General features: G+C 37.7%; 5 protein-coding genes across 5 annotated transcripts; 2 read left to right on the top strand and 3 right to left on the bottom strand.

Moving 5' to 3' along the window:
* Positions 1–15,550: 15,550 nt before the first annotated feature.
* LOC131978717 (sacsin-like) lies at positions 15,551–36,340 on the bottom strand. Its single transcript, XM_059342443.1, has 8 exons — positions 36,224–36,340; positions 30,958–31,003; positions 30,225–30,312; positions 29,966–30,077; positions 29,357–29,503; positions 27,817–29,248; positions 27,554–27,642; positions 15,551–27,453 (listed from the first exon to the last, which is right to left on the bottom strand). The coding sequence occupies exons 2-8, from the start codon at positions 30,984–30,986 to the stop codon at positions 16,511–16,513; spliced, it is 12,840 nt and encodes a 4,279-aa protein (XP_059198426.1). The 5' UTR covers positions 30,987–31,003; positions 36,224–36,340; the 3' UTR covers positions 15,551–16,510.
* Positions 36,341–37,362: 1,022 nt separating this feature from the next.
* On the top strand, positions 37,363–42,876 carry LOC131979278 (zinc finger protein 239-like). Its single transcript, XM_059343225.1, has 2 exons — positions 37,363–37,508; positions 40,264–42,876. The coding sequence occupies exon 2, from the start codon at positions 40,272–40,274 to the stop codon at positions 41,292–41,294; it is 1,023 nt and encodes a 340-aa protein (XP_059199208.1). The 5' UTR covers positions 37,363–37,508; positions 40,264–40,271; the 3' UTR covers positions 41,295–42,876.
* On the bottom strand, positions 41,910–55,118 carry prmt2 (protein arginine methyltransferase 2). Its single transcript, XM_059343224.1, has 9 exons — positions 54,886–55,118; positions 53,438–53,632; positions 51,308–51,469; positions 49,894–50,058; positions 48,485–48,660; positions 45,964–46,093; positions 45,000–45,136; positions 42,973–43,147; positions 41,910–42,778 (listed from the first exon to the last, which is right to left on the bottom strand). Exons 1-9 carry the CDS (start codon positions 54,970–54,972, stop codon positions 42,746–42,748), a joined length of 1,260 nt encoding a protein of 419 aa, XP_059199207.1. The 5' UTR covers positions 54,973–55,118; the 3' UTR covers positions 41,910–42,745.
* A 1,168-nt stretch (positions 55,119–56,286) lies between these two features.
* ercc1 (excision repair cross-complementation group 1) lies at positions 56,287–64,181 on the bottom strand. Its single transcript, XM_059342751.1, has 10 exons — positions 64,103–64,181; positions 61,719–61,780; positions 61,051–61,488; positions 60,190–60,293; positions 59,898–59,997; positions 58,058–58,134; positions 57,258–57,357; positions 56,969–57,040; positions 56,740–56,808; positions 56,287–56,650 (listed from the first exon to the last, which is right to left on the bottom strand). Exons 1-10 carry the CDS (start codon positions 64,164–64,166, stop codon positions 56,588–56,590), a joined length of 1,149 nt encoding a protein of 382 aa, XP_059198734.1. The 5' UTR covers positions 64,167–64,181; the 3' UTR covers positions 56,287–56,587.
* Positions 63,772–76,793, top strand: sona (SON DNA and RNA binding protein a). Its single transcript, XM_059342750.1, has 10 exons — positions 63,772–63,928; positions 67,215–67,311; positions 67,655–67,862; positions 68,219–68,295; positions 68,395–70,182; positions 70,857–71,271; positions 71,536–72,047; positions 72,198–72,685; positions 73,228–73,320; positions 74,732–76,793. Exons 2-9 carry the CDS (start codon positions 67,284–67,286, stop codon positions 73,300–73,302), a joined length of 3,591 nt encoding a protein of 1,196 aa, XP_059198733.1. The 5' UTR covers positions 63,772–63,928; positions 67,215–67,283; the 3' UTR covers positions 73,303–73,320; positions 74,732–76,793.
* The last annotated feature ends 43,972 nt before the right edge of the window (positions 76,794–120,765 follow it).

The raw sequence follows: 120,765 nt of genomic DNA, 5'->3' as shown, positions 1-120,765 counted from the left end.
AGGATGATGATGCCCAACCCAACAACACGTCGTTTCCTGGCAAACACTCATGTGTCTTTCGTTTCTCAACCAAGTGAATTGGCATTTTGGACTAAACGAAACTTTAGAAGGCAGCAACTTCAAAGCGAATATTGCATTACAATATCAGGGATAATGCATATTCAACTTTGTTCTAATTGTGTGTTTTCATCAGTTTATGCCTGCACCGACCATAGGGTCCGGGTACCAAAGTATAATCCCTATTTCTGTCAAAACTAGAATACGAGAAACCAGAAACAGTGTCCCCTTTTCCTTTTTTCATTTTAAACCAAACAGCTGGTTGTTTGGGAGAACGTGATATATAATTATTATTATTTTAGTGTGTGAATGCACATTGTGGAAAACTTTTACCCGAATTACATTCCATGCCTAAATAAAGAGCATCTATAAAGTCACAAGCAGAGCTCCCCATCACGCACAGTCAAGACTGACACGGCTTCAAATCATGATAATAGTGTTAATAATCATTGAAAATGAGAACTTGTGAAGTTATGGCTTCAGTGCTGATGTTTAGCCACAGGGTGGCGCAGTTATTACATGGAGAGTAGACCTATAGATAGATAGATAGATAGATAGATAGATAGATAGATAGATAGATAGATAGATAGATAGATAGATAGACAGACAGACAGACAGACAGACAGACAGACAGACAGACATATAGATAGATAGATAGATAGATAGATAGATAGATAGATAGATAGATAGATGGATAGATGGATAGATAGATAGATAGATAGATAGATAGATATACTTTATTTATCCCAAGCTGGGAAACAGCTACAGCTACAGTGTAGCAGCAGCATTACACACATAGACAATAACAACACAATTAAATAAAAAGAACAACCTAGGCATACTTCAAGCAATAAAATATAAAAATACAATAAAATATAATAAAAAATAAAGTGTCTAAAGAAGGAGTATGTATTAAGGAGTAGAATAGAATTCCAGTGCAGAATAAATATGAATATACAGTATAAAAATGTTGGTGCTATGAAACAAATAAGGTGCAATGAACAGTGTGCATAAAAAACACATAAAGTGCATAGACAGTATGTAATGAACCAGACTATTATTTGTTATTGTACAGTGTGATGGCATGTGGAAGGAAAGATTTTTTATATCTGTCCCTTTGACAGCGGAGCTGGAGCAGCCTGTGAGAGAAGGTGCTCCGCTGTCTTTCTACTGTGTGATGGAGAGGGTGCTGATCATTGTCCATGATGGCCAGCAGTTTGTTTAGTTTTCTCCTCTCCACCACAGTGGGGCTATTTTGTCCATTCCTCCACACCTGAGGGCTTTAGTAAGGAGGAGGCTCAACAAAACCTTCAGCCCGGTCAGAGTTAAAACCCTCTGGAGTCTCCAAAAGCTCCAAATCATTCAGACTTCTTCACCACATCCAGACTAGAAAACAAAGCAGCGTGGAGCCCTACTGTAAATTTACCTCTAAAGTTCTGGCTGTAAACTCCATGAGGCCAGTTTCAGTTTGATGATGATATACCAAGTAAAACTGGAGACAAGCTCAAATATATTTAGTATAAAATGATAGAAATGGATGGAACCCTCTTATATGTTAGATTTGACACCTTTGTTCACATTTGCAACATTTCAAATTATTCATTGAGCATGATAGTGTTTTGAAAGTTAAAAAAAAAAAAAAACCTGATTTAAAATCACATTTTGTTGTTTTTTTCCTTTGTTTCTTCTGGGTTCAAACTGTTGATCCAGTAAGTCGGAATGGAAAAAATAATTATTAGGTCATATAGGTGAGGTTGTGCTGAAAAAAATACACCAACATAGCATTTAAACATTTTTTAAGTGGTGTATACAGGCAGGATGAAAAGGACTCAAAAATGGACAAAATAGCCCCAGACTCTATAGAGTTAACTGGTGTTATTTTGTGGTTATTTTCCGGCTCTGAGCTTTGTGCTCTGTGCACGATCATATTAACCCTTTATCGGGCAAAAAACTATATTTGGTAACTTCAGTGGATGTCAAAATGGGTTCCCCATGTCTCTCTGTGAGGTTGTACAACAGGGGTAATATTCGAGAAAAAAATAGCAATTTACTAGATTAAAGTGGCAAATGTACAAGAAAAAAGTCACAGATTTAAGAGATTTAAAGTGGCAAATTTGCGCGGAAAAAGTCGTAGATTTATGAGAAATAAAGTGGGGAAAAAACATTTTTTTTCCTCGCGGAATCACCACTTTAAATCTCATAAATCTGCGCATTTTTTTCTCATAGATTTGCCACTTTAATCTAGTAAACTTTTTTCTCAAAATATGACCCCCCTCCCCCGGGTCCGTATGTTTTTTTTTTTTTTTTTTACACATTCTGGCTGTATTTAATATCCTTCAATATTCTCTAGGGTTGAATTGAGGAATTTACAAGTATTTCAATGAGTGCCCTATTAAGGGTTAAAGAAGCTGCGATCGCCAGCAAGCTTCCCCCATATTCCAGAGATTATCTGTGATAACTGAATCCTAAATCAGACACTTGGATCTCCTCGCTGTAAAACAATGAAACAATAAAACAATGTGGGCTGCTGAGTTTTTCGGGGGAAGCTGGATGTTTCTGGGTAAGACAAATAAATAACACTGTTATTAACCATCGTTATCAACATACCCGGACCGTACTTCTGTCCTTCACAATAAAATACAGTACAGTAAAAATAAAGATGTACTTTTAAGATCGTCGCCTGAGTGTCGCCAAGGCGTTCTTACTGCTTTCTCTCATCAGATTTACTTTCATATCGTCACCACAAAATGACTCAAAGAAAGACACAAAATGACAAAAAAAAAAGACACAAAATAACCAAAAAAGACACAAAATGAGAAGACAGAATGACAAAAAACCCCACAGAGGACACAAAATGACAAAAAAGACACAAAATAACTAAAAAAGACACAACCACAGACACAAAATGACCAAAAAAGACACAAAATGACCAAAAAAGACACAAAATGACTAAAAGCAAGACACAAAATGACCAAAAAAGACACAAAATGAGAAGACAGAATGACAAAAAACCACACAGAGGACACAAAATGACAAAAAAAAGACACAAAGTAACTTAAAAAAGACACAACAACAGACACAAAATGACCAAAAAAGACACAAATGATGAAAAAAAAAAAGACACAAAATTACTTACAAAGACACGGAAAGACATGAAAAAGATTCAAAAATGTACAAAATAGCCCTATAAGACTCCACAGAGTTAAAACATACTGTAGTGTGTTATGTCCCTGTCACTAAGACGCTCATATCCAGGGTGCAAACAGTGGGACTGAGGGATGAAATGTAGAATGTGGGCCAGCTCCATCAGTGAGTGATGAGTTATAAACATCACTATATATTTTATATTTTGGTATTTATTCATAATGTGCTCAAAAAATGTAAATTAAATAAGGATAGCATGTAGGTGCAGAGGGTTACCGACATTCAAGTTGGTTGTGTGGCTGCATGTGTGGCCATCACATACATTAACCACTTTAGTCCTACTGACTATGTTTTGTGACAATGAAAATAACCAATTTAAAAGCTCACATCACACACTGCATTTTAAGGGGGTTAAAATTTATAGGCATTGTATGTAAACAGTGTTTTATCTTTTTAAAGGTAGGGCTCATTTTAACGACTTAATATGCTTTTAGGAGGTTTAATTTATGTCTAATCACTTTAAATTGGTCATGTTTTTTTAATGTTACATCTCGACCTGAAAAGTAACAAAAGTTGTCAGCTAAATGTAATGGAATAAAAGTACAATATTTGCCTCAAACTGTAGTGGGGTAGGAGTAGAAAAGTTACATAAAATGGAAATACTCAAGTGAGTTGAAATAATAAAAGTAATTGTTTCTTGTACTTGTAGTCCTGGATCAAAATTATTATTAAAACTATTTTGTCGGATCCCCTTCGATAAGGCTATTCATTTCACCCGAGTCATCATATTTGTAAACAGAACTGAAATTATCAAAAGTCACGTGAATATCTCTGCCCATTGACCACCATTGAAACCATCAAATCTGCACATGACAGATGTTGTGACATATGCAACAGTGCATAAATCTTTCTCACACATATCAACCATGGGATGGGAAATAAGAAGATGCATTCATCTTGGTTCCGTATTTAAAACCCAACTGATTTCCTGCAAAGACGGAGTGTGGCATTTACTTCACTGTCTCACCTCGCAACTTTTGATCTGAACATTTTTTGTTCTACATGTCAACGAAAATGTAATAATCAATAATAATAATAATCAACACCAGCCCTCCGACACTCATCCTATTCAAAAACAGACACATCAGTACGGCTCTCTGATCAAAGGAAACCATATAATTTGTTGTAATTTCACATTCAAGACTATTAAGCAACTGAAAATATCCCATTTTACTAATTTAAATATTTCAACTTTATTACAGACCATCCTTTATTTAGCAATGTCAACTTTATGGTTAATATTTGAAAAAGTAAAAAAAGAAAAGCAATTTACTTTTTCTTTCTGGAATTTGCAAGAAAAAGCCTGGAAATGAATACAGTAAATTTCCGTAAATAACTTAATTTTTTATTTTTTTTCATTTTAATAAGACAGTAAGTGTTTGGCAACTTTTGCTGTCAGGCTTTCTACCGTTTTTTTGTGTGTTTTTTCTCCCATTTCCTTAAGAAAAAAAAGATTTACATTGAAGTTCAACTGTAAAAGAACAGAACATTTTCTTAATTTTCCATTCTTACTTCTCTTGTTTACATAGAATTCACTGTAATTTAACATTCAAGACAATTAAGCAATAAATAATACTGTCAAAAAATCTATAATCGCTTATTATATTAATTTACAGATTTCAACTACCATTTTATGGTTAATATTTGGAATACAAGTAATTTACTATTTATGGCATTTGCAAGAAAAAACCTGTAAAGTAAATGTCTGGAATATCACTGTCTGCAGTGTCACAACTTTGCAAAATGCAGTCATAAAACTGCATAGTTTAGATCAAAATAAATTTGAAGTGTGGTTAGATAAGACGTCTCTGCTGGTGTAATCTCGCCACAAGATCCTCTACAGTTTTTTCTTTAACCATGTGAAAATGAGAAGTTCCCTCTGTTTTCTGTGGGAAAGACTTTTTTTGTGAAGTGAAAGCAAACATCATGAAAGTGCTGGATGGCACATTGTGGTTAACAACTGTGCCATCGAGATGTATTTATGAGAGAAACTAAACGCAGAACTTTGACTTTTGACTCAGCCGGTGGAAGATAGAGCATCCTCTGTTGGAGAAAGATCTTCTGAGAGTAAGAAATATAGTCAGCATGCCTACTCATGATATTCCTCAGAAACTTTTTGAACTGATAAGAAACGCTGTGGGTACGCTCCTGCTCATAGTCCTCTTCTACATTGTGCAGAACATATTCGATGCTGACTTTTTATGCTCGTGCGAACAAACTGACACCATACATCTATCTGGTGTTCTGTACTTGTTGGTGCCTCCTCTGATCCTCACCTGGCTTGTCAGCATCATCGAGTCTTTCCACCAAAGGAGGATTTTTTCCAGATTGCAAAACCTCTGCCACAACAAAGCCTTGAGTTATGTTGTTAAGGTTTCGATCAACTACTTGAGCCTGACAGTTGTATGGACAGCCACTGTTTTTATTGATGGAGATTGGTACTTTTTTTTTTTTTTTTTTTTTTTTTTTAAAGATATTTTTTGGGGCATTTTGTAGCTTTATTGAGAGAGAGAGATATTGAGAGTGAAAGGGGGAGACAGAGGGGAAGACATGCGGGAAAGGGCTCCGAGCCAGATTCAAACCCGGGCCGCCCGCTTACGAGTACTGGGCCTCTGTGGTACGCGCTCTACCAGGTGTGCCACCGGGAACGCCCCGGAGATTGGTACTTTTGCCTGAAGACAAACCATAACGGCAACCAGACCAGAATTCCTTGCAAAGAAGAAGAAAAACTGAGTGATGACGAGAACCGCATCAAAGCTGCTTACAAGTCTTTCTCACATGTAAGTAACAATGCATACTGATTAAACCCCCCACACTTTGTTGACAAGATTGATTAAAAAACATAACTTCATGTCCATGAAATTACCGTGTAGATCATTGTGAGGTATTTTTTCTGTACTTTCCATGTTCTGCTACTTTATTCTTGTACTCCTCTACATTTCTTTAGTTCTTTATTTGCATGAATAACTGTGTGGTTTTGCCTGCATGATGATCAGCATAAAGTGGGCATGTCTGTAAAGAGGAAAACACATTTTTCTTAAGGTATCTTAAGGTCAGAGGTCATAGAGGCACTTAGAAAATTGCATGTCAGAAAGATAGAGCATCCTCTGTTGGAGATGTATTTATGAGAGAAACTAAACGCAGAACTTTGACTTTTGACTCAGCTGGTGGAAGATAGAGCATCCTCTGTTGGAGAAAGATCTTCTGAGAGTAAGAAATATAGTCAGCATGCCTCACGCTACTCATGATATTCCTCAGAAACTTTTTGAACTGATAAGAAACGCTGTGGGTACGCTCCTGCTCATAGTCCTCTTCTACATTGTGCAGAACATATTCGATGCTGACTTTGCATGCTCGTGCGAACAAACTGACACCATACATCTATCTGGTGTTCTGTACTTGTTGGTGCCTCCTCTGATCCTCACCTGGCTTGTCAGCATCATCGAGTCTTTCCACCAAAGGAGGATTTTTTCCAGATTGCAAAATCTCTGCCAAAACAAAGCCTGCAGTTATTTTTTAAAGGTTTTGATCAACTACTTGAGCCTGACAGCTGTATGGACAGCCACTGTTTTTATTGAAGGAGATTGGTACTTTTGCCTGAAGACAAACCAGAACAGCAACCAGACTGGACTTCCTTGCAAAGAAAAACTAAGTGATGAGGAGAACCGCATCAAAGCTGCTTACAAGTCTTTCTCACATGTAAGTAACAATGCATACTGATTAAATATGCCAAATCAAACCAAAAGAATTCAAAGAAATCAGATTGCAGAGAACCGAACTCTGGTGCACTTTGAAGAGAACCGAGACCCCCAATTTTTAGCGGACCAGAGTTCGGTTCTTTGGTTCACACCAGCAAAAACCAAACGGACTATCTCACAAAACACACCTGAGTTGTTTTAAGTAGACCAAACAGCTCAGGTGTAAAAGCTCCCTCAGTAAGAACCTGTATCTAGATTGGGGTTGAAAAAAAAAGACTGAAACCACAGAAATGTTTAAGTGCTACTCATTAAATAAATCTCCTTTAAAGTTGAACTTGTTTTATTTTCCAGGTCATCGGCTTTGGTCTCATGGCTTCTGTTATTGCTTTGTGGACCTTTGTTGAAATCTGTCGAAGAATAAAGTGTATATGGTCCTTCTGGGAGAAAAAATGCCCTTCTCAGTGGTTTAGTGTGGTTTATGATGATCTTCTAGCGGAGCAAGTGGGTCAACATTTAGAAGCTGAGCTCACGAAATTCGCAGAAAAAAGAGCAAAAGAAATCTGTAAGTCCCACCTTGATGTTATTATTAAGTATCACCATCAGTCTAAAAAAAAGTTGCTGGATCTGGTGGCACTGCTGCAGCTGGTGGCACTGCTGTAGCTGGTGGCACTGATGCAGCTGGTGACACTGATGCAGCTGGTGGCACTGATGCAGCTGGTGGCACTGATGCAGCTGGTGACACTGATGCAGCTGGTGACACTGATGCAGCTGGTGACACTGATGCAGCTGGTGACACTGATGCAGCTGGTGGCACTGATGCAGCTGGTGGCACTGATGCAGCTGGTGACACTGATGCAGCTGGTGGCACTGATGCAGCTGGTGGCACTGATGCAGCTGGTGGCACTGGTGCAGCTGGTGACACAGCCAATAAGCTGACAGAAGCCTGGCAGGAAATTTCTGCCTCTGATTTCTACTTGACTAAATTAATGGAATAAATTCTTTGATTACACAGACCATACTTGTTAGTAGGATATATTTTTTGTTATTTTTGCTCTTGTTGTGGAAGACAATATGTAATATCCCCACACTTTGTTGACAAGATTGATTAAAAAACATAACTTCATGTCCATGAAATTACCGTGTAGATCATTGTGAGGTATTTGTTCTGTACTTTCCATGTTCTGCTACTTTATTCTTGTACTCCTCTACATTTCTTTAGTTCTTTATTTGCATGAATAACTGTGTGGTTTTGCCTGCATGATGATCAGCATAAAGTGGGCATGTCTGTAAAGAGGAAAACACATTTTTCTTAAGGTATCTTAAGGTCAGAGGTCATAGAGGCACTTAGAAAATTGCCATGTCATTTTTCCTGAAATATTATATTTCTTTCTTCACTTTCTTAAAGTTGTTTTAATAACTAGAGCACATATCAACAGCAAAATAAAGAAAAAGTCCTGTACGAAAATAGTCTTTTTTTGCCAGCTTGTTTTCTTTGCGATCACAGTGTTCTTATGTGCAGTCAGTTTTTGTTTCTTTTTGCAATCTGCATTCAAATATGTTTGTATACAAATAATTGATTTATATATATAGCATGTGGAGACCCAACATAATCTGTCAAGCAAATGTTATACATTTTTAAAAATCTTTATTTTTTACTGAAAATTGAACAAATTCTCTCAGGTGAACCTCAGCTTTCACTGATGAGAAGGGCTGTGTGAAGCATTAGTTGAACCAATGATCTCTACAATCACTCAGAGCTGTATCCCATAAACCCATAAACACTTGTAAACATATATGAACCAAGCAGGACATAGAGTGGAGCATTTCTACAACACTGTGACACTGTACTGTCACAGCTCGACCCAAAGGGACTTTATGTTTGTTATAAATAAGGGTGTTTTCAAATGGCTGTGTAAATAGTATATAGTGCTGTCTTGAACATTTTCAGGTAGCCTCACCAAGATCTGACTTTTTAGCATTGGAAAACATTTCCAGAGTAAACTGTCATAATAAAACATGACAGAGCCATTTGACTATCTTTTTCATAAACATGGTTGTGTGGCTGCATGTGTGGCCATCACATACATTAACCACTTTAGTTCTACTGACTATGTTTTGTGACAATGAAAATAACCAATTTAAAAGCTCACATCACACACATTTTTTGTGCAAATTCTTGTCAAAAAAGTCAAATTATATTGACCATGGCTTCATGTGTAAAAGCAACAAAAGGGTGGAACATTCAAGGGGGGTTAAAATGTATAGGCATTGTTTGTAAACAGTGTTTTATCTTTTTAAAGGTAGGGCTCATTTTAATGACTTAATATGCTTTTAGGAGGTTTAATTTATGTCTAATCACTTTAAATTGGTCATGTCTTTTTAATGTTACATCTCGACCTGAAAAGTAACAAAAGTTGTCAGCTAAATATAATGGAATAAAAGTACAATATTTGCCTCAAACTGTACTGGAGCAGGAGTAGAAAAGTTACATAAAATGGAAATACTCAAGTGAGTTGAAATAATAAAAGTAATTGTTTCTTGTACTTGTAGTCCTGGATCAAAATTATTATTAAAACTACTTTGTCAGATCCCCTTCGATAAGGCTATTAATTTCACCTGAGTCATCATATTTGTAAACAGAACTGAAATTATCAAAAGTCACGTGAATATCTCTGCCCATTGACCACCATTGAAACCATCAAATCTGCACATGACATATGTTGTGACATATGCAGCAATACATCAAATCTATCTCACACAAATCAGCCATGGGAAATAAGATGCATTCATCTTGGTTCCGTATTGAAAACCCAACTGATTTCCTGTAAAGACGGAGTGTGACATTTACTTCACTGTCTCACCTCGCCACTTTTGATCTGAACATTTTTTGTTCTACATGTCAACGAAAATTTAATAATCAATAATAATAATAATAATCAACACCAGCCCTCCTACATTCATCTTATTCAAAAACAGACACATCAGTACGGCTCTCTGATCAAAGGAAACCATAGAATTTGTTGTAATTTAACATTCAAGACTATTAAGCAACTGAAAATATCCCATTATACTAATTTAAATATTTCAACTTTATTACAGACCATCCTTTATTTAGCAATATCAACTTTATGGTTAATATTTGAAAAGTAAAAAAAAAAAGCAATTTACTTTTTCTTTCTGGAATTTGCAAGAAAAAGCCTGGAAATGAATACGGTAAATTTCCGTAAATAACTTTATTTTTTTATTTTTTTTTTCATTTTAATAAGACAGTAAGTGTTTGGCAGCTTTTGCTGTCAGGCTTTCTACCGTTTCTTTGTGTGTTTTTTTTCCCATTTCCTTAAGAAAAAAAAGATTTACATTGAAGTTCAACTGTAAAAAAACAGAACATTTTCTTAATTTTCCATTCTTACTTCTCTTGTTAACATAGAATTCACTGTAATTTAACATTCAAGACAATTAAGCAATAAATAATACTGTCAAAAAATCTATAATCGCTTATTATATTAATTTACAGATTTCAACTACCATTTTATGGTTAATATTTGGAATAAAAGTAATTTACTATTTATGGCATTTGCAAGAAAAAACCTGTAAAGTAAATGTCTGGAATATAACAGTCTGCAGCGTCACAACTTTGCAAAATGCAGTCATAAAACTGCATAGTTTAGATCAAAATAAATTTGAAGTGTGGTTCGATAAGACGTCTCTGCTGGTGTAATCTCGCCACAAGATCCTCTACAGTTTTTTCTTTAACCATGTGAAAATGAGAAGTTCCCTCTGTTTTCTGTGGGAAAGACTTTTTTTGTGAAGTGAAAGCAAACATCATGAAAGTGCTGGATGGCACATTGTGGTTAACAACTGTGCCATCGAGATGTATTTATGAGAGAAACTAAACGCAGAACTTTGACTTTTGACTCAGCCGGTGGAAGATAGAGCATCCTCTGTTGGAGAAAGATCTTCTGAGAGTAAGAAATATAGTCAGCATGCCTCACGCTACTCATGATATTCCTCAGAAACTTTTTGAACTGATAAGAAACGCTGTGGGTACGCTCCTGCTCATAGTCCTCTTCTACATTGTGCAGAACATATTCGATGCTGACTTTGCATGCTCGTGCGAACAAACTGACACCATACATCTATCTGGTGTTCTGTACTTGTTGGTGCCTCCTCTGATCCTCACCTGGCTTGTCAGCATCATCGAGTCTTTCCACCAAAGGAGGATTTTTTCCAGATTGCAAAATCTCTGCCAAAACAAAGCCTGCAGTTATTTTTTAAAGGTTTTGATCAACTACTTGAGCCTGACAGCTGTATGGACAGCCACTGTTTTTATTGAAGGAGATTGGTACTTTTGCCTGAAGACAAACCAGAACAGCAACCAGACTGGACTTCCTTGCAAAGAAAAACTAAGTGATGAGGAGAACCGCATCAAAGCTGCTTACAAGTCTTTCTCACATGTAAGTAACAATGCATACTGATTAAATATGCGAAAAATCAAACCAAAAGAATTCAAAGAAATAAGATTGCAGAGAACCGGACTCTGCACTTTGAAGAGAACTGAGACCCCCAAATTTAGCGGACCAGGGTTCGGTTCTTTGGTTCACACCAGCAAAAACCAAACGGACTATCTCACAAAACACACCTGAGTTGTTTCAAGTAGACCAAACAGCTCAGGTGTAAAAGCTCCCTCAGTAAGAACCTGTATCTAGATTGGGGTTGAAAAAAAAAAGACTGAAACCACAGAAATGTTTAAGTGCTACTCATTAAATAAATCTCCTTTAAAGTTGAACTTGTTTTATTTTCCAGGTCATCGGCTTCGGTCTCATGGCTTCTGTTATTGCTTTGTGGACCGTTGTTGAAATCTGTCGAAGAATAAAGATGAAAAGGTGCTGCTCATCCAACTGGGAGAAAAAGTGCCCTCCTCATTACGAAGTGGTTTATAATGATCTTCTAGCGGAGCAAGTGGGTCAACATTTAGAAGCCGAGCTCACGAAAATCGCAGAAGAAAGAGCAAAAGCAATCTGTAAGTCCCACCTTGATGTTGTTAAGAAGCACAAGCTGCCACCTGGAGTTGTTGACGTTGCTGGAGCTGACGAAACCTGGCAGAAAATTTCTGTCTCTGATTTCTACTTGACTTAATTAATGGAATAAATTCTTTGATTACACAGACCATACTTGTTAGTAGGATATATTTTTGTTAGTTTTGCTCTTAATAAAATATGTAATATCCCCACACTTTGTTGACAAGATTGATTAAAAAACATAACTTCATGTCCATGAAATTACCGTGTAGATTATTGTGAGGTATTTGTTCTGTACTTTCCATGTTCTGCTACTTTATTCTTGTACTCCTCCACATTTCTTTAGTTCTTTATTTGCATGAATAACTGTGTGCTTTTGCCTGCATATCAGCATAAAGTAGGCATGTCTGTAAAGAGAACACTTTTTTATGAAAGTATCAGGTGCACTTAGAAAATTGGCATGTCATTTTTCCTGAAATAATTCTTACTTCACTTTCTTAAAGCTGTTTTAATAACTAGAGCACATTTCAACAGTAAAATAAAGAAAAAGTCCTGTACGAAAATAGTCTTTTTTTTGCCAGCTTGTTTTCTTTGTGATCAGTGTTCTTATGTGCAGTCAGTTTTTGTTTCTTTTTGCAATCTGCATTGAAATATGTTTGTATACAATTAATTGGTTTATATATATAGCATGTGGAGACCCAATATCCCCCACTGCAATATTAATGGCACTTGTGGGCACTTGGAAAAGATTTCTATGTATATAAATTCCATTTTATTCCAATAACAATGATAAAAATTATCAGAGAAATTCAACTTGTTTTAATTTTTTGAAGTTTTATGTCATTATAGCTGTATTATTCTGCACAAAATACATGTTTGAGTTGTTCCCACTTCAATTCTATAGAGCTGCAGGACTTAGATTTTCTGACATCACATACAATTGATTTTCAGCAGCCTAAACAATTGATTTTCAGTAGCCTTTCATACAACTCTCTGCTTTTTTATAACTTTATCATTTGCTTATGTCATGTCAGTCAAAATTAACTATACTTGTGAACGTTCAATAGTCATTCTATACAAAACTTATAGTCCTCATTTCATTGCTTGAGTCATTACATACAAAAATGTTGAACTTGTTGTGAAAATCTGTCAAGCAAATGTTATACATTTTTTAAAATCTTTAATTTTTTTACTGAAAATAATTGATCTCAGGTGAACCTCAGCTTTCACTGATCAGAAGGGCTGTGTGAAGCATTAGTTGATACCGATGATAAGCCACTTCTCTACAATCACTCAGAGCTGAATCCATAAACCCATAAACACTTTACAACATATATGAACCAAGCAGGACATAGAGTGGAGCATTTCTACAACACTGTGACACTGTACTGTCACAGCTCGACCCAAAGGGACTTTATGTTTGTTGTAATAAGGGTGTTTTTTAAATGGCTGTGTAAATAGCATATAGTGCTGTCTGAGCATTTTCAGGTAGCCTCACCAAGATCTGACTTTTTAGCATTGAAAAACATTTACAGAGTAAACTGTCATAATAAAACATGACAGAGCCATTTGACTTTCTTGTTCATAAACATGGTGTCAGGACTTTTCATCTTGATGACACTTTCATTGACATGAATACTTGCTTTTGAGGAATGAGCTATGACTCCATTTTGAGCAAGTGACACGCTTTAGCAGGTTTGTACCAATTGTTTTGAGGAATGCATTAACTGTTGTGCAAATGTTAATAGTGATGTGAGAAATGCACCAAAGTGACTGAGAAAAACTAAAAAGGAACTATCGTGCCACCTGTTGGTGTTTCTGGGTAAAATATATTTTTGTTTTGTTACTGTAATTTTGCTGTTTAGGGACCCCAGTATGCAGAAATGTTCAGATACAGTGGACAGTAAATTACACATTTTTACTGCATGAGTAGAACTGTGTGGTATCCTTTGCTTCCAGACTTTTTACCATTCTTTAAAAAAGAATAATTTCTTTTTTTTAAATGTTCAATTTAAAAGTTCAACTGAAAAAACAACAAGCAGAAAGTTCTATTAATTTTATATTCAAAAAAGTGTTTGTATTTTTTTCATTTGCATATATTTGTCTTTAATTAAACATTAATCAGACCATTAAGCAATTACAAATACTGTAAATATATATATATATATATATATATATATATATATATATATATATATACATATATATATATTATTGCAACTTCCATTTTATACTTAATATTTAGAATAAAAGTAATTTACTTTTTTGTGGCATTTGCAGGGGAAAAAACATATAAAATAATACAGTACATACTTTTCTGCTTAATAACATGTTTTAACTTTAACATGATGTGTATGAAGTGTTTGGCAACTTCTGCTTCCAGGCCTTTTTTTATGTTCATTTTTTTAAGTTTGACTGTAAAAAAAGAAGAAGAAAGTTGTCTTAACCCATAAGAACCCATGGTGACACCCGTGTAACAAACACTTTAAATCTTCTAGAATCTTCCATATTCAGCTTTATGCTTCACATTAACTCATTAAACCCCTAAATGACATTTGAATTGATACTCAACACCCTGGTGTGGTGGTCATGTGACAGTGACAAGAAGTAACTTCTCCAAAATATGGCTGTGACTGGAAACAGAAATGTGAAAAAGTAGCGAATTTCAAAAAGCTTATTTTTTGTTACGAGGCTAAGTTTAAACCCATTTAACAATTATAATCTGTTATTAGGGTCTCCTGTATTGCATTTAACTTGTTCTGACCATATTTCCGGAACAAATTAAAGTCACAATTTTGATAAATGTTATGGAGATGCAAACAAAAAGGCAAATTGGTGTTTCTGTAAGCAGAAAATGTGTCGGTTTTTTTAAATTTTAAAATAAGAAATATTATAAAAATAAATACCATTGTAACGTTTATGTCACATCATAAATCTTTGACATTTAAGGGTAGTATTTTTTTTAAAAAAACATTAGAAATGTGTTTCATGTGGTCCACTTGGTCTGTGGTATATCCCCCATAATTTTCCTAAAAGGATAAATGCGTCTGGGTTCTTATGGGTTAATTTTACATTCAAAAAAATGATGTATATATATATATATTTTTTTTTTTACATAGAATTCACTGTAATTTATTATTCAAGACCACTAAGCAACTGACTGTTCGCAAAACTCCTCCCTTGAACGGTCCTTGTACATTCCTACCTTCTCAACCGTTCCTAAGAGAAGGTCCGTCAAACTTTCACCTCTGAGCAACAAGGTGAAACGGTCTGACACCAGGTAGAGTTTAGAGGCAAGAGTCGCTATACCATATTTAACAGATGGTATATGAAAATTTGTCCCTTTGGCCTACAGATTTAATAGAATATTTTAATTATGGCAGAAATCTCTCCCATACAATAAGTGGGTTGCAACCCAAGTCAATTTAAATATATTGTATTTTGAAAATCTGTAAGAAAAATGGTCATCAAAATTCCCCAAACCTCTTTATATTTGCATTACATAAAGTCTTACAGTGGTTATATTGATCCTCAGTGAGAAGTTATAAATTATAACCAGAGCCACAACATTTCATTTTATTCATTTATTAGGGCAACGCACATTAACCGTTGTCTACATCTCTGTAAAAATATACCAGTGATAGCCAGCTGGCTAACTTTCAAATGCTACCCTTTGGAAAGATGTTTTGAAACCAGAAGAAACAAGTTTATATTTTCATAACAAAGTAATAAAGAGATTATCTGTCCTCAATGAGTAGCCATAAATGTTGACAACATTGCAAGAAAAATGTAATTTGTATTTTCATAACAATTCAGATGTGCTTTAAGCATTAACATAGGAAAAAAAAGTTAACATTTTTGTTACAAAGTAAGACAGAGATTATACTTGTCTTCGATTAGTTATACATGTTCACAACACTGCAAAAAGATTATATTTGCATTTTCATAACAATGTAATAATGAGATTATCTTGGTTCCCAATGAGTAGTTATAAACTACAACAAAAAAAGTTGACAGGCTTTTTCTTTGCAAAGGATTATCTTGGTTCTCAATGAGTAGTTGTAAATGTTTACCTTGCAAAAAACAACAACAACATACATTCACATTTTTCATAACAAAATAAGATAGAAATTAAATTGGCCCTCAATGAGTAGTTATAAATGTTTACATAGAAAAAAAGAGCACATCTTTTCATTTTCAATACAAATTGATAGAGATTATAATCATCCTCAGTGATTAGTTGTAAATGTTTTCAATGGAGAGAAAAAATAATAAAAAATATGTATTTTCATAACAAAGGAATGCAGCGAGCACATTGGTTTTCGATGAGTTGTGATACATTTTTACAACTCACAAAAGTCTTTGATGTTTACATTTTCAGCAGTTACTCAGAAACTAAACAATCTTTCTGAAGAATTTTCACAGTATTTTTCTATCCTGTTAAACAAAAAAAAAATCACTTTTGTTTATTTGTAATATTATCACAATATAGATGTGAAAGCATCTTGAACTGACCCTGTTAGTCTTAAATCCCTAGTTCACATATGCCTCTACTTTACTGAGAAGCTCAGATGCCTTGTCCAGCGCCAACATTTCATTCTCTGATTTGAAGCGATCGTTGGGAATATGGGGAAATGGATGGCAGTTTGGATATTGAGTTTTTTTGGCGTCCACTCCCAGTGTCTTCAGATTCCGCACAATTTCAGGCAGAACTCTCAGTTGGGGGTTGTAAAGGGAAACTTTTGAAGCAAGGGCTGAAATGGAGCAGTCTGTTGGATGCTGGCCATCCTTTTTATACTTTGCAGCTATGAGAGACTTTTCCACTGCTTGATGGATTTTGAACAGACACCACTCTGTGCTCGCCCCACTCATGTCTTTTTGAGCTGCGTTGAGATCACAGCGAGCTTGTCTACACCAGCGCAGGGCCTCCTCTTTGTCCGGCTTCGGGACATCATTATGGGTCCAAAAGTTGTAGGAGCCTCTAGAGAATCGCTCTCGACTATTTCTGTGATACCTGGCTTCCTGATCCCATTGCCGAAAGTGGTCGCTGAAATTAAAGTTTCCACTTGGGTAGGATGAGCCTCCACTATTGCCTTTGCCATGGCCTTTTCCTTTACTGAGCTCATCAATTTGATTCTTCAAGTATTTGAATGCCTCAGTGGCGAGAAGTGGGCAGTCAGGGTTTTTGTCAGGATGCCATCTAAGGTACAGTCGTTTGATGGCTTTATCTTTCTCCTCCTTAGGAAGAGTCCAGATCTCTGCTAAACATTTGTCTATTTCCTGTTTAGCTTCGTCAATAGAGGCTGGTGAGGATCTTGAAGATGAGGAACTTGTATTTGATGGTTGGGAAGAATGTGGCACAGCTCCTGATAGTGGCACTAGATCCGTGCAAGAAGATTCGGCAGATGTGCAAGTCCTCTCCTCGGGTTCTGTCTTCTTCTGTCGTTTAAACTGATACAGGTCAAGACAACTGACTTCAACTGGCTCATCTTCTCCGATATCTATCCTGTATCTCTGAGAATATAGTCCAGCCTGCCTAGGCAGTTCTTCAACAATAACTGCATAGATATACTTGTTGTTAGTGCTGTAGCCAACATATTCCCCCTCTTCAAAGTTATTGAGGATGTTCATGTCTAATGAATCATGCCATTCCTCAGGAATTTCTGTTCCAGGGGCCGGTGGATTGAGGAGGTTGCTCGCAGTCTCAGCACTGTCATGGATCCCATTCTCAGCCAGAGTTGTCAGAACATCTTGCAGGCTGTCACAAAGGAGAAGTTGTCCGAGGACAAGGAGGTGATCTAATGCCATTCTCATACCTAAAAGAGCATTAATCTCCTTTGCCAGTGTCATACAGATGCGATTAATCACCTTGGGAGCTATGTCGTTGTTGTGTTTCAAGTAAAAGATGCAAACTTGTTGCTCTCTTTTGACAAAAACGTTGGTTTCAATTGCAGTTTTGTGTAGTGGCTGTTTATTCACAAACAGCTTTGTTTTCAGACTTTCGCAGCAGACAATACGAATACTGCCAAAAGTCTTCTTGCACATGTCTGTAGCCTCTTCTTGTGTTATTTTTCCTTGAGACTGCTCCCTTATAAGACAAATTAGTCCATGTGTAAATGCTCCTGAAGACAGATGTTTCTCAAACCATCCACTAAACTCACAGTGTGGCTCAAGCTCACAAAACTGCATGTATGCTTCCTCCACTCTCTCCTCTGTGATTTGAGTCAGCATTTTAGGCCTAAATTTCTCAGGCAGCAATTGCAGTAACCGATGATGCTCATATCTGTCACTGCCTAAATGACATTCACTGAGTTTCTCAAGCAACAGGAACTTATTCTCCAGCGATTTTTCCAGCCTTTTGGTCTCACACGCTGTGTCGTTGTAGTAGAGTGTGTGTGAGGGGTATAATTTACCATCTACTGCAGGAAGATACAAAGTCTTTACATCATCAACAAGCGTCTGGTCTCCTGGAGTTTTGATTAACTTGAAAAACTGCTCAACAGCACGTTTCACAGTTATCTGTTGGTTTGGGTTTAGTTGCGGTTTTTCACAGGAATCCACATAGACTGCTTCAAGAACATTACAATACTGCACTGCAGTAGGTCGGTCCTTTACACCAATTTTCCTGAAGAAGTCTTCAAACATGACATCCTTTGAGGAAATGCTGTACAAATATGGCCTGAACTCACGGTGATGGGGGAGTGAAAAAGACGCATCATCAGGTCTCACAATTTCTTTGTCTTTTTCAACCAACACAACAGGAAGACCAGCCAATTGTTGGCCTTGAAACACATTTGCTTGAAGGTAGGCATAAGCACTTCGAAACACCTTAGCACGCGTTTCGATCAACTGGTCAGTTTTACAGGGCGACTGACAGATGTTGCTCATGTTACTGGTTACACAGAGTGTAGGTGGTTGTTCATGAGCTCCTGCATTTTTCATCATTTTCAGGAACATTGGTGACTTATGAACTGGTATGTCTATAATTGGCATTGATGACCAAATCAGTTCCTGATGCTTAGCATCGCCATCCATCAAAGATCCTCTGATTTTAACAGCAGTTTTCTCAGCAGCAAATGGTTGATGATAGTTGCACAGTTCTTTTTGAATTTTCACTGGAAACATGAACTTGATGTCAGCTATGCTCTCCAGCAACCTTTCCTCTTTGTTGCTGTAACACACTATATTCCAGGCTGCTTTGAAAATTAATGATGATTTCTGTTTCAACTCCTTTAGGTGGCCATTTTCTTTTGCTTCTGTTTCTAACTGCTGTGCAAATGTTATTATGTCATCTTTTGACACAATAGACTTCATTCCAAGGTCCCTGAGTAAGTCTTTTAGTTGTCTTAGTGTGTGTGGATTTTCTTCACACAACTCAGTCCAAAATCTCTGAGGCACAAATCTCTCTTGGGGCAACATCTTCCGATATAGCTCCACACTTTCATCAAAGTAGTACGATGCTGCCTCCAGACTGCCTTGAGAATTGCGAATCAATTTCACCGTCTTCATTGAGGAGATGATTGTGTCCTTTTCGTCAGAAGATTGGAATGGTAGTGACAGTAACAGTTTGAGGCAGTGAAGCATCTTGATTTCTGTGAATGTGTGTACAATGGGCAGAATGAACTTCATGAAATAGTCCATATCAGTCAGGGTTTTGATGTTCAGTGTTTCTGACAGACTGCAGTTCTCTGGATTGTTTTTGAGAAAAATGCTGTTACTGTTGGGCAGATTGAACAAGTCTGGAAATCTCTTTGAATAGATGCTGTGTAGGATAAATACTTCTCCAAGCCCATCAATCCTCACTCGGTTACCATGTACTGTTTCAAATAATGGCAAGGATTTGAGCTTTCTCTGGTATGCTTGTTTGTCTTTGGACTTTGATATTCCAGACTGCAGGAAAAACTGAAGCTCTTTCATCTCATCAATGGAAAGCTGGGAAAACTCTGAGCGGTTAATGTTGTAGACCTGGTCCAACACACAACTTTGATCATTCACATTCATAAGTTCTGAGTGTAGAAGTGAATGATCCTGCCGGCCTACATGTATCTCTGAGAAGAACCCATTGTTTAGCTTCAAAAAACCAAGTTTAAAGAGGATGCTTGATATATCTCGGTCTGTGGCAAACTGAATCACACTTGGCATGTCTTTCATCGCTTGCAGGAAGTGTTTGTTGTTCAACCTTGGACACACAACAGGTAAGATGCAGCATTCATTGAAGAGCTGCCTCACATCACTTAATGCCGGACTTTGTTCATCACCACCAGATGTTGCAGGTTTAATTTGACTTGTTAAGAACGCCCAAAGGGATTTCAGCCAGTTCATCATGTTCTCGTTTGGGACATGAAGACCACTGTGTGGATCAACTTCACAATTCTGAAGACGCTGCTGAATTAACGGCTTCAGATATTCTGCTGCACAGGGAAGTGTCAAGCTTTTGACAAGGTTTAAAGTTTCTAGAACTTTAATGTGTTCTCTGTTGGTCTTATGGTCTGCAAACTGGTCCTCGTAGCCAGAGAACAGACGGTCATATCTTGATATCAACTTGGGAGATTTGGAGTTAAACACTCTCAAAACGTTATCTCTTGTGAGAAGAAGTGGAAGCCCATTGAGTGAACTGGAGTTGGTCTTTTTCAAGTCGAAATCTCTTAAGCAGAAACTCAAGAGTGTTGAACATCTTGTTGCATCTTTGATCAGAGTGGCACTTATGGGCAGGGGTAAACCCTCATCTGTTTGGGTTGAGTCATTGAGTCTTTTCTCTCTTAGGAAAGTCCGCACAGTTGAAGGATTCACGTCGTTCAGTTCAATGCCAGCGGATTTGAAACTTTTCCAAACTTTTAGCATGGAAGGAGGAACCAATTTCATTCCAAGATCCTCCAAAATGGGATTAATCTCATCACTTATCCAGTGTAGCAGGTAAGCTGCCTGAGTTGTTTCAGTTTCTTTGACATCACACCAGTTCAAAGAGTGCGTCCTAAATTCATGGCCTCCAATTGTTTGTGTTGAACTCCTCAGAAATGGAATCACATTCAGGCCTCTTTCTTTGATTGATCTGTATACCTCATGTATCATTTCATGCCAATCCTGGCCAACATATTTAGACACAGTTGGCCAAAAACACAAGTAGTGTGACTCAATATGTGCAGGATCAACTTTCTTTTCTGCAGTGCTACAGCTGATGTAATGAAGGAGATCTGCATACAGTGGAGCAATGACATTTTGTTTCAAATATTCATTCCAGTTAGATTTTAGACCCTGTCCATCTTCTTTCCAAAGATTTCTCCTGGCAGAATCTACCTCAAAATTTGCATTGACATGCACTGGCAGTCCAGTTTTCCCTGGCAAAGGGAGGGAACAAAAAGCTTCTCCCTTAAAATCTATGGGGCTGGGTGGAGCCACATCTGAACTCTTCTTGATTTTTGAGCTCACCTGTGCTGCTATTGCTGCTTGGGGAAGTTTCTCCAATGGTGTTAGTTCATCATCACCATTGTTTTTGGAAGAGCCAAACTGCTCTGCAATGATCCATGTAGTTTGTCTTTTATCTGAGGTTGAAATCAAGGTAACATAGATGACCTCCTTAGGTGTTACTGGTGTGTCCGATTGCAGCGCAATTTGTTGAAGTTTGACAAAAGCATCTTTTGTTTCGCTGCATTTCTGCGGCAGGCTTCTTTCAACCACGAAGATGGTTTTGAGTTGTCCTGAATGCTCATTGATTTCGTGGACTTTTATTTTGCAGATGTTTTTCAGGAACAGAATTAGTCCTTCGGGATCTTTTGAAAGTTCAGAGCATAGTTCTTCCATGTCATGGTCAGTGACGCCCTGCTGTGATATTTTAGAGTTGTTTGCCATGGTACCCATCCTCAGAGGTAATCTGAACATGGTCCCGTCTTTAAGATGAAATTCGTCTGGAAGAAAGGATTTGTAGACGTCCATGTACATGTTCTTGAAAGTGTCAGGTAGTCTATAGCCAGTGCCAGCTGGTGGTTTGTCTGAATGACTTTCAATGTATTTTCGATTAGGATCAGAAATGCAGAGTAGCTCATCTCCAGTGAGGATGGAGGGGCAGTCAGTCAGATGGTAAACAGAGTTGAATCCTACTCCATACTTCCCTGTCTTCCCTGTAGAGTTGTGCTTTCCTCCTTCTCCTAACTGTTGAATTCCAGCCAGGTCAGCATCAGAAAACACTTTGTTGTTAAACACACACAGTGCTGGACCCTGCAATTGGTTCCATTTCTTCCCAAATGTTTTTTCTGTGCCATGCCGTCGTCTGTCCCAAACAAAGTGAATTTCTGTTGCCTCTGCATCGTCAGCATTTTGGATAAGCTCTTTAAGGATATCCTTCTTTGCTGGATAGGCTGAAATTATGTTTTTGATTCGAACAGTCAGGTCTTCATGCTGTTCAAACTCAAAAGCAAATGGTGAAATGTTCTCAATCTCATAGTTTTGCAGGGTATGATGCCTGGTGGTTTTGATTCCAAAGTGCTTAGCCATAACACGCGAGATATTCTCGTGACATAATGTGACACCTGGAGCAACTGGCATCCATGGGCTGTCATTGTAAAACATCTCGCTTGCAGGTTGTAAGACACCATCTTTGTTTGGTATCTTACAGTCAATTGTTTTCCCTTTATCTTCATGTATGGCTCTTAAAATTGTGAGGCAAATTGACAGGTCCTTCTTTGGTAGGGTCTTGTTACTATGTTGAGAGTGCATCTCCTTGAGAACAGTTAGAAACTGACTGGTTGTAAAACCTTTTTCAACACCTACACATTCCCAAAGCGTCCTGAAACCACTGAAGAGCGATGGAAGTAAATAGAGATAAGGTTTTGCTTCAAATTGCTCATTTTCAGCTACACGACTCACATTTGCAAATGTACTGCCGACAAGAATGAAGGGAAATGAATTTGCTGTTCGTGCAATGAATGTGGAGTCCCCACCATCAATGAGCCAATGATCCAGAAATCTATAGCATTCCAATGCTATTTTGGTGAGCATGGATCTGTCAATGGATTGAGATTTCTCACATGCTTCTTTAAGTTGCTGAATCACTTTCTCAGGCCCTGGACTGTCATGGACTCCCAGAATTTGCAGTACTGGATCGGTTTTATGTATTTCCAGATTGGTATGATCCAGAACATGTTGTGTCATGTTAACGAGTGGGGAGCATTTTTCACTAAATACATCTGTGGGCCTTCTAAGTATGACATTCCTTTCCATCTTTGTATCACCAGGGGAAAATGCTGGGAGAAGTTCAGTCATCCTCAGTGTTTCCCAGTGGAGAGAGTCTTTGTCATTCATATGATCCTTCAAAAGTTCAAGAAGGCAATTCAAATGCCCATATGCTTTCTCTTTGTCAGTGGTCCAGGTTTTGGGGATTGTGCTTGCCTTCTCTGTGATGTCTTCCAGTGAGAGATGATCATTTGCCATTCCAAGTTCCAACAAGCGATGAATCCTTTTGGGGGCGCAAAAGTCATTTTTGGTGCCGCCAAGCAAGCGTCCTTTCTCTGATTCAAAAAGACGGGCCACTTTCCCTGTCGGATTCACAAGTTTCCTGATATACTGGAGCTCTCCGCTTTTTGTGGGGATGCAAGGATAGCGGACCAGTAAACTGTTAATTTCTTTGATGTTAAGGTCAATAGCATGCAGCACGAGAGTATCTCTGCTCTCAGGGTCCATGGTACCAAGGTTGTTAAACACTGCTTCTTGGTAAAACTTGTCCCAGTTCCATGTTCTGTTCAGTAAAACCGTTTCAAGGCCCGACTGTTTGAAGCTATTTCTCAACCACAGTGGAAGAGGAATAACATGGTTGGGTGCTTTTATGTGTTTCTTGCACACCTGCACGGCAAGCATGAAGATGTCTTTATCCTCCTCAATGCTCTCGTGTAGAAATATGGCATTGTTCATTGAGCACCAATGTTCTCCATCACTGAAGAGCTTTGGGCCAGTGGACTGGTGAGCAATGATGGAGTACAATGCATCAACCAAAGGCTTGAAGATTTCACTCACTTTCTCTCGATCAGGCCAAACAGTGTGATAACAGTATTTTTCCAGTTGCTTGTTTTCAGACATTTCCTTAAGTGCCAAAAGTGCAGTGATGTATGCCTTCACTACAGGATCCTGTAGAAGGGCTTTGTTCCAGTCATGTTTGACCCCACTCTCCCACAGACCTTTTCGGTTGCTCGTCACAGCAAATGTTCCATTTACATTGACTGGAAGACCTGTGTGAATGGAAAGAGGAAGGAAGCAAAATGCCTGTCCAACAAGATCTGTTTGTAATGAGGCCAGCTTTCCAGTATCTGGATGTTTTTGCAAAGGCACAGCAATCCCCCCAACGGGCAAAGAGAACTTGGCTTGCTTGTTTTCTTGAAGGGCCATTTGCAAAGACTGATGTGTCCCAAAGCAGTTGTACAGGAGCCAGGACTGGACTTCAGTTACACCCGATTGCTGACTTGTTATTTGGACAATGTTGACTGTGCAGGAATCAATTACCTCTTTGCACTTTTTATCAAGTTTCATCAATGATTTCTCAGCTTGGTGCTGCTTTGACACGGTTTCATCAGGAATCCTGTTTGTATTCACTGTGGTTTTGGAGACAGTGAAGACAGTTTCTATTTGGTCATCTCTTGGTGGAGTTGATGCTTCGTTTGAGATACTTTGTAGAGACAATGTGTTGATGTTTTTCAAAAACAGCAGGTGAGTTTGTGAATTGTTGGTGAAGTGCTGTTGAAAAGAGATGATATTGTGTTTGTGATACACCTTTGAACTTATTTCTGACTCAACAGCCTCTTCTTCAGTTCGGAAAGGCAGTTTGATCAAAGTGCCTGGATAAGGTTCAGGAGGACTTTGTCTGCTTAAATTACAATCAAAAATGCGTTCGTATGGTCCAAACTGACCAGGAAACCAACGAAAAAGTCCCTGCTGAGCGAGATCCAGCTTGATTCCAGGATTTGTTTTATGTTTGATGTGCTTCTTGAGGTGAGTTACATTTGGATCAAGTATGAGAAGACTGTTGCCACTGAGGATGGAAGGAACATCTGTCACATGGTACACAGTGTTGAATCCAAGTCCAAACTTTCCTATTTTTTCCACCTTGTTTTCCTTTGAGGCAGCTCCAACTCTGACAATATTTTTCCAATCCTCAGGTGTGAACTGCTCATTATTAAATGCCCACAGGCAAGGTCCTTGGCAAAGGGTCATGTCAGGGTCAATGAGACTATCAGGGGCGTCTTTGTGCACTCTGAAATCTACCAAGAATTTACAGGCTTCTGCCCCAGCATCCTCTGCATTTTGAATGAGCTCCTTGAAGATGTCACTTTCTTCATCATACTCTTTAAGAATGTTTTTAATCCTTGTTGTTATCGGTTCAGATTGTCCACACTGTTCAATTCCCACAAACTCCGGATGGAGAATGTGGGTGCTGAGAAATTGGATATTAAACCATTCAGCAGCTGCTCTTGGGATTTCCTCATGTACAACATGAATTTCTTCCTGGTTGTGCTTCAGCTCTTTCAACCCATTCTTGCTCACATCGCAGAAGACTGCCGTTGACAGTGGTTTAAGGGTATGTTGGTCACCCTCTATGAGGACTGGCACTGGGATGTCATCCTGAACCGTCTTCTTCTCTTTCCACAGCCAGTTCAGAATTTCAATTGACACTTTTACCTCAGAGGATGTTGCAAATGGCAGTTGTCTTCCTTCAATGGTTTGCTTGATGGAATGAAGAATACCAATAACTTCTTCATCTGAAAGCAATGTTCTTAGGCCAAACTCCTGGAGCAACTTGTTGTATGCCAGAAATTCCTTTGGGACCTTCCCAATGTAGGCACTCAGATCAAGATTACATGGGTAGTCTAGGACCAGATCCTGTGGCGATACAAAGTGGTTGTGGCTCCACAGCCAGGATTTGTCCTTTTTCATCATTGTTGAAAATTCTGAGATGTGGTCTTGCATGTGTTTGTAAATGCTGTGCAACTTTCTCTTGAAATCCACATTTGTGTCAGGGTCAAACATTTTCTGTGCTTTTGATTTCAACACTGTCAAATTCTCTGTAACTTTTTCAGGTGGGGGTAGGCGTTGAAGACCAAGTTGGCTGCTAACTCTGTTACTGAAACTTCCCACCAGAGGCATTGCATGCCCAACAATGTCCTCGTACATAGAATGTCTTATTTCATCTGGACAGAAGAAACAACTTGTCTGAGATTTGTCGTTGCAGTGTTTACTGCCAGGTTTAGCACATGGGACCCATCTTAGCATTTTGAGGCGATGAAGCTGCTCATGAGAGAACTTCGAGAGCAGATCATTAGTATCCAACATCTTCAAGAGCACCTTAGCTCTTTTGAGAGCCTCAGCTTGAGAGCTGACATGTTTACTGTCAATCAGTGTTGCGGCATGCAACAAGTGCTCAGGTGACACGTCTACTTCTTTATTGAGCAATCCAAGCTCTGTTAGGCTTTGAAGCATTTGTGACGTGTGAGTGTACAATGGTGGGGGAAAGAAATCTGACTCAAAAATTACTTTAAAGGTTGCAATTCTTGGGTCAAAAAAGTCTGAGGCTTTTTTCAGCTTTCCATTCATTTCAATGAAGCTCAAGTCCTTGCATCTGCGCCTCAATGTCTGATTTTGAGAGAGAAGGATCTCGCCATTCTGTAAAATCCAAGTCATGATTTTCCCAGTGTCTTCTTTTCTGCATGCTCCCTTCTCAATACAGTCAATGAGGAGATTGGCTGCTTGTGCAGTATCCATGATATTAACTTTGAGCAGCTGTAACAGTCTGCGATCAGCCTCATTTGCACACTGCACAACCGAATCGGGCATGGGGAAGTCTGTTGGTACTTTTAGACCAGAAATTAGAAGCACAGCCTGTTTTGATTGAACTGCAACACTTGATCCTTTCATGGTTTGAAACAGAGGCAACTTTGAGAGTAAATCTTTCTCAGTGACTGAAAGAGAATCCAGGCGAGAAAGATAATCTTTCAGTTCTTCTCGTGCTTTGTGAGAGGCAGTTTTGAGTTCTCTGATGACATCCTGAGAATCTAAATTCACCAAAACTTTCATGACACTCCTGGGAGATGGGCACAGCACATAAGAGTCAAGATCTTCATGTTTAAGCCACTCGTTTCCTGTCACCACTGTGCCACCAACTTTGTTCACCAACTGAGCTATTTGTGTTGGCAAGTTCATTTGCTTGCTTTTCTGAAAAATGAGGGTTGTTTTCTGCTCTAGTCTTGCTAGTGATACATGCTGACTGGCGGACAGGGGACTGACTGGTATTAATGGCATTCTACTGAAATTACTTAACTCTTTGAAGTGAGTGTTGAGAAATTTCCAGAATTCTTGGAGCCAGCCTAAAGGTGGATGTTGACTGCTGCTGATGTTCCAGGTAACAAGCCCTGTCCTCGTCTGCTTCCAGTCCTGTGGCAGATACTTCTTTGTATATTCAGCCACCTGGTTTGCGTCAATGTTGATGACCTTGAATGAATCTGAAAAACAGATTTTGTTTTAAATATACATAAATATTTATGGCGTGTCAGAAATGCAAAACAACCTTTAAATCACTTTTCTTTAAGATTATTTTCCTACTTTCTCTTGCCAGTTCTTTCAGGTGGGTACTGCAGGTTCGACTGAGATCATCTGGGATGAAGAGGTGTTTGCAGCATGGTAGCAAGACTCTGCACAAAGAATACGTTTGTTTGCATATAATCTTAGTGTACAGTGAGTTAACGGATACAGACTTTTCAATCAAAGCAGAAATAAAAATGATAGTAATTGTCAAATAATATACTGAAGCAATATATTTCATATAGACTGTAAAAGAGAATAAAGACAAAAATCTTAAAACCCACCTTGGAAATTCATTGCTGTCGATTAAAGCAGTGTCCTCCTCTCGGTCTGTGAAAGATCTGAAAGAGCCGTCATTGAGTGGAAGCAGTTGAAGGCCCTTGAGTTCTCTGTATTTTCCATCACTCAAAACATACTCCAAAAGCCAGAGTTTGTCATCTTTAGAGATGGTGTGCATGTTCATCCTGCGAAGAATGTCCCTTAGGAATGTTGGGGTGACGTGCTTAAGGGTGCTGGGCTGTGGATAAGCCTCATTTATAGCTTTTGCGACACTGCCTGATAAAGTGACAAGATTTTCTCCACAGGAGACCAAAGTCCTTTCAATGGCAGCCAAAATGTCAGAGCTTGTTGGACCATTACAGGGGAACACAGCTTCTGATGGAGTGATGAACTGTCTCTCATTTTTGGCAAGGGAGAGGACAGCCACATTCTGTTTGAATAAGTGATCAAGAACATCCAGAGCAACGGCATACCATTTTTCTCGGTGCTTTATCTGGCTGATATCTGGCCACAGATTGTACACGTAGGAGACAGGCAGAACAGATGCTTGAGCAAGCTTGATAGCATCTTGAATGATCATGAGGTATGCTTGTGGAAGCACTTCCTTCATCAGCAACTCGTTCCACACAGCATGTTCGTCATGTTTCTGGTCCTCCTCTTGCCACTTGATGTGTCTTCTGTTGTCTGTGAGGCCAAAGCACGCATTGACATAAACTGGGAGTCCTGTCTTGTTGGATTCATTGTTTGGGAGTGGGAGGAAGCAGCTCAGTCTACTCTCTCTACTGTCTCTCTTCTCCCCACAAGGGAATGCCAAGTCAACTTGAGGGAAAAAACTCAACTTTTTTGCAAGTGAATCAAGCTCATCTACATTGCCTTCTTTCATGGTACATGTTGTCAAAAGCCACGTTGTTTCTTTGTGGTCTTCTGAGTTGAGGCTTATCACTTTGAACCTTGTTGAACTCTCAGTGATTGACTCGTCTTCGGACTCCAGAACAACATTTGATGGGACGGAGGATTTCACTTCAAGTCTGCTGTTTACAGTGCCATGTATGTCGATATGTATCAAGGACACGGAGATCACATTTTTCAGGAACAGAAGGCTTAAGTCAGCATCTGCAATGAAGCTGTCAAAAAGCTCAACCACCTTGTTGGAGTCATATAGATTATCTGAGATATCTGATGCCTCTTTGCGCAAGGGGAACCTGAAAACTGTCCCATCGAATTGTTGATTCTCCTTGATGACTTTTGACCATTCTTGTCCACTTAGAAGTGAAACTATATCATGAAAAGGTTGGAATTGATCATGTATAGTCATGAGATCTTCTTGATCGTCTGCATCATCCAAAGACCACTGAAAACCTCCCTCTCTGACCCCAAATATTTTTTCTTGGGGGTCCAGAAACCCGAGGTGCTTTGAACTGAATATACTTGGTAAATCTGTGAATAGAGTAAAACAGAAATGGTCCCATTAACTCACTATACACGTAAAACAAAAACTTAAACTGAGACTCTTAGGTTTATGGGTTTATCTTTATGTAGTTTTACCTGTTATGTGATAAACAGAGTTGAAGCCGATTCCAAACCTCCCAACTTTGTTTGGATCATTGCGTTTGACACTCCTCCCTGCCGTCTGAATTCCTTCCCAGTCTTCTTGAGTGAACGCTGCGTTGTTGTAGGCGTAGAGAGCAGGACCTTTGCGAAAAAACAGACGAAAAATACTTCAGAAGGTGCTCATGACTTTTTAAAAAAAAAAAATACACTTCTACTCTTACAATCTAGCCAACCACACTTGACTATGGGAGGAGCCCACATGAAACAAGCAGAACATACAAACTTTAAAAATGTTTGAGGCAGGTGCGAAAAAACTAAAATAAAAATTATTTCAAAAATAGAAATGTTAATAGTTTATTTTTATCAATTAACTAAGTGCAAAGTGAGTGAACAGAAGAAAAACCTTAATCAAATCAATATTTGGTATGACCACCCTTTGCCTTCAAACCAGCATCAATTCTTCTAGGCATTTTTTCACACCTGCCTAAGATTTTTTTCACCGTACTGTATATTATATTATACATTTGTATTTTGGAAAAATACATCACAAGTAGTGTTGATAACCACCTCAGAGCATGGCTATTGTCTGAACACCCTGCATACCTTGGTATTGTCCCAGTTCATCAGTCCAAAGGCTCTCAGTCCCATAGCTTCTCTCATCATGGATGAAAACCACTTTTGTGGCTTGAGCATCATCTGCATTTTGAATCAGCTCCTGTGGGGAAAAATAAAACAGTACACAGAGCTTAACAGATTGAAAGCTGCAGGGCGGGGAGATCCACTGATATAAAGAATGCTACGTATGAGTTACAAAATATGAAATGTTTTATAACATAATTATCATAACCAGTATTGAACCAACCTTCAAAATTTGTCCACCATCTGGATATCGACGTAGAATATCTTTCAGGTAGTCAATGAAGGGCGGTGCTGTTGCCCCGAAGGACTTTCTGAAAAAAAAAAAAAAAAAGGAGAAGGATTAAATTCTGGTTATATCAACACAGGGTGTGTCCTTCTCAAATAGTTGTGCTATAAGAGCTCCAGCCCACACCTATGTATGAATATTATTTTTGGTCATAGAGGTTAAGTGCTGTACTTGAAATTAAGTTATGAACGTTGCGTCCTTGTTGGCCATTTAAACTAATTCATTATGTTCACATGTATATTTTATTTGACTTTATCCTCTTGTACACAAAGAATGATGCTCTCAGCACTAACTTTTGTTAGCTTAAAAAACAGGACAGGTATGGATATGAATTTTAAATCTCATAGCATTCAGTGGAAAGTGGTACAAATAGATTAAATAATGTATGGAATTTAAACAGGTAGTTGCTTCAAGTGAAACTTAAAATCTCCTGTATAGGGCCTTCTAACTGGTTATGAAATTGTCATGTATTGTTTTATGCATGATCAGTCATGCAAATAACAGGGGTTAAAGCAAGATTATTGAGCCTGAAAAGTTGTCCAAAAAGAAAATTTGTATTGTAAGTATTGAATTGAGTGGTGTGTTCACTTGTGTGTAAATAAGGATGGGTAAATGCAGAGGTTGAATTTCCCCATTGTGTGATAAAAAAAAGTAATTAATCTCAACTCACCGATTTTTTTTCTTTGTCTTTGAACTCATCCTTCCTGACGTGGATGCTGAAAGAGAGTCAGAATACAGTGCATTAAAGAACAAACGTCTCTTTTCATCCTCATGTGATATTAAAAGAGACCTGCACCTGCTGCCACATAGTTGATTTAAATGTGGTAACCCTCCTGCACACACTTTAGTTTTCTACAGTTTACACTTAGTTATTTTTTTCCTTTGAGTTTTGTTTAGCTAAGACCTCGTGGACATTACATATGCAGCCCATTAAATAGTTGTTTTTTTTTCAGTTTTGTTGGCGGTTCATTAGTCATTATTTAATCCATTTCTTAACAGTCTCACGTTAGTTTTTTGAGTTACCAGTCATGAAGGTGTCGCTGCTGAGCGGACATCTTGGCAGGCTGGAGGACAAATCGCGCCCCCTGCTGCTGAGCCTTTAAATACAGGAAGTAGAACGTACCAAGTGTAGTGAAGGAGGGGGGTTTACTGTGTTTTAAGTTTTTGTTAATAGCTGAAATATTAACACTAATAGCCTAAATGTATTGTCCAGGTTTGTTTTACTTCATTTTTGATTTTTTTAATCAACAATTAAATATGTCTTTGTTCCACAATTAGGTCAGATTTTTGATGTATAACCTATAATCCAGCCTGCCACCAGGGGCCGATCCAGGTGTTTTGGCCTCACTCATTAGCACTCAGCATATAAATACTTTGGGCTATGTTTTATGAGCTTGTTGGGTGTCAGTTCATACTAACTGATGTTTTTGATTTATGTGGGCTCATAACAACTCCCTATTTAAGATGCCTTCTCATTTTACAAAAGACATTTGATTGTTTAGCACCAAAACGTCACCAAAGCTGCACTCTTTGGGTTAAAAAAAAACCCTGAATTCCTATAATTTAAAATATAGAATATCAATTTGAAGTGCATTTCAGAACATACACACTCACAAATATATAAGGGAAGACTGCACTCTCTCTCTCTCCCTCTCTCTCTCTCTCTCTCTCTCTCTCTCTATATATATATATATATATATATATGAAGGAGGTTGACTGTAGGTATTTAAAGTTTTTGTTAATACCTGAAATATTAACAGTATTAGCCTAAATTCATTTTTGTTTTAGTTGTAGTTTAGTTTGTAATGTCTGTATTTGTTTAACCCCCTTTTTATGAAATGTCTTATCACTTAATTGGCTCATATTGTAGATTTATAATATATACTGCAGAATGCCATTTTAGGCCTGATATACCAAACAAATAAATGAAATAATAAAAAGCATAAAAAGAAGCAATGATAGGCCTAGCCTGGGACTTGAATATGATAGCCTATAATAGTTATTTTGTTTAAACACTAAAATTGCTTAGCACCAACACGTTGCAAAATATATACAGTATGTCTTGCAAGTTAAACAGTGTGCTGAAGTCTTATCTGCATTTTTGATCAACACCTCTTCTATCATAGGTGACCACAACGGAAAAATCTTGTATTTCAAATAAATATTGTATTACAATAAAATGAAAGAAGAAGAGTTTACATCAAAACACCCTGCTAAAAAACTGTTGGAAAGATTTATGCTAAATATCAGCTCCAAATGTGCTATTTGTAATTCAGATAAAGAAACTATATTTCATTTGTTCTTCCAATGTTTACAGATACTGTACAGATTAATGTAATTGAAGTCATATTATATTTTGTGTTTTATGGAATGAATAGCATCACCACTTATATTATTCAACTTGTGATAATTGTTGGTAAATTCCACATCCACAATCAAAATGTTCAAACTTTTTATTGAACTCAAGCAATATAGCACTTTACTCATAAATTTGAAGAACAAAAAAGCTACTAAGACTTGCATGTTAAAGGATGAGCATTTAATCAAACTTTAGTTCAAATTAAAAAAACTTGAGGCACGTGGACTCTCAACTCATCTGGCTTGTTAAATCCTACTTTCTATGCTTTATGTATGACAAATGTAATTGTGGTTTATCTCTTGAAAATAAAAAGTACCAAAACCCACATGACACAGATACAGGGAGTCATCGGTTCTTATTATACATCCGGGGTTCTAAACATGGATATATATGCATATGTATATATTTTTTTTAAAACACTTTCAGACAATTTTGACCTTTGGACCTTGGGTCTGTAATAAAGTTGATGATTTCCCAGTGGCCACTGGAGGTATTGCAGCAAAAAATCCCCCTGCAGCCCAGCCCTTAATATAAAACATTTTCCACAACAATAGTAAAAGAGACAAAATGTCTGAAAAACTGTTCATGGTTCTGATAATACAACTGTCTAACCGTCTCTGCTACTTTAATTTCATTTTTGCAATAAATCTAACCCTGCTTTAGCAACACCATAATCATAAGTAGGATAAAATACACAAGTAGCCTAAATTGTTACAGAAGTGGTAAAATAAAAAATAAAAAAAGTACAGCAAGAAATTGTCCTATGTAATATAATAATTGCATATATATTTATTTATATTCATACTATAAATAAAGCCTAAAAGCCTAACTGCAGTAACTACATTTTTGGTCAAAATTGAGTTAAAACTAAAAATGAACTCCTTGATGTCTGTTTTATCTTGTGACACAGTTTTATATTTCAATTTTGCTTTAATTCAGATAAATAATGATATAAAACTAACAAAATTCAACTCCAAACCGCACTAACTTCATTTACCGCTTATAACAAAATCAGTTTTAAAACGTTTATTCACTAAAAAAAAAAAGCTGAAGGAAGACAACAACATTATAGTTACTGCACTCTGTTTTTGCATTAGTATTAGATCATTTTACAGCAATGCAAAACCAAAGTGCAGTAACTACATTTTCGGAGTCAAAGGTCAAATAAATCATCATGATTTTTGAGCATAAAAATAACATCATCATATATGTAGAAATAAGTGTCATATCACTTATCAACCTATAACCCATTTGGCTGTCTAGTTAAAAAAATGTAAAAACTTTAAAGCAGTTTTTCTCAGTTTTACCCTTTGTGTAGTTACTGCAGTTAGACTTTGTAGGGCAGTATTGCCTCCACCTGTTGGAACTCTATTATATTTTATATATAATTATTATTATTGACCTCTCTATGTTTGTTTGTCCATATCAAAACTAAGGATGTGGTTCAGACATTTATAATTAGGACCCAGAACACAGGTTGTAAAAATGATTTATAGTCTTTTATCACACAACTAAATTAAAAAGTTTTCTGATAAGTTAGTTCATTTTAGTACAATTTAAACACAGAGCAAGAAGCCTGAAGGTCTGTGATACATCAATACTTTTATTGATCTAGGTATATTAAGCAAAGTATCAGATAACTTTTGCTGAGTCACACTGCAGCATTGTAGAAAAACCTGTCAACCGCTGGTTTCCTTAACCATTACAGTGTTTCCGCCTACAATTTTTGTGGTTAGAAACTGCTCTAGTGTTCATAGTGTTGCCTAGTTTTATGGATCACCTGACCATGAAGGTGGCTTTTTTTTCCCTCCAGCCTGGCATACAGGGGCAGGTGTGCAATAGTTAAATCAGAACAAAACTTTACTGCATCATTTTCTCAAACTTAACTGAAACAATCCACATCAAATTCTTTAACCCTGAGCTTTTTCAATGCTTTAATTTATTGTTTTTTTTTACACATTTAATTTGAAGTGCTTTTCAAAACATACACACTCACACATATGAAAAGGAAGACCACACTGAAAAAACAACTGAATTCCTATAATGTAAAATATAGAATAAAAAATAAATATATATATAATATGAATAAAATGAAGGAGGGGGGTTGACAGTAGGTATTAAACGTTTTTGTTAATAACTGAAATATTAACAGCAATAGCCTACATTTATTTTCCAGGTTTGTTTTAGTTGTAGTTTAGCTTGTAATGTCTGTATTTGTTTAACCCCCTTTTTAAAATGTCTTATCAACAATTAAATATGGCTTTGCTCCCTAATTAGCTCATATTATAGATTTATAATAGCTACTGCAGACCGCCACCAGGGGGCGATCCAATTAAAAATAGAATATTTTATTATATATTATATACAAAATAACAAATAAAATGAAATAATAAAAAAGTTTATTTTTTACACATTTAATTTGAAGTGCTTTTCAAAACATACACACTCACACATAAAAATGAAGACTGCACTCTTTGGGCTGAAAAACAACTGAATTCCTATAATTTAAAATATAGGAGAAAAAAAATATATAATATGAACAAAATGAAGGAGGGGGGTTGACAGTAGGTATTTAACGTTTTTGTTAATAAATGAAATATTAACAGCAATAGCCTACATTTATTTTCGAGGTTTTTTGGTTGTAGTTTAGTTTGTAATGTCTGTCTTTGTTTCACTCCCTTTTAAAATGTCTAATCAACAATTAAATATGCCCCCCCCCCCCCCCCCCCCCCCCCAATTAGCTCATATTATAGATTTATAATATATGCAGACTGTCATTATAGGCCTAATATCACAAACAAATCAAATTAAATAATAAAAAGCATAAAAAGAAGCAATGATAAGCCTAGGCTGGGACTTGAATATGATAGGAATATAATAGTTATTTTCTTTAAACACTAAAATTGCAAGTGATGACAAACTTTGCATTCTTGCATCATTATTCATACATTGCATCAGTAAACTTGTTAAGGATCCCTGACAGGGTGCTACAGACCCCGCTTAGAAAATCACTGGTCTAACCCATAAACTGTATAAAATAATCTCTAATCTGAGCAGGAAATAGTATTATGGCAGCATCAGTGTTTGATGAAAGTTTCCTGCTCCCTCACTGCTATGTGAAGCCTAACGCTGAAGCAGGAAATGGACCAATAAATGAATGCAGAAATAAACGTGCAAATGAATAAATACATAGGCTTATGTAACATAGTTAATCAGGTAATTAGTGATTCCACTTGCCATCTTTAAATAACCACGGGTATTGAACGCAGCACCCCTGGGGCCGCTGCATTCGGACCTTGTGGGGTAATGAGGGATGCAGCTGTTTTTATGTTATCAGTTATCGGAATAAATGGCTGGATGCCAACCAGATGTCCTGGTCTCAACTAAATAACACAACGCAGAGAGAGTACAGAGCCGCTACACTTACATGAAGAAATACATAAATACATTATGAAGAAACAACAACAAAAGACAAATAAAAGTAGCATCAAATGATTTTTGATTTTCCATTATGACATTATTTGGTTCATTGGCTCAGATGCTAATAATAAGTAGTTTAATCAAACAGTGGGCCTACCTCAGTCATTGTGGTGAAGAGTCATATCAGTGCTGCTGTTCACCGGCTCGTCAAAGACACTGATGTTAATCCGTCCGCTGTTTATAAAGGATGATGATGCCCAACCCAACAACACGTCGTTTCCAGGCAAACACTCATGTGTCTTTCGTTTCTCAACTAAGTGAATTGGCATTTTGGAGACAAACGAAACTTTAGAAGGCAGCAACTAGAGAGCGACTCAGTGAGGGAGGCGCCGTTTCTTCTTCAATCCTCGAGGAAACGAAACTAATGTGAGCTCAGAGGAAGAGACTGTATCTGTTGTTGAAGCAGGTCGTAACCAAAGACCACAATAAACCAGTTTAACCACGAAAATGCATCATAGTCCATCATATCGCTGTGTGTCCTTATTAAGCCTTTATGCACACACTGGTTCATATTGTATTACAATATTTAACAACAACAAAAACACTTAACCAGATATGATGAAACTGCAATTTTAAATATGTTTACAGTGCAGTAACTTAACATATTTCATGCTCAAATGCATGCATAAGAGTATAAATAGGAATACAAAAGGTTTGAAGCAAATAAAAAATAACCACTTACTGTGATTTCTTTTTTTTCAGTGCAAGAACAGCAGACCAACATTAATTGCAAGAAGAAATTTTGTGCATTTTTACACAGCACTTTTAAGATTTCGTGATTTTGTTCATTCTGTGTCTTTTTTTGTTGATTTTGTGTCTTTTTTGGTTTATTTTGTGTCTTTTTTGTTGATTTTGTGTCTTTTTTTGTTGATTTTGTGTCTTTTTTGGTTTATTTTGTGTCTTTTTTGTTGATTTTGTGTCTTTTTTGGTTGATTTTGTGTCTTCTTTTGTTCATTTTGTGTTTTTTTTTGTTCATTTTGAGTCTATTTGTTTAATTTTTGAAAAAATGAGATAGGCGATAATTTTAACAGGGTGGCGATATTGTATAACAATATCAGGGATTATGCAAATTCAACTTTGCTCTAATTGCGTGTTTTCATCAGTTTGTGCTTGCACCGACCATAGCCTATATAAAGTCAGTGTATAGAGGCTATATAGAGTCTATAGCTCTGATTTCATATACAGTCAGTTATTCCGCCACTCGCTAGATGCTGCTGCAGCCTCAGTCAGCAGTAAAACCGAGCAGCTTCTTGCAGGAAAACGCAGGACATGAAATATGATCCACTCCCTTGTTGTTATTTCTCTGTTTTCATAATGTTTAACCGCGCCAGCAAGATCGCCAATTTCAAAACATGCACATGTTCTTGAGGAGAATGAAAACGGTATGTAAAATGTTTCGTTAATGTGCCATTAAACGCACCGAATAAACCCTTTGTTCAGGGCGAAGCAAGGCCTACAACAGCTGATCGGTTGTCACGCAATCTGTAGTGTATTTCTGGTTTTTAGATTATTGTCGGTCTGTTTGGACTCCATCAGACTTCTTATCTGCTCAGATTTGATATTATCGTGCACCGACATACAGTCAGCAGGTTAGTGAGGGACTGAGAACAACACAGCCGAGATTCAGCCTTTGTTTCAGTGGTGGAGGAAGTAAAAGCAAAAATACTCCACTACAACACATGCACATGTGTAATAAATACGTGTATAATCAGTATAATAGACTCAAAGTATTAAAAGTAAAGAACTAGTGAAATGTACCGTCACTGTTACACTATTATATCATGGTTATTAAAAAAAATACATTAATAATAACATTCTATGTTGAATGAGTTTCAATATGGATTCATCTGCTGATTAAAAAATATTATTATTGAAGATATTGTTTGGTTTTAAAACTTTACAATGTTTTATTTAAAAAAAAAAAAAAGTAATGTGTATAATAAATAAGTGTGTATAATCAGTATAATAGACTCAAAGTATTAAAAATACTTAGTGAAATGTACCGTCACTGTTACACTATTATCTCATGGTTATTAAAAAATATACATTAATAATAATAATAATAATAATCTATGTTGTATGAGTGTTAATATGGATTCATCTGCTGATTAAAAAAAATATTATTATTGAAGATATTGTTTGGTTTTAAAACTTTACAATGTTTTATTTAAAAAAACAGCCACCCAACAAAGTAATGTGTGTAATAAATAAGTGTGTATAATCAGTATAATATACTCAAAAGTACTTAGTGAAATGTACCGTCACTGTTACACTATTATCTCATGTTATTAAAAAAAATACATTAATAATAATAATCTATGTTGAATGAGTTTCAATATAGATTAATCTGCTGATTAAAAAAATATTGTTATTGAAGGTATTGTTTGGTTTTAAAAATGTACAATGTTTTATTTAAAAAAACAACCACCCAACAAAGTAATGTGTGTAATAAATACGTGTGTATAATCAATATAATATACTCAAAGTATTAAAAGTAATGTGAAATGTACTGTCATTGTTACACTATTATCTCATGGTTATTAAAAAAAATACATTGTTTGGTTTTAAAACTTTACAATGTTTTATTAAAAAAAAAACACCTAACAAACCACAAATCAAATAAAAGCAGTAAATCCTCACATGTATGAAGTTAAAACTACAGTTTTTCTCAGTGGCTTTGGTGCATTTCTCACATCACTATTAACATTTGCACAAATGCATTTCTCAAAACAATTAGTACAAACTGCAAAACCTAGTTGATAACCTGCAGAAGCGTGTCACTTGCTCAAAATGGATAGTTCATTCCTCAAAAGCAAGTATTCATGTCATGAATGAGACTGACATGACAATGATAATGTTATAAAACAGCAGAAAGTTGTATGAAAGCACTTGATGACTGTCCAAAAGCATTTGTAATGTGTTGTAAGGAATGAGAAACTGCTACTATGATGAGCACAAATGACTAAATGTTGTGCAAATGTTAATAGTGATGTAAGAAATGCACCAAAGCCACTGAGAAAAACTGTATAACAAAGCATATTTGATACATTTGCAAATTTCCAAAATAAAGTGTCATAAATGTAGCAGGGTATAAAGTACATTATTTCCCTCTGAAACTGAAGAATAAAGTAACATGAAAAGAAAATACTCAAGCAAAGTACATGTACCTCAGATGTGCAGGCTACTTAAGTAGAGTTACAGGGTGGGAATTTCACGACGGCCTTTGTGCCCCTGTCAAAGTTCCAGTATAAACACAACGCTAGTGGCGCGTGGTGGGCTTATGGAATTATACAGCCTTCCTATTGGTCAAACTTCAGACATGCGCATCAACACATGGCTCATTTGAATATTCAAATGAGCCACGTGTTGATGCGCAGCACAGGTAAGCTAGCGGGACAAGCTGTTTTGATATGTTGTAACTGAAGTATGTGGTAGTATTTGACAGAACTTAACATTTACGTTTTTATAGAAAGTACTATTGATAGGTAGTTACCATTGTATTAGCCTATTTAAAGTCGACTCGTTAACGTTACATTTTTGCGTCCTGAAAACTAGCGATAGCTAGCTAGTTAGTTGGGATAGCGCTAACGTCTGATGTAAACTTCAGCTCAGCAGGTTCCTTTTTATGGCAGAAGGAGGCATTTCTCTTTCCTTACTCTTAGATGAACTCAGGCAGGAGATTCAGGTTCATTTGTCATTTTCCAAAAAGGTTCTTTCTAATATATTTAATATATTGTGCACTGCACTGTATCAGGAGAAAGTGCATCTCTGATACTTCTGTGTTTTGGTCGCAGTGGTGGCTGCTGTCTTTCTGTAGCAGAATTTGTCTCTCTTAATGCATGTTTTACAAAATAAGTTTTTCAATGTTTTTGAATTAAAACAAATGTTTTAATACATAATTAATGTTTCTTGGTGAATGAGAATGTTAAGGTATTAATCTGAAAAGTAAAACCAGCGTAATTTACCCAAACGGCCTTTGTGCCCTTAAAAAAATGTGAACGGGAAGGCCAAATGGCCTTGCCCCTAAAATGACGAAATTCCAAGCCTGGTTACAGCCCTAAGGTACATTACATATCTATTAACTTCAGATGTGACGTGTTAAAGAATTAAACCCCTCTGCTTCCACTCTTCTTGTAGATTGCACCATGTTGGATAATACCGGTGAAAAAGAGCCTGGCCACTGCTCCGACTGTGGCTGCATCCTCCCACAGCCAGACTCTGATTCAAGCACCACTTCAGCACCTCCTAAACAGCAGCGTGTGCCCAAAGCAGACTCCAAATGTGTGTCCTGCCAGGCGGGCGGCAGCGTCCCCAACGGGCGACGCCCCCACCGCCGCATCCGCCTGGAACCCCACAGCTGCAGCCTGTGCTCCAAGACCTTCATCTCCTCCGCCCACCTGACCCTCCACCTGGCCTCTCACAACAAAGAGAGGAAGTTCAGATGTAGCACCTGTGGCAAGTTCTTCCATCAGTCCTCGCACCTGATGGCGCACAAGATCATCCACAGCGGGGACAGGCCGTTTAAGTGCCCTGATTGTGGCAAGACCTTCGGCCGGGCCTCCCATCTGAAGACCCACCGGAGGCTCCACACGGGAGAGAAACCCTTCAAGTGCACCTACTGCGACAAGGCGTTCACGCAGAAGGCCGGGCTCCTGGCGCACGTCCGTCTGCACACGGGGGAGCGGCCGTTCAAGTGTGAGAAGTGCGGCGAGGGCTTTCGCTCTTTGTCGCTGCTGCTCTCTCACAAGGCTGAGAAGGAATCTGGGCAGGCCAAACCAGTGTCGGCACCAGCAGCGTCGACAGAATCGCCCCAGAAGACACCGGGCAGCTCCGAGGATCTGAAGTGTGGCGTCTGCTGCCGCACATTCGTACGCTCGTCGTACATTAGGCTGCACATCCGCCTCAACAAAGGACAGAGGCCTTACCACTGCAAGGTGTGCAACAAGACCTTTGTCAAGCTGGATACGTTTGTGAACCACTGTGATAAACACTTGAGGCAGAAAAGGGATAAAAGTGCAGCAAAGGAGGGTAAAGACAAAGTAGTTAAACCTCCCCAGTTTGTCCCCCTCTCCAAACCTCCTTCTCCTGAGTCCGCACCCACTCAGCCGTTATCCCCGGAGGTCAACACGCGCTCCAGAGCTAAAGCGAAGACTAAAACGGAGCCATGACCAAGAGGAGTGCATCACAAAGAGAGGACAGATTTCTTTAATTAAGAAGTGTGGCGTGCCAGTTCTGCCACAGCACATAAGGAATGCAGGACAGTAGCGTTTGATGTATGTTGATGTAGAAGTCCAAAAACCAACACAATTATAGAAATGTTTACACATGATCAGAGAAAGGGACAATGAGCAATTTTGTAGTTCAATAACTCGAGAAAAACACTCATGACAAAGCAACACGAGTTCACTAATTGTACATAATTACCTTCACCGAGAAGGTTTTGTTATGATCTGTTTGTGTGCTTATCAGCAGGATTAGGGAGTAAATACTTCTGAAACTTGATGGAAGGGTTAAGCATGGGCCAGGGAAGAACCGATCACATTACGGAGTGGATCCGAGTCATTGGGAGCACTATGGGGCATTTGGCCTCAGCAGCAGTCAGCACTCTTTAAGAGTCCTTGTAGTTTTATTATTTATATTTTATTGTGAATGATTGTATTTTGTAAGTACCACAGTGTTGTCTTTAATGCAAATGTTAGCCCATAAGGCTAATTAGCACTTGTAACTAACATTTAAGTAGCGTACATTGTTTCTTTAAGTATAGAAAAGGAAAACCATAATAATTCATGGTTAATGTTGTTTTCTAAACCCATAAATGCCTACAGCACTTGAACAATTTACCAACAATGTACATAAAATGCCCATTGTAAAACAGAACACACATAGAGTAAAAATAAACATAAAAGTATAGTGTGGAGGACTGAAGCACTACCTGCTTAACCCTTAATAGGGCACTCATTGAAGTACTTGCAAATTCCAAATTTCAACCCTAGAGAATATTAGAAGATATTACATACTGCCAGAATGTGTAAAAAAAAACCATACGGACCCGAGATTAAAGCGGCAAATCTACAAGAAAAAAATGCGCAGATTTAGGAGATTTAAAGTGGTGAATCTGCGAGGAAAAAAATTGCTTTTTTCCCCACTTTTTTTCTCGTAAATCTGTGACTTCTTTTCGTGTAGATTTGCCACTTTAAATCTCTTAAATCTGCAACTTTTTTTCTTGTAGATTTGCCACTTTAATCGAGTAAATTTGCAACTTTTTTCTCTAAATATTACCTCCCCCCACCGAAGTTACCAAATACGGTTCTTCGCCCAATAAAGGGTTAAAGCTCTTTGTTGTTTCAGTCAACAGCCATTGTCTTTTTTTAAAAAGACGTCTTTTGAGCACTAAGGTCCAAGTTACACTAAAGCTCCACAGTTCATACTTAGCATGGAACTTCTTCTTTGTTATTCTGCCTTGATAACACGGTCCATGTTGGGCCACCATGAGCCTCCGTTGATCTTCACACTTCATTCCAGGTCAGTAGCAGCTCACAGCGGATACCTCACTGACCCTAAACTCAACAGAAGATGTGTTAAACTATTCCCTGTGGATCTCCACCGCTGATGGACTCTGTCACCTCCACATGGGGAAACTCTTTGTCCCAACCTATGGACACAGAGAGAGAAAAAACGAAAGTGAAAAAGCCCAAAGTCTCTTTACAAGTTGGAGGTGAAGTCAGAACTCTTGGGAGTCTTATTGCATGAGTCAGAATTGCTGTTAAAGAGAATAAAACAATCAACCGCCTCTTTATGTACATGCATCAGATAAGGGGAGTTCAAAGTGAAGAATAAATGTTTTGCCTGGCAGTTGTCTGTGTCCTCTGTGCTGCTGTTAATGCTCCACTGCAGGGTGACAGTCATGTGGCGTCTCCACACCGGGTTCCTGCGCAGGAGAACCGTTCCACTGATGGAGTCTCCGGCATACACACTGACTGGCCTGTCCAGCATGAACAGAGTCTGCTTCCAGTGTGTAGGCCTGAGGAGAAAATAGATTAGATTAGATTTGTCATTGCACAGAAATACAACGAAATTCAATGCACTCACGTACTGGACTCATAAAAAAGCATAATAAATAGTGTTAGTGTGGCTCCGTCTAGTTTTACTTGAAACGCACACTTCAATTATGGAGCGTGAGGATGTAGCTGACACGTGTCTTAAGCCGAAAAAAATCCCAGTTTCTTTCTTATGGTTTATTGAAAACCTTTCGTTTGAGCATTACAAATAATAAACTGCAGCAATCCAAAAAAATAACAATTATGAGCACGTTCAAAAACTAGTGTGCTCTCCTCGTCTCCATAATCCTAATTAAAACAAAGTAAGCAATTATGACGTTACACACATCTCAGCCAATAAGAAGAGTGCAATTCCTACGAACCAATAGGCATTCTTACAACCTTAATAAAGAACTATAAACTTATGAAATACAAATCTGAATTATTTATCAGCTTCTCTACAATGTACAAAATGGCTCTAACAAATAGTAAATAAGATGCATTTTCATCCTCTCAGCACTTATTATATTCATGTCATTCATTCACTGTACCATCAACTCAGTGCCACTGTATGCATTAAAACAGTAGTGTAAATATATAAAGTGCAGAGCACCCTGAGGGCAGCAGTTCAATGGTCTAACTTAACTTAACATTATGTCATTATCATCATTATTAAAGCATTGCTTTTTAAGGCTCAGGAGCACTGCTGTCAGTATATGAACTATCATCCTTTATGTTTTAACTAGAGTAATGTTTTTGCAGTCCTACTCCAGATTTCTTACTGTTCATGACATCGATATCCCTCAAATATGTGTTTTTATTTTTAAGGTATATTCAGATCATGAAAACTTTCCAAAGCACTTTAACCCTTAATAGGGCACTCATTGAAATAGTTGCAAATTCCAAATTTCAACCGTAGAGAATATTGGAGGATATTACATACAGCCAGAATGTATAAAACAAACAAAACATACGGACGCGGGGGAGGGGGGTAATGTGAGAAATAAATTTCCGAGATTAAAGTGGCAAATCTACAAGAAAAAAATGCGCAGATTTATGAGATTTAACGTGGTGAATCTGCAAGAAAAAAGTTGCTTTTTTTCTCAATATTTTTCTCGTAAATCTGCGACTTTTTTCGCGCAGATTCACCACGTTAAATCTCATAAATCTGCGCATTTTTTTCTTGTAGATTTGCCACTTTAATCTCGTAAATTTGCAACTTTTTCCTCGAAATATTACCTGATCTTTGCTGATTAGCTGGAAGAAATCCATGTGGTTCTACGACCAAACAGAGAGACATGCGGACCCAGTTTGATATCCACTGAAGTTACCAAATATAGTTCTTCGACCAATAAAGGGTTAAGACTTATTCTAAATTTAATTATCAGGTTCACCCTTATCCAATGTGTCAATATTTAGATCTTCATCCTCCAAGATTTCTTACATGCAGAGGTCAATTTATTGTTAAATTTAGGGACTAAATGATGGATGAATACTTTTTCCCATCTGGCAAAGAACTCCACCTATATAAAATGTTTAAAAGATGTCTAAAAGCCCATTTAACTGCTGTTTTAACATTTTAATTCACACACAAATACACTTTTATATCATGTTCATTTTTGTTTTATTTTTGCTATTGTCATTATAACTTGTTGTTGATGTTATACATGTGTTTTTTCTATTATCAGTTTATTACTTTCTTATAACTAAGATATTTTAGGTGGAGGCTTTAAATAAGCCCATCTGGGTTTTCTGCCTCTCCCTGCACTTTACACTATATGTCATTCTAACTGTGCAAATAAAAATAAACCTAAAAAAACAACAACCTAAACCTACTCAGAGTAAGGCCCCGTGTTCAGCTCCACTGTTGCACCTCCCGTCTCCAGGCTCTCGAAATGAACAGTGAACCAGGCGGTGAATCCATGGAAAACACCAGACTTCTCCACACAAAAATGAAACTGACCCTTTATTTCCTGAGAAATGAAACACAGGAGTATGTGAGATAGGAGGAAAAAAATCCTTGTGTGGGATGGAGCAGTTCCAAATGAAAAAGGAGCACACACACACACACACACACACACACACACACACACACACACACACACACACACACACACACACACACAAACTCACTCTCTTGTACTTCTATCTTTGTGAGGGCAATCATTGGAACAGTGAATTTTTCATTAGTTTTTTGTTTTAATTTCGTTGTGAATTTTTGTTTTCAAATTCAGTTAGTTTTAATCAGTTTTTAGAGTGCGTTTGCTAGTTTTAGTTTAGTATTTATTAGTTTTAGTTTTTTGTAATGGGGTATTTGTTGGGTGGGAGATTAAAAGAGGTCACAGTAAATTTTGCCTTTATTTCCTTTGTCTTATCCATCTTCATTATGTATGAAAAAAGTTGACAAAGACGAAAGTGAAGGACATTTTCACTATAATTTTAGTATGTTTTGTAACCACAAAATACAGTTTCAGTTAGTTATCTTTTTTTAAAAAAACTTCATTTTTATTTCAGTTAACGAAAATGTGTTTTCAATTCTAGTTTTCATTATTTTGTTTCCTTTTCGTTAACTATAATAACCTTGTTCCCTAGCCCCTTACGTTAACCCTAACATGAAGCTAACTGTAACCTTTAACCCTAAAATAAAGTCTGAAATCTCAAAAAAGCCTTTAAAGAAGTGAGGACCGGCCGAAATGTCCTCACTTTGCAAAAATGTCCTCACTCTGTTGGCTAAAAAACGTGTTCCGGTCCTCACTATGTAGGAAGTACAAGAACACACACACACACACACACAGAGTACCTCCAGGTCTTTGACTTGCAGAGTGTACATGTCCAGACCGAAGACATCACAGGGAGCGGCGAGGCAGTCATCCGGCTCGATGAGGTGGCTGAACTTTGGCTTGGTGAAAAACTCCTGCTGCGCCAAGGGCCTGCAGGCATGAAACAGTTTCAACAGCAGAGGTAAATAAAGTTGCAGCCAGAGATAATGTCTTAAATGAGTCATCAGGGAAAAGGACAAACAGAATTTAACCCCTTAGCAACCCAATACACACCTCTTTTTTCCTAGAGGACAGGGGATGATCAGGGGTAGATAAAAGTCGATAAAATGGCACAGAGGTAATAAATATATCATCTGAGAGCTGGAACCTGGAGATTAGTTGCAGCTCAGCAACTATGGTGTGTGTGTGTGTGTGTGTGTGTGTGTGTGTGTGTGTGTGATCTTGTACTTCCTACATAGTGAGGACTGGAACACGTTTTTAACCAACAGAGTGAGGACATTTTTGCAAAGTGAGGAAATTTCGGCCGGTCCTCACTTCTTTAAAGGCTTTTTTGAGATTTCAGACTTTGTTTTAAGGGTTAAAGGTTACATTAGGTTCATGTTTAAAAAAAATATAATTAATGAACTAACTGAAACTGTATTGTGTGGTTACAAAACTAACTAAAATTATAGTGAAAATGTCCTTTGTTTTCGTCTTTGTCAACTTTTTTCATACGTAATGAAGATGGATGAGACAAAGGAAATAAAGGTAAAATTAACTGTGACCTCTTTTAATCTCCCCGCCAACAAATACCCCATTACAAAAAACTAAAACTAATAAAAACTAAACTAAAACTAATGAAAAATTCAAAACTATTATTTTTCTTTTTTTTTCACTTGCAAGGGAATTCGCTATTCCAATGAGGGCCCTCACAAAGTAAAGATGCTGACCAAATATTAAAAATATTCTCCAAAAAAATTGACACATACAGCATTACAAAATGATGAATTAAGTAATATTCAAAAGAGGAATATGTAAGGGACATGTTGGTACATTCTCATAATGTCCTTTCCTTAAAAAAAAACCTTTCACAATAATTTCTCATATAAATGCTGGGCGTGTGCAATGTTACAACACAACAGGACTTATTGCTTTAGCCACCCACACACAGGTAAAAAACACATTTAAGAGATGTAATCTCATACGATGCATAGTGTCATTTACTCATTAACTGTCTTTGGGATAAAGGATGTGCAGGAAAAGCATAATAAAAAGATAAAGATAAGATTTCAAAAATGAGGAACAACAGAACATAAAACTATCATACGATGCAAAAAGGAGATTTATCCATTCGAGCACATTTTATGGAAATTAATCATTGACTTTCCCTAAAATAGCACAAGCAAAGAGTTTGTTTGTTAAAGAGTTAACCCTCTGGGCTCTGAGCCTATTTTGGCCGTTTTTGAATACTTTTGATTTTTCCCTTCATGTACTACATAAAAAATGTTTACTATACCCATATTTGGTATCCATTTTTTCTTCACCTATATGATCTGACAGTTATTTTCTCACTTTAACCTATTTTATCAACATATTGAGCCCAAAAATCATAAAATCCGAGTTGAAAAATTAGTTCTTTGTTAATGATTTTGGTTATTATCAAGAAAACCATGTTAAATGTCTAGATATCAGCTCTTAAATTAAACTCTTATCAGCTGTTTTTGTTGTTATACTGATATTTGTCCAAACAAATGTACCTTTAGTCGTACCAGCCATTAAAATGATCAAGATATTAGAGAAAACAAAGGTGGTCTAATCATTTTTTTCCATGGCGGTATTTTGGTTATCATAAAATCATAAGTGTGGCCTTATCCTGGTTCTTGAGGCATTACGGAAAAGTGTTGTTTTCTGAAGTTACAGGGCTGTTCCAGCTGTTTGATTATTTGTGTTTATTTACTAAGTCAGGGATGGGCAACTTAAATGCTGCAGGGGGCCACAATTTTTTCATGGACACTACCACAGGGCCACATATAGGAGCGTGCACTTAACCAGATATGATGAAACTGCAATTTTAAATATGTTTACAGTGCAGTAACTTAACATATTTCATGCTCAAATGCATGTTTAACAGTAAAAATAGGAATACAAAAGGTTTGAAGCAAATAAAAAATAACCACTTACTGTGATTTCTTGTTTTTCAATAGCAAGAACAGCAGACCAACATTAATTGCAAGAAGTAATTTTGTGCATTTTTAAACTGCACTTTTAAGATTTCATGCCCAAATGCATGTAGTTGTACTGAGGGCCACTTCAAGTGAGGGTGCGGGCTGTATGTGGCCCCCGGGCCTCCAGTTGCCCATCCCTGCCCTAAGTCATTATTTTTCACATTTCACACCGATTATTATTTATCAAAAAAAGTAAATATTTTGTGAAAAAAACAATAGTCAACCCTACAATATCACAACAATATCAAGGAATTTGGTCAAAGATATTGTTGGATGATCACCCTGTAAGTAGAGAGAATAAATGAGACAGGATGATGTTCTGATGAATGTCTCTTACTGTAGAGGAGTGAAGTCCAGGCCGTAGGGCTGCTCCCAGAAGGACATCTTCTCTGCATAGTAGCTGTCGGCCTGACATGGAACCAGAGTGAGGGCTGCAGACGAGGGCCACATCACTCCTCCTTCCTTCAGCCAGCGGTCCCTGGCCAGCAGCACGGACTCCACCATGAACTCAAACTAGACCGGAGACACATGAGGAGGTTTATTCTACCTGAAGGGGACTTAAGCTGGGATTACACCAAAATATGTTCCCAATCCCAGACTAGAAACTGAAAGTCTGAAAGTAAATACTCCTTTTCTCTCTCCTCCTCCTCCTCCTTCTCCTCTCTCCCTCCTCCTCCTCTCTCCTCCCTCCTCCTCCTGTCCTCTCTGCTCCTCTCTCCTGCTCCTCCTCCTCTCTCTCCTCTCCTCCTCATCCACTTCTCCTTTTCTCTCTCCTCCTCCTTCTCCTCCTCTCTCCTCCTATCTCCTCCTCCTTCTCCTCCTCTCTCCTCCTCTCTCCTCCTCCTCCTCACTCTCCTCTCCTCCTCCTCTCCTGCTCCTCCTCACTCTCCTCTCCTCCTCTCTCCTCTTCCTTTTCCTCTCCTCCTCCTCCTCCCCTCTCTCCTCCTCACTCTCCTCTCCTCCTCCTCTCTCTCTCCTCCTCCTCCACTTCTCCTCCTCTCTCCTCCTTCTACTCTCTCCTCCCCCCTCTTTCTTCCTCCTCTACTTCTCCTCCTTCTCTCTCCTCCTCCTCCTTCTCTCTCTCCTCACTCTACTCTCTCCTTCTCCTCTCTCCTCCTCCTGCTCACTCCTCCCCCTCCTCCTCTCCTCCTCTCTCTCCTCCTCCTCTCTCCTCCTTTCTCCTCCACTTCTCCCCCTTCTCTCTCCTCCTCCTTCTCCTCCCCTCCTCCTCTCTCCTCCTCCTTATCTCTCTCTCCTCTCTCTCTATTTCCTCTCCTCCTCCTCCTGCTCACTGTCCCCCCTCCTCCTCTCCTCCTCTCCTCCTCTCTCTCCTCCTCCTCTCTCCTCCTCTCTCCTCCACTTCTCCCCCTTCTCTCTCCTCCTCCTTCTCCTCCCCTCCTCCTCTCTCCTCCTCCTTATCTCTCTCTCCTCTCTCTCTATTTCCTCTCTCCTCCTCCTCTCTCTCCTAATTGTAGTCTTGTAAATAGTGACCCTGATAGATTCTCAGTCTGTCTAAAATCTCAGTCTGGGACTAAAAACTCTAAACTCTCGTGTTTAGATGTGAACAAGTGTGACACCATAGTTTTCCAGGAGTCTTTTCCAAACCTCTCTCCTCCTCTCTTTATAAACTCTTCTGCTGTATCGGTAGCATTAGAGTGGAGGAGCATAAAGGGATCGAATGAAGTGGAAACAGTGAAATAAAGCCTAGATATCTTGTGTTATTAGTAATGGTGGTGTGGTTATTACCAGCAGGCAGTTGCCCATCCACTCAGACACCAGCACGTCCACCTGCTCCGGTAGCTGGATCTCCTCGGCTCGTCCCTGCAGCACCGTCACCACCTCCTCGCAGCCGTTCTGCTTCACCAGCTGTCTGGTGTACTCCGCCATGGAGCTCGCCTCCACAGCAAACACCTACAGTAGCAGATAACCTGTATCCATCATGCTGTTTACACCATGCAGTAACACTCGTTGTCCAGCAGATGGGAGTAGAGATACACCGATGTTTTATACACAGCGTGCCACTGAGGAAACTGACTAGTTATTATATTATTATACAGAGATTCTCAGAGATTTTCCACAGTTCTCATATTCTATTCCATCTAATTTTCTTGGGGATTTTGGGGTAAAAAAAAAATCTATTTAATTAAATATACCAAAGATTTGTTTTTTTTTGTTTGTTTTCTTATGTGGATGTTATGTTTGTGTATTGTGAAGTTATGTTTTTGTGTGTTGTTGGATGAAAAATTAATAAAAACCAAAGTGAAAAAAAAAAAATATATACCAAAGATTAGAATTAGCTAACTGGTCAGACAAATTGTTGATAGTTAAAGGGATATTCCACCAATTTTACACATTAAATTATGTTTAAAGGTCTTGGGAAAAAAACTGCATATGTGTAAAAAGTTCTTCAAATCAAATCTCAGTCAGAACTGTTGGATTTCCAGTTGCATTGTGGGTAATACAGCCATCAGGTTTTGATCGAAAGAAGGAAAGCTTTAAAGAAAGTAGTTTTGGAATACAAAAAAAATATTTAAAAATATTGATTGTGGTAATCACTTAATCGTTTAAGCAATTTTTCATGGAAAGATTGCCGACAATGCTGTTTTCAGCCTCTCACATATGGACATTTTCAGCTTTTCTCCATCTTATATCACTCAAGATGTCTTTAAGACATCACCTCGGACTTAGAAATACTAATTTTTACTACTTTCTGCTATTATATTCTGCCCTACAAAGTCTAACTGCAGTAACTATGCAAAAATTAAAACTGAGAAAAACTGTTTTAACGTTTTTTAACTGGCCAGCCAAATGGGTTATATGTAGTGTAATATAATAATGATGTAAGTGATATAATACTTATTTCTACATGTATTGATGATATCATTTTTATGCTCAAAAATCATGATGATTTATTTGACCTTTGACCCCAAAAAACACAGTTACTGCATTGCTGTAAAAGGTTCTAATAGTGATGCAAAAAGTGTGCAGTAACTACAATGTTGTCGTCTTCTTTCAGCTTTTATATTTGATTTTCAGTGAATAAACATTTTCAAATTGATTTTGTTATCAGTGTATTTAAAAGTGTATATATAGATTTGATTTTTTTTTTTTTTTTGAAGTGTTTGAGCAGCTTCCCCAGCAGCCACACAGTTTAAATTACCTCTGAGGGCTGAGCCAGCTGAGCACAGAACAGGCTGATAATGCCGGTCCCACAGCCGAGGTCCATCACCACCTTTTTCCTCAGAAACTCGCTGTTACTGAGAATAACCTTCCGGTACGTCTCAGTGCGACTTTTATCTGACAGCATCTCCAAGTGAAGCCTCTGTGTGACAAAAATACATAAATAAATGAGGCAGAAAAGTCATGACACTTGTTATAGTCAGGCGATATTCACACTTTTGCATGTTTTTTTTCCTTTTTACCGAGACATAAAATACACACAATGAAGAAGACATTTATTATAACTTAGTCTGTGCAGAGTTTACCTCGATTGGTTAAGTAGACTGTGATGAAGACTGTGATAGAAAGTGGCAACATGAAATGAAATGGTTATTGAGATAGAATGTTTTTGCAAAATCACACAGACAGACATGTTATGGTTACTGTAAATCATTTTCTATATTTTTTCAAATGGATATTGTGGGGTTTTTTTTTATGAAATTTAAAAATACACAGAATAACTGACCATTAACAAAAGTTAATTTTATGTTTAATCCCCTATCATTCGGGCAGTTATTGTTTTGAAAAAAAAATGTATTTCAGTATATAACCTAGATTCAAAAAAAGTTGGGACACTGTGTAAAACATACAGTCATGGAAAAAGTTATTAGACCATTGTTTTCTTCAATTTATTATTCATTTTAATGCCTGGTACAACTAAAGGTACATATGTGGGGATAAATATAATGATAACAACAAAAATAGCTGATAAGAGTTTAATTTAAGAGCTGATATCTAGACATTTTCCATGTTTTTCTCAATAATAACCAAAATCATTATCAAGAAAACCATGGAAAATGTCTAGATATCAGCTCTTAAATTAAACTCTTATGAGCTATTTTTGTTGTTTTCGTACCAGGCATTAAAATGAACAAGAAATTGGTCTAATATTTTTCCCATATATAAGCAGAATGCATCAAAGTCAGAAGAAAAGCTCATCAGTGTGAAAAGAATACTGTCTTTTCCATTGAAGATATGTCCAAAAATATTAATAAATTCTGGCATTCTCTTTTATTTATGTTTCAGACCACGTCCTAACTGTTTTTATATCGGGGTTGTAGAATAAAAATCTCTGCAGTGAAAGGTAATCCATCACAGCTTCAGTTTTTGCCCCAGGTAGAGTAGACGTTCCCATGGTAACAACAAATGGGGATTCAAATAAACTATTAGCAATGTCATCATTGTAATACAGCAGAATAGATATATAGATATATTAGGGCTGGGTGATATAAAAATAAAAAAAAATCGATATATATTTTTTAAAGTAATATGGAATTAGACCATATCGCATATATCTCAATATAGTTATTTTTCTTTCTTTCTTTATATATAAATGCCCTTACTAGGGTTTGTCATATGTAGTTCTTTTGCAATATTCATTATTCTTTTCTCATATAAATATATTTATTTCAGAAAAAGATTTTATTTCAAAGGCTATTTTTATTTAAGATTTTTTTTATTTAAAATTTAAAAAACTCATCTTAACACCCATTTTTATTCCCTGGCTTTCAACCACGCATGAGCCTCTGCTCTTGTTTTAGTGTTTTATGGATTGCTTTTATTTATTGTTTTTAAATCGTTTTTTTTTTCTTTAAAGTCATGAAACTATTTATTTGAGTGTTTATTCCTGTTTTATTTTATTGTTCTTGTTTTGCTTGTTTATGTACAGCACTTTGTTGCTGCTGTGGTTGTCTTTAAAGTGCTTTACAAATAAAGTTGAGTTGAGTTAAATGTGCACTTTATGGAGCTTTGAATTTGAAAAAGGTTCTCCTGTTGTTATACAGTATTTATGTTCACTTAAATAAACAGTTTCAATAAAACTACTTGTGACATGTCATATTTAACTTTGACTGAACATTTGCTCTCACTTTGTGATAAAAATATCAGGATATATATATCGTATATCGATATTCAGCCTAAATCTATCAGGATATGACTTTTGGTCCACATCGCCCAGCCCTAAAATAAACAGTGATGGATTACCTAACTCAAATGAGTTCAGCTGCTGATGTTTATGACCATCCTGAAATGCTGTGAAATGCAAACACTGTGATCCTTTAAAGTTTCTAACCAGAGTCCCATAGCTGCCAAAGTATTCTTCATCCTGCCACGGGTCCTCCAGGGAGGAGTCCTCCCCCTCAGCAGCAGCCTCCTGGTGCAGGTAGCCGGCAGGGACATAACCTTTGACCCCCTGCAGCTCTGCCCACCACCACTCTGATGAAGGCTTGGCGTGAACCAGCAGTCTGTCTCCACTGGTGAAACTCAGCTGAGGGACAAAAACATCACAGTTACAACCAGCAACCCCACCCCATGAAAGAATGGAATTCACTGACTAAAAAAGATCAAACTCACCACTAACATAAAGCAATTCAAAATATTAATAAAACAGTATTTATCAAAGTAAGAAAACATGGTATATTTATATGTATGTAGTATATTTCTCTCTCTATATATATATATATATGTGTGTTATTATAATGTATATGCTGTAGAATTAATGTATATACAATATCGTCACACTGTTAAAATAATCGGCTAAGTCATTTTTTGTTAAATTGTTTTTTTTTGCCTAAATCATCTCCTCATTGCCACCTATGGTAAAATCGCCTACATCCTCAGTTGATCAGATCATGTGATTTTACCCCTTTAAGATAATGACCTATGTCAAGTGTGTGACTTAAGCGGATTTATTATGCCTAAGTCAAAATAAAATGTGACTTAGGCAATTTTTTGAACATGCCTTTGTGACTTAAGCAAGGTATGGTGACACTTTATTTTGAAGGTGTCTACATAAGAGTGACATGAGCGTGTCATAAACATGACATGGGATGTGTCATGAACATTAATGACACTTTGAAGTAACATTAATGCTCATGATACTTGTCATGTCATGTTTCTGACAGGCTTGTGTGACTCTTATGTAGACACCTTCAAAATAAAGTGTTACCATATCTTGCTTAAGTCACAAAGGCATGTTCAAAAAATTGCCTAAGTCATTTATTTCTCTTAAGTTACATAATTTACACACAGTGTTATTACTATGCCAATAGCCATCCTTTGTTACATCCTTTTTGAGTGAAATGATCAATAAATGTCATATGTTACACTTTTGGTGAAGTTTTTTGTGTTTCCTGTAAAACTTGAAAAAATGAGTTAGGTGATTATTTTAACAGGGTGACGATTTATGATATGTAGAAGTGTGTTTATCATGGATTAGTATGCGGATAATTAATATAACGAAGAATGAATGAAGCACAGTTAAGAAGTGTAAAGGCTCACTCTGATTTTGTTTTGTTAGGTGCAGCATATGGCTCACTTGTTATTTGTTTTTAGTTTTTTCTGTTTTTAATTTTGATGTTGTTTGTTTATGTTTTGTGTTTTCAACTGTATATTTGATACTGTTGGACCACAGGAAGAATAGCTGTGGCTTTGCTGCAGCTAATATGGATCTTAATAATAATAAACTAATTGCTCCCCACCCCAAACCCAAAAGCTTTTCGGTACGTGTGGGTCTCGAACCTGGTCTCCGCCACTTCCAGTGAAACTAGACAGGGCAACATACTCTTCAACTGATGTATCATCCTCTTCCTCTTTCTCTGTCTGCATGTCTGGCGGCACAGGTAACGACTCGTCTGATGTTTGGTTACCTGAAACAAGTCAAACTTTTTCACGAGACAACACGGTGAACCTGTAAACAAAGAAAAACGGTGAACTCTCCTGGAACAGGCGGAAAAATCATCACAACACTTCCATGACTGGAGAGGAATGAACACTTCCTGTTACTACGTCAGCTTAAGTTACGATGCCTTCAAACACTGTCGAAAATATTGGAATTCTGACTTAATTTTTTTTTTTTAAACCATAAACGTAAAAGTTTCAGTTCATGTAAGCGTTGTTGTGGTAACGGCAGTTATGGAGTCGAATTAGCATATGTTTGACATTGCACGTAAAATATTGTTATTCCTCTTAATATTAGTTTAGTTTTCTCTATTATACCAGAATCCTGCATATCACAAATATTCTTCCTCATTTAGACACCACGGACAATTGTATTGCTAAAGTTGTCCTCTCTCTTAATACAGCATAATTTACGGCTTATATATCGCAAAAGCAATCACAGTAGAATTGTGACACACTAACTTCCAAATATGGAAAGCGGAATCTCGGAGGAGCACTTGAAGGCAGCAACGCGCTTTAAAAAATGTGGTATTCTCATCTGCTTCAAAGATCCACTGATAATTAGCACATAAGAGAAGGGTCACTTAAAGGGTCACTTTGCTAATTTTTAAAACAACCTTTCTGCTCTTCTTCCTATTCAAAGTGGTAGCCCATTAGTCCAGGGGTAGGCAACCCGTGGCTCTCCAGGCTCCCTGTTACTGGGAAAAAAATTATAAATATTTACATTTTAATTTTCATTTACCATTGGTATAGTATTCTTCAATTTTAAAAATGTGAAGATATATATATATATGGCAATAAAGCATTATTTTTAAACATACCAGTCAACTAAAATGTGCATCATAGCTTACAAAAACCTTATAAAGCCTTAACCTTTACATTGTGCCAACATCAAGTCTAGTTTTGAGTTTACCTAGCTAGGCTAACTTTCGATTCCAAACTTCAAAATCATATTAATAAATGCTCCTTTTGAACAATAAATCATGTTTGTAGACTAATTTAGACTTAGTAGGCTATTTTATTTTCATTTTCGATTTTTCTCTTATTTGGCCAACAATGGCTCTTTTGTTAGTAAAGGTTGCCGACCCCTGCATTAGTGATTAAAATAACTGTGTACACTTGGTTAGTTACTGGTGTTAAGAGTTTAAATTAGAATACTAATTGACATCTTTTCAGCATCCCCTGGCTGTTTCTGGTTGAGTAACTAGGGTAAATTATTAAAAAAAGGTACAATATACAGTATAAAAATATTACAAAAATATTTATTTTCAGAAAAAAATATTCAATAATGAACAAATTATATCAAACCATAGCTCAATAAAGCAAAGAATCATTGTGCAGCTCTGACAGCTGAAAAAGTTCACATCAGTATTAAAACTGTTCTCAGTCAATCATTTTTTTTCTTCACTTCAGAAGATCCAGAGTGTTTTTTGTATTCAAGTCAGTCCTCTGAAGTGTGTGTCTGTGTCTGCATGCTGTTCAACATGACAGCCAACGTTTCAGTTCCTCTCAGCAGCAGGTCACACATCCTTTGTACGAGGTTTCAGCTGTCTTTTGTCTTCGACTTGAGGAAAGGCTTATGCAGCACATCATAGAGTCGCCGTGCCTGCGAGCACAAAATGACAACATGGTAATTTAAGAAATGTTCCATCTATCTTCTGCATATTTTTATGATGCACATTAATTTTTACTCACTTTTTGAGGTCCAAGGCCTGGACAGAGAACCAAGTCTTCCTTCGAGGCATTGATGATTCCTTCTACAGACTGGGAAAAGCACAAAATTCATCATGTCTCAGTTTGAAGATTATAATTCAGATCACACCATTAAAAAAAAAAAAATCAGCCTTTGGATATGTCTGTGCGTTTACAGTGATTGTAGTGTAGCAGCAATGTGAGGAAGGATTTTCACTGTAGTGGTACTTACAGAGAAAGTGGACAGCAAGGTAATGGCATCGGTCTTGTTTATAGACTTGACAGTGGTCAGGCAATCTGTAACCTTAAAAAAAACAACCAATCCAATCAGTATTGCATTATTCAGAGACTGAAAAACACTTCAAGACAAAAGACAATACTCTCACTGCATTTATTTTCCCTTGACATTCTATGTTACTGCATCATATTCAGTCAATCACATTAAAATGTCCATTATTGATCCCATTACAAATAATAGTCATCATAACCGTGAAGTAGAAAAATGTCAAATCCACACGAACCTTTGAAAGATAATTCTTTTCCACTTGTTCCTTCAGTAGGTCTGCTGGTTTCTTTTCATATGACTTATACGTTTCCAGGTAGCGTCCTGCTTCCTCTGGACTGTCAACCAGCATGAAGAAAATATTAGTTGTGTTTAGTTATTCATATTATTTCACATGTTCCCTGATCAACATAAAAAAGACAATGAACTAGGGGAGGCAATTTTTTTAATCTGTTGATACTGAACATACCTTATGGTATTAAAGGACAATAGAGCTGCAACAATTATTGGATTAATCAAACAATAATCGATTATTAAATTATCATTAACTATTTTGATAATAGAATAATTGGTTTGAGCAGTTTTTTCAAGACAATAAGTCCAAATTCTCTGATTTCAGCTTCTTCGATGTGAATATTTCTGGTTTCTTTGTTCCTTTATGACAATAAAGTGAATCTCTCTTTGATTTGTGGACAAAACAAGAGATTTGAGGACGTCATCTTGTGGTTTGGGAAACACTCATTGATATTTTACAACATTTTATTGACCAAACAAACTAATCGATTTATCATTTAAATAATCAACAGATTAATCCATAACGAAAATAATTGTTGGTTTAGCCCATAAATGACAATAGATAAAAACGTGAAGATGCATTACAAACCATAAGCAAAACAAGATGTCAGACTTTTATCTTTGGATTACACACTTTTTGGCAAGGGCAGGTTCGTCAAGAAGTAGAATTTAAAACTGTTTCACTCTCTTCTGTGTCCTGTAACAAACTGTTCAGTCTTCTTGGCAATGTGTTGCAGGTCTTACCTCCAAGCCAAGATCAGTGTGCAGTCGGCCATGATGCAGATGCGAGCCAGCTCCTTCAATGCATGATGAGGATCTTTCTGTGATAAAAACAAAACAAAACAAAACAACGTGATCAGGGTTTAGACAGCATTTTAAGAGGAAAATTCAAGCACTTTCCAGGTACCTGAACCAAAAATGCTGTTGAATTCTTTATTATCACATTTAAATTGTTATGCAATCGCATAAAAAAGTTTACAGAATTCCTTTACACGCACGGCAATCAATGTATACTCTCATTTGATTATTTTACCAGCTTTTCATATTAAATTTGATTGTATTTTTTCTCTAGCTATGTAGGAATTTTGGTTTACACACTTTGTACTAACCCTGATTCATTAGATAGATAGATAGATAGACAGATAGATAGATAGATAGATAGATAGATAGATAGATAGATAGATAGATAGATAGATAGATACTTTATTTAATTAAAGTATAATTTCAATTTTATTAAAAATAAACTTCAGCTATAAATAATTAACCTATGATAAATCTGAATTTACATTAAAAACCTTTGCTAAAATACATTTCTCATACAGTATAAAGTACTCTTTCATATCAGTAATATTGGCATTTATATATATTCCCACATACAGTATTGAAATTGCCTCCAGCTGCACACTTCAGACACTAATTACACCAAGAAACAAATTCCAGTGAGACAAGCTATACATGACAAATTATTAGTTCTGCATGGATGGCTTACATTAATGCCCTCTTTTAACCGTTTAGTGTGTTGTATTGGCTGTTCCATTTAGTTAAATATACCATTAGTGAACGTTCTAATCCCTGTCAGCACTTTGTAATAGAAAATTACATAACCAACATGAGAGCTGTTACAGTCAACTAGCTAGCCTCGAGCCTCATGAAGACCTTTGGTTTCTCTATTTTTGTTATCAATATGCATTTGTAGCCTACGTTTTTGCTACTGAAATAACAGTTTAAACATTTAGATCAGGGATGGGCAACTTAAATGCTGCAGGGGGCCACAATTTTTAATCAACACTACCACAGGGCCACATATAGGAGCGTGCACTTAACCAGATATGATTAAACTGTAATTTTAAATATGTTTACAGTGCAGTAACTTAACATATTTCATGCTCAAATGCATGGATAACAGTATAAATATGAATACAAAAGGTTTGGTGCAAATAAAAAATAACCACTTACTGTGATTTCTTTTTTTCAGTGCAAGAACAGCAGACCAACATTAATTGCAAGAAGTAATTTTGTGCATTTTTACACTGCACTTTTAAGATTTCATGCTCAAATTGTAGTTGTACTGAGGGCCACTTCAAGTGAGGGTGCGGGCCGTATGTGGCCCCCGGGCCACCAGTTGCCCATCCCTGATTTAGATGAAACATGGACATTAAAAAAAGAGAGTATTATTCTTGAGCTGCTGTAGCAGGAAGCTTTCAACAGAATTTGGACAGCCCATCTTCATAAATAAAGTTCAATTATAGTTTTCACAACAGCAGCACTTTACAGGTTTTCTAGTATTCAGTCTTGAGTTTACCACAAGAGTAATTACAAATGTTTCCACTATAAATGTTTAAGTAGGAGCTAAACTAATTGTGAGATGCTATAAAACAACCAGGAAAATCAATATATGGAGCCACACAAGTACTTCTGCTACTATTTATTTATTTATTTAACTAATCAATTAGGAAACTTCATGCATACCTTTAATACCTTTAACATGCAGGCTGGATCAATTAAATATAATTATTCCTTTTAATTAATATATATCAGAAATGGGTACGAGTTTTTTAACAAGGTCAGTGTTTTGTTTACTTACCACATCTACTTGTACCATTAAGACTCGCAGGGTGAAAGTCTGTCCAAGCAGCTTGAGACGGTCGTGGATGTAGTTTGGATTGAGGTTGTGATACCTCAGACTTTAAAACAGCCCCACAACCAACATCACAAGGGAACAAAACACACAGGGGAAAAAAACAACACACGATAGGGTCATCAAAAGATGTATTTACAAAAATCTGTGCTACTCTAAACACACATGCAAGCACCTTCTCTTTATCTTACATATATACACAGTACATAGGCACTACTTCTGAGGTACAAAAACCCACCTGAGAAATAGAGCACAAGTCGTCTGGCCCAAGATGTAGTCTGGCACAACATCTCCGAACTCCCAAGGGACACTCCTCACAAACTTCAGGATGGGATTTCCTCTCTAAAAGGTGTTAAAAACAAACATGTAATGTGATACCTACCATAGATAAGTACAGCGATAGCGACTGTATGTTATGACCAGACTTTTAGCTGTTATTGTACACAAGGTTCATACACTTTTTGAGTGGTCAAATTCGAGCACTTTTCAAGGACTTTCAAGGTCCATTTTCAAGCTTTACCAGGACCTTTCAACGGTTGAAAGTTGCATGTTTTAGATGAGTACTTACATGCTAAAATGGGTAATTTCACTCAACCATACAGACAGCGATGGTTATACACTTTTAGGAGGAACGGTCTTCATTTCAGATAGGCTACTCACATTATTTTTTACATTGAACATGTGATTATCTATAGTCTATAGATGGATATAGTCAGATTGCAAGAGAAATACAGTAAGAATTTCAAGCATTTACAAGCACTTTATCCAAAATCCAAGCACTTTTTAAACCTTGAAAATACAACTTTTAATTCAAGCATTTCAAGCACCCGTACGAACCTTGTGTACAGTGTGATGGCATGTGGCAGGAAAAATGTTCTATATATCTGTCCCTATGACAGCGGAGCTGGAGCAGCCTGTGAGAGAAGGTACTCTGCTGTCTTTCTACAAGCCAAATAACAAGCCTAAAAACAGTAATACTACTCCAGGCTTGGAAAACTAATAAAGAAAACATAGGCAGTAGTATCAACAAACTAATAACCTGGTTTACCTGGACGGGAACAATAATAAGCAGATAATGGATGTATGGATGGGGATATACCTGTCTTGGACTGACGATGATGCTGCTCCCAGACCCCACTGGTTTTGGACCCAAACTTAGGCTTGGATCTGGCCTTTGACAGTTCCCTTCCTTTGGGTCTGTGCCAGCCAGCTGTTTCTCTTCACTCTTCTTAACGCCTTCAGATAAACCTTCAGTCCCTTCAGCACAGGTCTGAACTGCTTCACATCCTCCTGGTGCAGACGAAGATGAATCTGACTCTCTTTGCTTCAGACTGGTAACTCCAGCACCTTCAGTCCTGAGCGGTCTGGAGGGACCCTCTTTCTGAGGGGGAGCAGCCACGTTGCTTTTACTCTGGACTATATAGTCTGCATAGGAAAGAGGTTTGTCTGCAGGATCTGCAGCAGGCTTTGATGAAGATGAAGATGAGTCTGAGGTGCTTTGTCCTCCTTTGGATGAAGGTTGAAACTGCGGCTTTGGCTGAAAGAAAAAAAAATCACAAGAAAATCCTGTCTTAAGTGTCGAAACTAGCGTAAAAAACACCCACGCAAACTATCATGACTGAACTTTGTGTTGTAAAGTTGGTAAGTCATTAAAAATGATGAATTGGAAAAAAAGTAGTTATCTGCAAGAAAGCTAGCTAACTAGCTAATTCCTAACCGCGATTTAAAAACAGAAGAAGTTAGAATTAATTTTAGCAAATTACCGACCAGTTCTCTTTCTTTGGTGAAGGCCGAGTCGTCCAGGTTGATGTTAAACCTTTTCTTCATGGCTGTGAGATAATAAAGACTTCTCAAGACTTCTTGAATCGTTACCACTCTCCTCCTGACAGCAACAAACAACACTTCCGACCCGAGTCCTTCAGAATAAAAGCACTGTCTCCCCTTGTCCTGACAGCAACAAACAACACTTCCGACCCGATTCCTTCAGAATAAAAGCACTGTCTCCCCTTGTCCTGACGGCAACAAACAACACTTCCGATCCGATTCCTTCAGAATAAAAGCACTGTCTCCCCTTGCCCTGACAGCAACAAACAACACTTCCGACCCAATTCCTTCAGAATAAAAGCACTGTTTCCCCTTGTCCTGACAGCAACAAACAAGACTTCCGACCCGATTCCTTCAGAATAAAAGCACTGTCTCCCCAAAAGAGACTAAAACTTTTATCCCTCCTGATTTAGAGTCCTCAGTTGATCAGATCATGTGATTTTACCCCTTTAAGATAATGGCCTATGTCAAGTGTGTGACTTAAGCAGATTTATTATGCCTAAGTCAAAATAAAATGTGACTTAAGCAATTTTTTCAACATGCCTTTGTGACTTAAGCAAGATATGGTAACACTTTATTTTGAAGGTGTCTACATAAGAGTGACATGAGCGCGTCATAAACATGACATGGGATGTGTCATGAACATTAATGACACTTTGAAGTAACATTAATGCTCATGATACTTGTCATGTCATGTTTCTGACAGGCTTGTCATTCTCATCCTGATTTAGAGAAGAACAACTGATCTATTTGAACCCAAGTAAAGCAATGATCAATGTTTACATGTGCTTAAAATCTGTACCATATACCTGAGTTGATCTTTAACATTAAGACTCTCTCTCATCTAGAGCTGCAACAATTATTTGATGAATCGAACAATAATCGATTATTAAATTAATCGTCAACTATTTTGATAATCGAATAATGAGCAGTTTTTTTTTAAGATAATAAGTCCAAATTCTCTGATTTCAGCTTCTTTAATGTGAATATATCTGGTTTATTTTTTTCTTTATTATAATAAAGGGAATATCTCTTTGATTTGTGGACAAAACAAGAGATTTGAGGACGTCATCTTGTGGTTTGGGAAACACTGATTGATATTTTTCAACATTTTATTGACCAAACAACTAATCGATTAATCATTTAAATAAATGACAGATTAATCGATAATGAAAGTTATCATTAGTTGCAGTCCTGCTCTTATCTAGTGTTACCACTCAGGTCACAGACCAAAAAAGTAGTCAATCTGTATCAAAATCAACGTGACTAACATTAGATAACGTTCTAAACTTTATAGGTGAATAGTTACTTTGTGGTGCCATCCACTATAGTTGGAATAGTATAGCTTATATATATAATTTTGTTGTCATAGGCGAGGTGTTGTAAAACAGAAACTGTAACAACCATACTGCATGGGAGAAAGTCTTTGAATACTTACAATAGTGACGTCATGGAATACAGTTAACCCACTTCAAATGTTTTAATTTTGTTCGATTAAAAAAACAAATTTATTTTTGTTGAAGTCAGAGTTTGAACAGTATATCTCAACTCTCTCCTGTCTACCAAATAAAAAAGCTGTAGACTATCAACATATGCACTGCGTTTAATGTCTTTAACTAACATGAATCTTGCGTCTATCTATTTTGTTATTTATTTATTAATTTATTTGTTTTTGCTTCATTATTTTCCATTTAATTACTCTTCTATTTTTAAAAAATATTATTTATTTCTATTTTATTCTTTGCATTGTTTATTTTTCTGTAACTAATTTCTTCTTCTTTGTAACCGTGCAATGTATTGCTGTTTGATATAAATAAATAAAAAATGTTTCATATTGTTATTTATGTAATTTTAACTACAATATCTGACATATACCGTCATAATATGATAACACACACACTAAGAAGTGGAGATTTTGGCAGTTTGTTAAGGTTTCGGTAACTAGGCGCACGTAGTTGCCTTGGAGACAGTGACGCCGCCATTCAAACCGCGCTGCATGGCATTATGGGATAGCTCTCCCCATCATGGCGGAGCAGGTAGTTGGCTAACGTATACGGTTAGCATATTCAACGATTGTTTGCTTCCACACATTGCAGGACTGCAGCTATCTGGTGCTTTCTCCACGGGGGCCACATCCACCGAACATCCACTGGGTAATTATATGCTACAGAATTGAAAGCTGCGATGAGCGACTGAAGTTGCTTTGTTGAAACAAGTAGCAGCTAAATGTGCTAGCAGAGCAGCTAGCCGAATAGCTAGCAGCTACGAGTTGGTAGTGGAAAGCCGCTTTTAGGCCGCGGCGTGCAGGCAGCATGTTTTGCTCTTACCGCTTAACGTATACGCTGTCCAATTTGTAAGTGTGCGAAGCAATTTACGTTTCAGACAATACATGTTGCATTAAGAAGTAACAAAAGCCATTGTTACAGTAACTTTAGCTATGGCTAGCTAGCTGCAGCCATGTGTGAATGAATGTTAATGCTGCGATCATCGTTATCTAACGTGTTAATGTCTGTTGCTGCTGGAAACTTTTTTCCTCTTTTTGCTTCTATTATTCATTCAGCTTAGACCTTACTATATGTATTACTAATTGACTGTTGTGTAACTCAACACTGTGATATTATACCGGGAACAGATCGCCTAACATAATATTAGCTAACATTATATGCTACTTGAAATCTAAAATAACATGTCTGCAACCGTGTCTTTGATGGCTAGCAGTGGCGGTTCTACACAGGGGCCTCCAGGGGCCACTGCCCCTGTGAAGAAGCCTTTGGCCCTTGTGTCCAATTAATGATAAAAATTATCAATTTATATCAATGAACAATGGAACAATTCTAAACTTTTTTTTGTTCATTTTTTAATCCTTTTCATGTCTTTACGTGTCTATTTTTAGTAATTTGTGTCTTTTTGTGTCTTTTTTTTGGTAATTTTGTGTCTGTTGTTGTGTCTTTTTTATTTATTTTGTGTCTTTTTTTGTTATTTTGTGTCTTTTTTGTCATTGGTGTCATTTATGTGTCTTTTTTGTGTCTGTTTTAGTTATTTTGTGTCTTTTTATGGTCATTTTATGTCTTTTTTTTTGTCATTTTTATGTCTTCTGTGGGTTTTTTTTGTGGTTATTCTGTCTTCTCATTTTGTGTCTTTTTTGGTCATTCAAAGATTTTGAATATTTAAATATCATCTTTGCCATTTTTCATGTGCTAATGTGCCCCTCTGATTAAACACTGGCCCCTCCTTGGCCCCCACAGTAAAATTGGTCTAGAACCGCCACTGATGGCTAGCCTTAGCTTTAGCTTTAAACGCACCGGTAACGTTTACTAGCTAGATGTTTCGGCTACATACAAGGAAACCTTAAATGTTGTTTTTTATTAAATTGTATCTTTTTCGGGAATGTAGCTGTTGCACCGTGTGACTTTACTCTAATGAATATATCGTTCTTTGAGTAAACTGAGATTGTGGCTACATTGCCAATGTTTGTACTTAGCTATAAGTGGTAGTGAATCTCACTCACACGTTAACCGTCTGGAGTCTCCAAAAGCACCAAATCCAGAATTCTTCATCACATCCAGACTAGAAAACAAAGCAGCGTGGAGCCCTACTGTAAATTTACCTCTAAAGTTCTGGCTGTAAACTCCATGAGGCCAGTTTCAGTTTGATGATGATATACCAAGTAAAACTGGAGACAAGCTCAAATATATTTAGTTTAAAATGATAGAACTAGATGCAACCCTCTTATGTTATATTTGCAACCTTTGTTCACATTTGCAACATTTAAATTCTTTATTGAGCATGATAGTGTTTTGAAAGTTAAAAAAGATTCAAAATCACATTTTATGTTGGACTAAAGGATGAAAAACAGACACAAAACGACCAAAAAGATGCAAAATTACTAATACATACACAAAATGACCAAAATTGTTAAGCTAAACACACAAGACACAAATAAAATGGAGTCACACTAGAATAAAAACCAGAGTTGGATGACAGGATCACACACAATCACAAGATCACATTTATGTTGTTTTTTCTTTGTTTCTTTTTGGTTCACAATTCTATTATCAAATTAAATCGAATTATTATTAGGTCATATAGGTGAGGTTGTGCTGAAAAAAATATACCAACATGGCATTTAAACATTTGTAAGTGGTGTTTACAGGCAGGATGAAAAGGATTCAAAAATGGACAAAATAGCCCAAGACTCCATAGAGTTACGTTTGTATGGTACAAGGATTAATGGTGTTTGTATTGATGACTACTTTCTTTAGTCAAGCTTGGGTGTTTATATTTAGCAATGTTGATGAAGAGTTTAAAGTCGTATCCTCATCCACACGATATGCTTGGGGCTAATGGTACAATACATGTTGATATGATTTTCTATGAGACATCTCAGTCAATTTTGAATGGAGTTTGAAAACATTGATCAACTTAGTTAAAAAAAAAAAAATCTGAGCGATGCTACATAGAATGCTACATTTGTTAGGTCAAGAGGGGTCTAGATGGTTTTGCAATGACTTGATACTGGTCATATCCCTATATATTTAGGCTGAATATCGATATACAATATATATCCCAATATTTTTATCAGAAAAGAGAGCAAATGTTCAGTCAAAGCCAAATATGACATGTCACAAGTAGTTTTATTGAAACTTTTTATTTAAGTGGACATAAATACTGTATCTTTTTATTAAATCAAAGCTACATAAAGTGCTTAAATAAAAATAGCCTATGAAATAAAATAGGCCAATCTTTTTCTGAAATAAATATATTATATAAGAAAAGAATAACGAACATTACAAAATAACTAAATATGACAAACCCTAGCAAGGGCAGCATTTATAGATATAAAAGAAAAAAAACTATATTGATTTATGCAATATGGTCTTATTCCATGTCACATTAAAAAATATATCGATATATCTTTTATATACACGCCATTGTTCATGGCATGTATTAGATAACAAACTTAAAGATTTACATCTTTTAAAATAGTGTACTGCAAAATAACTGAAAATTGTTTACATTCTGTATAATGAAGGTAACTCATTTCAGCAGAAATTGGAACCAGCTCAAATCCAGTCCTGAACCTGTAGATGTTGTTGAGTTACTTAAAGTCTGCACTGTTGTTTTTTGTCGCAGATGGTCATATACTACACCAGTTTAATACAACAGACTATCAATTAAGTCTACCTTCAATAAGGTGTTCGGTTTTTTGTTCAAGGTACTGATTCAGCTTCAATGTTGGAGGCTATAGTTTGCTTCAGCTTGGCTTGGTGTGGCGTGGCTAAAGCGGACTAACCCAGTTCCATAGAAAAACCCTATTCGTTGTTGTAGTCAAGATGATGTTCCTTTTGCAAATTTTGCAGTCGCATGGCTACTCATCCTCTTGTGTTGGTACTGCATTCTTTGTTGCTGAAGTTACAATACCTTTGTTTTCCTTTCCAGTGTTGAGTGAGGGAGCAGCACACCAGTAGATTTAAGAGGGCCTTTTACAAAACCAGGGGCACCGGCACAATGGAATGTGCAGTGGAAATCCCCTCAGGTGAGTGGTGGAAAAGACAAATAAATTTGTTTTATTTAAATTTTTACTCTTCGTCTTAGTATCTTTTACTTTTGTCCCCCCCAGATTTCTGATGTAAAATACATACATGAAAGTATGTATATGTGAATAAAACATATCTAATGCTGCATTGTCAAGTTGAAACACTAACCAAATGTATATCAAATGCCCCCTAGCCATACACAATCATCAACACAATCCTTCAGCTCAACTAAATTTCAATGTATTCATTTAAGTGCGGCACTAATCAAATATAACTTCCTCCTGGTTTTGTACATGTTACGAATTTGCCAAGTACATGTGTTATATTGGTTTCTCCGTGCAGGTGAAGATGAGGCACCTGAGAAAGACAACGTGAATGCCAAAGAAGGGATTGAGCCACCCCACAAGAAAAACAAGAAGCACAGAAAACACAAGAGCAAGAAGAAGAGGAGAAAGAGGAAGGGGGAAAAGGAGAGCAGTTCAGAATCTGGTGCTGAGTCGGATGTGGAGCCACAACCAACACTGAAGCCTGTCAGGACCACCAGAGCCAGGTCAGAGGACCTAAAGACTTAATTTAAACGTTGTGTAAATTGTGGTGAACTAAATATACTAGCATCTGAGACTTGGTAACCTTGTGATTTTTTTTTTTCATTTTATAAAATTAAAGTTAGCAAACAAGGTAAATAGTAAGCACAATTTTGTTGCCAATTTTTGATCAATATTTATTGTCCTGTTGAGATTGAATATTTATACTGCAAAATGCATTTCGGCAATCTTGTCGAACAAAAGCACTGACAATAGGGCACAGCAGGACCTTGGTGGGCTTAATACTGATTGATATACATACAGAAAACAAAAGCGTGTGGAATATGACGTATACAATTTTTAATTTTCTTTTTGTTTGTAGTGCTAGACTGGCTGCAGCTGCAGGAGTTGGAGACCAAGCTGGGCTGAAGGAGGAGGGCAAAAGGGATGTAATTACAGGTAGGTGACCCTGATGCACAAACAAACACAAGTCATATTTTCTTTGAAAGTAATGGGTTCATCATTCTTATAATCTAAAAATGACACCAATCCTTCCAGATCGTGCAGAAACAGAGGGAGATACAAAATCCAAAAAACATAAAAGACATGCTGCCAAGAAGAAGAAAAAGAAGAGGAAGAAAGATGAAAAGAAATCCTCATCTCACTCACCATCTGAAAGCAGCTCAGCTTCAGGCTCTGAGTCTGACGGTGAAGGAGGGAAAGGGGCTGGTAATGGCAAATACTCTGCAGCTGCAGCATCTGACCTGCAGGAACCATTGTCCAAATTGGTTTCAAAAAGCAAACGAGGAGAGAAACCTGAAATGATTGGAGCGAAGAAAGAGGAGATATCTGATATGGATATGTCCCCATCTGGAGAGAAGGACAGTAACACCAATCTATCAGAAAAGGATATGAGGTTGCCCTCTGCAGGCCAGGATGAGATAACTCAGACGGCAACCGTTACAGTTAAGACTGAGGTTAGTCATTCTGATGGCACATTCAGCCATGCCCAGGAACTCCCTGACATCATCCCTAAACAGGAAGGTGCTACTCCAAGAGATGACCCAGGCCTGAAAGATCAGGCAAATTCAGTTCAGAGGGCCACAGTTAAGGAGCTTGATTCATCCAGGTCCAAGTCTACTTCCCCTCCAAGGGGCCCAGATATTAAGAGGTCTGGGTCTAGTCGGAGTCGCACGCCAACACCTAGTCCTCGACGGGAACAGTCTGATGGGCAAACAGCAGCAGCAGTGAAAGAACGGTCAAGATCCCATTCCAGGTCACCCTCAAAGGAAAAACAGTCGATAACTCCTCTAAAGAGTCGACAGATGTCCCGCTCTCGGTCCCGCTCTCAATCCCCTAAATCTAAGAGAAAGTCACTCTCCCCAGCCCGAAAGTCTCCCAAGAGAGCCAGCCGTCAGTCCCGCTCCACGTCCCGCTCCGTCACCCCCAAGAAGAAGGTGTCAAAATCTCCAAGGAAGTCCAAGTCTCCTAAACGCCGGAGGAGTTCATTGTCTGTCTCTCCAAAGCGACGCAGAAGTTCCCACTCTCCGAAAACCAAGGTGTCCCGCTCCCCAAAACGAAGTGGCCGCAGGTCCCCCTCTCTATCGCGGTCTCCACGGAGAAATAGAAGGTCGGAGTCCCGCACCCGCGGAGCCACAAGGCACTCCAGAGCCCGTTCACCTAGACGAGGCGGAGCAGTTGGTAGGCGTTCAAGGTCACGTTCCGTCAATAGAACTCGTCGTTCCAGCTCTAGATCGAGACGTCCCGTTCGTCGCTCCAGGACTCGGTCACCGGCAAGACGTGCAGGAGGCAGGCGCTCCAGGAGTCGATCCTTGTCTCGACGCAGGAGGTCACCACCCCCCAGGCCCCGCCGCTCACGATCCAGGTCCACCCGCAGGAGCAGGCGGACTCGCTCACGTTCTGTTGTAGTCCTTAAGCGCAACAGACGATCCAGAACCAGGAGTCCTCGCAAACGGACCAAGTCCCGGTCGCCAGTCAAAAGGCGATCCCGATCCCCTGCCAGGAAAAATCGTTCTCCACCGAGGTCTGGCAAACGCTCCAAATCTCGCTCGTTGTCTCGAAGGCATCGATCTAAGTCACACTCACCAATACCGGTCAAAAAGATGTCTAGATCTCCTCGGAAGAGCGGAAGAAGGTCAAAGTCTAAATCTGTCTCGGCGGGCTTGAACAGGTCCAAGTCCAGGTCCAGGTCTGAGTCCAGTGATGGGCGGTCTGACAGCTCCTCTCCTGCAAGATCCACATCTTCCTCTCCTGTTAAAGAGATGAAGCCTTCCTCTCCTGTTAAAGTGGTGAAGCCTTCATCTCCTGTGGCAGAGCAGAAAGCAGGTCAGACTTTTTTTTTAAAATGCTATGTTTTAACAAAACTTTAATTTATTTTCTTCCTAAAATTGCTGAATCTGCTCCCCTTACATCAACCTTCAAATGGTTGTTTGCAAGTCAATTTGATGTGTAACATTGACATGAGTGCAATAACACAACTCATATACTGGCCATAATATATTGGCCTTACTCATCATCAAATTCAAGAAACAGGCAAGTATCCTCCACCTCTCAGGCCTCCAAGACAATCAGAATTGCTTTCATCTTGATACTTGTTTGCTATTTTTAACAAGCAGCGAATATTTGTTTTATTATACTTGTATTGCATACAAAGTTTTAAGTAATTGGGCGGCTGTGGCTCAGTTGATAGAGCTTTCGTCCAGTAACCGGTGGTCGGTGGTTCGATCCCCGACCATGGCACCTACATGTTGAAGTATCCTTGAGCAAGATACTGAACCCTGTGTGAATGAATTCCCAGTGGTGGCAGGTGGCACCAGTGTGCCCTGGTAGCCTCGGCCACCAGTATGAATGTGTGTGTGAATGAGCGTAGTGTACTGCTGCCATGTGTGGATAAAAGCGCTATATAAGTGCACCCCATTTACCAAGTATAGAATCCAAAAAGTAGGATCTTGAAGCCCTCAATTGTTGCCTGACTGTTGCTTTTCACATGTACCATGCAGGTGCCTGGAAACCCATGGCCTCAGCAGCTCCTGCCAGCCCTCAAGCTGGAAAATCCTCAGAAGTGTTGGATCAGCTACTCAAATATGTTGAAGTAGCACTTTCTCCCAACCATGACAAGGAACAAAAGGAGTGTGCCAGGTCTTCCAATGAACGAGATGTTTCCAGGTCCAGGTCTGGTTCGAAAGAACCTGGCACTGGCCCAGATGGGTCAGATCGTTCAGAAGGCTCAGATGAAGAAGAAGATCCTTCCTCTCCAGTGAAAATAGCAGCTAAATGTCAGCGAAGCTCCTCAGGTTCGGCATCTCCGGGGGTGAAGAAGTCACGCTCGCCTACAGATCGCAGGAAACTTTCACGCTCAACTTCTTCACCTCGACGATCAGCATCCAAGTCTGCAACCAGAAGGAAGCAGTCTAGGTATGTTGTGTATGAGTGTGTGTATGTGCCTGTCCCACATCACCAATCGGGGTTCTGTGGGTCCTAAAAGAGATTAAAATTCAATTATTGTAAGGTCTTAGAAGGTATTAACCATTAAAGCCCTCATGAAATGGGGACTGGAAAGGAATCTAATTGCCCGACACAATGCAAACATTATGCTGCAGTAGGTGTAATTAAACAGTTGGTTATGTGTATATGCATTGTGCATATTACTCATCATTCTTATCATTCGACTTTTCTCAGATCCAAGTCTCCTGTGAGGAAAAGAGAATCCGTTTCTCCATCAGAAAGGAAGAAACGGCGGTCTAAATCTCGGAGCCCTGCCCGGCGACGGAGGTCACGCTCCGCCGCTCGTCGTAGGCGATCCCGATCCAAGTCACGGAACAGAAACCGCAGATCCAAGTCCCGCTCTCCGGCCCGAAAGAGACGCTCCCGCTCACCCAATGCCCGCGGGAGGAGGAGGTCCAAGTCAACAGACAGAAGCAAGCGATCCAAGAGCCGCTCCACAGGCCGGAGAAAAAGGTCCGTAGACAGAAGCAGGCGATCAAGGTCCCGGTCTTCTGACCGCAGGCGCAGGTCCAGGTCGAGGGGGCGAGGGAGGCGCCCAGTGTTTCGCAGTCGTTCGTTTGATAGGCGGGACAGGTGGAAAAGAGAACCCAGCCACTCTCCAGTTCTCATCCTCCGCAAACAACGCCGATCAGGTTCCCGGACACGACGCAGCACCAGCAAGACTCCTCCACGCCTCACTGAACTGGGTAAGAAACTTTGCTAGTAAATCATAACAGTCACACTTAAGCATTACATTTTTTGTGAATACTTTGTTTGCCACTGCTCTTATGCTTAATCTTCTCTTTTTTTACTCTCTGTTCCCTGTGGCTGCATCATCCCATCCTCTCTTTCTTCAGATAAGGACCAGTTGTTGGAGATAGCCAAAGCTAATGCTGCTGCCATGTGTGCAAAGGCCGGGGTGCCCATTCCTGAAAGTCTTCGCCCGAAAGCCATCCTCCAGCTCCCTCTACCCACGCCATCCCCCACCCCCCTCTCTTTACCGCTACCTTTACCTCTCCCGATGGGCATGGGGATGCCTAACATGCCCAATATGCCCAACATGGGTCCAATGGGGTTACCCAATATTCCAGGAATGCCCAGCATGTCTAACATGACAATGAGTGCTGCTATGGCAAGTATGACAGCAGCTACTATGACTGCTGCTTTGACCAACATGGGTGCCCTGGCGGCCATGCCTCCCCTAGCCCCGCTTCCCACCATCACTAACAAGCCTCCCCCTTGTCTGGCCCCCCCAACGCCAACCCTTAACCTGGACCACATTGAGGAAGCAAAGAGGAAGGTCACTCAGCAAGCCAATATACATACCATCAAGGAGCTTACTGAGGTAAGTGTTTTTGTTTTAAGTGATCACCATCCCCATTTTTAAATCCAGACTAAAAACCAAACTCTTCCATGATGCCTTCCACTAACCCACTCTTGCACTCGTGGTCTGTTAGCCTTTATGTTTTTATCTGTTTTTTTTTATTTATTAATTTGATTTGTAATTATTTATTTTGCTTTTGTCGTTTCTGTGTAATATGTTCCCTGTGAATTCCCATGTCTTCATTTTTAAAAAAAATCCAAATTATTTAAACTATTTTCCAATTGATTTGATCTCTTATGACATGACATTTTACATATTTTAATAAGTGATTGTTATGATCATGTGAAGCACATTGGGCTACCGTTCTGTGTATGAAATGGGCTATATGAATAAACAAGACTTGATTGAACAGTAATGTGCATAATGTGCACATGTTTTATAGAAACGATGTTGAATGAAAGATAGTTGAACTGTGAGTAATGTGGTTGTGTTTTTCACAGTGCTTATGTGCACAACTCTGCAAAGTGAAAGTAACTGATTTGTTTTTCCGTATGTTTTTGTAGAAGTGCAAGATGATTGCAAATAGCAAGGAGGAGATGGCCATTGCGAGACCCCATGTCTCAGATGATGAATCCTAAAACCGCCAAGCCCTCAAGGTAAGATTTCCAATCTTTGTTCATCCATTTCTTTCTCTGTCCTAGCCTTACGTTAGTATTTTATTCATTCAGTTGTGGGCATTGGCTGTTTTTTATTCATATAAATATTAGATAGCCCTTTGCATTAGGATTTTATATATTATATTATAGTAGGCACCCCTGTTAACTGTTACACTGCCACAGCCATGCTCGGCACAGTAACTAGCAACTACTTCACTGTAGCCTCCAGAGTTAGAATAGCTGCAGACATATCTACTAAGACAAAGATCATTTATGCGCCAGTTCCTGCCAAGATACTGGCAACATTGAAAAATGACTCAAACTCACTAAACTTCAGTGCTTTTTTTTCACTATTAAGACAATAATCCCTTCGATGTGTTAACATGGGAACATCCATCAGCCTCCCCCTAACTGCATCTTCCCTCTGCATGTTAATTAGACTTGTTGTAGTTGGAATTAAAACCTAATGTAGACATAAAGGAAGCATGGGAAGAAGACCTGGGCGTGACGGTCACTGATGATAGCTAGGGAACCGACCTTAAGGACATTCACAGTTGCTCCATAAACTCCAGACACCAACTTATTAAATTTAAAGTACTTCATAGGCTGCACTACTCCTCTACTAAACTACATTCTTTTTACCCTTCTGTCTCCCCAATTTGCCCAAACTGTAAATCAGCTGAGGGCATCCTGGGCCACCTCTTTTGGTCTTGCCCCAAGCTAAACAAGTTCTGGTTAGTTTATTTTTGAGTGCTTTTCTGAAGTATATAACTGTGATATTACACCAGATTATTGCATGGCCATTTTGGGCGGGACCTGACATCTACTAGCTTTAACCCACTTACAACGGAAGACATTACAATATGGCATGGTTATTGCAAAAAAGTAATATTTTAACCCTTTGGAAAAATGAAGATGTGTCTTCTTTCAAAACCTGGCTAGCAGGAATAACCAACTTAGTACATATGGAAAGGGTTCGATACAGTGTTTCTCTCAGCCCTGCAACCTTTGACAAAATGTGGCAAACATTTCTGTCCTATATATCTAGAATGGCCTGAAGTGTTAGTATATATGTATGTAAGTTTGTACATATAGATGTGTATATAGGTTGCCGCATATGTGTACAGACACCCATTCAGTGGCTTGCACCGATTGTACAGTTTTATATTGCTTTGAATCCTATAAGAGCATGTTTTTGTTTTGTTTATTGGCCTCATTTTGTTTTGTTTGTTTGTTTTTCCCATTTCTTTATCACTGAGGGTGGGGGGTGGGGGGCTGGTGTTTCCATTGTAGTTGTGATGTATGTTTATAAAACTGAAAACTTATAAATAAAATATGTATTTAAAAAAACCTAATGTAGACATTAAGAGGCGAACAAACATTGACCGTTTTTCTCTTTGTCTGCACACAGCCTCTCCCCTCAAAAGACTGAAGGAAAATGTAAAAAAAACGCTTTTCAGGAGGACCTACCTTCCCACAGTTCCCTTTTGCAGCCAGACGACCTGACTGAGCCTCATAAACCACCAAGAAAAAGAGCACCCCAGTTGTCACAGTTACAATATAAGCGCACCAGCCACTGTCCCACCCAGCTCCCCATTTAGTTTCCGTTTGTGTGCGAGAGACGGGCAGACTGTCCCCTGATACCACTGAGTAAACTGGACACACTGGCATGTGTGCACAGTTGTATGAGTGTGAGTCTGTGTGTGTGAATTTAGTGTGTGTATATAGTGACTTTCACCACCTCAGTGTTGCTGCTCATTTAAGCGGTCACTGACTGACTGACTGAATAGGAAACAAACCAAACTAACTAGTGGCGCAAGTGTTTTTGTAAAAGATTAGTTTCTCTAAATTTGTTTTACTTTTATGCTTTCTTAAACAATTGTGTTAGGTGGAAACTGCTTCCTTGTTCTACTGTATCGCCCCTCGATTATCTCTAGTCCCTGATTTTTTTTTTTTTTTTTTTTTAAACAAAATTACGCAGACACAGTTTTGTTAGATCCTCACATGTGATTTGTTCACATGTTGTGAATCCTGGAACAGTATGCCAGATATGATTATTTTGAAGGAATGGACTATGTGAATATATTGGCTGCAAAAAGGAAAAGATTATCATGACTCACAAGACAACAAATTCAGTTAGCACTGCCCTGGGTGTGATTTTTCATTCCTTCTATTTTAAACGGCACCAATTTAACTGTTGATTCTAACCTGTTCTTTCATTTGGGCTTTGTTAGGGTTGTTTTTGCAACTCTGATGGAAACACGCTTGCTGTATATTCAAATAGAGGTTTCATCTGCTATACTTTTAACACCAGTATCCTAACATGCAGTGCTGTGTTTATCAGAACACTATAGTAAATAATCCAAGGCGCACAAAAGGCAGAAAAGTAGTATTGGTACATTTATTTGGGTGCAAATATTTTAAAGGTATCATTTGTCATTCAGGTTTGATTTTGAAAGCAATACCGGCCGACGGCTGTCTAGGAGATCCCTGAATGTGGGACCTTGCCAGCAGAACAGAACCTAGCGTAATATCCATAATCCCAGATTCAGATCACAACAGAGACGAATTGACTGGTCCTTGAGCCACAAAGCTGTAGTTATATCAGTGTAACAGTTTGTTTTTGTTTCCGGACGGGAGAAAAATGAACTTTCTTTAATTTCACACTGTAAATGAAGCTCATTATTACTTGTTAAGACCCACATTTCTAATTCAGTGTGGTTGAATACACATGTTTTTTTTAAATACTTATTGGATATGCTTTTGCCTTTCTTTTGCTGTTTACATTATTTGAAAATAATTTCTGTTGATGGCTTTTATCGAGCCACACATGGACATGATGGTTAATTTTCATGCACCGGGGGTGACACATTATTAGTGGTTAAGAAAGGTGCATATTTTCCCAAACTGTGCCATTGTGCCAAGCTTTTGTGTATTAGACAATCAGGTTCTTTGTCTCAAGATGCTTCACTTTTGAAGAAAGAACTACAACCACACAAAATATGTACACATCTTGCAGCATTGTATTCAGGAGGCAAATAAGAGAGAATTGTTTTGGATAACTGTGCAAACGTAATGATAAACGCATCAAGCCCTTTTTTCTTTAATCCATTAACACATTTAATATCTGCTTTATTGTTAATTGTTGCTCTGGCCCATAGTAGGTCTTCTGTGTGAGCTGTGTCTGGGTAAACAGGGTTCATGTTTCACAGAATACTTTTGTCCCGTTGGAAGAACAATGACAAACTTGGTGCTTTTGGGAAATCTAGCAGGGAGGTTTTTCAAGAATATTGCACTCATAACTTGTTTATTTTCATTGCAGAGGGAAGTAATTCTGTATCCATCCTTAGTTGACCTCCCACACCCAGGGCTGTTTGACTGTGGAAGATATCCTGTTATGGTTTTGTCGAACTGTAACTATACTGACTGTACCAAAAGCGTTGTTGAACTGTAGAATTGATTCCCTGAGGTAATCTTTAGCTATTTTAATGACAGAAAAAAAAAGAGAAGAAATTGCATTTTAGAATTTTTTTTTTTTTTTTTGGTCATTTGAATATGACATTGCCTGCTTTGTACATAAATGTGTTGGATGTTTATTAAAAACCTCAATGATCTGTATATACGTGTGTCCTTGTGTGCTGTGCTGACTTTAGTTAAGCTCATAATGTCATTCCCAGATAAATAAATAGTGACTCTTTGGGTTGGTGTACCGTCCCTACTACCAACCTATAAAGGTCAGTGTTTGACAACCTGGGAATGAGACTCAACTATCCTCCAGAATCCAATACTGCACCTTTTTAACATGTCAGTCGAGACAGATAAATTGTATTTTAAAGGTCATTATCACGATTTTATGACTGAAAATGTTGGTACATTGCTTTAAGCTATATGTTAAAATATCAAACTGTATCTGCATGTTTTAAGCAGAGATCTGTGTAAAACTGATGCTGGGCTTACACCAAAAGGTTTTCCCAGACTAAAAACTGAAAGTCTTTAGTAAATCTAGGAGTTTTACTGGAGTCACAGCGCTCCCGTCATCTCCATGGTTAAGTTTAAGGTAGTAATCTGCTCTGTTTCATATCAGTCTTTTCCTAGTCTTGGGTTTGTCGCTGTGACGTAACACAACATGGTTTTATTCATAATGGTTTGGGTTATTATCAAGAATGTTTCCATGACTGTAGATGTAAAAATGACCAAAAAATGACACAAAATTATCGAAATAGACACAAATTGACCAACAATAGATGTTGAAATAATCAAAATAGACACAAAATGACCAAAAAATAGATGTTAAAATTTAAAAAAAGACACAAAATGACCAAAAAAAATACAGTCATGGAAAAAGCATTAAACCAATCTGCGCTGTTTCATATCAGCCTTTTCCTAGTCTTGGGTTTGTCGCAGGGACGTTCCATGACTGTAGATGTAAAAATGACCAAAAAAGGACACAAAATTATCGAAATAGACACAAATTGACCAACAATAGATGTTGAAATGATCAAAAAAGACACAAAATGACCAAAAATAGATGTAAAAATGACTAAAAAAGACACAGAATGACAGTAGATATAAAAATGATTTAAAAAAAGACACAACATGACCAAAAATAGATGTTAAAATTAAAAAGACACAAAATGACCCAAAAAATACAGTCATGGAAAAAAGTATTAAACCAATCTGCGCTGTTTCATATCAACTAAATTAAAGTTGATAGAGCCGATAAATAAAAGTATTCAATTAAACCAACATGGTCTCACAGAAATCCGTGAAATAGCCACGGAATCACTCAAATTTCCGTGAAACTGACACGGATTTCGCTACAATGCAAGTTAATGACAGTCATATCCCGTGGCTATTCCAACATACAAAGTGATTATGTACATTCACTGAGTGAATATTTAGAAAATAAAACATATATTTCTCGCTAGAAATGTGATCAAAATCCATTTTTATGCAGAAACAAAGTCAAAATATTAATTTTTTCACTAAAAATGAGAGAACTGTCCGCCATGTTTTTTGTTCTGACCGCCGGAACCTTGAAAGTCACGTGACTTGGAACAAACCAATAGGAAAAAGTATCAATAGGATGGCCACGGGATATGACTGTCTTTAACTTGCATTGTAATGAAATCCGTATCAGTTTCACGGAAATTTGAGCGATTCCGTGGCTATTCCACGGATTTTGAGTTAAGCAAAATCTGTGGCTATTTCACGGATTTCTGTGAGACCAGGTTCAATTAAACACATAATTAAATAGGACATAAATGTATACAATGAATTCATTTCTAAATGTTCCTTTCCTTTATTCCTCATATCTATTTTTACTGTAAAATAGTCAACTTTTCATGTCAGAAAAACAGAAACCCTTTTTTCAGCTTTGTGAGGGGCATTTTGTGGCGTCTTCTCTTTTTTTTGTTGTTGTTCTTTTCAACACAAACCACTGAGTCACACACTAGAGCAGCTGGAGCCAAATGCTGCTTCTCCTACATTTAGTCAGTTTTTATTAAGAGCATGATGGGAAAAAATGCTTAAAGAATCTAGTTGTAGTCTTGTAAATAGTTACCCTGCAAGATTCACAGCCTTTTTAAAATCTCAGTGTGAAACACTTGTCTTAACCCATTAAAGCAGGGAAAGCAGATACGTCATTTTGTAATATTTGTCGTTTTTTCCACCTATTTTCGGTCTCTTGGCCAATGAAATGCATCAGAATACATGTGGGAGTGTCGCAATGCAACATGGGACTTTTCTGGAACTTTGAAATCATCACCAAAAAAAAGACACAAAATTACTAAAAAAAGACACAAAATGTCCAAAAACAGACACAAAAAGACACAAAATTACTAAAAACAGATACAAAATGACCAATGAAAGACACAAAATGACCAAAAACAGACACAACATGACAAAAAAAAAGACACAAAATGACCAAAAATAGAGACACAAAATTACTAAAAAAAGACACAAAATGAAAATACATGTGGGAGTGTCGCAATGCAAAATGGGACTTTTTCAGAACTTTGAAATCATGGAGGAAGACGACTATAGCGGAGGGAGCTCAGATATAACACCTATAAGCTCTCAAATACTTTTTGAATTTCATTTCTATCTGCTACAGAGGCTGAAAAAATCTATTATTTAGTAGGAAACGTTGACACTTCTGTTGAATTTCCAGAAAAACTTCAGGTTTTAGGGGGTTATTTTAAAATCGCCCAGAGGTTTTACAGGCATTTTTTCCAGGCGTTTTAGGCCTAAATGGGTTAAGATGTGAGTAGGTTTGAGCTGACAGTTTTCCAGTTTTCTCGTCTTTTCCAAACATTTTTCTAGTCTTCTGATGTATTGGTAGCATGAATCCTGTCCCGTCTGTTTGGAGGTCTTACCATGACACACACCCTGTTTTACAATCAAAGGGTAATAACTTTAGTTTGAAAGGAATCCATGTGGAGTGTAAATTGCCTTTTGGACCGTGTGACATAGTAAATGGGTTTCTTTTGTTTAAAATGAGCCTGCACTGCCAGGTGGGAATGGGGTCATGGAAAAAAAATGTTAACAGGAGTGACATGGGCCCGGTTGTGCATTGCTCAGCAGTGAGCGACCAGCTTTTAGATCTATAATGAAAGCCTTCACAGGAGAGACTGATGAAGATGGAGTTCAGCAGCACAACCTGACTACAATGTATTGATTTGCAAGACTGTGCTTGTGTGTGGGCAGTTGGTGTGTTTGCTTGTGTGAGAGAAAGGCAGTTGAATATCAATATGTGTTTTAATAAGACTGTTTGATGCCACCATGTCATTTCCTGTGTGCTTGAATAATGAAATTGTCCTTTTTAGAAAATGTTTTAGGCTGGAAAACACCTGTAGTTATGAAACCCTCCTACAAGTGGTGCACTTTCCCTTTGTTTGGACTGTACTTTTATTGGGAAGGTCATAGACTTAACTCTATGGAGTCTTGGGCTATTTTGTCCATTTTTGAATCCTTTTCATCCTGCCTGTATACACCACTTAAACATGTTTAAATGACATGTTGGTGTATTTTTTTTCAGCACAACCTCACCTATATGACCTAATAATAATTGATTTTTTATTTTAACTTACTGGATCAAAATTTTGAACCAAAAAGAAACAAAGAAAAACCAACATAAATGTGATCTTGTGATTGTGTGTGATCCTGTCATCCAAGTCTGGTTTTTATTCTAGTGGGACTGCATTTTATTTGGGTCTTGTTTAGCATAACAATTTTAGTCATTTTGTGTCTTTTTTTGGTCATTTTGTGTCTTTGTCAGTCATTTTGTGTCTTTTTTGGTCATTTTGTGTCTTTTTTTAGTAATTTTGTGTCGTTTTTTTTGTCATTTTGTGTCTTTTGTTGTCATTTTGTGTCTTTTTTTAGTCATTTTGTGTATTTTTTTTGTCATTTTGTGTCTTTTTTAGTCCTTCAGTCCAACATAAAATGTGATTTTGAATCTTTTTTTTACTTTCAAAACACTATTATGCAGTGTGACTTTATTTTAGTTGTGTGTTGTGTGTTTTGCATAACAATTTTGGTCATTTTGTGTATTTTTTAAAAATGTTGTGTCTTTTTTGGTCATTTTGTGTCTTTATTAGTCATTTTGTGTATTTTTTTGTCATTTTGTGTCTTTTTTAAGTAATTTTGTGTCTTGTGTCTTTTTGGTCATTTTGTGTCTTTTTTAGTCCTTCAGTCCAACATAAAATGTGATTGTGAATCTTTTTTTTACTTTCAAAACACTATCATGCTCAATAAATAATTTTAAATGTTACAACTGTGAACAAAGGATACAAATATAACATATAAGAGGGTTCCATCCAGTTCTATCATTTAATACTAAATATATTTGAGCTTGTCTCCAGTTTTACTTGGTATATCATCATCAAACTGAAACTGGCCTCATGGAGTTTAGAGCCAGAACTTTAGAGGTAAATTTACAGTAGGGCTCCACGCTGCTTTGTTTTCTAGTCTGGATGTCACGAAGAAGTCATTATTTGGTGCTTTTAGAGACTCCAGAGAAATGTTTGGACCCTCTCCATCACCAAAAAGGGCCTTACATTAAAAAGCTCTAACAGACTGCATAGTAGCTGGGGTAAAGTAAGTAAAGTATAAAGGCTCCAACACATTAAACTCTTTATTCTCAGTTTACGAGTTGTCTGATTTACTCAGATGTAGAGCGAGGAGGAGTGACCCAGGGCAGTCTTCATGAAGAAGGCTTAAAAGGCTTTAATCTGTGGATTTGCTCACTGAGTTGAATAAAAAGGTTAAAAACTCCAGAGTGAGAGTTTCCGCCTTAGTCTTCATCATGGGGTTTAAAATCCAAATCACCATGGCATACACTCAGAAGAAAAATACAATTACCATAGTCATGGATTGAGGGCTTTGAACTAAACAGTTTTCCTGTCTTCATATGAAACAAATACCTCAGAAGAGTTTCATGAGTTGGCATGTTCTGATGGTTGAAACATTTAAGTGTACTCGGCTGTTGAACCCAGGGTAAGATACAATTTAGTCAGTGGTGGAAAAAGAATTCAGATCTCTTACTTCAATAAAAGTACTAAGACCACAGTGTGAAGGTACTCCACTACAAGTAAAAGTCCTGTACTCAAAACTTACTGAAGTAAAAGTACAAAAGTATCGGCATCTAAATGTACTTAAAGTATCAGAAGTAAAAGTTCTCAGTATGCCGAATGGCTTACTCAGATTGTTATATATATTCTAAATATATTATTGGATTAATATAATTATTATTGATGGATTTATGTAAGCAACATTTTAATTTTATCAAGGTGGGATTTATCTTCTTAATATATTGTTATGAGGTGTAATTTCAACAAATGTCTAGTCACTTAAAATGCATCATGTTTTTGTGTTCAATTTTGACGAGAAAAGTAGCTAAAGCTGTCAGCTAAATGTCGTGGAGTAGAAGTATAAAAGTTAAGTGGTAGCATAGCAACAGGCAGTTGAATGTTAGCGTAACAGGCAAACGTTAGCATAGCAACAGGCAGTGTAACGTTAGCTTAGCAACAGGCAGTGTAACGTTAGCATAGCAACAGGCAGTTAAATATTAGCATAACAGGCAAATATTAGCATAGCAACAGGCATTTTAACGGTAGCATAGCAACAGGCAGTGTAACATTAGCATAGCAACAGGCAGTTAAATGTTAGCATAACAGGCAAATGTTAGCATAGCAACAGTCATTTTAACGGTAGCATAGCAACAGGCAGTTTAATGTTAGCATAACAGGCAAATGTTAGCATAACAACAGGCAGTGTAACGGTAGCATAGCAACAGGCAGTTTAATGTTAGCATAACAGGCAAATGTTAGCATAACAACAGGCAGTGTAACGGTAGCATAGCAACAGTGTAACGTTAATGTAGCTGGTGTGCTAACTTGTAACTTCTTTTGAATCACTTATTAAAACCCAATTTTATAGACTTGCATTTGTACTTTCTATTTTTTTACTATTAATTTGACCTTTTATTGTTTTTCTTTTAATGTAAGAGTTGTTTTTAGCCTTATGGAATCATTCTTCTTATAATTAATTGCTCTCTCTTGAAGCACTTTGTAAGCTGCTTTTTAAAAGGTGCTATATAAATAAAGTTATTATCATTGTATGTCGCCTTTACTAACAGAATGCATCGAGTTACCTTCATCACAACTTTTACCACCTCATAGATGTGTTTGTTATACCTTTATGATAAACAGTCATCATGAGATTTTATTACTGTTGAATCATTCCCAAGATTAAATGACCCTCAGTTGAACTCTTGGGTGGCTCAGCACTGAGGGGCAGAGTTAGGACCATAATAAAAGTCTGTTCAATAAATAAATAAGATCTTTTTGATGTAATAACTTGAATTTTTCATATCTAAAATATAAATCCGGGTTGAGAAATATCCAAAAACCATCCTCTAATCTCTGAAAAAAGTCTAACATCCTTTCAGCTAAAAGAAAAAAACAAAAAACAACAACTCTCCCCCATCGCCTTTCTGACCCTCACATCCCAAATAATTTGAGTATACTCCCTTAAGACAAAAACAAACTGCAACAAATGTCTTAATTAGAAATGCAAGGCCAGTATTTTAATTCCACTCTCAGTTTCCAATATTATTTTCTTAATTACTATGTGTGGGTTAGGGTTAGTAATCTGCATCAACTACAATCTCTGAAACAGTAACTCTGTTTGCATATTCTGAGCCAATTATTCTCATTTAATTTGTGGACTGCAATTACATTAATCAGTAATTCCAGTTACAGGCCTTCCTGTCAGTGTCTGCATGTGTGCTTGTTTACACACAGCAGTCACGTTTGCATGTATACATATGTGGGCTGCATACTGAGGAGCTAGTGAGTCATTGGATTTTGCAGATCAATGGCTGTCGGTCGATTGATGGCTGAGTGCTTTGCAACGACCACCCGGCCCAAGCACTCTACCAACTCTGTCAGGCAGCCAGGAAAGGAGGTCACATATACAAATTTCCTCTCACTTCCCCTTGCTTTCCATTTCCACAACACACATCCTCTTCACACTGCACTCATACACACATACACAAAACAGCACAGACACAGACACACTGGATAAGCTGATGAATTCAGCCGGTGGTGGAGTTCTGGATCAGAGTGGAACTTGTTTCGCTACAATGTGAGGCAGACTAACGAAGACAACAGAGACAGCGAAGAGAAAGGGAGAAAAGAGGATTTGAGAAAAAAATGAGAGGCTCGACGAGATAAAAGCTGACGAGAGTGAAGAGAGAAGAGAGGGAAAACTGAGAACAAAAGAGAAAAAGATGCCTAATTTTACTGAGAAGGATTTGGAGCGCTGCCTGCAGAACCAAGTGAGCTGTGTCTCTAACTGTGAGAGTCCATGTACTGGTCAGAGGAGTAGAATAAAGGTTGTGACTTTGACTGTACTTGTCGGTTCATTGTACTGTCAAAACTGTGTGTGTGCACATTTCAGTTCAAGGATAGAGGACAAACCAAAATGGTATGAAGGCAGTAGAGGCTGCTGCAACAATAGAGCGTGAACATGCATGTCTGCATGATTGAAGGGACACATGTTGCATGCATGCATGAATATTTCATGCAGGCAGTGGGAAGGAGCAACTATAGATCTTAATTTATGGATGAGTCAAGTTAACCCAATTGAAATATTAATGAAAACTGGAAAGTAAAAATTTAATTTCAACATTCTTTTAATTTCCCATTCCAGATTGAAAATGTGCAAATTTGGCCACTTGCAAAGAATATTAAAATGTGAGGGAGAATTTCTAAGGAAGGCAGCTTCTAACTTATGATTTATTAAAATAAAAATTCACATTCGCAGCCTCAAAATGCATCTGAAAATGTACTAATTTCAATACAGTTTTGCTGTATGTGGATCAGATTTAGTGCCCGTTTTTTATATACCTGCCTGGTGGTACAGGACTATGAAAGCACATACAAACAGGCTAAAAACAGCTTTTATGCAGAGGCCATTACAGCTTTAAATTATCATATTAAGTAATTCATGAAATGGTGTATGTATGTGGAGGTCCATGTATGCGCTATTTATTGTTTGTTTTTAATTCTCCATGATTTTTTAATCCCTTTTATCTGTTTTTAAAACTCATCTTAAAAGCTATTTTTATTCCTTGGCTTTCAACCACACATGAGACTCTGTTCTTGTTTTAGTGTTTTTATGGTTTGTTTTTATTTATTTATTTTTTAAAAAGCAATGAAACTATTTATTTAAGTGTTTATTTCCTGTTTTATTTATTGTATTGTTCTTGTTTGCTTGTTTATGTACAGCACTTTGTTGCTTTACAAAAAAAGTTGAGTTGAGTTGAGTTTTAATTAGGTTTTATACTATGTGTTTTTACATAGTACATATTTGTATGCTCCTGCGTATTGCACTTATTACAAAACACGTTATACATTGCATAATGACAAATAAGGTATTCTATTCTATTCTATTCTATTCTATTCTATTCTATTCTATTCTATTCTATTCTATTATGTGTCTCAATATATTTGTATTTACGGGTAGACCAGTGCATGGTTCATATGCAGCTGATGTCATCTTGGTCCAAGGCGTCAGGCGATGATTCGCCTGATTCTCCTCTGAAAAGGTTCCCCATCTGACCTTTTCTTGAGACTTCCCATAAAAATAAATAAACAAAATAACCCATAAATAGAGTAAACAGTGGAGTTTAAGACATGAGGTGACCCTGCTGTGTAGCAGAGACAATGTTTTCCTAAACCATGTTAATACATTTCTGTGTTATGTGTCTTAATTTCACATCTTATTTACAAATGTTCTTTTGAAATGTGGCTTGTGGTCATCTCAGCTGGACTCGGGTCATCACACACCGTCCAGCGGGGCGAGGAGACGCAGGCCGCTGTCGCAGAGTTGACCTATGAAGTCAGCCAGAGACGGATGCTTCCTGACTTTAGCACACGTTGGTGTGAATGATGAGAACATCGAGGTACTACAGTATTGTGTGTGTGGCTGAGTAGACTCCTAGTGATTCATTTCTATAGGGAGAGAGTGTGTGAGTCAGAGATCATAGTGTGTGTGTAAGATTGTGTTAGTTGTGCTTTTAACAAACAGCAGCAAGGTTGTGTGCATGTATGGGTGCACGTGTCCTCTTTGTCTCTCTCCCTCTGAGTGTGTGTGTGTGTGTGTGTGTGTGTGATCTTGTACTTCCCACATAGTGAGGACCGGAACACGTTTTTAACCAACTGAGTGAGGACATTTTTGCAAAGTGAGGACATTTCGGCCGGTCCTCATTTCTTTAAAGGCTTTTTTCAGATTTCAGACTTTGTTTTAAGGGTAAATGTTACAATCAGGTTTATGTTTTAAAAAAATATAATTAATTAACTAACTGAAACTGTATTTTGTGGTTACAAAACTAACTAAAATTATAGTGAAAATGTCCTTCGTTTTCGTCTTTGTCAACTTTTTTCATACATAATGAAGATGGATGAGAAGAAGGAAATAAAGGCAAAATTTACTGTGACCTCTTTTAATCTCCCACCAACAAATACCCCATTACAAACTTATAAAAACTAAAACTAATGAAAAATTCAAAACTATTATAACCTTGCAAGGGAATTCACTATTTCAATGAGGGCCCTCACAAAGACAGAAGTACAAGAATGTGTGTGTGTGTGTGTCTGTGTGTGTGTGTGTGTGTGTGAGTGTGTGTGTGTGTGTGTGTGTGTCTGTGTGTCTGTGTGTGAGTGAGACAGCCGCAGGAATGTGTATGTTAGTTCCAGTCCATTGGTCGAGAATGAGAGCAGAGGTAGTGCTCTGTGTGTGTGTGTGTGTGTGTGTGTGTGTGTCACAGGCATGGCGGGAGTACCCATGATGACGTCCATGAAGATCAAGGTAGATCAAGGTTAACATGTGTGTGTGTGTGTGTGTGTGTGTGTGTGTTTGTTTGTTTATTAGCTGGAGGGAAGGAAAGTTCCTCTTGTGTCTACACTGATTAACATAGCATGTGTTTGAGCATCAAAGGTGAGACTCAGTGTTGAATCCTCAGTGGCGACACGTTCATATTAAACTGATGGAGGGCAGCAAAATTTAATTTTCTTCGTAGACATTATTGCAATTACGTAATAAAGTTAATTAAGTCGATTATGAGGAGCTAATTTGAAAGAAGTGCCTAAAATCCCTCTGGATGTCACCTGAAACATCATCCTTTACCTGCAGCCACACATTATTCAGACACTTCTGTGTGTGTGTGTGTGTGTGTGTGTGTGTGCAGGTATGTGTGTATGTCATATATACTGTATGGGAGGTTTCAGTCCAGTGCTCACACTTAAGCCCCTAACCCGACTGCTGAGACGTGAGTATTATAAAGTCATGGACGTTCCAGTCCATCGCCCATGTTAGGGGCTCACAGTGAGAATATCAGGAGTGTGTCACAGTCACAGAGCGATGTAAGGTCATGATACAGCAAGGTAGAGTGGTGCAGCTGTGTTTGTGTGTGTGCTGTGTGTGTGTGTGCTTGTCACTTGTGCAGAAGCAATATCTGCTTCATCGCTCTTGACTTAAACAACAAAAGCATCAAGGTAGAGTGGTGTTGGCGTGTGTGTGTGTGTGTGTGTGTGTGTGTGTGTGTTTGTGCATGCATGTGCTTCAAAAGGAACAACATACTGTTAGAGCAGCTGTCATTTCATGTCTGTGCTTTGACAGTTACCTGCATGTGTTTCCTTCCCACGTCTAGAATATTCATGTGTTGTACATACATAACAAACAAGCTGTCAATAAATCGCCCGTTTTGAAAAAAATAACAGCAACATGAATAAGCATTTGTTAGATATTTATGTCAAATACGACAGTATTAAACAATGTAAGCATTAATGCCAGGACTCATAATATAAAATATCTGGGTTTCACATCCTACCCACCTGCAACAGGCTAATCAAATATTGAGATCTGCAACTGGCTGATCAAATATTCATACTTGCCGCAGGGCTGTAAGGTACTCACATTAGTTAGTTGAGTGGTCTCCCCGGCTTACTGAGAGATCACAAGTTCTTTCCCTGGATAAACTAGTGTAATCTTTAATCAAAAGCAGAATCATTTTTGGCCAAACTCATTCATTAGTCATCCATCACAGCGGTGGTTAAAGTCGTGTCTCTTTTTTATTACTTGGGTTTGCTTTTCATTTCTTTAAAGGAAAGTACGTTTATTTCTAAGCTTTCAGCTGGAAAATAATGATCATCACCTAGGGACAGTGGATATGTCCCCCCAGATAGTTCATAGTGATCCCGATCCGCCCCCCCAGACCACTTTCAGCGACAAACATCATCGGTAAAACAGAGGATTAATGTTAGTTAGACTATTTACATTGCAGTGCACATAGAGAATCAGGTAGCTAATATAACACAACATAAAAGCAAATGTAGCTTTCAAAATAAGAGCACATGGATGTGTTAGCAGAGTCCACCACAGAATTTGCAAAAAGACTGTCAAAATATGACACCTTAAATAAAATATATGAGAATTCTTATTCTTAGAATAGAATAATTCTTATCCTTATTCTCCTTCACAATAATTCTTAAAAAAAACATGCAATGATTAAGATGGAATAGTGGAATCAAAATTTAGGCTTTTAGGGCAAAAATGTTCTCCGGGGGAGTATGCCCCCGGACCCCCCTACTTTGTTTGGGTCCCCCCATCATAGTCTGAGAAAATCCTGATGGACAAGAAATTACCCAGCAGTATGTTCAGGGTAATTAAAAGAGGAGAGATGTTTTTGGGTCCTTCATTGAGTCAGCTACAAGTCAGTAAATTTGTTTGGCTGCACTGGGAATTTCATGCACAAACTTCTTTTATGTAAATTTGTTGGTTGTTGTTTACACTACAGTTCATTTAAAAATGCTTAATTAAAACATATTTTGGTTAAGGAATGGAGTGGAAAAATAACTAATTGAGTTGAAATCATTTGGTGAGTTTCGTCCCCCCAGTTCAGAAATCCCATCCGCGCCCCTGTTTGAACAGCATTATTGAAATTATGTAAAGTCACAGGAAGCAGAGCTGGAGGGAGAGGTGAGGGTTATGACTCTGTACCTATGCTTTCATTAGTTATTATACATAAGGGAGAAATAAGGTATATGAGAAAAGAGAAGGGGATGAAACGACGAATGAGTCAGACTTGGACCCTCTAAATCAGGGATGGGCAACTGGAGGCCCGGGGGCCACATACGGCCCGCACCCTCACTTGAAGTGGCCCTCAGTACAACTACATGCATTTGAGCATGAAATCTTAAAAGTGCTGTGTCAAAATGCACAAAATTACTTCTTGCAATTAATGTTGGTCTGCTGAAAAAAAAGAAATAACAGTAAGTGGTTATTTTTTATTTGCTTCAAACCTTTTGTATTCCTATTTATACTGTTATACATGCATTTGAGCATGAAATATGTTAAGTTACTGCACTGTAAACATATTTAAAATAGCCGTTTCATCATATCTGGTTAAGTGCACGCTCCTATATGTGGCCCTGTGGTAGTGTCCATGAAAAATTGTGGCCCCCTGCAGCATTTAAGTTGCCCATCCCTGCTCTAAATGAATCCATAGCAATGGCTCTACATGCTGACTACTAGAATGGGCCTATTTTTTGCACTTCATATCATATAAAAACATTCATACTGCGTTTAAATGTAAACTGGGGGACCTCTTACACTAAAACGTGGGTGTTTTTGTTGTTGCAGGCTGTCTGAAAAGCTTTATTGTGATGTGACACTGACTGCATACATTTTTATTTTTGTACAGTGTGTTACAAGAAAAGATCTAGTGGCAAAGGTACTGAGGTGTTTTCCATGTGCAGCAGAAATAACAAACGTCTCTTCACTATCCCGGCGCTTTTCTCAACGGACTGCACTTAGCACATTTTATTCATGCAAGGTGTTAAACGCTGACTCGCTTTCACTGGCAGCAACAAACATTTTCACTCTGCTGCTGTCCTCAGACTCTTACCTCTGACTCTACTTGTACACATTTTTATACATGACAGCTCTTTTTAAAGTTAACTCACAATTCCCTGACATAGCGCGACAGCCAAGAAATGTATGTTTTTTGCCCGCTGCTGCATGCATTAATCATGGCTTCCATGCAAAATAGATTAGATCTGCAACCTTCATTGAGTGGCTGAGGTAGTTGTGGAGTTCACAGCTCACATGACTTAGCCTCCGACTAAATGGAGCCCACACCAACCTGAAAAATAAAAATCAGGTAATTTATGACATTATGCCCCTAATTTTAGCAGCTTTGATGGGTGGATATTACATCCCTTATCACAAGGTGACCAACTCACCTCTGCTGAGGCTGTAATCTAACATCAGACATATGAGGTGAAATGAGCAGCTTTTGTGATTTTTGCTCTTATAGCCTGCATTTTGAGACACAACAGGCAAAATAATTGGTTTGATTTGCTGCTATTTGGTGGGTTTTTTTTTCAAACTAGTAGAAAGAAAAACATCCATAATATGAAAATTTAGGCTTATTTTACTACGTTTTGTCTATTTGTGTCTGTAGATTTCTCCCAAATTCACCAAAAGCTAACATCAGACAATGCCTCATTTGCTTAATTAAACATAAACCTTTACAAAACTTGTAATACACAATCTATTGTGTTAATGGAGTGTAAAATGTGTGAAATTGTAACTAGGCAACAGTGTCTGAACCATCTGAATTGAACAAGATAATGTTAGATAAGATAAGATAAAGATAATGTGCTATCTTGTACTACTAAAAATAATATCCTAATCTATCTATAAAAGCAAGAGGCATCTGTGTGTGTGTGTTTGTGTTAGTCAGACTGACCTCAGATTTCGTATGTGTCTTGTGCATGGCATGAAGGTGTGCATCCTCGATTTTGAAGATTTTTGAATTCATTTACAAAATATCATAATTTACGTAGGACGTGTTGCAGCATTGCACTGTTTCTGATCAGACCCCTTTTAGGGGAGCTCCGCCCCATTGTGTGATAGGCCTACACCTGGTCAGTAACACAATTCACTCTGGCTATTCCAACATACAAAGTGATTATGTACATTCACTGAGTGAATATTTAGAAAATAAAACATATATTTCTCGCAAGAAATGTGATCAAAATCCATTTTTATGCAGAAACTAAGTCAAAATATAGATTTTTTTCACTAAAAATGAGAGAACTGTCCGCCATGTTTTTTGTTCTGACCGCCTGGACCTTGAAAGTCACGTGACTTGGAACAAACCAATAGGAAAAATATCTGTGGAATAGCCACGGGATATGACTGTCATTAACTTGCATTGTAGCGAAATCCGTGTCAGTTTCACGGAAATTTGAGTGATTCCGTGGCTATTCCACAGATTTTGAGTTAAGCGAATCCGTGGCTATTTCACGGATTCCTCTGAGACCAGGTTCATGAATACATACTTCCTACAGGCACTGCACTAGTGTAAATAACCAACTGAGGAAGTAAGGTGATATCTATTTAGCTTTATTTTTTACCTTACCCACCTGTAGTGTCTCCCCAGCAGTATTTGCTGTATCAACTCTGAAGAAGCAAAAAACATGCATTGTTGTTTATAGAGTGTTCCACAGATCACCACAGAGAACAGCTCCTATGTCTATTTTTACAACCCTTAAATCCCCTTTCAGTCTGTAACAGTTTCCAGCAGCATTGTGCTGTACTACAGAGAGAACAGGAAGTCTGATGTGTCATTGTTTGGGTTATTCTGCCATTTTCCCGCAGGACATGTTTGACTTTGAGAATCCAAGTGGCTGTCTGTTGGCTTGTCTCCTGTTGTCTCCCAGTGTTTGCCACTTTTGAATGTTTGTTGTATGACAACAATGACCCGTATTTGTTTTTTCCTAGATAAAAAAAACTCACAGTCTTATCTGTGGTGTTTCTTTTACAGCCGGTTGTCAGAAAATATTCATCAGCATGCATCACAAATTAAGGTTCGGAGGAGGAATCAGGTTTAACTGTTATATGATTTGATGGATTTGATGCTGGTGTTTTTATTGGCTGCAAACTTTCTGCAGACTGTGGATACAAAAGCATCCCTCTGTCTCATTGCGGCTGCAAATTCATGTGGAATCTGTCCATATTTTATCATATTCATGCATTAAACATCAGTCTAGACTAAAGTCTTCTTTGTAGCCAAAGAATCTCCAAATCCAAATTCAGCATGTGTAAAAAAAAAAGAGTAAATCCTCGGTCCCTCTGATATGTACGGTGGCCCTGAAGTGCAAAACACAACGGCAAATCAAGAAACACAATGACAAATTACTTAAGAGTTGTGTTTTCTGTTTTGTTGTTGTGTTTTTTTGATTTATTGTTGTGTTTTTTGATTTGTTATTGTGTTTTTTGATTTGTTGTTGTGTTTTTTGATTTGCCGTTGTGTTTTTTAATTTACTGTTGTGTTTTTTGATTTGTTGTTGTGTTTTCTGTTTTGTTGTGGTTTTTGATTTGCTGTTGTGTTTTTTGATTTGTTGTTGTGTTTTTTGATTTATTGCTGTGTTTTTTGATTTGTTATTGTGTTTTTTGATTTGTTGTTGTGTTTTTTGATTTGCCGTTGTGTTTTTTAATTTGCTGTTGTGTTTTTTGATTTGTTGTTGTGTTTTCTGTTTTGTTGTGTTTTTTGATTTGCCGTTGTGTTTTCTGTTTTGTTGTTGTGTTTTTTGATTTGTTGTGTTTTCTGTTTTGTTGTTGTGTTTTTTGATTTGTTGTGTTTTCTGTTTTGTTTTGTGTTTTTTGATTTGTTGTTGTGTTTTGATTTGCTGTTGTGTTTTTTGATTTGTTGTTGTGTTTTTTGATTTGCTGTTGTGTTTTTTGATTTGTTGTTGTGTTTTCTGTTTTATTGTGTTTTTTGATTTGTTGTTGTGTTTTCTGTTTTATTGTGTTTTTTGATTTGTTGTTGTGTTTTCTGTTTTGTTGTTATGTTTTTTGATTTGCTGTTGTGTTTTTTGATTTGTTGTGTTTTTGATTTGCCATTGTGTTTTTTGATTTATTGTTGTGTTTTCTGTTTTGTTTTTGTGTTTTTTGATTTGTTGTTGTGTTTTCTATTTTATTGTGTTTTTTGATTTGTTGTGTTTTTTGATTTGCCGTTGTGTTTTCTGTTTTGTTGTGTTTTTTGATTTGCTGTTGTAATTTGCACTTCAGGGCCACCGTAGATATGGGACATTTTTTTGTCAACAAGTAAAGTCCCCGGCTTTTAATTTGAGAGCTCTTATCTGTATCTGTGGAAGGAGTGCTGTGCTTTAGAGGCTGTTATCGACCTTCTCTGGCCCTAAAGTGTTGTGCTTATTAGCCGACTGACAAACAATCTATGGGAAATGGACTCTGTGTGATTCAGCACATACACAACCAGCACGGGCACTTTGCCTCACATTTTGAATTTCATTTTTTTCTACTTTCTATTCACCATATCCTGTTCTGCATCTCCTTATCTTTCTTTCTTTCACACTTGTGTGCCTCTAAGCATAAGCTGGAGTATTTGCGGACTCCTCTCTTTCTCTCCCTGTCTCGGTTAAAATAATCCTAAAATGCTTTATTGGCATGAATTCAGATGATACATTACCATCAAATTACCAGTGGTGGAACGTAACTACTGTAAGCACATTTACTCAAGTACTGTACTTAAGTAGAATTTTGAGGTACTTGTACTTTACTTGAGTATTTCCATTTTATGTAACTTTATACTTCTACTTTACTACATTTTGAGGCAAATATTGTACTTTTTACTCCACTACATTTAGCTGCCAGCTTTAGTTAATTTTCAGGCCGAGATTTAACATAAAAAATACATATAAAGTGATTTGACTTGTTTTTTTAATTTAAATTAAACCTCATGACAGTATATTTAGTAGTTAAAATGAGCCCTATATTAATAATATTTAATGCTGCTTACATAAATGCATCATAATAATAATCCAATACTATATTTGGAATATATAAAACAATATGAGTGGGTCCATTCTGCATAACAAGTATTTTTACTTTTGATACTTTATGTACATTTTGATGCTGATACTATGTTCTTTTACTTCAGTACATTTTGAATGCAGGACTTTTACTTGTAGTGGAGTAATTTCAAACTGTGGTATTAGTACTTTTAATTAAGTAAAGGATCTGAATCCACCACTGCAAACTACAGAACTTTATTGACTTTATTTATGAAAAACGAAGAGAAATAGTCACAAGACAAACTAATTTAAACACTAAAACAGTGTCTTTTCTTTTTGTTCTGATCTGAACTTTGCTGCTTTCCACTTCAGGGGTTGCAAAGTTATGACAGGAATGTGACATGTCAGTGGTGGTCTTGGAGTTTTAATTTAAGTTTCTTTGTCACATAACTTTGCCCTGCTCTGTTCCATCAGTCTGAGGTTTTCAGTATCTAATATAAACAGTATAAAGTAGACGTCGCCACAGTGACTACTGGTTTGTTAATTAACATTTTGAAGCCTCTGATTTGGCATTTTTGGCTGTAGCCATCTTGCTTCTTTGGAGCCAAACGTGACCCTATTTGGATGAGAGAGTAGGGCTAAATTAGCTAGCAAGGTACATCCATAATTCACATTAACTGTGACATGAATTGAGATGCTAATTAGACTCTTTAGCATGTCATCTAGTACAACCTTGATCCCAAAGTAGACGAGAAAAAATACTGAATTTCATGAATTCCCATTTCCTGCATTTCCTAGAATGCCTTTATACAGCACTATAAGTGGACTTTTTGCATACAATTATGGACTATACTGCATCAATGCTTGATGTTTGTACCATTTCCCCAATGCATCCAGTTTCTATCTTATCTAGATTAAACCATAACCCTTTATAGGCCATTCCTGGAAATTGAAAATATCAACCCTGAAGTGTTATTGGAGGATATTACGAGACTTTTTGCAAAATATTTAATTTTTATATTGCAAATCGAGGTCAATTGAGTCATTATTATCATTATATTTATTATAGTCTCTTTCCCACAGCAACCCTAAATAGACAATAACACATCATTTGCATCCATCACCACTTTATCTTTTACCTTTAAACTATTTATTATCTTTTTAGACTACTTATTACATATGCATAAGGTCTGAATGTCTTTTTAAAGCACCTTATATATGAGAAGCACATGTAAATTTAGTTGTATACTTTTTTAATACAATGAGAATAAAGGAAAGCTTGAATCTTGTGTGATTTACTGATTGGTCAGATGCCACAGTGTCACTATCTGTGATGTAGAAATCCATGTGGTTCTATGAGGAGACCTGTTATAGATGTCTAAAGGCTCAAGTTACCAAATATGGTCATTTGCCTGATAAAGGGTTAACCTAAACTGTCCTGTTTGCACTGGGGCAGCACATTAGATATCATCTGTCTCATTTGACTCTTTAACTACCAACAAGTCCAAATACATGCACGCCAAAAAAGATTATCCGACAGTTTTGTAAAGTCTGTTTTCTAAAAGGCCACCAGTTAGTGCAGTCAATTGTAGGCAACTGGAACCACTTTGTTACAGCTGGAGAAAGATCACATTAACTCTATGGAGTTTTGGGCTATTTCGTCAATTTTTGAATCCTTTTCATCCTGCCTGTATACACTTAAAAATGTTTAAATGCCATGTTGGTATATTTTTTTCTGCACAACCTCACCTATATGACCTGATGATAATTAATTTTTTATTCTGACTTACTGGTTCAACATTTTGAACCAAAAAGAAACAAAGAAAAACCAACATAAATGTGATCTTGTGATTGTGTGTGATCCTGTCATCCAACTCTGGTTTTTATTCTATAGTGGGACTATATTTCATTTGTGTCTTGTGTGTTTAGCGTAACAATTTTGATCATTTTGTGTCTTCTTCTGTGTTTTTTTTGTGGTCATTTTGTGTCTTTTCTGGTCATTTTGTGTATTTTTTAGTCATTTTGTGTCTTTTTGTGTGTTTTTTTAGTCATTTTGTGTCTTTTGTTGTGTCTTTTTTAGTTGTTATGTGTCTTCTGTGTTTTTTTGGTGGTCATTTTATGTCTTTATTTAGTAATTTTGTGTGTTTTTGTGTTTTTTTTTTGTCATTTTGTGTGTTTTTTGTCATTTTGTGTCTTTTGTTGTGTCTTTTTTAGTTATTTTGTGTCATTTTTGGTCATTTTGTGTCTTCTGTGTTTTTTTATGGTCATTTTGTATTGAACTTTAGAGGTAAATTTACAGTACGGCTCGACGCTGCTTTGTTTTTACATCTGGATGTGATGAAGAAGTCATGCTTTGGGCGATTTTGGAGACTCCAGAGGGTTAAAGGGTTAAAAAATATTTTGACTGTATTTAGAAGACATTACACAATAGTGCATTTATGTGTGAAGGCTCTGTGCCGAAATATGTACTTCCATTGTGATGTGAGCCAAATAAATGAGTGAAATGTGAGTATTTTGTCCTGCTCAACTGGGAATTTTGAGATGTGCTGCCTTTTTAACATTTTTTGGAATTTGCTAATTGGATTCTGGGTCTTATTCTCCCAGTAGGATGAAAGGCTTCTTTCTTCACAGAGCAAGACTAATTATGTTCTATATCAATTGCTAATCTAGCTCTCCCCCTGCTGTCATTCTTTGAGATCTTCAATTTGTCATAAATGTATTTGTGAGGTAATGCACTGTGAGAGACTCTCCCCTGATTATGACCCAGTGTGTAGACGAGATCTACACAATAGTGTGACACTGGCAGTTACAGCAGCCTCTCCTAAATTTGGCAGAATGTATAATATAACCGCTGTTAACAGTTTATTGATCTTTAAATTGCAAGAATTTAATTTGCTTCTTTCAGGTTTAGAAAAAAAAAATCTAATTTCCATTATAATAATCCATGTGTGGAAGGAGGACGACGTCTTTCTTGTTAGGCTTATCGGCCTGTTTAGGGAATATGCTGCCGCCTCACAGGTCAGAGGTCACTCGGGTCTGTGACTTCATTTATGAGGGAAATAAGGGAACGGCCGGAGTAGCAGCTCAATTAGAAAGTCATGCTGGTGGAAATCCATTTTGCTCTAGTTGATGCATGTGATGGATAACGTGTGTTAAAAACCCAAGAATTTTACACCCCATGTAACACTCATGTAAGCAATGTTTTACCGTCGTCTTTCATTGATTTCTCGGCAGCTGCTTTTGGTGATTAATGTGTCAAACTTTCTTACTAATAGGGCAGGAGATGGAGAAGGGAAAAAGTGGTGGAATAGTTGTAGGGATGTGTTGTTGTGTGTGGTGGACTGAAGAAAAGAGTGAAGTTCTATGCACACGTCTAATGCACACAGCGCCAAGATTCAATTCTTGCATGTGAACCAGTGCTGTAGTCAAGAACACCTACACCGAAACCAAGTCAATACCAAGACCAGGGTGTATCGAGACCAAGACAAGACCAAGACTTTGAGGGGTCAAGACCGAATCAAGACCAAGACCAGTCCCAGCCGTCTCTGTTAGTGTTGCTTTGCAGAATTTACAAGTTTCTGTGTTTTCTTTTTTTTTGTAGTTGTGCATAAAAAAATCCTTGTGGTTCAGGTAATCAAATTTTATTACAGACCCGTTGGCTGACATTTTCTCACGGCCTCTTCTCCTGTCACTCACATGAGCTTTAGGCCACGTTTATACATAGCAGGGTATTGAGAGAAATTAATATTTCCCACCCTCTGTTTTCAAAAATAACATCGTGCACACAACATCGTTTTCAAAAAAGTTGTCATTTACATCAACCCGCATAAATACGCCGTCAAGCACCATTATAACCATGCCAAACCTATTATATGGGCGGCAGTGTAGGGAGAAGGATAAAGCCATGCGAGCCAATCAGAATCCTCAGAATCAACAACAACGAATAACACGTGCGACTTCCTGTTCCTTTCAAAACAGCTAGTTAGAATGAGCGTGAGGACCTAAAACCCTGTTTGTTTCTCCCAGTTGACACGACAACACATAACTGGAGTTTTCCTATTTCTCCACTTTGCCCCGAGTTTTTAGAAATAATTGTTTTTATATGATAAAAACTGGGTTTTTGTGTAAATGAGAGGCCAAACCGCATGGAAATATTTGCGATTTCCCTTCGTGTACACGGGGCCTTAGAGCGGGGCGTGTGAAAGGAGGCGGGAGGGGTGACAGCTGTTAACCGTGACAATTTCAAACGATATATGAGTCATGTTATTGGTTGAACTCGAAGCAATATGTTTATGCAAAATCACAGTAATGATACGAACAAAAATGCACAGCTGTGGTCTTGAACGGTCTTGAAATAAAATCCTGGGTCCGCTTTGTCTGAGACCGAGACAAGACCGGGTTAAAATGCAGTCAATTCCGAGACAAAACCTTCAAAAAGTGGTCTCAAGACCGGCCTCGAGTACTACAACACTGATGTGAACAGTTTATAGAGCCGTTGCCTTGTGCCAAGTACTTCTGGACACTGCAGTTGCTTCACATTGCACATACACACATTGCACATACTTTTTAAAGTAGAACAAACACTGCATAACATACACCCTTTTTCAACCAGAGCCAGTTTCCGGCCGGTGCTCGTGCTGCTTTGCAGTTAGTTCAACTTGCAAACCAGCTCTGAATCTGTTTGCTTTTCTTTTCTTCAGGCTCTTGAGCAGACCGGGGGCCACATCCGGCCCGTTGGCTGTCCCTGCACATACATGGTCAACTTATCAACACAGATGTAATCATATATGTCTGCTCAGCATATCAATATCTTACGCTATAAGGTTCCACTGGCCAGGAAAAACATCTACAAAAAATCCTTCGTCCCCTCTGCAATAACCACCCTGATCAACAAAAAATGAACACTCTGTTGCTTTTAACAGCCCCCCCTCCTCCTTTTTAGCATGATTGTACACATTTTTGTGTTTTTAGTCTGTTCCTGAAATGCCACATACCTAAGCATCAAGTTTGCTGAGTTTACAAATTCATGCTGTGCAGAATTACTAAGAAAATACATATCAACAATAATTAATTCCATGGACTATTTTCAAGCAAGTGTTCTTCATTACTAAAAAGAATGTTACTGTAGATTATGTGAATTGCAGCACCGCTGACACATTTCAGGGAGCAACTTAGTGCATTGTTATTTTTAGAACTGTTATTCTGTTTCTGCAAGTGTCCCATGCCTGTAAAAACTGCACTTCCATGTATATATATAGGTGTTTCCTCCACATCTGCAGGAGAACAGAACATGCAACATGCAAAGGGCCATTTAGTGCATTACATTCACATACATATTGCATATTTTAAATCTGGGCTCTGCGTAATTATGTGTTCATTTGTGTTTGTGTGACTGTGTGCATATGCGTGTGTGTTGGGAGGGAAGGCAGGTCTCCGACTGGAGTGCAGGTTGCCGTAGAAACATCGGAGGGTGTGATAGAGGAAGATTATCCACCATTGGATGAAAAAGGCCCTCGTGCCCTTCGGTGCTAGCTATGCTCAGGGTGTTCTTGTAGCATCAAGGTTGGTTTGCATACAATCACATTCACAAACACACAAAAGAATGCATTAAAGCGAGGCCAGCAGTCAGCAGCATTGATCACACAGCTTGAGTTCCTCAGCAAACCTGGTGCAGTTTTCTGGTGGTTGTTGAGTTAGTTTATTACATGCTTTTAACCCTCTAATGTGCATACAGATACAAAGATTTTATAGTTGTTTTTTTTACTCTTAATATACAGCTATTTCTAAACCTGTTTTTAAAATACATACAATCAGGAAAAGGTTTAGCATTTCATTCAGTGGAGTAAAAATATGGAATCGGATGTGTGAAGAATTTGAGTACCTTTTAAAAGCTCTATAAAAAGAAATCAAATTTATTATTATTATTATTATTATTATTATTATTATTATTATTATTATTAATAATAATAATAATAATAATAATAATAATAATAATAATAATAATAATGATTTATTAGAGAACGATACTGCACTGCCACTCATATATATGTATATATATATATATATATATATATATATATATATATATATATATATATATATATATATATATATATATAGATGTCCACTAAATCAGTGACAGGACACCTCTAACTGTAAACCAGTAAATTCTGACTCTTTCTAGTATGAACTTTTGAACCATTTGGAGGATTTGTAAAGAAAAGTGATTTTTAAACTTCATGACATCATCACAATGTAAAGTCTATGGGCAAAGCAGGAACTGGCCGACAGGGCCAATAGGAGAAAACCTGAGAACTAGAAACTTTTTAGGGGTTTGCTCCAGGCGAGCAATTCTCGTTGGACTGAAATGTGTCCAGTATTCAGTTCTTATAATAGATCTATGAGTTACATACAGATAGCTATTTTAAGCCAAACCATGATGTTTTTCCCCAAACTTTAACCAAGTTGTTTTGTTGCATAAACCTAACTAAATAGTGTGTTTAAAACTGCGATCATGAGAACGTTTCACAACGTTAAATAGAACAATCATACTTTCTAAGATGCCACACGAACAGATGTGCATACATCTTCATACAATATCATATGAACCTGTTTTTGAAGGTTCATTATTTATTATTGTTTCGTTTTATGGTAAATAACCTTGCAATGCAAAACATGCTAGAGATAATGCATGATTTATTGATAAGATTTTGGGTATGTTTTGTGTTTTATGTGTTAAAATGAACATGGTCTCACAGAAATCCGTGAAATAGCCACGGATTCGCTCAACTCAAAATCCGTGGAATAGCCACAGAATCACTCAAATTTCCGTGAAACTGACACGGATTTAGCTACAATGCAAGTTAATGACAGTCGTATCCCGTGGCTATTCCATGAATATTTTTTGCTATTGGTTTGTTCCAAGTCACGTGACTTTTAAGGTCCCGGCGGTCAGAACAAAAAACATGGCGGACAGTTCTCTCATTTTTAGTGAAAAAAAATCAATATTTTGACTTAGTTTCTGCATAAAAATGGATTTTGATCACATTTCTAGCGAGAAATATATGTTTTATTTTCTAAATATTCACTCAGTGAATTTACATAATCACTTTGTATGTTGGAATAGCCACGGGATATGACTGTCATTAACTTGCATTGTAGCAAAATCCGTGTCAGTTTCACGGAAATTTGAGTGATTCCGTGGCTATTTCACGGATTCCTGTGAGACCATGTTGACTAAAATGATGCTTGGTGTATGCATGATTACTTCTGTGACCTCCCAGACACATCACAGCATCACAACCAGGTCCCATCCTCCTGACTGACAAAGCACGAACTAAGCAGTCACACAAATGAGAAGTTTTCTCTCTCAACAAGAATCAAAATTACAACAGTAATTCTGTTGAACACGGCTTAAGTAAACACAGCAGGAGGTGTATAGCTCCTGCATAAATTCATACTGATTTGACAAATTGGAGTTGATGCAGTGTTTTCTACACAGCGAGTTTACACAGAGACTCATGCACAGTCACAATACAAAGCTCACAGAGGGATGAGACTGAGACAGGCAGGAGAGAAAGGGGGGATCTTCAAGTTAAGCAACAGGATTTCTCTCGCACTCCTGGAGGCTTTGTCGCCTAGCAGTGCCCGTAGGTCTCTTGATTGAACAGCTGCCGTATCAATTCAGGGGCCAGAGCGCTGGCTATTTGTAGCTCAGAAGTACCTTCGGCAATAAATCTCCTGACACAGATAAAGAGGAGCCACATGTACACGTAACACACTCATGAACACAACCCTCGCACACAGCGCTCGCTGCTTCAATCCAGCGTTCCTGTTGGGTGAACTGGAGCTTTACCTCACACACATTTGTGGCAACACACAAACATATTTTGGAATACAGAAGCTCCGGTCCCTGAGCGATGAGAGCTTCTTTTTTTATTTGATGTTAGATGACAGCAGGAAGCCCCTTTAGGGCTGCTATACATGGACATCAATTTCAGGGACTGTGGATTTACATGGGCAGTACTTTGTGCAACAACCTGGGACAAAAGCGAAACATTGGGTTCTGACGTACAAAGATGAAATGAAGAGATGCTGGAGGCTGCAGACGGGACAGAGTTATTCAAAATGTTTAAAAATGGCATTAAGAACTTTTTAAAGTGGAACAAACACTGCATAACATATACCCTTTTTCGACCACAGCCAGTTTCCGGCCGGTACTCATGCCGGTTTGCAGTTTGCTTTTCTACAAGCTCTTGAGCAAACCGGGGGCCACATCCAGCCTGTTGGCTGTCCCTGTCCGGCCTGCGTGAGGTTAGCCTGAAGTTAGAAATCAATTTACGTTCTGCGATTTACATATGTGCGTACATACGCACCTGGACAGAAATACGTTCCACAAAAAACATGTTTTTTACAGAGTTTTGTTACCTTGCTACCTTGTCAAAACCCTGAATGAAAAAACACTAAAGTTAATAAATTGCTGGTTTACTGCAAAATTTAGATGCTCTATATTGTTTTTTTTTTGTGTGGTTTGAATGTATGTTGTGTTTAAAATAAATAGATAAGTGAGATAATGATTGGAGTTCTTACTGCTATATTTGACTTACTCCACATTAATACAGTCTTATCATAACATGTATTCTTACCAGTAGCAGCTCAAAACCAAATTATTTACTGCATAGATAGATAAATTACTTTATTCATCCCTGAACGGAAATTCGGTAATTTTATAAAGCAATTAAATTAATTTTGGGTTTTTCAAATTAATTAAGTTCAGAGTATTGGTCCGACCCTTCGCAACCTTCGCAGTATCTCATGTGGCCTCTTGGGAAAATTAATTGCCCATCTTGATCACTATGGACGCAGAATGATAATCTAAAATCTAAATCTAATCTAAAAAAAAAAAAATAATGATAATCTTATTAACACTAAGATGTTGGACATTGTTGTAAGCTAATGCTAGCCCGCTAACGTTAGCATGCTAGTGACTGCCCGCTAATGTTAGCACGCTAGCTTGCCCGTATCAATCACAATCATTGCAGTTAAACAAATCCATTAAAGGAATGACACACATTTTAGTTGGTGTCTCTCAACTCGGTCTCGCAGGTCAGATAACATAAACAGCCCCCGACGTAGCGGTTCACGGTTCAAGACCGGCAAAGAGTTGGTGCCGCTATGGAACCAGTTTTCCTGGCTGGGAGCCGGCTCTTTGGCGGTGGAAAACCAAAGAACCATTCGCAATTAGGGACCGGCTGGGAACCGGCTCTGGTTGAAAAGGGGTAATAGTGATTCTGTCTCAAGTATATTTGACGAATGTGTTACAAAAAAACCCAAAAAACAACTAATTGCAGTTTATGTTTTGGTTCTCATACCTGCCTTACAATGTAAGACCACTACACAAATGGTAAATGGACTGCACTTATATAGTGCTTTTATTTAAAACGCTTTACACTACACACTACACTCATTCACACACAGACACATTCATACTGGTGCTAGCGGCTACCAGGGCACACTGGTGCCACCTGCCACCATTGGGAATTCATTCACACTCCGATGAACGCAGCATTGGGAGCCATTTGGGGTTCAGTATCTTGCTCAAGGATACTTCGACGTGTAGGCTGCCATGGTCGGGGATCGAACCACCAACCTTCCAATAAGTATGTGACCACTCTACCAACCGAGCCACAGCCACCCATTGGGTCAGAAATCCTACAATAACTACGCTTGATGAAAGACTGGTCACAGATGTCCAAGTCCCTGCTCACATCTCAGTTTTTTTCAGCCAATCAAACAATGAAGTAAAACCAACTGGAAATTCGATTTGATCATAAGAGTAACTTGCTGATTTAAAAAACAACAACAACTACTCTCTGCTGACTGTGTAAAAAGTTTCTGTACTTGACTTTCAGAACATAATTCAGTCTGGGCGATAATCGTAACAAGACTGCATGGAGGTGGCCGAGGGAGAAAGGCACCACCTCCACTGTGGGTTGAGATGGTGTTATCAGCTGTTAACAGCTCTAACAATGCTAACAATGGACACCCGTGCGTACAGAAGTAACAGTGTTAATGGGGGTTAGCTCACACTCAGTGGAGCATCCTGGCTGGTAACTCTGCTATCACCTTGGGTTGGGTGGTGTTATCAGCTGTGCTAACAATGGGCACCAGTGCTTACAGGGCTAATAGAGGTTAACTCCCAGTTACTGGGTGACCTGGTTGATGTCTTGACCCGTGGTACCTGACCAACACTGTATGTTCACATAACAAAGAGCTGTTTACTGCAACATTAATGCTGGAAATTATGACAGTGGAAAAAAAAACAATGCTCGTCTCCTCAGGTCCTGTGAACAATCAATTTCCCAATAGTTGTCTGGCGCTTTTTTATTGGTTCTAACCTCTGCCCGAACCGGTCCACAGAGAATGACCAATTACAGGGCTTTTATTTTCACACCACACAAGTATAGCCTGACATGTCAATTTCCTCACAGCCTCTGGATGCATGTTCACGCTGGAGCTGCGAGTCAATCGATACTCTTTCTCACCTGTGTAATACTGTATTCATATCCCCTGAACTGTGATCGCAGTAGATTCACAAAACCGTTAATTTAAAAGATTGATAAAACACCCCTCTCCGCAACACCTTATTGTTTTCTACCTCTGCACCGCTCTCACCTTTTCTAATTGCTTGTCACATTTTTTTCACACCCTCAGCCCCGTCTATTAGCTCTCCTTCCCATCCTCTTTCCCCTTCTCTCTCATTCTACTTTGTCTCTCCTCTGCACCACCAATTTTCCGTTCCTCAGCCTGCCTTTTCCCTCCTTCTAATCTTCTCTCTCGTGCTTTTTCGTCTCTTTTCCCTCCTCATTTCCATCTCATTCAAACCTCCTTTACTTGCTCCTTTCTCCCCTGTCTCCACCTGACATCTGTCCTTTACTTCACAATCTCCATCCTCCCTTCCCCCTCTAATGTTGTGAGCAATACCAATAAGGACTGCTGCTGTTTGTAGCCGGTGTTACATGCACCACTACTTCATACGCTCCTGCAACCTGCAAAAATGCACCAACACAACTGAGCTGTCCTGTACTGCACCGAAAAACCCCACTGCCTCCATATCTGACCCCAGCCTACACATGCAACACAGTGTGGGTGTGTGTAGGTGACATTTTGGAAATGAACTAATACAAAATCCAGAGTAAAATCAGATGTTGGCATATAACTGGCTGCCAGTAGGAGCCAGCAACAAAGGCTTTTGTTACTGGAAACAATAGTTTGGATAGTGAGTAATATGTGGGTGAAGTTGTAAAACATGTTGTATATGAAATAAACTAAAGCTGATAGCTGAATGCTTTCTAGTGTACACAAATACACAGCTCACTATGTGTCTGTATTGTTCACTGACAATCTAACACGCTTGACAAATTACAGCTGATGAGGCAGAATCTGCAGCCAATCTAAATGAATGCTTAAGAGCCAATGGCCCCTTTAGTTTAACTTTCATTACATACTTTTCAATAATCATCAGAGATGTTTTAATGTTTTAATTTAAGGCAGATTAACCATTAACTCAAGTGCTGAAGATTTCATAATCTATCACATCACATTACCCAGTTATGAGTTTAAATACCTCATATGATACAATCTTTTACACAGTAGGGATTTGTTAATTTTTAACACTGGCCTGCTTTGTTACATTCACCCACAATTAATGAACCACTGAATGATCTTTTAGAGTTAGTTTAGTAAATTAGTTGTAGTTTAGAACAGTGATTTTAAGGGGTGTAATAAATCTAATGGGTTAAATATATACATCTATACCTATACATTTGAGAAAAAAAATCCAATCTACAAACTCACAACACATGGCAATGCTTCTGTGTTTTTCAAAAGTAAGTAATTTAGCAGTCAGTGTCACATCACAATGAAGCTTTTCAGACAGCCTGCAACAACAAAAAACCTCACGTTTTAGTGTAAGAGTTCCCCCAGTTTACCTTTAAATGCAGTATGAATGTTTTTATATGATATGAAGTGCAAAAAATAGGCCCATGCTAGTAGTCAGCATGTGGAGCGGTTGCTATGGATTCATTTAGAGCAGGGATGGGCAACTTAAATGCTGCAGGGGGCCACAATTTTTCATGGACACTACCACAGGGCCACATATAGGACCGTGCACTTAACCAGATATGATGAAAGTGCAATTTTAAATATGTTTACAGTGCAGTAACTTAACATATTTCATGCTCAAATGCATGTATAACAGTATAAATAGGAATACAAAAGGTTTGAAGCAAATAAAAAATAACCACTTACTGTGATTTCTTTTTTTCAGTGCATGAACAGCAGACCAACATTAATTGGTAAAATAAATTGTGCATTTTTACACAGCACTTTTAAAATTTCATGCTCAAATGCATGTAGTTGTACTGAGGGCCACTTCAAGTGAGGGTGCGGGCCGTATGTGGCCCCCGGGCCTCCAGTTGCCCATCCCTGACATAAGAGTAAATTTAACCTCTTAAAACTGGAAGTTCACACAAACTTGGTGTCCTGTGAAAGCAGAAACTATGCTGATTACAAAGATATGTGTCACATCACTATGCAGCGAAAACGCCAAAGTTGGAACCTGGTCTCACAGGAATCCGATTTAACAATCTTAATTCAAGAAATCTTGTCAAGTGAAATTATCTGACCATGCAGCAAGATAATTCCCCTCAGAATTAGTGTTTTTATCTTGTTTTTCAACACCTTTTTTTGGAACCTGGTCTCACAGGAATCCGTGAAATAGCCACGGATTCGCTTAACTCAAAATCCGTGGAATAGCCACAGAATCACTCAAATTTCCGTGAAACTGACACAGATTTCGCTACAATGCAAGTTAATGACAGTCATATTTTGACTTAGTTTCTGCATGAAAATGGATTTTGATTACATTTCTAGTGAGAAATATATGTTTTATTTTCTAAATATTCACTCAGTGAATGTACATAATCACTATGTATGTTGGAATAGCCACGGGATATGACTGTCATTAACTTGCATTGTAGCAAAATCCATGTAAGTTTCACGGAAATTTGAGTGATTCCGTGGCTATTCCACGGATTTTGAGTTAAGCAAATCTGTGGCTATTTCACGGATTTCTGTGAGACCATGTTGCAAAGTTTACAATGGTAAAATGATGGGTCCCTCAAGAAAAAGGTTGGGAATCACTGGTTTAGAAAATATTATAGATCCAGGAGAAAACTGACAGAAGGGCAAGATAAAAAGAAAAAGGCCAAACTCTGGATCCTTCTGCTACTTCAGCACCACGGACAGCAGCATGGATTTATCAATACACAGTTAGGCGACTGATATATCATTACACATCATGGTAGAGTCCATAGATGCAAACCTCCGTGAGATAAAGGATCAATGAGTCACACAAACTAGACTTACATTTATATAACTAAACAACCGATCGGCTCATGCAATCTCTCTGCTACTGGGGAAGGTGATGGCAGGTTAATCAGAGAGATGCATTTTGATCAGTTTGCCAATAATCTCCCTCAGACTGCTTTTAGTTTTATATTAACTCATTTGTACCATATTTCCTGCACATGTGCCCAAAGCTGGTTACACATATGTGGGTGTCTGTTAAGTACTTGAGAGAGTGTGAATGCATAAGTCTGCGTCTATAATGAGTCTAAAATGGACAATTAGATTCTCTATTCTCTCTCCTGTCTCTTGCTATAGCTTTAAGCTGTTTTATAATCCGGCCCTGTGCTGTAATTTCCTCTCAGGTCTCCGTGTCAGTCCACCCATTTCATCATTTCAGACAATGTGTCAGACTTTGCTCCAGACCACACGCCCATTAAAGAATAACAGCTTCCTACATGAAGAGCAGCCGTTATCTCTATCCATCTCTCCATGGCTGCTTTTTTAACATTCTGCCTTAGTCCGCCATGTCTCCTGAAGACTCAGTTTGCTCTAATATTGTCACACACATGCTGACAGGCACTTAAGAACATGCAAACTCTAGTTGTGTTCTTGCTTTTGTCTTTTGTTGGCCCTTTTTAAAAAAAAAAATCTGATTGTGTGTCCTTTCTTTTCTTAAAGCAAAGTTCTTTGTGACAAAGCGCTTTGTGACAAGTGCTTTATAAATAAATCTTATTTGATTTGACTGGCCAGCAAATAATATGATGGGAGGGATAAAAATACTTCCTAAAGCTCGGCTCCACCAGTGAACCATGGTCAGGGAGAAGGGCAGGAGGAGAGAGGCTCTCAGACAGCATTATGCAGGTTGACTGCAATTTAATTGGAACACTTGTGACTTAAATGAGATCTCATGTCAAGAATGTAGACAGGAAACGCAGAGACAGTGGTGCTACATTGTTTTTAACAATGCCCAAATAAGAGACGATGCCTAATGATAAATGCTTCATGTGTAAATTGTGCTTGTCTGCATGTGTCTGTTTGTTTTTTTGTGCAACGTAAACTACAAAATAAGACCAGGTTTCCTCAGTGACTGTGAGTCTTGATAGCTTATAAGGCACATACATTAAAAACAGGCTTAAAAAGTGGTTCAAGAGCACATTTTTATGAGATATGCAACAAGTTCAAGTAATCAAATAGCAGGAGAAAATTCATTTTTGTAACTGAATTCTCAATCTCAGCCAGTCTTTTCATTATTTTTCAACACTATTTCTAGCATTGCTTTTCACTGTTGCGCAGTTTTGATGAGGTTCTGCTGGGATTAGGGTACTACAGACATCCACTCGTAGTTATGATTTTGCTTTATGGATTTTAAAATAACTCGAATCAAACACACACCAGCAATGGTGCCAGTGTCAGAGTCTCAGTAGAAAATACTGTACAAATCACATAATGTTAGATTCTAGATATACAGCATTATGCAGGTTGACTGCAATTTAATTGGAACACTTATGACTTAAATGAGATCTCATGTCAAGAATGTCGACAGGAAACGCAGAGACAGTAGTGCTACATTGTTTTTAACAATGCCAAGAGACGATGACTAATGATAAGGGCTTCATGTGTAAATTGTGCTTGTCTGTGTGTGTCTATTTGGGTTTTTGTGCAACGTACACTGCAAAATAAGACCAGGTTTCCTCAGTGACTGTGAGTCTTGATAGTTTATAAGGCACATACATTAAAAACAGGCTTAAAAAGTGGTTCAATAGCACATTTTTATGAGATATGCAACAAGTTCAAGTAATCAAATAGCAGGAGAAAATGCATTTTTGTAACTGAATTCTCAATCTCAGCCAGTCTTTTCATTATTTTTCAGAAGCATTATAACACTATTTCTAGCATTGCTTTCCCCTGTTGCACAGTTTTGATGAGGTTCTGCTGGGATTAGGGTACTACAGACATCCACTCGTAGTTATGATTTTGCTTCATGGATTTTAAAATAACTCGAATCAAACACACACCAGCAATGGTGCCAGTGTCAGAGTCTCAGTAGAAAATACTGTACAAATCACATAATGTTAGATTCTAGATATACAGCATTATGCAGGTTGACTGCAATTTTATTGGAACACTTATGACTTAAATGAGATCTCATGTCAAGAATGTAGACAGGAAACGCAGAGACAGTGGTGTTACATTGTTTTTAACAATGCCCAAATAAGGGACGATGACTAATGATAAAGGCTTCATGTGTAAATTGTGCTTGTCTGCAAGTGTCTGTTTGTTTTTTTGTGCAACGTACACTGCAATATAAGACCAGGTTTCCTCAGTGACTGTGAGTCTTGATAACTTATAAGGCACATACATTAAAAACAGGCTTAAAAAGTGGTTCAAGAGCACATTTTTATGAGATATGCAACAAGTTCAAGTAATCAAATATAGCAGGAGAAAATGCATTTTTGTAACTGAATTCTCAATCTCAGCCGGTCTTTTCATTATTTTTCAGAAGCATTATAACACTATTTCTAGCATTGCTTTTCCCTGTTGCACAGTTTTGATGAGGTTCTGCTGGGATTACGGTACTACAGACTTCCACTCGTAGTTATGATTTTGCTTTATGGATTTTAAAATAACTCGAATCAAACACACACCAGCAATAGTGCCAGTGTCAGTGTCTCAGTAGAAAATACTGTACAAATCACATAATGTTAGATTCTAGATATACAGCTGTTGGTTATATGACGTACAGTTCATTACACAATATTATATCACAGTAAAGCATGAAACTAGAAAGCAATTTCAGTATGAAAAGAGGAATTATGCGTAATGGGTAAGATGGTAGTGTGTCTATAAAAAGCGTGATGTTATCTAATGCACGAGGGTCACAAAGAGCAGTGAAGGAGTTAAGGATAGGTAGTGTGTGTCGAAGAGACAGAAAACGTGTTTAAGACATCAATGAATATTTTAAGAGAGAGCGGGAGCCGTGGGAGGGACGGGTGAACTGAAAGAGAGTTGGGCTGCTGAGAGACGGAGAGATAATTTAATAGATGAGCAGAGCAAATGTGTTGGAGGAGAGACAGAAAAGCTGGAGGGATGGGAGATGAATGAATGGCGGACTAATCTGGACTAAGCGATGGAGAGAAGAACTGACGTTAATTTAATAAGATGGATGAACGGACAAATAGATGCATTGTGAAATGTAAAAAAAAATCCTTAAACCTGAACAGACTTGTGACGAAACTTGTGTGTGTGTGTGTTTGTGTGTCTGTGTCTGTGTGTGTGTGTGTGTGTGTGTTTGGTTGCACAGATGAAATTAAATGGCTTAGAAAAAGCTGCATAAAGGTCAGAACACTTGTAGAAAAACAGGAGCCTCAAACAAGTTTTAGTCTGATGAGGTCTGGAGCGGTAAACAGAGAAATAGAAATACAAGGAAAGAACACAAATAAGCAAAAAAAAAAAAAAAAAATATGTGCACAGACAAGCTCGGTCTCCAGACATTGATTTCTATGATGCACTGGTGAAAAACAAACAGGGGCTACCTCTCCAGTGGGAGCAGGTCAAGGGTTTTGCCCTGATGTCACACAGAAGCAGCAATTGAGCAAAGCAGAGTGGCATTGTGAGCGACCAGAGGGGCTCCGCAGGGCGCTTTAGATGACCAAAGAGGCCCTGGGGGCGACTGAAGGGTCACTTGTAGGGCAACTGGACCGACCGAAGGGGCTTTTAGGAGGACTTGAGTTGACCAGAGGAGCACTTGGGTCACTCAGCTGCCCCTCTGCTGTGGAATTAGGGCACTCATGCTGTTTTTCAACAGTACATTATGGCTCTGGGTTGTGAATAATATCTCTTTTAGTACCACTTCAGCCATGGTTCAAATCAAACTGAGCTGATATTTGAAATTGGAGTTTGAACACTGTTAAAAAGCTGTTTGATGGAAGAGAAAAGCACTGGCATGACACTGGACATCCTGCACAAACCTTCAATTTTTGAAAAATAGCCAATTGACTCAACCCAGATTATTAAAGACCACAGGCCTGTTATGTTGCTATGTTCCTGTTATTGTTCACATTCATGTGTGTTTTTCTTTTTGTTATACTGTTAAAAAGCAATAAAAAGTAAATTACAAAAAAAAATACAGGCTACCAAAGTACACCATACACCACTACAGCTGCATCTCAATACATTAGAATATGATGGAAAAGACCATTTCCAGTAGTTCAAGTCAAGTATTGAGTCATATAGATGGACATACTTTTCAGAGGCCAACATATTACATATTAAACATACTTTTTAAAAATTGGTCTTTTGTTATATTCATTTTTTTTTGAGACACTGAATTTTAGGTCTTCATTAAATGTAAGCCATAATCATTATAATTAGAAGAAATTAAATAAACAAAGACATGAAATGTTTCAATGAAATGTTTTCAAATTAACTTTCATGAACTGAAACTCACTGTGAAAGGGTCAAAGTTCTGAGACGAAAACACAACAAACAAGTTCACGTATTGTTTTGTTCTGCTTCTCTCCTGATGACGGCTCGCCATGTTAGCAACCTGTCAATCAAAGGTAGCCACGCCCCAAACCATAAGCTGCTTTGTCATCTATTCTCATCTAAATTCTGCCATTATTTTCACAATTATCATCTTGAAGAAGACTTAAAACTAGACCATAATATTGCCACAAGATTTTTTCTGAGGTAATTAATCAAGTGAGAAGAGAACAAAGCAGGCTGAAGGCACAAAACTACAGGTGCATCTCAATACATTAGAATATGATGGAAAAGTCCATTTCCAGTAGTTCAAGTCAAACAGCCCCAACCAAGTATTGAGTCATATAGATGGACATACTTTTCAAAGGCCAACATTTCCATATTAAACATACTTTTAAAAATTGGTCTTTTGTAATATTCAATTATTTGAGACACTGAATTTTAGGTCTTCATTAAATGTAAGCCCTAATTATTATAATTAGAATAAATTAATTATATTAAGAAATGAAATGTTTCATTCTGTGTGTAATGGATCTATATAATGTATTATTTCCACTTTTTGAATTGAAGTACTGGCATAAATACACTTTCTATGATATTCTTATTTATTGAGATGCACCTGTATGTCAATGGATGTGATCAGTTTGTGCAAGCAACCAGAGATGACTATTATAGCAGAATTGCAGTGCATAAATGTATCATTAACAAGTGAAACGAAAAATGGTGATGTTGGTCCAAGCATTCCAGAACGACTCATACAAAATTTTCTGTTTTTCACTGTTTCTTCTAATACCAAATATCAGTTGAACACTAAATCTCTTCCATGATGTGACGACTCTTTCGGTGAAGTTTGGTTTGGAGGTCTCAAAACAACTTTGTTAAGACAGAGAAACATCATGGTTTTGGGGACCTTTGTAGTCATCTTTATTTCCATATTAAACATACTTTTTAAGAATGGTCTTTTGTAATATTCAAAATTTTTGAGACACTGAATGTTAGGTCTTTATTAAATGTAAGCCATAATCATTATAATTAGAAGAAATTAAATAAATTAAGACATGAAATGTTTCATTCTGTGTGTAATGGATCTATATAATGTGTTATTTCCACTTTTTGAATTACTGACATAAATAAACCTTCTATGATACTCTAATTCATTGAGATTCACCTGTTTGTGCATATTGATGGACGGATGTTCCTCTGTTTGGCTGCCGATTAAAAGAATCCAGCAAATGTCGTGTCGAAGATGATGTTGCTGCAGTTTTGCATGCCATCAGCTGAGAATGCCATGCACACTATCTGCAGGAGAAAATGAAACAGAGAAAATGTCTTGGTACCAAAAATGAGTGAAGTTAAGTCAAGCAGAGCCGTGCATGTAAAACATGGCTTAACAGAAAAGGAGTGTTTAAGTCTCACATTGCCAGACCCTCTGTCATTCTGGGAAAGGAGAAAATGCTCTGGCTTGTTTATCCCTCTGGAGTCCACGAAAGCGCCAGAGCACAACTTCTTCATGACGTCAAAAAAGACACAAAAATGACCAAAAAAGACACAAAATGACCAAAAAAGACACAAAATGACAAAAAAGACACAAAATAACTAAAAAAAGACACAACAACAGACAAAAAAGGCGCAAAAATACACAACAACAGACACAAAATGATCAAAAAAGACACAAAATGACTAAATAGACACAAAATAACAAAAAAAAGACACAACAACAGACACAAAACGACAAAAAAAGACACAAAAACACTAAAAAAGACACAAAATGACCAAAAAAGACACAACAACAGACACAAAACGACAAAAAAGACACAAAAACACTAAAAAAGACACAAAATGACCAAAAAAGACACAACAGCAGACACATAATGACAAAAAAAGACACAAAATGACAAAAAAGACACAAAATAACTAAAAAAAAGACACAACAACAGACACAAAATAACTACAAAAAGACACAACAACAGACACAAAATGACAAAAAAAAAAAGACACAAAAAAAAAAAGACACAACAACAGACACATAATGACCAAAAAAGACACAAAACACTACAAAAAGACACAAAATGACTAAAAAAAGACATGAAAATGATTCAAAAATGGACAAAATAGTCCAAGACTCAAACCAATCAATTTTTTTGAAGTTGAATAGAAATGTCCTTCTTTCAATCCTTGGTTTTTGCTTCCTTGGTTGCATTTGCTTCATAACTTTAAGTGCATATTTTGTACCTCAGGATTCATTTTTTAGGTGCAGCTCTATTCTCACCATCATCCTCTATTCCTTCCTCTGCCAGAACGACAGCTTCATTGCTATGCTGATGATTGTCCACTGTAAGTCTTAAATGCACATCATGCTCTACCTGAGTAATTTCAGACTGACAGATACTGGCAGTGATTTAAAACCAGAGATTAAATTGGATTGAAGCTTGTCAGAGATGAGCTGAGCTCCACTTATCTCCATCCAAATGCCTTCCTGCTCCAGCTTCTGCTTGTAATGACATAATGACTCAAACAGGAAAGGTCTCTTCAGATTAAATTAAAGGAGTACTCTCCACAGCAGTGTGGCATCCATGGGAATCTACTGTAGTATTAAACTTACATTTACTTTCATGGAATAATCTGCGTGGGCTCAATTCACTTTACAGTGACTTTTGCCTGTTGTGGTACTGTTATCTCCTAAAAAATAAAATACAAGCAGACCTGCTGAGTTTTTTAAGAACTGTCTGGCTCCTTTAACCCTCTGGAGTCCATCTATTTATTGAAAATACACATCTTTTGTTTACAGTAATAACTTTATTTATATATGATATGTAGACAAGCTGAGAAAGCCAGTTAAAAGTGCAATCATAGGAGCTTTCACAGTGTGCTATTTATGTTTCTAGACCATTTTTGAAATGTGAATTTTCTTTCTACAATGAAAACTATTACTATTTTTAATTTACATGCAAAGAGAATGTTTTGTAGTTTTAATATTTATTATTATTTCTGCTGTTTTTGTGTGTATAAATGGTTTTAAAAAATGGTACTTTTCCATAGACAACTGTGTCTTTTGTTTGTATTTTCGCTTCCTGGCAGCTTTATACTTTGTTAATTAAAATAAAATGAAAAATCTGACTGATTGCCAAGTTTGTGTGGAGAAAAAGGAGCCATGCATGTGATGTAAGGACAGACTGAAAGATGCTGAACAGACAGAAATTAATGCATAGGAAGTTGACAAAATCGAACCAAAAACTCCTGGACTTCAAAGGTTTAACCATTCAAAAATAACTATATTGAGAAGGAAGTTTTTACCATAAAAACCCAGTCCCTGTTGCATATGCAGTCTCAGAGCAGCCAATTATAATAATGACAATAGTAATGAATCTTTTATAGCAAAAATGTAGAATTTTAAAAGTGCAGATTAAACTTTAATTCCTTAAATTAAACTTTTGAGGGCCTTGAAAAATTATTATGCATTGGGGGTGGTGGTGGCCTGCATTGGATAATAAATTATAAAAATTATAATAAATAAAAAAATTAAAAATACATTGTTTGCACACTCGGACACAGCTCTTACCTGCCACATTGTGTTGCTCCTTCATAGAACATTTCAGTGTCACTTCTTCCTCCATTTAATAAGAATAACAGCGTTTTTTTTCAAGGTTCTTAACATGCATCTTTCATGATTGGCACGAGGGTTTGATAAAGCATTTATAATCAGCAAGAAATACTCAACTAATTGTCCAACACAGCACATTTTTTAATCTTGCTGAAGTGGCAATTAAATGAAAAGTACTATCCATACTTGTAGAAGAACATCTTTTCAAGTTCTTTATCTATTGTGTGACTCAATATCGCAGAGCTCCATTGTCATGTTGTATTTATCTGCTTTAATTAAAGAGAAGAAAACCAGAATAAATGAGTGAAGGAGTATAACTACTGCAGATGCTTCCATACAGGTGTACTGTCAGATACAATTAAGCAATTAACCTTCTATCATGCGCTGTATGAAAATACTAAGCAGACCTCATTGACAAAAGGGAAAGCTCTCAAAGACTTTGAAAGAGCTTCATTATTGGGAAATGGATGGTAGAATCTGGAGTCACAAAGACTGGGTAGTGCTCCAACAGGAACAATACAAGAGAAAAGATATCGGTTAATAGGTTTGGAAACTAACTTTGGTTGAAAGCACACGTTGAATGACCCTGATTTTTGTGCATGTAAGAAAATACAGAGGATAAGTCTCCTCTTTAATGTCAGTTTTTTTGCACAGTAATATTTAATTTATTTATTTGATAGGGACAATGCAGTTAGCATAGATACAGGGCATGCATCTGATGTGCTGCATATAGAGATATAGCTTCAGCTAATTTTCAACTCCCGTCCCTAGTTGGGCTTTTACAACTACATACAAAAATGTAAAAATACTATAAAAATCCAATATACAATTACACCATCTACAAAATAGAATAAAATTACAAACAATTACAATATACATTTACCCTGAGAAAAAATACATAAAAAAATAAACCCTGTATAAATATAGCTTAGAGTTTAAAATCATCATAAATATATACAACAATAAGGAGAAAAGAAAGAAATAAGAGAGAAAAAGAAAGAAAAAAAATAAATAAAAATAAATAAAAATAAAAAAAACATCTTACATACCAATCCAAGGTAACTACTCAAAAAAATATATACAATAATAATACAAAGGATAAAAAGAAAAACATTACAACCCAATCCAAAATAACTACTTAAGAGTATAAGACTTTAAGAATGACAATAAAGCTTCTTGTCTTATCTTATTTTATATTATCTCATTGGAGGAGAAGAAGCCTCAGTTTGACCCACTCTTAACTGTGTCCACATCCAAATAATCCACAGAGACCAGCCAGTAAACTTGCAATGTTTACTCAAAAAATTGCAGGAAAAATACAAAATATAAAATGTCACAAGAAAATACAAGTAGAGAGATAGAAAGAGAGGTCAAAAAACTATACGGCTCCACTCCCCGCTTATCCTGACTGACCACAAATTCAGATTACCTACCAAATTAGTGTAGTATATTTTATGCTACAAATGGTATAATTTATGTTACATATAATATAAGTCTTCCGCTTTATTAAGGAAGCTACAGTCTGGCCTTTTGTTCGGAGCAGAATATTGAACATTAATATCCGGGAGTTGTCAGACAGTAAAGGCGTTTGAATTTTTTAAATCTAAACAAGTATAGGTTGTATCCTTTTAAGGTTAAAATGTAGACTTAGCAGCGTGCTCGTGCCCGGGAAGACGGGCCCATGTGTTGTGTATGGGCTGGAACATTCAAATTAAATGATCTTACAGACAGACAGAAAAGCCAGAAAGAACTGAGGGCTCCATTGGACTCGGGAACACCTTTTTTCAGCAGCCTTGAAATTGACTAAGTTCTCCTCCGCTGTACCTAGGCAGTGTATTCTGATGTTTGATAATAAAGAAAACTAAAAGAAACTTCGACTTGGTCTTTAATCCACTTTTCTCACTCAGGCCCCGTTCACACGAGGACGGTCTGGACAGAAGACGCAAAAGTGGCGTCGCGTCTTCACTTTTTATTCCTCGTTTAGACAAGCGTTTTCGGGAGGAAATCTGCGTGCATACGATGACGCAAAAGTGTGTGAAATTCGATTGTATGCATGCCAGGCGGCATCACTTAAAGCGATAAGAGCATCTTTGGGCATGCAGAAGTTTTCACGCCACACATTCTCATCAGCTACTCCTTCCACAAAGTTCTCCACCATCACTAGATCTCCCAGGTCTCGTTCACAGCCGTCTGGCTCGCCTCCAACCAATCGGTGCATCCAAAATGTGATAGAAGTAATTCCAGATCCTTCTCTGTTCACTAATAATATCTGTACATATCCTGTACATTTGGTGGAAAGACTCCTGTAAGTTTATTAGAGCTGCCAGAGCAGCTTGAAGGTCCGACGCATGGAAATAATCCCACGTTTGTTTATTTCCTGTACTGGAGCATGTATGTGACGTAAACACATACGTGACGTGAGCAGATCTGAGCAGAGTTTTGTGTCTTGTCAGTGTAGACGACACGCTACGGCGGAGCGGATTTAACTTTTCCACTTTGGAGGGTGGTTTCAGATTTTTGCGTCTTTAAGCCCCCAAAACGCCGTCACCGTCTAAACGAAAGGCACTTCCGATAAAATATTTTGTCGTTTTTACCCGCGAGCGTCCTCGTGTAAACGGGGCCTCAGAGAGGTTGTAAATATACACTACATTACCATTACCAAACACTTGCGGGAGTGACACATTAAAGGTGCAGTCTTTACTAAACAAAAATATATCTATCCAGCATCTGTGTGTGTGTTTGTGTGTGTGTCTAGTTCATATCTCTCTGACCGTTAGTCAGACTGACCTCAGATCTCGTATGTGTCTTGCTCATGGCACGAAGGTGTGCATCCTCGATTTTTAAGATTTTTGAATTTATTTTTCAAAATATCATTATTTACGTAGGACGTGTTGCAGCATTGCACTGTTTCCGATCTGACGCCTTTTAGTGGAGCTCCGCCCCCTTTTAGGGGAGCTCCGCCCCATTGTGTGATAGGCCTACACCTGGTCAGTAACACAATTCACTCTGGATTTCCACCCTGACTCATCTCATCTGGAAGTCTATTTAGCCTACCTATCTTTAGGAGTTTTAAAGTGGCTACAAGGTTCGATTTTCTAATAATATTCAAATAGTTTCCAGCGAATATCAATGTTTTTTTCTGATATGACGGCTTATCAGCAGGACAACATCATTTCACTGTTTCTTCTAAAACCAAATCTCAGTTGAACACTAAATCTGTTTCATGATGTGACGACTCTTTCGGTGAAGTTTGGTTTAGTTTAGAGGCCTCAAAACAACTTTGTTAAGACAGATAAACATTGTGGTTTTGGGTAAAAAATAACTACTTTGCCTACCTTTGTTGTCATCTTTATTGCTGTTTACAATAGTAAACACATGGTTAAGGTTACGGCACCTACCAGTAGAAAACCCACTCACTGTGTTTTTACGAACCTGGTCTCACAGAAATCCGTGAAATAGCCACGGATTTCGCTTAACTCAAAATCCGTGGAATAGCCACGGAATCGCTCAAATTTACGTGAAACTGACACGGATTTCGCTACAATGCAAGTTAATGACAGTCATATCCCGTGGCTATTGGTTTGTTCCAAGTCATGTGACTTTTAAGGTCCCGGCGGTCAGAACAAAAAACATGGCGGACAGTTCTCTCATTTTTCGTGAAAAATCAATATTTTGACTTAGTTTCTGCATAAAAATGGATTTTGATCAAATTTCTAGCGAGAAATATATGTTTTATTTTCTAAATATTCACTCAGTGAATGTACATAATCACTTTGTATGTTGGAATAGCCACGGGATATGACTGTCATTAACTTGCATTGTAGCGAAATCTGTGTCAGTTTCACGGAAATTTGAGTGATTCCGTGGCTATTCCACGGATTTTGAGTTAAGCGAAATCCGTGGCTATTGCAACCACACCTGCAGGTATATTACCATAAATAAACAAGTAATTTTTTACATTGTCCTTACACCACTGTCTGTATTATAATGGGGTATTTTGGAGTTGTAGCTTTCAAACTACACAAGTGATCCGAGACATTTCACTGGAAGGAATCACCTGCTGCTGAGTTCAGTGATGACAGGAACATCGACATCATTGCCGGTCAAAACAATTTCCAGACTGCAGGATTTGGACTCGCAGACAGATCCAGATATTTAACCTGCTCAGGAATATGTGACACATTGGTGCATCTCTCAGATTGAGCCTTTGAAAAATCACAACTAGCAATCATCTCTCATGGGAGTGGGCTCTGATTTGCCTCTGATCTGGAGGTTTTTATTGGTGATGTCCAAAAACTGCCAGCGAGCGGAAAATCAGGGCTGAAAAATCTTGTCGTGTAAACTCCTCATAATAGACTTTGGCTATCATTTTATCCAATCTCTCCCAAATCAGCATGCTCTCTTCAGCTGAGTAATATTTCCCGCAAAACTCCATTTCTGAGCTGATTGTCTCAAATCCTGTGACACTAGATTCATCCCTCTTAACTGAGAAGATGTGATATGTCTCCAGATAGTGCAAATAGCTTATATTTACATTCATAGCTTGGCAGTTTTACAGTTATTCCCCAGAATTTTATTGATAACTTCTTTGGGTTATACAGGCCTGACCTCTATAGCTACAACTCTAACCTTTTAATCCCATATGAGCCCGAGCACAGCCTCAGATACTCACACTGTGCTTTTTTTTTGTCAGTCTCAGTCAAAAGAATGAGTGAAAGGTCCTATCGCTTAGTAAAGCTTAGACTATAAGTCAATGTCATCCTTTTAAATCACCTCTCCAACCACATCTGTACAAATAAAGCCTTGACCTGCGTGTTTTTTTATTTTGCCTCATTTGAAAAGATAGTCAGACATCCTGCTTTTAAAAAAAGACAGTGGAGAGCAAAGAGAGGGGGAGGACTCGGGAGACGTGAGCAGAGGGCATCACAGAGGAATAAGCAAACGAGTGCCCGGGCAGACGGAGAGGCAGACGGGCAGACAAAGAGATGGATGGCTGGATGGAAGATTGTTGAGGAGGAATGGAAAGTTCTGAATGCTGCTGCGGCAGGCTGTGCTGACGTGAGGAGTGTTCCCAAACACAGTTAGTAGCGACTGCGGACCCACTGCATTACCATACTCACACACACACACACACACACACACACACACACACACAGGCAGCCAGTGCCTAGGGGAGAAAGCTGCTCGCAGGCAGAGCTGAATAGAGACAGAAGCTCCTGTTCTGGTCCTGAAGAGGTCACTGTGCACTCCAACACCGTTTGTGTTCAGTGTGTGTGTGCAAGTGTGTGTGTGTGCAAGTGTGTCCAGGCATGTGTTTGCTACAGGTTTGAGCATGCAATGTTTTTTCTCATGGTGTTTAATTTGCTGTGCATTTCAGTTTTCTCCCACTTCCACAGGTGTGTGCAAAAAATATGAGAAGCGGTGTTTTTTGCACCAATGTGCATTGTGTAATCACTTGTGTGAGTGTGCATGTGTGTGTGTGTGTGTGTGTGTGTGTGTTTCCCCTGCACAGGTCGGTCCTCTCCTCTCCTCTGCTCTCCTCCATTCTCTCCAGTCTGCGCTTCC

Source organism: Centropristis striata, chromosome 10 (assembly GCF_030273125.1).
Source record: "Centropristis striata isolate RG_2023a ecotype Rhode Island chromosome 10, C.striata_1.0, whole genome shotgun sequence".
Classification (NCBI taxonomy): domain Eukaryota; kingdom Metazoa; phylum Chordata; class Actinopteri; order Perciformes; family Serranidae; genus Centropristis; species Centropristis striata.
Note: the sequence above shows the minus strand (reverse complement) of the source record. Positions and strands in the feature narration are given on the sequence as shown.

What these genes read in the sequence shown, in the direction of transcription:
- LOC131978717 (XM_059342443.1), bottom strand. Translation starts at nt 30,986, where the DNA reads ATGAGTTCAAAGACAAAGAAAAAAAATCG. An exon ending in AAGACAAAGAAAAAAAATCG is followed by an intron (nt 30,313 to 30,957) that starts GTGAGTTGAGAT and finishes TTTTTTTTTCAG; the next exon opens with AAAGTCCTTCGGGGCAACAG. An exon ending in TGAACTGGGACAATACCAAG is followed by an intron (nt 29,504 to 29,965) that starts GTATGCAGGGTG and finishes TTTTTCGCAAAG; the next exon opens with GTCCTGCTCTCTACGCCTAC.
- LOC131979278 (XM_059343225.1), top strand. Translation starts at nt 40,272, where the DNA reads ATGTTGGATAATACCGGTGAAAAAGAGCCTGGCCACTGCTCCGACTGT.
- prmt2 (XM_059343224.1), bottom strand. Translation starts at nt 54,972, where the DNA reads ATGCAGACAGAGAAAGAGGAAGAGGATGATACATCAGTTGAAGAGTAT. An exon ending in CTGGAAGTGGCGGAGACCAG is followed by an intron (nt 53,633 to 54,885) that starts GTTCGAGACCCA and finishes TTTGTCCCTCAG; the next exon opens with CTGAGTTTCACCAGTGGAGA. An exon ending in AACACGGGGCCTTACTCTGA is followed by an intron (nt 43,148 to 44,999) that starts GTAGGTTTAGGT and finishes TTTTCTCCTCAG; the next exon opens with GCCTACACACTGGAAGCAGA.
- ercc1 (XM_059342751.1), bottom strand. Translation starts at nt 64,166, where the DNA reads ATGTATTGTCTGAAACGTAAATTGCTTCGCACACTTACAAATTGGACA. An exon ending in TCACCAAAGAAAGAGAACTG is followed by an intron (nt 61,489 to 61,718) that starts GTCGGTAATTTG and finishes TTTTTCTTTCAG; the next exon opens with CCAAAGCCGCAGTTTCAACC. An exon ending in TAATGGTACAAGTAGATGTG is followed by an intron (nt 58,135 to 59,897) that starts GTAAGTAAACAA and finishes TTTTTATCACAG; the next exon opens with AAAGATCCTCATCATGCATT.
- sona (XM_059342750.1), top strand. Translation starts at nt 67,284, where the DNA reads ATGGAATGTGCAGTGGAAATCCCCTCAG. An exon ending in TGCAGTGGAAATCCCCTCAG is followed by an intron (nt 67,312 to 67,654) that starts GTGAGTGGTGGA and finishes TTCTCCGTGCAG; the next exon opens with GTGAAGATGAGGCACCTGAG. An exon ending in TGTGGCAGAGCAGAAAGCAG is followed by an intron (nt 70,183 to 70,856) that starts GTCAGACTTTTT and finishes TGTACCATGCAG; the next exon opens with GTGCCTGGAAACCCATGGCC.